Source organism: Pinus tabuliformis, chromosome 1_1 (assembly GCF_031772625.1).
Source record: "Pinus tabuliformis cultivar Carrire ecotype Pingquan chromosome 1_1, CPIR1, whole genome shotgun sequence".
Taxonomy (NCBI): Eukaryota; Viridiplantae; Streptophyta; class Pinopsida; order Pinales; family Pinaceae; genus Pinus; species Pinus tabuliformis.
Window position 1 is genome coordinate 497484954 of NC_142297.1, and position 144179 is coordinate 497629132.

The following is a 144179-nucleotide window of genomic DNA, read 5'->3' on the forward strand; positions in this document are numbered from 1 at the left end:
CACCTAGCCCTTTTATAACTGAGTTGAAACCTCTCTTCGTAGTCTTCTAAAGATTCATCACTTCCCATGGTCATTTGGAAGATTTCTTCCTTGGTATCCTTTGACCTACAGTAGTCCTGATATTTGTTGTTCAAGGCTTTCTGCATTTGAGCCCAAGTTTTGATACTGTTTCCAAGTAACCCCATGAACCAACACAATGCTACGTCCTTGAGGGTAGAAGGAAACAGTTTCAACTTCTACTCATCTTCTGCATAGTCATAGGTTCGATAGAGAACAACAAATTCAAACAAGAAGGTATCAGGATCTTCGGTAGTCAATACATAGAAGTGAGGTAAGGCTAAAGGACTTATGTTTTTCATTTTTGTGTCCCCATTGGTCTCTCGGATAGGAAAGACACCCTCTATTATTTCCCCATTTCCTCTAACATTTCTGTTTTCAGCCATAATCTCAGGAGGAATGGTTTCTTGCTCTTCTTGTATTATAGGATCTTCGTATATCTCTCGAGGTTCACCTATAGTTTCTTCTGGATCACTGCCACCAAAGAAGAGAGAAGGCTGACTTAGTAATGTGGTGGGGGTGTTAGGTAGGAATTTTCCTGAATTGTCTCTGTTCCTACGAGGCATAAAAGGAAATCTCTTTTTGGGTGATTTTTGTTTTATTTCTGCTTGTACTTGCAAAACTGAAATGGATTGAACAACAAATTGCAACTAATCTGAAATGAACTTGATAAAATGGAATTTCTGAATTGAAATGAAAGCAAGGAAATGACTAATCTACTTTGCTGAAATGGAAATTGCAAAATTGAAATGAAAACAGGAAATGACTAATCTATTTTGCTGGAATGGAAATTGCATAATTGAAATGAAAGCAGGAAATGAATAATCTATGCTTGCTAAAATGGAAATTGCATAATTGAAATGAAAGCAGGAAATGCCTAATCTACGCTTGCTGAAATGAAATTGCAAAATTGAAATGAAACAGGAAATGCTTAATCTATGCTTGCTGATATAAACTACTTAGCAAAATGTTGCAGTAGAAAATAAAAGAAAAGCAGTAATCACAAAATACTCTGACGCTTCCTTGACAATGGCACCAAAAAGAATGGTGGTACCCAATATTGCAGCAATAATGCTACAACTCCCGAGGCTTCCTTCTTTACTTTTATCAACCCGATAGTTTGTAACAAACTTGGAAATGACAGTGTTGTATGCACAAGTACTAGCTCTTACTGCAGGTTGTCACTTGATCAGCTTGCACAAGTTCACTAGGAGCTTAAGCCAACTTCTATGAGTTCTCAGAAAAAGCTTTTAATGTGATGGAAAAAATCTAACTCTACAAGGGCTATTCTACTTGTAGAAAGAGAAGGAAAACTGAAATGAAACGCAAACCCTAACAAACCCTAGTTTAACCACTAACCATACTTTTGCAAGAAAAGAGGTGGAAACTAATGAAGTGAGTGCCATTTACTATTGAAAAGGTAAATTGCATTTATTCAAGCTACTTTTGACGAGAATTGAGAAGAAATCATCTTTTTGTACTTTTGAGTATTTTTATGTGGAATTATTATGCTTGTGATTTAATTGGTTGTGACTGTGCAAAGGTTTGGTGGCAAAGGAAGATGGAGTTGGCTTTTGCAGAGGGTGAGGAAGGTGTGGAGAGGTCCTAAGAAGCCCCTAGTACCCTTTTGAAGACTTCCATTGTGATCAGACTTCGAAAAATCACTCACAGGAAATTCTACAGGAGGCTGCAGGGGATCTACAGGAGGAGGCCGAAAGCTGTTTTTGGAGTTTTGAAGGTGGAAAAATGATGGGAAAGGGGAAATGGAGGCTAGATGAAGGTGTTGAGGTGTCTAGAACTTGTCAAGGAAGATCAAGAATGAACGTGATGGTTGGATTTGTTCAAATGACAAGAAAGTAGCTTTATGGAAAAACGCAGAAATTAGGGCAGATTGGCAAAATGCTATGAATGAGTTGGGAAATCTATGAGAAGTGAACTGGTGCTGGCTATTTTATGGAAGGATGGTGAGCTGAGATGTCCTGCAAGAGATCTGCACATTTACTTATCAAAATTAACCAAAGAAAGAACTAAAAACAAAATTTTGTCTAGTCTAACCTAATCTTTGACCTAAAAACAAAAAAATGCTAAACAATACCTTATGAACAGAAAAGCATGCGAGAGAACTATGGAAAAAGAACAAAAAATGATCTACGCAAGTGAATCTCAACCAATATCAACTTTTCCAAATCAAGTTATCACACTAGCAATTTCGTGGAAGAGAAAAAACTGTGTTTTTGGTGGCAGCAGTAGTGCCTTGACCTCAAATCATAGTCCTAGGAAGGGAGAAAGGAGATCAAGATCTATTGTTGGACTTTTTGAATCTTATGTTGTCATCGCAGCAACCTACTTGCACAACTGATACAAAAAAAACTATGCTAATCATCAAAAGCAACCTAATTTAACAAAGTAAGATGAACCTATGCAACAAAAATTATCTCCTGAATGGAAGCAAAAGCATATAAATACACAAAAGGAGGTGTTGGGCAGATTGGATTGGGCCCTAACCCAAGAGCTTCAGTGCTCTGAAAGAGATCAGTGCTGGCTCAAAAACTATTTCATCTTCTTTTATCAAAAAGTAGCAGTTACATCACATAAGTTGTTCTAAAAAAGAACTAGAAAATAAGCTAACCAATGTGTTGCACAAAAGTGTCAAAATCTACTAAGAACTGGATAACCTAATGAGGCTCGAAGCTTTCTTATGGGCACTTCCAACAGTCCTCCTAAAATCAAGGAACTCGGCTTCCTATAACTAAAGATAAACAACAGTCCTACTTGACTTGCTCGGCTGCCCCTTTGAATCATCAATGTGGGCCTATGTGCTCCAAGTTGCTGATGGAGGATTCGAGGAAAGTGGTCATTAATGAAGGAGACACCCCCCCTACAAGTCCTCTTCCTATTTTCCTCGAGTTTGGCTACCATTTGCTCATAAATTCCTTTTCTTTGTCTAAAATTGTACAAAAAATCTACATAAAGCACTCATTAGACTACATGGAAAAGTGAGTAACCCAATTCACTCTATTAGCATAAATATATTCAAAAAAATGCAAAAAACTAATGAGAATGGTGGATTAAGTCGAAATAAGAGGCAGAATGAGCCCATATGGTTACCCATTTTTGGGGCTCATCAATCAAATCGGAGAATGTTCCCTCCAAAGAATAGGTTGCGGATATATTCACCAAACCACTGCCCAGAGAGACATTTGAATATCTCAGACAGAAGCTAGGAGTAGTTGATGCATCATCTTGCTGTTGAAACTTATCTATTTCAGAGAAAAGTGGTTGTACGCGAGTTTCATGAAGCATATCCACGTACATACGCCAATTTTTGTGGATACAGTCACATATATGATGGTTTAAAGAAAAAAGGTGGGCCAATCTCAGGATGAAAAGGGTTTGATATGGGTCTGATAGTGATCATCTGGCATAGGTTCAAGGGGAGCATATACTTATAATAATGCATTATTGGCATTATCTTAGAATATCTTGGGACAAATTCACAATTGTTTTGTTTCAAGTGGAACAAGTTCAGGGGGAGATCATGGTTGGTGGTCTAGATGGTGATTGATAGATGCTATTGATGATAGTTGATAATGACTATCATGGTCTCATTTTAGATATTTGTTCTCTATGTCTTATATATATTTTATTATCAAGGTCATGTAACGACCTATTTTGTTTCCCCACTATGCATGGGATGGATAATGTAATGTTTTTATTCTATCATGTATAAACATTTGGTATATCCCCACTTAGTTGGTTGGATGAGTCAATCTTGGTATATCCCCACTTGGTTGGGATATGGATGTATGTATGAGTCTTTGGTGATAGGAAGGTCATTTATGATGTATAGAGTCATATTCTTCTTATAGAACATCTTTTTGCAGACCTTTCTTACAGTCAGGGGGAGCATGGACAGCACACTTCAGCATATCAGAGAATTCAACATGTACTCAGGAGGAGCATAACCCTTTGCCCTCGATGACAAAGGGGGAGAGTGACTCGGGGTTTCCATCAAGTCCATAGAGGGAGATTGTTGGCATTATGACACAGATTTGGCACTATGACATATGTGTTGTCCTTGATGGTAACTCTCACAGATGACAGATAACAGTTTAGGCTCACAGAATGAAGAAAGAAAGGTATACACAGGTTCCCATTGACCAAGCCGCATGTACACGTAGGTTCGTAGACCAAAATGTGCATATGAGCATACACACACACTTTCACGAAATGAAAGGCACATACATGTTGGAAAACTTGGTTTTGGTCCGTGGTATTTGGACCATGGTATTGTGACCCATGGTATTGGTCCAAGGTATCTTGGCGGAAGTGTTGACCCCAGGTATTTGGTCCAAGGTATTGATTCTATGTGGTTTTGGACCATGGTATTGAGAAAGGTGTTGTGGGGAAAAATGCCTATTTAGGACGATCCTATCCACCTAAGGTGTGACAATGCCTTAGCAACAAACGAATACAGCTATCATGATTTCTTCCTTTATGAAATATGAAAGAGAGGAGATCGGAAAACTTACCGTTATCTTTCGGTTGTCCCTCGAACTAGATCCTCTTCTCTTTGTGTGCCCACAACTACTTGCCTCCTCGCTTGATCAAGAGAACAACTACTTGAATCCCACGAGATCACAAGAGAACAGCTACCTGTGACAAGAGAACAACTACTTGCAATAAGAGAAGAACACAATACAAAGGCAGATATACATATTCATAAATGATTCAGGATTAGAAGTAAATCAAATATACTAATGCAATTACACAAAATACACCAGCATATAGGAAAGAATCAAGATAACTTTATTGAAAGTAACAGGGTTCAGGAAGAGATACAACCCATAGGGCTCCAATCCAGCATCTCCTTCCCAGCAGAATGGAATCCCTTCTTCAGCTCCCTTCAAAGCATAACACACCCAATATTTCTAGCCACAAACCAACAACAATTCTTTGCAAATACCAAATTCCAGCCTCCCTAAACCTCATGGAGAGAGATCTATATATAGGAGTTTTGGAGAGAGGATGAGTCAGCTTGAGGCTGGTATGAAGCTGACTAGTGTCCTCTCCCACTTCAGTTCTTGAGTCCACTTGGAGGTTCTTGCTTCCACTCGGAGATTTGGAACCTCTTACTCATCACCAGTCGAATTCCCTGATCCAAGTGTCATTTTGGAAGCTTCCTGGGCATTGACACCTTGAGGAATGACTGTGCCACTTGTCCCAACTCGCTCAGCGCAGGTAGCCTTCTTTGCAGTTGACATTCAACATAGGTAGACAGTGGAGCAGTTGACATTCAGCGCAGATGCTCAGTGGAGCAGTTGACATGATCCAGAATTGCCTTGTTTTTGAGTGTTTTCAGGTGGAGAACTTTTGTTAAGTGCTGTGGTTTGCTGGCCTTTTTCCTCTAGGGGTAAGAACAACATGTTTAGGGAATTTGGATCCCTTGATTATTGACATTTCATGCTCAGTGATGCAAGGCACAAAAATTTCTATAACAAAAGGCCTAAGACTATAAAAGGAGGAGACGATCATTAGGCAAAGTCACTCATGAATTGAATATCTAATGAAGAGCAAGATCTAGTATACAGGTGATTGGGTTATTGTGCACAGATGGATCTGAATCAAGGATGAACCTAAGCGCTTGATGAAGGATAAGTTCAATTGATGGGTCAAGATATTAAGGCTTGAATAGAAGTATCTTTGAGTGGTTTTGATCTTTTATCTGAATAATTGGTGCATGTCGTAATCTGTAAATATGATGATCTGGGTATAACTGATGTCTGAATAATTGTGAAGGTTAAAATCATAATTTACAGATATGTATGCAGGTTCATTATAGAAAAGGCATGTATACATGTTGGTTCGACATTTCAAAAGTTTGTATACACAAGTTTTCCTTAATACAAGTGTGTATGCACACAGGTTCGTCACATTGAAGTAGCGTACACCTCATAAAATATGCTTTAGCTACTTCTGATTGCTATTGTAGTGTTTTGGGTTCTAGTTACTACTACTATATTCTGGTTACAACATTCAGAGAAGTGATTATTTGATTAAGTTTTTTCTTGGTGCAAAGTAAATTCGTTGATGCAGATATATTTGATGTTTGATTGATGTTATTGATGGATCCAGTCTGAAAATTTATGAAACGTGGTCCCTGGAAGAAAAGAGAAGGTTGTAGCCTTCTGTAGGTCAGCACCTACGTACTAGTACATCAGCTAGTACAAGAGCTAGGTGTTGTAGCTCCCTTCCAGGAGAAGCTGGAGAACGAGAGAAGGTTGTAGCCTTCTGTAGGTAGAAGCCTACGTATCGGTATAAGACTACACCAGTACAAAATATTGTAAAAAGAAGTTTCTTATTAAAAGGACGATATAGACAATTGCAGCGGGTGGTTTTCACCCGCATTGGGTTTCCACCTTATATCTTGTGTTCATGTGTGTGACTGTCTGTTCTGTTTTTACTACTCCTGGTTACTGTTTATATGGTTCTGATGCACAGATTAAAGATCAACTTATGAAGAATTAACTAAATTATAATTTTACAGGGTATATGCTAGTTCCCTTATATACAGTTGCGTATACACACAAGTTTCATTAACTGAAGTAGCGTATATGAATTAGAATATGGAAATTAAATATTATTGACTTGCTAATACATATCACCCTCCCCCCCCCCCCCCCCCCCCCCTCTCAGTGTTATTTCCAACAAACCAGCTAACTCTGATTGGTCTATTGAAATTTCTAAAACTTTCAAAATTAGAAGAGTTATAGGAATAATAATTACATGAGTTATAAACTAAACAACATTTCTCTGAAATCATATTCACTCACTCAATCTATTTACCCAACTACATTACTCTTGTTGTGATAAAAATATAAATGTGTGCATCATTCAATACTAATATTTAAAGAGATATAGAATGCATCTTCTACAGATTAATTTTTGTTGTTTACTCATTTATCATAGATAGAGCCTCTACTGCCAGCATGCATTCATAGCCTCGATAGGGTTATCTTTTAACCAACAATGATTCATTGTCCCATTTGAAGTAATTTTCAAAATTCAAAATGATATTCATTTGTTTTCTTTCTCATTTGGACCTTGTTTTTTCCTTTCATGTAATTTTTATTTTCAAGTTTCTTAAAAGACATTATCTATGCTTGGTAACCCAATAATGACAATTCCATTCACTAGTTGTAACTAAACTATACAAGCTGGCTCTTGATGAGACCCCTTGTCCTTTGATTGATTAGATCATTGGATATTACCCAGTTTTGATATGTAGTTTTGGTAATATTAGTTTAATTGTTCCCCTATGATCATGTTAAACAAGCTCGTAATGAGACTTATTATCTTTTAAGTTTTTCATATTTTAGAATTACACTATGAAAAAATAAAATTTTATCAGATAGGGTGAGTCATTTTCCCTTTTTAAGAGTTTTGTACGATAATAATAGAGTTTTGAGATACTCATCTGTAGAAAGTCAGTACTAGGTTAAAGATTCTTTTCTTGACTAATAAAAAAACATCTATACTTTATAAACATAAGAGCTTGTTCATAGAATAAGTGTTTTAGCAAGGTCAAGTTTTTCCAAAGAAATAAGGTTCACTTTGATACTCAAATTATTCTAAGTATTTCTTTAACTTTTCCTATTTATAGAAGTGAAAAATCAAAATATTATTAGAGACTTTGTTTTGAAAGGCCAAAAGTAAATACTACTTTAACCTTTACTTTCCTAAGAATATTAAATACAATATGATACAAAATTAGAAGAGGTTGTCTTCTAGGAAAAGTATTTTTTCAGAATTTTCCCATTAACGGGCAAGGAATCTATCCCACCTGACAAGTCTTGTAAAAGAAATGTTGATTGACCAATTTTCTCAATGATTTGGAAAGGTCCAAGCCATAGTCTTTGGAATTTGGTATGCTTACCTTTTTCCTCTTGTGCTTTGTCCCATTTCAAAACCAAATCATCTACATCAAAGGTTTTATGACTAGAAGAGGTTGTATCAAAAGAGGCTTTGACTCACTACTGACAATGGGAATGGGTAGATTTAGCTTTTTCTCTTTCTTATTCAAGCTTAAGGATTTGAAATTGTCTTGCTTGAAGAGAAGGGAAAGGATTTTCATTAATAAATTACACTAGGGCAAGAGATGGGATTGCTATGTTTGTGGGGAAGACTGCTCCTTTTCCATAAACTAAAGCAAAAGGAGAAGAACTGATTGAGGCCTCATATATTATTCTATCTGCCCAAAGAGAAATTGTCAATGCTTTGTGTCAATTCCCATGATTTTGGTCTATAGTCCACTTGATGATTCTGATAAGGTTTTTTTTTTTTTGCTGATTCGGCTAATCCAACACCTTGTGGATAATAGTTGGCTGAACACTTCAATTTGAAACCTCTTTTTAAGGCAAATTCTACCATAGTATTTCGAGAAAAATAAGATGCATTATCAAACATTAAAGCTATGGGTAAGCCAAACCTCGTGATTATGTACTAATAGATTCTACCCATTTCATGAAATAATAACTAGTTGTAAGGTTGTATTTGTGCTGCTTGGAAGAGTTAGGAACAATCTCACCAATTATATATAATCCCCATTGTTCAAATCGTTGTTGGATATTTATTGGATGCAAAGGGAATGCTCATTTATTTTCTCTTGTAGCTTCAGTTTGACAAGTTTTTCATTTTCTTGCATAGTCATGTGCATCCTTAAATAGTGTTGGCCAATAATAACCTACATGTGGGATTTTGTGAGCTGTGGTGTTTCCTCTTAAATGACCTCCAGTTGGTCCATCATGTAACTCCTGCATAACCTTTTCAACTTCAGGTTTTTCTAGGCATCTTAATAATACCGAATCATAATTTTTTCTAAATAATACATCATCAATTAATTCATACTGATTTGATTTCAACCTTAAAGCATGCTTTGCTTCGTAATTGAGATGCATAGGAGAATATCCATTCTTCAAATAAAACTTCAAATCAACATACGATGATTGTGCATCGTTGAGACTTGCCTCTAATATTTGCACTTCATTACCTTGTTCTTCTTTTATTGATAAGTGGGAAGCTCTAGTTAGCATCTTGCAAAAACCTTGGCCCCTAAAAATTTTAGCTAGTTGGATTTCTACATCGTACACTTGAAGTGTAGTAACCCAATTGGCTCTTTCTTGCCCCACTTCTCTTTGAATCAATAATTTCCTTACTGCAGGGTAAGGTACTACTATTTTTGTATGAGTTTTGAGGAGAAAAGGTTTGAAATGTTTCAAGGTTTTAAATACAGAAAAATTTTGTTTCTCAAGAGCTGGGTAGTTTAACTCGACAACCTGTAAATTGGAACTAAAAGAAGAGATAGGTGCCTCGATTTCTTGATCATTCAGTTGTGTTAAAACTGTTGCATATGATGTATCAGATGAAAATGTTTATAACACAAAAAGTTTGAGAAAGTCTGGAGTTGTTAAAGAAGGATCATTGACAATGGCTTTCTTTATTAACTCAAATGACTCTCTTTTATCTTTACCCCATTTGAAGACTGCATTCTTTCTTATCATTGATAGAAGGGGTAGAATAATTTGTGAAAAATTTGGAACAAATATTTTTACAAAATTGATCTGGCCTAGGAATGATTGCATGGTATTTTTGTTATGTGGGAGAGGAATCTTTTCAATTTCTTGGATTTTATCAAGATCAATATAAATTCCTTTCTTGGACACTATGAATCTGAGAAGTTTTCCTTCTGCTAAAGAAAAATATGACTTTTTGGGATTTAGAGAAATTCCATATTTCTTGGATCATTCAAAAATATGCTTTAGGTCATTCAAGTGATTGTTTCTGTTCCTAGAGTAGACTGTGATGTCATCTAGGTAAATAACAACTGATTTATTAATCATACCTTTAAAAGAAATATCCATGGCACGTTGAAATGTAGCACCTACATTGATGGGTCCAAAAGGCATCTTCTGATAAGCATATGTCCCCCACTTGGTCCTGAACGTTGTCTTCAATCTGTCATCTGGATGTACAAGAATCTGATTGTTTCCTGAAAATCCATCTAGAAAAGACATTAACTCAAAACCTACCACTGATTGCAATATTTGCTACATGGTAGTCAAAGGAAAGTTATCCTTTTGACAAGCTCTATTGAGGTTTCTAAAATCAATACAAATCCTAATATCTCCATTCTTTTTCCTGACAAGAACCCTACTTGATACCCATTTTGAGTTTCTAACGAAAATATTATATTTTCTTTCAGAAGTTTGTTCAATTCAGATTTAAGTTGACTTTCAAGGTTTGGATGAAACTTTCTATGCTTTCGTTGAACTAGTTTCTCATCAGAGGTCATCAGTATAGTATGTTGAATTATAGAGGCATCATAGGTCTTGAGATATGAATAATCCCAGGCAGAGGCACCTTTATATGTTTTCAACAACTTGATGAATGATATCCTTTCTTCGGATGATAAACCAAGACCTAGGTTGACATTTTGAGGTCTTTCAGATGTGCCTAGGTTTCCCATATCATAAGCAACTTTAGTGACTATAGTGGATGGTAAAGGAGCTACAAGAACTGCTTTTAACTCTCTAAGTAAGATTTTCTATTTTTATTTGAGTTTAGTCAGTTCATGTAATGAAATATTTTCTCTCGTCTTTTTCATATCTTTGACTATATTATATTCCACTATATTCGAGATTACTAAAGTTTTGGAAGTAGTTGGAGGATCTAATGGAATAGAATCAATTTGATTAGTATTAGATTTTTTACTTATTGTTTTCTCCTTTATAGGAGTAGTAGCTTTCTATTTCTGATTTGTTGTAGATGTATCAGTAGAGTTTTTACTTCTTGTAGTTACTGGCATAGCTTGTGCTTCCTCTTCGGTTGTAAGAATGAAGTTCCACATTCCATTTAACTCAACTTCTTCTTCAGTTTCTGCTTCATCTTTAGTTGTTGAGTCTTCTTTTGGTTCTTAATCAGATTCAACATTGGAAATAGCATTTGGTGGCTGGGATGAAGAAGAAGGATTTCTCTTGAATGGGAAAAAATATTTCTTGGGAGTAGATGATTCTACAACTTGTTTCTTGATTTTTACCATTTCATTTGACATGGTATTTATCACCTTTTGAAGGCCTTCAAGGTCGAAAGGATCTTTTGGATATTTATTTTTTGAATCTTCCTTGAATGTCACTTTCTTTGATTTCCTTTCTTCTATCTGTGACTTTTTTTCTAAGGCAATAACTCTTCTATCTACAGACAGAACCTCTTTTATGTTTTCTACAAGGGTTGCCTTATTGGCTCTATCTACAAAAATTACGATATTAGAGGGAAGGGAGGATATGTACCATTCTATTTGCACTTCTGCTGCAGGTTTAGAGGCAGCTGGGATTATGTTCAGTAATTTATTAAATCTGGGGTTGTCTTTGATCCTTTCAGCTGAACTTGCTTTTAGGTTGGAAAGATCATTGATTAAAGATGCTATAGTCCTGTCATCACCAAATTTTGCAAGAAATTTTTCTTCAAAAGTGTCCCAGTTTCTTATTGAGCCTGCTGGAAGGGAAAAATACCAAGATCTTGCAGATCCCGGGAAAGTATAAGGAAATAGTCTGATTACAACATCTTCATGTGAAACTCCATTAAGATTCATGGCTAACATAAAGTTATTTATATGTTCTTCGGCAGGAAGACCATCATCAGGATTATACTTAGGTAACCATTTTTCTGGGTTTGCTGAGAGAGAATTGGATTAGCAACCAGTACAACACCAGGATTTTTCCAAGGTTGAGTAGGTTGATTGGCCATAACTTGAGTTGGGGATTAGGGAAATAAGAAGGTTGGTCCAGAATTAGATATGGATGGTGAAGAACTTACTACTGGATTAGTACTACTAGTAGACTAGTTGAAGAAATGGGTAGTTGAGAAGATGTGGATTGAGTAGAAGTGGATCGGGAAGTAAATGGAGAGAAAGGTGATGTGATCTTGCTGGTATTTGATTTAGATCTTGATGTGGTAACTTTCTTGTGTCGTGAATGAATAAACTCAAAAGGAGTTACTCCAAGCCTTTCACTTTGTAGTCGATTTAATATACCAATATCTCGTAATAAGGAAGTGCCACTTTCTTCAGAGGCTTCGAGTTTCTCGGGTTTCTCAGCATAAAAGGATATTTGTTCCAATTTCTATATCAAGGAGTGAACTTCGGGAGACTCACGAGTGTAATCTAAAGAAGTTGGTTGTCTTAATACATCAGGAGAGGAGGGAGATGTTTCTAAAACTTCAAATTTCTCATCCGGAAATTTTGAACGAGATCTAGAAGAAGTAGAAGTTTTGGAGGGGTTTTGACTCTTATGAATGTTTTTCAATTTATATTTGGATTTATATGCCATTCATAGTCGGATGGACCTCCTTCTAGTGCTAAAATGTTTAAGCCTCAAATTTTTGTTGATCCAATATGGGGGATAACCACCGAGTCCAAACCTTAAAGGCAGCTCCTTTTTCGTTTGGTATGGTGGCTTCGACTACGGATGATGGGACCAGTTTCCCAATGTGGGTTTTAAAATGAGAATGGGTGGTTTTCAAGAGATTGCAATAAGAATCATAATAAGTAAATGACCTATTCTATCATGAAATTCTCTAGCTAACTTAATCTAATATAAACATGAGCATTATGTGCGAAATGTGATCTAAAAATACATATGTTTAGTATAATATAATAAAGATCATTCATGTATTAAACAGAGATGATAACATGTAAAAATAACTTTAACTAAATAGTTAGTCAAAGAAATGTATAAACTATATTGCATATATTTAATGATCACATATAAAAATAAATACTTTCAGCTAGGCATCATATAGTAGTGCAATTAACACATAACAGAAAGAATATACTCCATATATAATTCATGAAAATGAAATGTTATCACTAATAGGAAAAACATAACTGATCATATAAGATAAAAGTCCCATATGTGTGAGGTCCTTATCATTTAACTAGTGACATAGATCAGATCCTTTCTTTGATCAAATTATTCTCCAAGCATACAACAATGCATCAACAATAGACAACAATTTGATATTCAAAAGTAATGACCATGTTCCATAATTTCATCAAGGCATTCACAAACTTACAGAAGTGCATTCTTTGCAAATTTTCTTGATAAAATTCCAGACCCTTCTCTAAATGCATGAGAAGGGTATAAATACTATCTAACTAAAGTTCAAAAATAGATTATACAAAATATCTGAGGAGATTTCAAACAACCTTCCTCTTAACTACCAAATAAATCTAAAAATAAAAGTGATTTGATGACCAGAGCTTATAAAGATGTCTTTATGGCTACCATGTTTTCCTTTAGGTCGCATATATCACACATTGGTTTCACTTGAGGAGGTGCCCTGAATCACCTCTTGACCTATCCTGCGAAGCTTCCATCTATAAGAGGTGGAAACATCTGTTGTGTTGTATTGAGTGAACAATTCAATGTCATAATTTGGTTGTGAGGTTTGACAAGGAATTTTCAGTATGCCTCCCAGTCAGTGTTTGATAATTTTGTGATTACCTCCCTTTGGATTTTCATCTTTTCCTTCCAGTTTTTATCCAATTCATTCAAATCTGGCAGTGGCTTTGGGTTAACTTCTTTTATCAGGTTAGTGGTGTGAAAAGTGTGATTGACTGCTTTTATTATATTTTTATCCACTCCTGTTTCTCTTTCTACAGCCAATTTTTCCTATTTGATTTGTGCATCCCAATCCATGAACAATATATATTTGTGTGTTTCCTCTATTTCTGGCAGATTAGTGCTTCCTCCTTCCTATAATTCTTGCCATTCAATGTAGTAAGAGATCTTAGTATTTAAATCATTAAACTTGGTTCTCTGATCAATTTCCTTATCTGTTAATTGATCACTGGTAAGCAGATAAGGAGTGACATGCGACATTCTCTGATAGAATAAATCTTGTTGTTTTGACAAAATAGTGTTTATTTCCAATGCATATTTGATGAATTCATCAACAGTAGGGACATATTTATATTTTTCCATGGCTTCTTGCAACTCTTGGATTTGCATGTTCTTTGCAGAGATGTCTGCTTCATGGCTTATCTTTAGTACTTCCATATTCTGCTGTAATTGGGCTATTTGTTCAGCGGCTTGCTTGTTCACATTTTCTTTCTCGATTTCCAGTTGTTGCTCGAGCTGCACTATCTTTTCTTCCCTTTCCCTTAACAAAATAGATACCTCAGTGGCTTTATCCATGGTGGCAGTAACATATGCCCCTGTAAATTGCGACAGTCTGGTCAAATTTTTAGTTGGATTGGAAGGAATATCCCTCTAGACTATATCCATTGGCTCATTCCCTGGTGGGATCTTAGGTGTTTCCACTCTCCTTCTTTTCCTCTATCTTCTTGCTAAATATTTATGCAGTGGGTTGTAGAATACATCTAAAGGAGTTATCTTTGTAACATTTAGGATGATTTCAGATGTCGGCAATGCAGGAATGATTTTTGTATTCAATGAAGTTTTCCCTTGCTCATCCATTGGCTTAGAGTCTGAAGTTTTCTGAGTTTACAGTGGAGTATGATATTTTGTGGTTTTCTGGACATCTGTTGTCTTAGGAGTATCTTGTAGCTTTTTATTAAATTGGTCCCATTCTTGCTCCAAATCATTGCTTTTGATTTCGGGACCGGTATCTTTAGTTAGGTCACTTATGACGTGTTTTTTGTTTGACCTTCTACTAGATTCTACTGTAGTCTCTATTTCCTGTGTCTTCCCTATATCCTGGGCTGTATTGACTTGAGATTCTATATGATAATTTGACCCTTCATTGTTAATAGTTACACTGGGCGTAGGTTTGTCATCAGCTCTTAACAAATGCAATGGGATTGTTTCGAGCCTTTGATTTCTAAATCCCTGAAACTTTTCAAAATCATCAGGGTTCAAATTCACCTTCACCCAATTGAATGCTTGTTCGAATGATTTAGCTGATTGTAAAATATCTTCATAATCGTTAGCTTCATGGTTGAAGGGTTTAATCTTTACTACCATATTTATATTGTATTCTATCTTCTCTGGGTCAAATTTCCTCTTTGGCAGAGTATGGAGCCTGAGGCTCTCTAGGCTTAGTAATTCTTTGTTTGCATGGTTGAAGTTTTCCAACGAAAAAGAACCACACCGGATGGGAAAGGGTGGCCATAATGATTTTTTGTTATCTTTCAAGGTCTTGGTTAAGCCTTTTCCCATAATCTGGTGAGATATTTCTCTTTCTAATAGCTTGTTGGAGACATACAAAGGGAGTACATGCAGGTTTGTTGTACTACCATAAACTCTAATATATGTAAACCATTCTTCAGCAAAATACTTGCCTACTACGAGAAGGTCTGTAGCAGCTTCCTTGGAAAATCTAGGGGCTTTCTTATTAAAAATGAGTTGATGTAATGGTAAAATAACACCATGGAATATTTTATAAAAATGGGGTATAAAATGGGATTCCCACATCTGTTTGTGACTGAGATGGATGGAGTAGGGGTGTTTCAAATTCCATTTCCAACCCATGATTGGAAAATTAGTACAAAAATAGATGGCATCCGTGATATAGGCACTCAAATAAAATGGAGGAAGGTTCTCTATGGAGGTGGATCTCTTTTGACAATATTCATAAATAACAGTAGCTAGTTTATCAGATAGGATGGTGGCCCAATTCATTATGTGATAATTGACACATGAATCTATTAAAGGGACCCATTCTATAGAGAACTTGGTATTATTAAGCAATCCATGTAATCTACATAACATAGAAGCTGCATAGTTGTGAGGATTTGCTAAAGAAGCTACAGGTTACATACTCATTTTATCATATTTGAATTTTTCCTCTAGGACTCTCCAACCTTGAATCATCATGAAGGGCTCTTCATTCTACTTTGCAAAATTGGCCAGGAATGATTTGTCATATATGTCCTGAGGGTCAGGAAGATGATACATTTGTTTCAGGTCTTCAGCTTTGAACAATGTAAACTTTGAAACGGGAACTGATACTGTTACCCGTTTTGTAGAGGTGGCAAAAAAATGACCCGATTTTCAAAAGTGTTGATGCAGAATACACATGTTTTTTTAAGAACATGTTTTTTGGAACTTTAATTTTTTTCATGTGCATTAAGTGGGTGAGGCTCGGTGAATGGTAGTGATTTTCATCCTGATTTTAAAAAGTGTGTATTCTGCATCACACCCTTTTTTTAAAAGACCTATTTTTTGACTTTAAATTTTCTAGTGTGTGAAATGTAAATTTTTTTTTTCTAAATTTGATAGTTTTTGAAGTCGTCATTGTATTCATATTTTCTTGTTCTCTATCTTAATTTTTTTTTTTTTTTAGTGGGCTTTTTATTGTTTTGCGTTTTTAAATTATAAAGTCGATAGTTTGAATTTTAGATAATCTACATATTTAGACATCTTTTCAACCCCCTTAATTAATTTTTCAATCGACATGAAATAATTGTTTCTAAAAAACAACATTTTTTAACAATGGACATAAAAAATAACCATTTTTAACATAAATATAACAAAAAAACTAAACGTTTTGATAATTTTTTTCTAGAATTAACATGTCAAAATCACAAATTTTATACAAAAATATTAACTAAAAATGGTCAAATAATAGTTTTTTTTATGAATTTCATGTCAAAAGGATAATAATAACTACTTTTTTTTCAAAAAAAATGATTAACTTAAAAATCAATGCAAAAATCACATATTACCAATATTGAACGTATAACAACCCTAATTGAGTGTTTATTCTTCTCATAAAATGTCAAAGTCAAAACATTGCAAAGCTTGAGTTACAAGCACAACTTAAATTTAATCAAGAATGTCACGTAATCCAAACTCTTCGTCCTCTAGAGTTTCATCATTGTCCTCTTCCACAATATTTTCTGTTTCATTTTGCTCATTTTGCTCATTTTCCTCTTCTAATGGGTCTTTCATGTCTGCAAATCCCCCAATATGTGTCTTTCCATACATTCCATGTAATGGTGGTTGGGGTTCCTTTGCCTTTTTTGCCACACGTGATTCACTAAAGTCCCCTTTCTTCAACCCAATTTCTTGCATTGCATCTGGAAGAAATTGGAGAGCATTAATTCTTTGCTGAATGAAATTGCATTGTAATGGATCTTTCTCAATTGCAATGCAATTTCTTCCTTTTTGAAGGCAACATGCTAGTGTTGTACCTAATTATCAAGCACAAAAAAATAATGAAGTAAATTAGTACAATGACATATTAATTAAAAAAAAGAACATATTGAAATTCAATTCCATGTGGAAAAACGTACCTGGGCCAGAAAATAAATCCAGAACCCAATCTCCTTCATTTGAACATATGTCTATAAGATAGTTAATCAATAATTGTGGTTTCTGATAAATGTTAACTATCTCTCCTTTCATTTCTTTGTCTTCATATGTTAGTTTTCTCACAACAGCATCATAAGACAATATTTGGCTATGACTCTTTTTGTCCACCCGATTAAAAATCATAGACATATGGCTATCATCTTTTGCCCAACTATCAATATGAATGAACTCACAGTCATTTATAAATTGTTGATCTTCATTGTCAAGAAGATTTGACTTTTGCCTGTAACATAAAATAGTAAAATTTCAATTAACTTGTACATAAATTATTTTTTCAACATTAATCAAATATACCTTTAAACATCTTACCATGTAAGCTGCATCCTTGAATTTGTTTTCCCCTTGAAGCTTGACAATAACATTGCCAACTGTGTGTCTGAATGAAATGTCACAAATCTCCATAATGGTGATGACGTCACTTCCTTAAATCCCGCCACCACTTTATTAAAAGCTTGATAAGTATAAGGGTCATTATCATAGCAAATGTTTGGAATATTGAAACCATGGGGAATATCTGCAATAACGAGGGAATAATCCCTTTTTGGTATGAGTTTCGCAATGTCTTCACAGTCGCCTTGTATTACTTGATATTGAATAGTGTCTAGCCCATTCCAAATGAAATGATTAAGAGTTGGATCAAGTTCAACATTCTTAATACGTTGCTTTCTCAGTCTTTCAATCTTTATTTTTTCAATAAAAGTCTTGAAACTGTCTGGTGCTCCATTATCTTCTTTCTTCATCTTTTACCAAACAAACAAATGTATGTGTAAGTTTTAATTTAAATTAAAAATAGTACACAGATGATTAAAACTGAATGTATAAATCAAGTTACCTTTTTAAATGCAAGATAAAAAGCTTTCAATGTTGATGTAGAACTTGAATCTGGATAGTTGCGTACAACATCATCCCAACTATCTTCATTCAACAATTTAACCATTTGTTCCTGAATTTTCATGTAAACTTTGTGACTGCATAGATAAAGAAAAAGTTAATATACTGATATGTATAACAAATACTACCAATAACAACATGTTTTAGTTAAAAGATAACTATAATCCTGGAAATAAGTAAAAATAATTCAGCAAACTTACTTTTGAAATTCTTCAGACATTTCTTCCAATGATAATTCCCCCGACTTCACACGAGATAATATTGTTTTGACAATTTTTTCATCTTTCACTCCTTGCATCGCCCTCCAAGGCGTGATGGTCATATCGTCTGGAAGTTGCTTCAGTTCAGGCGCTGATTTATTGTTGCTACATATCAATGGCTTAGACTTTCTGACCTTCTGGTTTTTAATGCCAATGTCTTCCCACATGCTAAAAATGTCATCAATCAAATTCCAAATATCTCCAGTTCTAAATGCCAATTGGAAAATGTTATCAACACCTCTGAATAAATCGCTAGATCTGTTGTCTTTTCCATTTTTTGAATTGCCTTTATCTTCAATTTGATAGCCTATTTCCATACAACATTCCTTTCGGAAATCTGTAGTAATATTGATCTTATCCCCACCACATTTTTCTAGGAATTCACTATGAATAAATCTAACCTTTTGGACCAAAGTCATAGACATCCTATATTCATTATCTGAATTATGATCCCATGCCACTAGCTTTGCTTCTGTTTCATTTAAACCAGCATAAATGATACATTTCATCGTTTCAAAACGTGGGTTATTAGGATATTCCTCCATCAATTGTCTTTGAGCTTCAACAGAATGGTTCCCCCCAAGCACATAATAATTGTATTCAAAACATTTTGACTTATCAAATGCTTCTTTGTTGGGAACTTGAAGTGGATCAACAAGAAGCACATAACTAACCACATGAGCATATGGATTGTACCTCATCAATGTCTTCAAGTTGTGAACATGCAGATGGTGCGGCTTTCTGACTTGATATTGGCATTGTCCTTCACTTGCCTTATAGGTTTGTGTCACATTTAACTGAAATGTACGACCACCATCAACTAGGTTTCTCTTTGTCAAATTCTGTCGAATGGCATTTTGTTTTGTTTTGATAATGCCATCACCTAAATCAGCTCCTGGTGTAATGATTTCTCTGCTTTCTTTTGAAGTTTCACTAGGTTCTTGACTGCTGGTAATGACTACTTCAAGATCTTCAACTCTACTTTTTTTCGTCTTAACATTCTGAAGAGATCTATTCTTGGCCATTGTTACTTTTGGTCTTTTACGACCTTCCACAATTTCAATGTCATCTTCAGTAATGGCAACATATGCTTCATTGTCAACTTCATCGTCTTCAAAAGTAACTTGTTTACCCTTGCTAGATTTATCCACCAGAGGCCTTTTTTTATGATTCTTTGGATGTAGTTTTGTAGCATCATCAATTACTACATTTTCCATGTTTTGCATATCTTCCTCTGACACTGAGTAAAAATGGCTGACAACGTTCATGATATCATTCTCTATGTAATGAATGCCTCCCACCATAATTGAACAGCTTTCAACAAAATTCTGCCAAACAAAATATCATATGTTAATATAATCAAAGTTAAAAAATATAGCGAGACATTTTCAAAACGCAAAATAAAAATACAAATAACAATACTTACCGTGTTTTGTGTCATATCATTTACGATTTGTTTACACAACTTTGTAGATACCTCTCTCCTATCATATAATGAATATGATAGTCGGTATTGAATCCTTTCATGTGACTTGGCAGTTTTTGTAAGTACGTAAACAACTTCAGTGTTTGGTACCGAACACATATCCATGACTTTTCCCATCACCTCCAAATTTTCAGTATTATTGCGTGTATCAATGTATAGATATATATTCACAGTTGTGCTCTCTCTTTCTTTCACATACCAGGCTCTTGATGGAAATTTCACCTCTTTTGAACTTTTCCAATCTGATATTAGCTTCTTATCACTTAAAACAGTTGTCATATTTGTAGGTATGAGCTCAGGTGGAGTTCGTTCACTAGCGTTTTTTGTAGATATGAGTTCAGATGGAGTTCGTTCGCCAACGCTTTTTGAAGATACACCTTTAAGACTCCTTGCTCCAGAAAGATTCACAGAAATTTTTCTTGATGCCATTTTCCTAAAAAAAAAACACATAAATCAGTAAAAAAAAAAATTGCTAGGCGGGGCTGGGCGGTGTGGGCTGGGCGGGGCGGGCCGGGTGGGCGGCCCGGTGGTGGCCCTGTGCGGCCGGGTGGGCGGGCAGGGCAGGCCGGGTGGGCGGGCTGGGTGGGCCGGGTGGGTGGGCCGGGTGAGTCGGGTGGGCGGGCCGGGCGGGCCGGGTGGGGGGACCGGGTGGGGGTGCCGGGTGGGCGGGCCGGGTGGGTGGGCCGGGTGGGTGGGCCGGGTGGGCGGGGTGGGCGGGCCGGGTGGGCGGGCCGGGCGGGCGGGCCGGGTGGGCCGGGTGGGCGGGTCGGGTGTGCCGGGTGGGCGGGCCGGGTGGGTGGGCCGGGTGGGCGGGGCCGGGCGGGCCGGGTGGGTGGGCCGGGTGGGGAGGGCGAGCGGGGGTGGGCGGGCCGGGTGGGGAGGGCGGGCGGGGGTGGGCGGGCCGGGTGGGGAGGGCGGGCGGGCGGGGTGGGGAGGGCAGGCGGGGGTGGGCGGGCCAGGTGGGGAGGGAGGGCGGGCGGGGGTGGGCGGGCCGGGTGGGGAGGGAGGGCGGGTGGGGAGGGCGGGCGGGGTGGGCCGGGTGGGGAGGGCGGGGCGGGTGGGGAGGGCGGGTGGGGAGGGCGGGCTAGGTGGGGAGGGCGGGCGGGGGTGGGCGGGCCAGGTGGGGAGGGAGGGCGGGTGGGGAGGGAGGGCGGGGTGGGCCGGGTGGGGAGGGCGGGGCGGGTGGGGAGGGCGGGCGGGGGTGGGCGGGCCGGGTGGGGGAGGGCGGGTGGGGAGGGCGGGCGGGGGTGGGCGGGCCGGGTGGGGAGGGCGGGCGGGGGTGGGCGGGCCGGGTAGGGAGGGCGGGCGGGGGGGATGGGCGGGGTGGGCGGGGCGGGGCGGGCGGGTGGGATGGGCGCGCCCATCCCACCCGCCCGCCCCGCCCCGCCCACCCCGCCCATCCCCCCCGCCCGCCCTCCCCACCCGGCCCGCCCTCCCTCCCCGCCCGCCCTCCCCACCCGGCCCGCCCACCCCCGCCCGCCCTCCCCTCCCGGCCCGCCCTCCCCACCCGCCCTCCCACCCGGCCCGCCCTCCCCCCCCGCCCGCGCTCCCCACCCCGGCCCGCCCACCCCCGCCCGCCCTCCCCCCCGCCCGCCCTCCCCACCCGGCCCGCCCACCCCCGCCCGCCCTCCCCACCCGGCCCGCCCGCCCGCACAGGGCTACCCCCGGGCCGCCCCGCCCCGCCGAGGGCGGAGCGTCGATTCCCGGAATCGACGCTCCGCCCTCGGGCGGGGCGGGCGGCCCGGGGGTGCCGCTACGCGGGCGGCGGCGTCGGCGCAGCGCCACCCCCGGGCCGCCCCGCCCCGCCCGAGGGCGGAGCGTCGATTCCCGGAATCGACGCTCCGCCCGAGGGCGGGGCGGGGCGGCCCGGGGGTGGCGCTGCGCGGGCGGCGCCGCCGGCGCAGCGCCACCCCTGGGCCGCCCCGCTCCGCCCTCGGGCGGGGCGGGGCGGCCCGGGGGGGTGGCCCTGTGCGGGCGGGCGGGCCGGGGGTGGGGAGGGGGGGGGCGGGAGGGCGGGCGGGGGTGGGCGGGCCGGGTGGGGAGGGCGGGCGGGGGTGGGCGGGCCGGGGTGGGCGGGCGGGCCGGGTGGGGAGGGCGGGGTGGGGGAGGGGGGGCCAGGTGGGAGGGCCGGGTGGGGAGGGCGGGCGGGGGTGGGCGGGCCTGGTGGGTAGGGCGGGGGGGGGGGGGGGGGGGGGGGGGAGGGCGGGGGGGGGGGGGGGGGGGGGAGGGCCGGGTGGGGTGGGCGGGCGGGGGTGGGCGGGCCGGGGGTGGGGAGGGCGGGCGGGGGTGGGCGGGCCGGGTGTGCCGGGTGGGCGGGCGGGAGGAGGGCGGGCGGGCGGGCGGGGGTGGGCGGGCCGGGTGGGGGAGGGCGGGCGGGGGGGATGGGCGGGGTGGGCGGGGCGGGGCGGGCGGGTGGGATGGGCGCGCCCATCCCACCGCCCGCCCCGCCCCGCCCACCCCGCCCATCCCCCCCGCCGCCCTCCCCACCCGGCCCGCCCACCCCCGCCCGCCCTCCCCACCCGGCCCGCCCTCCCCCCCCGCCCGCCCTCCCCACCCGGCCCGCCCACCCCGCCCGCCCTCCCCACCCGGCCCACCCCCGCCCGCCCTCCCGGCCCACCCACCCCACCCGGCCCGCCCACCCGGCCGCCCGGCTCACCCGGCCCGCCCACCCGGGCCCACCCGGCACACCCGGCCCGCCCACCCAGCCCGCCCGCCCGGCCCGCCCACCCGGGCCCACCCGGCACACCCGGCCCGCCCACCCGGCCCGCCTGGCCCGCCCACCCGGCCCGCCCACCCGGCCCACCCGGCCCGCCCGCCCGGCCCACCCAGCCCACCCGGCCCGCCCGCCCGGCCCACCCAGCCCACCCGGCCCGCCCGCCCCATCCAGCCCGATTCACAGTTACCGATTCACCATGTGGTATAAAAAGAAAAATTGGCTTGGAAAATTTTCGGTTTTAAAAAAAATATATTTTTCATTAGCGTAATTTAATATGAAAATTTCAAAAAAATAATTGTACTTGCCTTTCAATTGCGAGAATTCTTCGTTGTATATATTGTTGATAGCAATATCGCTGCTCCACAAATTCACGAGTCTTTCAAGGAATTTCAGAAAACCTAGATGTGAGGCGAGTAATAGTGATAGCGAAATTTATTATATAAGTGAAATTACGAAGATGTTTTTCCATACGATTAATGTGGGATAATTAGTTTATGTTTTTCAATCAATTGTAGAATTAAATAATAAAGGTAAATAAATCTAACAAACTTTTGGAGGGAAATATTTTCGCGAAAATTTTTGGAGGGAAATATTTTCGCGAAAATTTTTGGAGGGAATAATTTTGGAGGGAATATTTCATTCTTTAAGCTATATAATACGCTCAGGAGACTCCATTTGTGTCATTCAACATTTTCTATTTGAAAGTGATGGATTGCTCTGATGGTGAAGTTTCGGTTTATACACCATCAACATCTTCATCGCGTAACAACTCTATTCATATTGATGAATATAGTGGGAATCCTTCCACTATGAATAGAAAGTCAATTCTTCCACTTAGTCCCGATTCTAAGGACTACGAGAGCAACACTGATGAAAGAGGGGATGGAGAATTTAAAGAGTCACAGATTCCACTTAGTCCAAATTCTAAGGACTATGAAAGCAGCGGTGATGAGGAGCATGATGGTGAAGTTCAAAAGAATGGGGTGTCACAATGTCCACTCAGTCCTAATTCTGAGGACTATGAGAGTAGCAGTTTTGAAGAATGTGATGGTGAAGTTCAAAAGAATGGAGGGTCACGATGTCCACTTAGTCCTAATTCTGAAGACTATGAGAGCAGCAGTTTTGAGGTGCATGATGGAAAATTTCAAAATAATGGAGTGTCAAAGTGTCCACTTAGTCCTAATTCTAAGGACTATGAGAGCAGCAGTGATGATGAGCATGATGATGAATTTCAAAAGTATGGATTGTCACAGTGTCCAGTTAGTCCTGATTCTAAGGACTATGAGAGCAGCGGTGATGAAGCGCGGGATGATAATTTTCAAAAGATTGGAGTATCACAATGTCCTCTTAGTCCTAATTCTATGGACTATGAGAGCAACGGTGATGAAGCGCGGGATGATGATTTTCAAAAGATTGGAGTATCACAATGTCCTCTTACTCCTAATTCTAAGGACTATGAGAGCAGCGGTGATGAAGCGCGAGATGATGATTTTCAAAAGATTGGAGTATCACAATGTCCTCTTAGTCCTAATTCTATGGACTATGAGAGCAGCGGTGATGAAGCGCGGGATGATGATTTTCAAAAGATTGGAGTATCACAATGTCCTCTTACTCCTAATTCTAAGGACTATGAGAGCAGCGGTGATGAAGCGCGGGATGATGATTTTCAAAAGATTGGAGTATCACAATGTCCTCTTAGCCCTAATTCTAAGGACTATGAGAGCAGTGGTGATGAAGCACGGGATGATGATTTTCAAAAGATTGGATTATCACAATGTCCTCTTAGTCCTAATTCTAAGGACTATGAAAGCAGCGGTGATGAAGCACGGGATGATGATTTTCAAAAGATTGGAGTATCACAATGTCCTCTTAGTCCTGATTCTAAGGACTATGAGAGCAGCGGTGATGAAGCGCAGGATGATGATTCTCAAAACATTGGAGTATCACAATGTCCTCTTAGTCCTGATTCTAAGGACTATGAGAGCAACAGTGATGAAGAACAGGATGATGCAGTTTGTCCTAATTCTAATCAGTATAAAGGTAGCAGTGACAAAGGACAGGATGTAGCATCTTCAATAAGTAAACAGCCACATTTTCAACATAGTCCTAATTCTATGGACTATGAGAGCAGCACTGATAATGTACATGAGGAAGAATATCCATTAAACATCGAGTCAGATTTTCCATTTAGTCTGAATTCTAAGGACTATGATAGTAGCACTGAAGAAGGGGAAGATGAAGGGTATCCTCTCAGTCAAAACTTGAAAATCAGAGCAGATCATAGTGTGGATAACGTTCCTCTTAATGATGAAAGTCCTTATAAAAGTGAAGATCCAATGATGGAGATGTTGCCAAGAAATATTGTATCAAGGAGTAGGAGTAGACCTTTTCGTATCAATGCAAACTATTCTAGTTATACAAGGGGTAGAGCAGAATATCTGACGAGAAGAAGTTCTATCAGCGCTCTCATTTCAAGTGAATGTTGCCAAAAAAATTGCTTGAAACGTATGGATTTCACATTTGCATTAGAAAGCAGGAAGAGATATTTGTCAATGAATAAAAGCATGCAAAACTCATATTTAGTTGGCTGCATGCAATCTACATTGTCAGGTTATGATTATCATATTAGGAATTTTTTATTGTGTAGAAAAGCTTTCAAAATGTTTCATTCACTTGGGAATTTTCGTCTCTCGAGAATTCAAGAAAATTTGGAAAAGGATCCCACATTTTATTCAGAAGTACGTTATAAAAGACAGTTTGGGCCATTATCAAATACTGCAATGTCATGGATGAAAGATTTCTTTTCAAAGCATGGAGAGTGTATGCCAAATAGAGAGACAATACATATTCCAGATAATTTTTCAAGACGAGAAATCTACAACTTATACAAAGAATATGCAGAAAGTGCTGAGGGACAGGGCCACTTTATTACATATCAATATTTTGTGAAGCTATGGAAGAAAGAATTCAATAATGTTCGTATTCCTAAGAAGACAAGGATGGGGATTTGCAGTACATGTGCTTCTCTTAAATCAAAAAGGGACAAATGTGAAGGCTCAGAAAGAGGTAAGTGTTCATAACTTTTACTTTTAAAATTGTATAGTCATCAACTATGAAAACATATTTCTTAATGAATTTCTTTTATGTTGTGTAGATTTAATTGTCAAAGAACTTCAGGAGCATCGCGAACAACAAACAAATGAAAGGAAGAAGTTGTACAAGCATCGAAAGAAGTGTTATGATAATCCAAATAAATATTTGGGTTTGATAATTGATGGTATGGACCAGAAGAAAACACTTTTACCACATTTTGTTCGCACACCCAAAAATCTACAAGAGGAAAATTTTATTCAGTTTCACTTGGTCGGTTGTATGGTCTTCAATGGGAAAATGTTGCCAAGGGTGTACTTCACAGCTCCAAATATTCATAATGATGCAAATCTGACCATAACCATAATTCATGATGTCATTTCTCATTGGTCTGGTAATCTTCCTGAAGTTTTGTATCTACAATTGGACAACACTTGCCGTGAAAACAAAAATCAGATTGTTTTTGGGTATCTGAACATGCTTGTTGAATTGAGAATTTTTCAAAAGGTAAAGGTTGGTTTCCTTCTTGTTGGGCACACTCATGACCATATTGATCAGATGTTCAGTCGTTTTTCAGTCACATTGAGGAGGAAGGAAGTTGGGAGCTTGCCATCACTAATTCAATGTATTAAGAAATCATACATGCCAGAGCCTGCTTTTAAAGTGTTGGAAGAAACTGTTGACATGCGAAGGTTTATTCTGGGATCATATGGTGAGGGGAAATGCATTGAACAACTTAATGACATTAGCTTCCAACATCAAATTCGTATCAAAAAAATTGATGGGAAAACACTAATATGGGGCAAGAAGTATTCAACTACTACAGAGTGGGCACCGTCATCAGGATTGCAATTTTTGAAGTTCATTCCAGATCATCCAATATTTGCATCAAAAATATTGTCATTACAATCAGTTGGTGAAGTTCAGAATGCACGTAGACAGAACAGGGCTATAAATTATTCTGATTGCCTGGAAGAAATTAAAAAATGTATTAGATATACATATGAGTACTTTGACATTGCTGATTCAGTTTGGTGGGAGTCGTTTTTCAATAATCAAAGTGATCTCATTTCGACAACAATAAATGAAGATATACCTTTGAAAAATCCATTTATTTGGCCACAAAATGTGTCGAATGAACATGAGGAAGTAAACATTGTTGAACAACAACAATCTCAGGGTATTATTAATTCTTCACAGGCAGAGGAAAGAGAGATGTATATAGGTTCCAGAAGATCTCGTGCACAACGTGAAGCCATGGAAGACCTTTATAGGGGTTCAGTACAGGATATTAAGGAGGGTTGCATGATTGCAGTGCTAGCAGATGGAGATCCTAATGGCTATCCATTTTGGGTTGCTAAAGTTTTAAAGGTCTTTACAGAAAATGAGGATGTTACAGGTGTTGAAGTACATTGGTATGCCACAAATACACACCCATTCAATGGTGTGTATAAGCCAGAGATGGTAGTTGACAAAAAAAATGGTGGAAAAAGAAAAAGAAAGGGTACAAATATAAATCACCGCCGCACAGACATATTACAATTGAAGGATGTTGACATACTTGTTTATGACTTCAATTTAACAAAGAGAGGAACTCTTCGCTTCAAGACGACAGAGATTCTGAAAAGGTTGTTACCAGAAGGAACAGTGTTGACATGGGACTCTGCTGAAACCAGTCGTAGATCTAGAAGACTTTTGAAACCTGGAATCTTGGGCATGCATGTGGACTCAGATGGGGCACTAGTTGATGACAGAGAAGAATATGGAACATCTTCGTCAGCATCCAGTCACTCATCTGAAGATGTGAATTCTGATGGTGTGCAAGAAAATATGAGTGATTTTGAATAATTGTTTAAGACAGTTTATATAACTGATGTATGCATCGTATCTTCAAATAAAATGGATGTTTTCCATATTTTGTTAAATGAGAAGTTATGAAGCATTTTTATGTTGTTGGATTATGTCTTAAGTATGATAAATCTTATTGTTTAAATATCTACAATGCAATATCAAATTAGAGATATAATGTCTCTTTTATTCAGTGTACAAATAAAGACTTTTGAATTCATTCAGTGAAATAATTTGTTCATAATGTCATGTTTTTTTAGTTTTGTGGTTGAAAACATGTTAAATTTATACTTAAGAAAGAAAAATGATATTCTACCAGAAACATTAATGTGTTTTTCCTTAAAAGTTAACTTTGTTTGAGACATAAAAAATTTGTTTTATTAGCATTGTTTAAAAAGTATGAAAATTGACCCCTAAAAAAAAATCATTATTCCAGTATCAACACTTTTTTCCTGAAGCTATATTTTGCAGGAAAATTTCGTAGAAAATTTCGTAGTCGCTGCCATTTTTAAAACAACCGCAAAATTGACACCTAAAAAAAAAAAACATCGTTCCAGTATACACACTTTTCGTTTTGAGCACTGTTTTTGTGGTTTTTTTGGGGTTTTTGGGCCAGAGTTCTCGTTTTGAGTTTATAGTTCCCGTTTCAAAGTTTACATTGTTTTTGAATGATCCCATCAACACTGCAAACTGTATCAACGAATATAGGTGACATCTCTAAAATCTTGGACTATGAAATGTTATGCTTCTTCTGCTTTTGCATTACCTTCCGTAATGACATCTTTTTTGAAGCTTGCCTGAAACCAAAGAGATATATCAGCACACACAATAGAGGAAAATTAAGGCTGAGAGCTCTTTGAAATGACTTTGAATCATGGGAAGATTTTGAATGAGATTTCCGTGTTAACTAACCATAACTTGAAAACATCAATTCCTCTCCTCGCGCTGTTAAACATTAATTGTTTTGTCAAACCACTTAATATTTTATTAAAACTCAGTAACTTCCCACGCTTCACGCTTTATTTGCGCATCGCAACTTTCAAACATTGCAATATAGGGTTTCCCGGAGACAATGCGAAATGCCATTGTGAAAATCACAATATCTTATTTCGCATATTTTTAAGGGGTGACACAATGGCATGCTTTATGTGACTTGCAAAGTGCGATCACATGTTCTTAAAGTGTTGTGATCGAAAAATCGCAGTGGGGGATTTATTGCATATCGTGTTTTGGGATTTTCTTTAAGATGTTTATAATTGTCACATGGAAAAACTATGAAATGCGATTTGTGATGAAAGTTTTAAGTATGGGCTATATTCTAAGGGTTTTAAGGAAATTTGTAGAGTTAAAATTTATTTTCAAAGGCTAAAAATTTGAAAGGGTCCCCATCTATATGTCAAATATTAACTATTACTCCATATAAATGGGGGGGTTGTTACATAGTAAAACAGGTTGTTGAATGGGCCTAGCATTTTATTCAATATATATATGATGCATACAAGTATTAGGATCAATTCCTTACATATCATTGTATTCCCATGCATAAACAAAGGAATTTTCATGTAACATCTTTATCAATGATTTATTTTGGGATTCTTCAAGATTGCCAAATATTTCCATAGAATGTAAAGCCATTTTATGAGATGATAAATTTTCAACATTGTATTGTTCTTAAAAACTTTGATCTTGTTCACAATATGAAGAAGAATCATTATTATTCAGTTGATTTAAAATTTGATCTTATTCATGTATTTGTGAAGTATCAAATATCAATTGTATATCAAAACCTTCATTATCATCATCTATCCAAAATTCAGTTTCTACTTCTATTGTTTTTTTTGCAGGAAGATATAGTATGAATTTGTTAGTAGAGATTCCATCAGAGATAAACATATCACCAGATCTACAAATTATAAAAGAATCAGTTGTAGCTAACAATGGTCTTCCTAGAATCAATGGGTGTCCTCCCAAATTATTCTTGGGAGTTAAAATCATAAAATCAATAGGATATTCCCAAGAAACTAACGAGACAAATACATATTCTAATACACCATCTGATTTGATAACAGATCTATCTGCTAACTGTAGTAATTTTGGTGTGTATTGAAGATTAGAAAGTTTTAATTGATCCATAGTTTGTTTACTCGTGATATTTATAGTTTCTCCTAAATTGATCAATGTGTTTTGAATCTCAACACCATTAATGTGTTTTTCTACAATGGGACTACCTGGATCTAGATATTTTTGAACTATTAGTTTTCCCATCATAATAGATGCAATTTTTCCAACTAACGGAATTTTTTGAACTTATTTTCTTTCTCTTCCTAGTTTTTTAATTCTTAACTCCCTAATTGTATTTACAAATATTGGTATTTCCCTTATATCTTGTAATAAAGGAATTTTGATGCAAACATTCTTCAATTCACCTAACATATCATATTCAGACAACACAATTTGTTTTTCTATTCCTTTGTCAATTTTTAGCCTTTCAGGAAAGGGTGGATTTTGAATAGAAACAAAATCTTGGTCTACAATGGGAGTTAAGTTTATTGAAGTATCATGTATAGGGGTGCTCTCTTTCTAATGAATTTCTTCTTGATTAAGAGATTTTTCTTTTTCAAGGGGTTCGTCCTCTCTAGATTCTTGAATAACAATAGATGGTAACTTCTTTTCCAAAACTCTACTAGATCTAAGTTGAAAAATGTTTAGATCTAATGGAATTATCATGCAAGCTTGGAAATTTTGACCTTCTATATTGCAAATAGGTTGTGAATTCTTATTATTCAAATTTGGAAGTGGCTGAGCAAGTAAATGATTGGTTTTTTGGGGGTATGATTTGGATGGTAATTGAAGTGTTGATTAGAAGGTTGAGCTTGATTTTAAAATTGTGGAAAAGTGTTTGATTGAGGAGCATAATATGGAGGTTGATATGGAATAAATGGATGTTGAAATTTGTTATATTGAGGAATCCTAGGAGGATACTGCCAATGTTGTGTCCATAATGGATTCTGAGGTGACCAATTTTGCCAAGGCATTTGAGTATTCCAATTGTTCTGAGGTTGTACATATGATTGGTATTGAGGATTAAGACGTTGTACCATATTTGGATGTTGTGGTGGCCATGGTCTCTTACCAATAAAATAGAGTGACTCGGCTTGGCTTGCTTCAACTTCATTTTGAAAGACTGCTTTAAGTCCATGAATTGAAGGGAATTCCTTTGTGATATGAGTTTCTGCATAGAGAACACATTTTTCTACACTTTCAAGAGGATATTCTCTAAGGGCATCTTTCCTTTTTCGTTCAGGATAGAAAATTGATAATGCAACATTTTCAGTTTTTCGCTTGTTTTGAATCTTAAGGGTACTATCTATTTTTCACCAATACACCCTAAGATATATGTTTTGAATTTGTCAAGAAAATTTCCTATTTCTTCTCTACTTACTATCCCAGTTGTAGATTTATTAATCCTAGACATAACAGGATCTCTTGGATTTTTCCTGATTCTAGTCTTTTTTGCTGAAATGTGTGTAAACAATTCACAAATTTCTCTAAATGATAGTTGAGAAAAATCTTCGTTTCCCATTAAATTAATAATATCTACCCACTCATATCTAATGGATTTTAGCAAAAGAACTTTCATGGTTTCTTCATTTAGATTATGCATCTTAGCCCTTTTATCATCATAAGCAAATATTTCAACAAAATCTTCAAGATTTTCATCCTCTTTTTGCATCATTTTAAAGGCTTCATCTTTAAGGTTATGAGGCATACAATAATTTTTTTATTTATCGAAGAACACATTTTTCATTTCTTCCCATGTTCTTATGGTATGTGTTCCTAATCCCATAAACCATTTAATTTCTCTGCCTTTAAGAGTGGCTGGAAACAATCTCAATTTTTGAGAATTAAACAAGTAGTCATAAGATCTACACAAAACTTCAAACTCAAAAAGAAATGTTTCAGGATCCTCATGCCATACTCCATGGAAATTTGGGAAAATAGAGGGTGAGATATTATTCATTGTAACTATGGTATCTTCGTCTAAGATGGGAAACCCAAAAGGTTCTAGATCTCCTCTACCACCTCTTCCTCCACCTCCTTCTCTATTCCCCCTCTACCTCTTCCTCCATTACCTCTTCCTCCTGTAATCCTAAATTAAACATTCACATTATGTACTTCTCCTTCTCCTTCCCCTACCATTGTAGACTCCTCAAATCTAATATAGGGTTTTTCAATTTGATTTTCTAGCTCCTCTTCTGGTTCTTCTATCAATGGAATAAAAGAAGTTTCTTCTTCTTCTTCACAAGAGACTTCCAATTCTTGTCTTAGAATTGGTTCTCTAGTTGAAGATATAAATATTACTCCTTCTATTAGGGATTTAATTTCATCTACTATAGCTTCAGTAGAGGAAGTTGGTGAATATTTTGGTTGGGTTTCAGATCTATGTACCTGAGGAAGTCTAATTCTACCTACAAATGATGGAATATGAGTTTCAGTGGATGGTGTGGCACTACAAGGTTGTGGTGGGGTGAGTGGTGATGTTGGAATTGAACTCCTACCTCTACCTATAAACCTACCTCTAGAATCTCTTTCCATATTCATAAATATTTTTTTATCATTTTTTTAATGAAAATACTTCTAAAAAAATGATTCCAATATACACTTCCCCGACAACGTGTTGAAGCCCCGAAAATTGGGTCGACAACAAGGGGGATACCCACTCAGTCCGGATCTTGGTTGGCAGATCCTTATCCATTTGGTATAGCGGGTCCGACTGGGGATAATGGGACCAGTTTCCCAATCTAAGGGTGTGTGTGTGTGTGCAAAGTTGGATGATGCTGATCTAAGAGTTCTAATATAAGCTACTTTAATCTAATTCTATGTTATTGTAATCTAATGAAAACAACACATCTAATCTATGCTAACCTGGGGCGTATTTCTTCTATTATGCGATCTAAAGAGATTTCAAACAATAACTGGTAATAAAGATCATTCAGCTATCATAAGAATGGAGATCAATTAAGATGAACCACTTTGCATAAAAATTTAGGAAAAACAGTTGTGAACAACATATCGCATAATAAGTTATTCATATATCAAACATAAATAAATGACTCCACCGTACAAAAGTGAAAAATGGTAACTCATGCATTCATGCAATAACATATAAACCACTAAAACTGTATATCACTTTAAGAATATAAGCAAAAATGGCCAAGAGATAAAAGTACAATTTATGACTGGTCCTACTCATAAGCTTCAAGAGAAAATTATTTATCTCTACTTGTTCTAACATCTACTAAGAGTACAGAAGTGCAACATCAGTAGCAGATATCAAATGCAAACATTAATAAACCTCGATCCATCCATTCATCAAAACCTCCTCTAAGGGTGCAGAAGTGCATGTTCTGAGGACAAGTTTTTGACAAATTTCTGGACCCTTCTCCAAATGCATGAGAAGGGTTAAAATACTACTTCCTAATTCTAATAATAGTTTATTTACAAAATTTAGGATGTGGTTTTCAAATGACCGTCCTTTTTCTAATCTAATTTTAAAGAAAAAACAACATTCTAAATAAAGTTACTTCTGAATCTGATCCTTAAAACTGCATGCATTCATCATGGGTTTGAGGAGAGTCGGCTGGCTGACTTCTGCTTTGAGTTGGGCTAAGAAAACAGAATCTATGAGAGCTGGCACTACTTTCTCGGCCGCATTTATGATACATTTCACAGTCATTTGCTGACTATGTGGCTTCACCAAGTATGCCCAGTAACACTCACAATTTAACTTGTCCAGTTCTTGGACCGCTTTTTCCTTTTCTTGCGCCTTTTGCTTACATTCTGCTTGTTCTGCCTCCATGATTTGATTGTCCCACTCATGGAAGAGCAACGTTGACCCCACTTATTGTGCTACCTGTATATTGTTCACAGGTATTTTTGGGGCCTGTCCTTCAATATTGATTAGTTCGTTGAAGGTTTACCATTCTTTGTCTAATTCTGTCGTGACGGGTGGTGCTTCAATGATGAGAGGGGGGACATCTCTTGACGGGGAGGCGATAATTGGCTGCTGTGGAAATCCCATTGACTGAGCGGTGTCCTTAGCTGACTCTTCGCCTTTATCTTGGTTGTTTTCGGATTTTTTAGAATGCTCAGGCATCTCTTGTCCACTCTTATATTTAGATCTGGAAGCGCTTGAATTCCCACTAAGGCTAATGCTTGGAGTAGGTTCTCTGGCAGGTAGTTGCAGCTTTTCTAGAGGAACAATGGCTAGTCTTCTTTCCCTGTATACCATGAATTTTTGGAGGTCATCTGGAGACAATCGCGATTGAGCTTCCCGCAAAATTTCCTGGAGTGAGATTTTATTCTGAAATAAATCATCAAATAAATCCTTCTTTCCAACGAATACTTTTATCTTGATGTTTGTTGTGAAATCTTGGGAAACTTCATTTGGGTCAAATGGCCTTTCCAGGAATTTAAATAATTGTAGACACGTCATATTCTCCACTTCGGTGAACACGTCACCTACATCGAACAATGAAAAGGCCCCACAAGCTATAGGAAACTAGGGCCATATGGCCTTCTTTTTGTCTTTTAGGTCTTTGGTTAGGCCGCCTTCTGAATAGGTATGATATGCAATTTCTCGAGCCAGCAGTTTGTCAGGAATATACAAAGGTAGGACATGAGGAGGGACGGTGCTTCCAAATACTCTAATATATGTGAACCATTCTTATCCGAACCATCTTGCGATGGGATGATATCTATCTGTGCCTCAGGTGAGCACCTCGGGGGTTCTTTATCGTACATCATTCTATACATGGGTAAGATAAGCCCATGACAAATTTGGTAGAAATGTGGAATGAACTGAGAATCCCATAATATCTTATGATAAACATGGATGGGTAATGGGTCCTGAGTTTTCCATTTCCAACCCATAAATGGAAATTTAGACACATAACAAATAGAATCCATAAAATATGTGGATAGGTAAAAAGGAGGATAGATCCTTTGAGACATGGATCTCTTAGACCGGTAATTGATAATAGTCGTGAATAGGTTATCAGAAAAGATCTTGGCCCAATCTATAATAACGGCATTTGTGGCAGCATCAATCAATGGTAACCATTCAGACGAAAACTTATTGATATCTGGCATCCCAAATAATCTACAAAGCATGGCCACAACAAAACAATATGGAGAGGTGAGGGAACCAGTTTTGTACATACCGTTTTTATCCTTTTTGAGCGGTTCATCTTTTCTGGACCAATCTTTAGTGGTCTCTGATAGGTTTGGGTTCTCCGCCACAAATTTTTTAATGAATTTTGCATTGTAAGTCGCCTGCGGTTTAGGAATATGATACATGATCTTTAAGTCTTGTGCAGCGAATGACCCGATGAGGCCATGTCCTTGAATCTTGAACTGTCTATCGTTCATTTTTGCATTGTCAAGTATCCACTTGATCATATCCGTATATGGGAGAATTTTAGGCCTTGCTGCTATCCGATGAAGGAATGAGCACGCTAGTTCTTCTAAGGATGCTTCGGAAGAGCCCTATGAATCTGCGACAGCGGTAACCTCATGATTATGGGGTTTTCTTCTTCAAGCAGTCTGTACATGCTTTCCCACGTCGATATCCCTGCGTCTCTGTTACAAGTTGTTCTGTATATAAAGGTGCCATCTCCTTCACATCAGAGCCCTGATCCTTACTTTTCTTTCCCATTTCTTCCTGCGTATGGCTTGGTATTGCCCTTCGTTCTTCGTTCCTGTAGCTCACAAATGGAAATGATTGATCAAGAAAGGTGATGGGAGAGTCTTAAATGTAGCAGATATATCAAATATGCCACCTTACGTGAAGTAATTCTTTGCAAAAGCACGCGTCTACATTTAATAGATGACAAGTAATTCCTTTATTATCATTAAAAGTGCATGATCTTAAGTCAGATTATGGTAAGTGGCTTTTCTTGAATAGCACGCCTGAAAGATTCGTGATGGAGTGATTTTGCGATTTGGTTCGCAATCGTCGCAGATCGCGACATCGCATTATTGCACCATCGCGCTCTCGCACCTATGCACAAATAAAACATCGCAGAGTTTATTTGGCTTAATATCGGAACCATAGCTTTATCGCGATATCGCACACATCGCAGATCGCAAAAGTTTTATGCTTGTCATATTTTGTTAGCCCATTCCCTGCGATATGCGATCTTGAGATTGGGTTTATCGCAAATCGGAAAATCTTGAAGTCTTCCTCATTGGAATTACCTTATTGCGATGTGATATATTGCTTTAGTATGAGAATCTTGCACATACCAGGGTTATACCCAAATGGAGGTGCTTTTCTGTCATTTTATGATGCGAGTTTTTAAATATTTTTCTTATCATAAACTTAGTTTTTAAAGTATTCAAAAGATCTTCCTAAGCTTACGATGGTAACCTTATTTTGAATAAAGGAAACTCTTGATTTTCCTAAAGTTTTAACTAAGGGTCCCCATTCATTTAGTATTTTGGACAACACTTAAATGAAAAAAGGGGGGTGGGGGGGGGTTGTTGCTGGCCACAACAATTGGCGATTCACTTGGGAGAACCAGTTATCTCTGATTTTCTATTGAACTTTTCAAATTTCCAAAACAATTTTTTTTGGAAAATTAAACTTTATTATAAAAAGATAAAGTGTATTATACCCCATACTGTCAATGACATTTCGTTCCAACCTCTTTCTACTTTAATTATTTTCTTCCTCAGCTGGTCCTTGCATTTACATAAGCCATTACTTGGTCTTGTAAAAATAAAATAAGGTCTTCCCTATGTACCAGTTTTTTAAAATATGCTCATTTGTCGCAGGTAGAGCCTCTACTGCGAGCAGACGTTCATAGCCTCTATAGGGTTACCTATTACCCAGTAATGATCCTTTATCTTGCTTAAGGTGATCTACAACTTTCAAAGAAAAAAACCATATTGACACTTTTTCCTTTTTTATTCTTAAAGAACAATGTCTTGGTTTGGTAGCCAAATTATGACACAGTCATTCACTTGATTTACACTTTCGTTGAACAAGCTGGCTCGTGATGAGACCCCTTGTTTTTTGATTTCAACAATCTTGAGTCATTGCCCTGTTTTGGTGGACAGTGTTTGGAAAAGTCAGCAAAGTTATAATATCTGTGATCATGATAAGCCGGCTCGTGATGAGACCTCTTATTCTTCAAGATATAGTGTATCCTTGGGTCGTTTCTCTAAATGCTACGATTTCCTTTAGCAGGGAGGAAGTCATTTTTTTTTCCTTAAGAAATCCCTAGACGACAATGATAGAGTTTTTTGGATATGGCTGATCTACAGGGAATCCTCATTTCGTTATTGATACCTTTCGTTGTACTGATATAAAACAATTTCTTCACTAAGATTGCTTTCATCAAATTTTTGGAAGTTGAAACTAGTATCATATCTCGTTTAAATTTTTTAACTGTATCTATTAATAATAAAGATAAAATTTCCAAAAGATTTGCTATTTATACGAACAGAAGTTAAAAATCTGATAGAGAAATGGTGTCTTTTGTAAATGTCAAATGTTGTTAACCACGGGGAAATTTTATTAGGGAGGAGAATATTTAAAGAAATGAGAGGTAACTATTCCCTTGGATTATGTACATGATAGGGATAATTTCTTTTCTTATTTTGCCTATCAATATTTAAAAACTAAATTATCCACTTAACAACCTAGCTAAACTACCCCTACTCCTATTCTAACTATAAACAGAAAAATTAAATAGGTAAAATGATATTTCCAGTGGAACCATCTTTTCATTTTTATTCCTACACGTATGTACCTTTTAAACATTAGTGTTAAGAATAAAACTTTTCTTGGACTATGAATATTGGATGTAGGATTAGAAAGTGTAACTTCAATTGGAATTCCGCCTGAAATTTCTTTCTTATGAAATCTTCTGTCCAATTGGATACCTATTGGATCATAAAAATCGAGATGAATTTTTGTTATGGATTGGAGATCATGTAATAGGAAAGATGACAAGCCAGATTTCGAATATGATTTTTTAGTTTTAATGGCATGTAATCTACTATGCGTAAAAGTCAAGCTTTTAGCAATTTCTCGTAAAAGGAAAGTTTCCACATATAAATCACTAAACAAATCAATGAAGAATAGATGGAAATATTTGGAAAGAGATTTATCAATTAACGCGAATTGTTGGCAAATTTCCAAAAATACTTTTTTTTGTTGATGATGTTTTGGATGACACAGAAGTTTTTTCTGGAAGGCTGATATTGATTGATCATGTAATTGAAAAAGTTCTGTATTTCCTTGACACTATTTAGTTTTCCAAAATGGTAATACATATTTCGAATTTTCTTTGATAAGGTGCTCAATATACCATAGTAATCTATCAAAAGTCTGAAAATTTAAAATACAATCTGATTTTGTACAAAATGAGTGCAAGCAAAAAAGAATGCAATAATTATCTGTACAGCTAATGTTACAACACAACTAGGATTGACATGAAATATCTTCTTCTTCACAAGAGCTGGCCAGAATTATGGGATCTGAGTAATTTCGAATTATGTCTTGTGAATCAAAAAACAAGTTATGATTGGGAACAGGCATAGGAGTTTGCTCATGATACGAATCATAGATCGGGATATTGTTTTGGATAGTAAAATCATGCAAATGATATGTTGCTCTGGAATGAGGATCGACTGATATGATTCTTGAATTAGAATATCTCTCATTATCTGAGCTCTGTTGAGTTACTTGAGATAAATCAACGTCATTATCATCATCATAGTAGCTATCATAAATGACCTTACAGGTCCCTCTAGATTTTTCTTTTTCATCCAATATTTTCAGAAAAGTAAGGTTAAGTCGTTCTTTGTTTATTAATGACCAAAGGATGTTCTATAGCTGCCTCTTTATTTTGAAAACCTAATGGTGATTCATTTGAATAATCCTCTGTAATTTTTGAGATATCATTAATACTGAGGGGGGAAAAATTGTCATCACTAAATACATCAGGATAAAGAGAAAAAATTGATCCCGAAACAATGCATTTGAAAATATCATCGTGAAAAATTTCTTGTTCATCACATTCACCGTAGGCATCGGGCTTTAGATCATACCTTTGCGTGTTTGTATTTTTCGAAAGAGAATTAATTTGTTGTTCTAACCTTGGCATCTGCATTTGTTGACTTATGATGATATTATCGAACCTTGTCTCCAAGTTGTCTTCTGGTTCCAAGGCAGGATTTCTTGCAACATATTCGCTTTTATCTTCTTGTGTTAGAGTAGGCATGTTTCCTAAGCTTTGGGAATTTTCTTCATCCGAGTGATTCGCACATTTAAATTGGAATTTTCATTCCTATTAGAAGAAAATAAAACAAGACTTGAACTAATTTCTGATGGATCAGACATAGGAGGTAGGGAATGCTCAGCATAATCTGAAGATTCTTCATTCATGAGTTCATTTTCAAGATCATATTTTAGACAATCAAGATGAAATCGCATATTAAAATCCCTAACAGATTCATCTTCTTTTCGTAGATACTCAATCTCATCATATACCTGATCGTAATCATAGAAATCAAATTTACAGATGAAAGCTTTGACAAATTGGTCCCGGCTGTGAATTGAGGCAACTGGGAGGGTTCTACACCATTTTCTAGCTTCCGTCGTGAATGTAAGAGTAAAAATTCTGCATAAAACGCCTTCATCAATTCTTTGAACGTTCGAACTTGAAACTCTTTGAATAAATTGAAGAGCATGATTAAAAGCAGAAGAATTATTCTTACCATTGAATTTTACCTGAGACAAGAGTCTTACCACTTCAGGTGGAGTGTTGGAATAGGCACGAACATGGATGCAACTCCAAATGGGAAGTTTGTGAGCAGCCATCCTAATTCAAATGATTACGATTTCAAACCATTCCAACAGACACTATGTTCAGGCCCTCCTTCTAGTGCCAAATATGTTGAAGCCCCGAAAATCGGGTCGACAACAAGGGGGATACCCACCCGGTCCGGACCTTGGTTGGCAACTCCTTATCTGTTTGGTATAGAGGGTCCAACTGGGGATATTGGGACCAATTTCCCAATCTAAGGGTGTGTGTGTGTGCAAAGTTGGATGATGCTCATCTAAGAGTTCTAATCTAAGCTACTTTAATCTAATTCTATGCTATTGTAATCTAATGAAAAAAGCACATCTAATCTATGCTAACCCGGGGTGTATTTCTTCTATTATGCGATCTAAAGAGATTTCAAACAATAACTAGTAATAAATATCATTCAGATATCATAAGAATGGAGATCAATTAAGATGAACCACTTTGCATAAAAATTTAGGCAAAACAGTTGTGAACAGCATATCGCATAATAAGTTATTCATATATCAAACATAAACAAATGACTCCACCGTACAAAAGTGCCAAATGATAACTCATGCATTCATGCAATAACATATAAACAACTAAAACTGTATATCACTTTAAGAATATAAGCAGAAATGGCCAAGAGATAAAAGTACCATTTATGACTGGTCCTACTCATAAGCTTCAAGAAAAAATGATTTATCTCTACTTGTTCTAACATCTACTAAGAGTACAAAAGTGCAACATGAGTAGCAGATATCAAATGCAAACATTAATAAACCTCGATCCATCCATTCATCAAAACCTCCTCTTAGGGTGCAGAAGTGCATGTTCTGAGGACAAGTTTTTGACAAATTTTTGGACCCTTCTCCAAATGCATGAGAAGGGTTAAAATACTACTTCCTAATTCTAATAATAGTTTATTTACAAAATTTAGGATGCGGTTTTCAAATGACCGTCCTTTTTCTAATCTAATTTTAAAGAAAAAACAACATTCTAAATAAAGTTACTTCTGAATCTGATCCTTAAAACTGCATGCATTCATCATGGGTTTGAGGAGAGTCGGCTGGCTGACTTCTGCTTTGAGCTAGGCTAAGAAAACAGAATCCATGAGAGCTGGCACTACTTTCTCGACCGCATTTATGATACATTTCACAGTCATTTTCTGAATATGCGGCTTCACCAAGTATGCCCAGTAACACTCCCAATTTAACCTGTCTAGTGCTTGGACCGCTTTTTCCTTTTCTTGCGCCTTCTGCTTACATTCTACTTGTTCTGCCTCCCTGATTTGATTGTCCCACTCGTGGAAGATCAACGTTGAGCCCACTTCTTGTGCTACATGTATAATGCTCACAGGTATTTTTGGGGCCTGTCCTTCAAGATTGATCAATTTTTTGAAGGTTTCCCATTCTTTGTCTAATTCTATCGTGACGGGTGGTGCTTCAATGATGAGAGGGGGGACATCTCTTGACGGGGAGGCGATAACTTGCTTCTGTGGAAATCCCATTGACTGAGCGGTGTCCTTAGTTGAATCTTCGCCTCTATCTTGGTTGTTTTCGGATTTTTTAGAATGCTCAGGCATCTCTTGTCCACTCTTAGATTTAGATCCGGAAGCGCTTGAATTCCCACTAAGGCTAATGCTTGGAGTAGGTTCTCTGGCAGGTAGTTGCAACTTTTCTAGAGGAACAGTGGCTAGTCTTCTTTCCCTGTATACCATGAATTTTTGGAGGTCATCTGGAGACAATCGCGATTGAGCTTCCCGCAAAATTTCCTGGAGTGAGCTTTTATTCTGAAATAAATCATCAAATAAATCCTTCTTTCCAACGAATACTTTTATCTTGACGTTCGTTGTGAAATCTTGGGCAACTTCATTTGGGTCAAATGGCCTTGCCGGGAATTTAAATAATTGTAGACACGTCATATTCTCCACTTCGGTGAACGCGTGACCTACATCGAACAATGAAAAGGCCCCACAAGCTACAGGAAACTGGGGCCATATGGCCTTCTTTTTGTCTTTTAGGTCTTTGGTTAGGCCGCCTTCCGAACAGGTTTGATATGCAATTTCTCGAGCCAGCAGTTTGTCAGGAATATACAAAGGTAGGACATGAGGAGGGACGATGCTTCCAAATACTCTAATATAGGTGAACCATTCTTCTCCGAACCATCTTGTGATGGGGATGATATCTATCTGTGCCTCAAGTGAGCACCTCAGGGGTTCTTTATCATACATCATTCTATACATGGGTAAGATAAGCCCATGACAAATTTGGTAGAAATGTGGAATGAACTGAGAATCCCATAATATCTTATTATAAACATGGATGGGTAATGGGTCCTGAGTTGTCCATTTCCAACCCATAGAGGGAAATTTAGACACATAACAAATAGAATCTGTAACATATGCAAATAGGTAAAAAGGAGGATAGATCCTTTGAGACATGGATCTCTTAGACTGGTAATTGATAATAGTTGTGAATAGGTTATCAGAAAAGATCTTGGCCCAATCTATAATAACGGCATTTGTGGCAGCATCAATCAATGGTAACCATTCGGATGAAAAATTATTGATATCTGGAATCCCAAATAATCTACAAAGCATGGTCGCAGCAAAACAATACGGAGAGGTGAGGGAACCAGTGCTGTACATACCATTTTTATCCTTTTTTAGCGGCTCATCTTTTCTGGACCAATCTTTAGTGGTCTCTGATAGGTTTGGGTTCTCCGCCACAAATTTTTTAATGAATTGTGCATTGTAAGTCGCCTGCGGTTCAGGAAGATGATACATGAGCTTTAAGTCTTGTGCAGAGAATGACCCGATGAGCCCATGTCCTTGAATCTTGAACGGTCTATCGTTCATTTTTGCATTGTCAAGTATCCACTTGATCATATCTGTATATGGGAGAATTTTAGGCCTTGCTGCTATCCGATGAATGAATGAGCACGCTAGTTCTTCTAAGGATGCTTCGGAAGAGCCCTGTGAATCTGCGACAGCGGTAACCTTCATTATTCTAGGGTTTTCTTCTTCAAGCAGTATGTACATGCTTTCCCATGTCGATATCCCTGCATCTTTGGTACAAGCTGTGTCTGTATATAAAGGTGCCATCTCCTTCACCTCAGAGCCCTGAGCCTTACTTTTCTTTCCCATTTCTTCCTGTGTATGGCTTGGTATCGTCGTTCGTTCTTCGTTCCTGCAGCTCACAAATGGAAATGATTGATCAAGAAAGGTGATGGGAGAGTCTTAAATGCAGCAGATATATCAAATATGCCACCTTATGTGAAGTAATTCTTTGCAAAAGCACGCGTCTACATTTAATAGATGACAACTAATTCCTTTATTATCATTAAAAGCGCATAATCTTAAGTCAGATTATGGTAAGTGGCTTTTCTTGAATAGCGCGCCCGAAAGATTCGTGATGGAGTGATTTTGCGATTTGGTTCGCAATCGTCGTAGATCGCGACATCGCATTATTGCACCATCACGCTCTCGCACCTATGCACAAATAAAACATCGCAAAGTTGATTTGGCTTAATATCGCAAACATCTCTTTATCGCGATATCGCACACATTGCAGATCGCAGAAGTTTTATGCTTGTCATATTTTGTTAGCCCATTCCCTGCGATATCGATCTTGCGATCGGGTTTATCGCAAATCAAAAAATCTTGAAGTCTTTCTCATTGGCATTACCTTATTGCGATGCGATATATCGCTTTAGTACGAGAATCTTACACATACTAGGATTATACCCAAATGGAGGTGTTTTTCTGTCATTTTATGATGCGACTTTTTAAAGATTTTTCTTATCATAAACTTAGTTTTTAAAGTATTCAAAAAATCTTCCTAATCTTACGATGGTAACCTTATTTTGAAGAAAGGAAACTCTTGCTTTTCCTAAAGTATTAACTAAGGGTCCCTATTCATTTAGTATTTTGGACAACACTTAAATGAAAAAAAGGGGGGGGTTGTTGCTGGCCACAACACAACGGCGCCAAAATTCTTGGATATTTAATTGATATTAAATTATTGAATAAATTATCGACGAGAGATTGTAAATTCATGAACTACATGTGCACCAGTTGTGATAGGATTCTTTATTAAGTGAGTAAATTTTCAAAATGAATTAGGATGTGTTCATGCACATTTTTTATCTAAGAATCACTCAAAGTAAAAACATCGCCACTGTTGTAGGAAAGGAAAATATACATTGACAGAAATAAATCTAAAATCAAGTGAAGAAGTAAATAGAAAAACCAAATCTAAATTCTCTTTACACTTGCAGAAAAGAAAACTACTCTTAAATTGCATAAATAAATATCACACCATCAAAATTAAAATCTTCTTCATACTATCAGAATCAAACTAATCTTAAGTGTAGAAATAAAATATCACATTTGCAAATCTAAATCACACCGATAAATCCGTGAGAGAAATTATACTTCTAATTGCAATTCAAAATTAAATGATTCTACTCTTCAAAATTTATATGTTCATAATAGATCTCTTTTGATTATTTTCTTCATCCTTCACACAATCAAATGACTAGATCCATGAAAGAAATCTTCAGCGAACTCTATTACAACGCTATCCTTACTGTCACAAGAATTCTCTAAAAATCAAATTTGAAATATTAACTATGATAACTAATGCTATGAAATATTTCCTATGATAATTTAATGCTATGAAAATGAAATATTAACTAGAAATGAAATTAAACCTTATAGCTCCCAGGGAGCCCCCCTGTGAATATAGGTATGCAACGATCAATCAGAGATTGAATATGCATTTAACTGCACAACATAGTGGAATAGCAAGCTCGCTTTTAATAATTGCAAAGATAATTTCAAAAATTAACTTGTCTGTGTGTCATCGTTGTGCCGAGAGGAAGGTTTTATAACCTCCTTCATTAAACGATTTGGAGATTTTTAAACCTATCCAACTCAACAAAATCTCTAAAAATAACATAAGATAGCATGGAATAGCGATTCTTCATGATTTTCTATTGGAGAAGAAAATCATGAGGCAAAATATTAGCTTCATCCTTATCATCGATCTCCTCGCTCGCCTGATTCGTCTTTGGATCCTTTTCTGCTGGGTTGACTTCCATGTTGACCTGCTCATACGGTACCCCTATCATCTTGCTGGATCATGGGGATAGGTGGATATCATTATGCTGGTTTTCAGCTACCTATCCATACATTTCATTCCTCAACTGATATTTCAGAACCTACAGATTCTTCAAGTAAGCTACAGAATCGATCATTAGCTACAGAATTGATGCAATTCAGTAGCTTATGCAAATATTAAATCAAATAATAAGGAAACAATGAAACTATGAATAAAAGATGATTAGGTACTTTATTTTTCCAATAACCTTGTAAGTTGGCGCCTTATTGAGATTATTATGGTCAAAATGGGAGGAAATGTAGTGAATGGAGTTTAAGGAAGGTGTCAAAAAGGAACATTTTTGGTCTTCAACACTTAGTGATCTCTTCACTTATTTTGGTGAGATCATAGCAACCTAAGGGTGGATTTGGTTTAATATCTCGGAAGCCTCGGTTGTTTATGTTTTGTTTTTCTTATGTGATCCCTTGACCGGTTTTGGTGAGATTGCAGTGGCATGGGGGTGGAGGTGGTTTAAACTCCAGGAAACTCTAGTTATTTATGCCTTGAGATCCCACATTAATGCTTGGAATATGGCACAAGGGTGATTTGATGAAAGAAATGTTGGTTCATCCCAATCTATTGTCTGGTGGTACGTGGAAGTCCCTGACTTGGTTGGTTTTTTCATAAGTTAATAAGAGATATTTTCCTATGTAATCTATTAGTAATGCTACTTGTTATTATGATGATTTGATGGTCATTCTATCATGGTTCACATTTTGGTTGATTGTTGGTTATAAGCATGGATTTGTTATGTGCTCTAGCTATGACTTGTTCATGAACTAATAAGTATTTTAATGGTTGATGAATGAATGTTATAACAAGTCTTATTGCAACTATTATTAGAGTGAATTATACCTCCTTGATGATTCTTAGATAAGTTTCAGACTCCTTTAATCATATATGCACTCATGATCTATAGATTACATGTTTACCATGTGTTTGAAGAAATGGTTGTCATGGTTATGCCTATTTAGGTCAAATTATTATTTAATTATTATATTAATGGCTTTGTCTGGATCTTATATATCATTCTGTAAAGTCTCACTGAGTTCTCGGTAGTGGTTTAGACGCTAGCTTGAAATGGTGGCTCAAAATATGGGACCTTGCCCTCTTAACTAGAAGTTCTGGGCTATAATTGCACCCTTGCAAGCATATGCATGCAATTGTTGGATCATAACCACACACTTGACGACTTTTGCATGCAGTCTAGCTCAGGGTTTGGGCACTTGGAGTGGTTGTTTAGCTCCTGGCTATCCTGTAGCTCCTGAGGAAGGTGAGTAAAGTTTCAATTTGCCGACTCCACTTACTTAACTAAGCTTAGGAGGTTGGGTCATTTCATATTAGCATTCATCAAATATTTACCCTAGAAGACCAGTTAAGGTGGGTAAATGTGGGAGGAGGCATTTACAAGAACGTCCTTGATATCTCTTTTTCCCTTAGACTCCTTAAAAGTTAGGTTTCTTAATTCCTCCAATTCATCATCTTTTGACTCTTTGTTTATTATAGACAAGAAATAAATTTATGGAATCCAGATTCATAAATATGTTCACAATATGCATAACTATTTAAATCAACAGTAGGTTTTCCAATGGGGAACAATACTCTTTTTATTACCTTCAAATCCTCTCTTATCTTTTTATCTTCGTCTAAGAAGGAGTAATCACTACAAAACTAAGCTACCATTTCTTTCTAATTAGTTGTCTACCTTTTCATCTCTTCTGCTAGATACGATGCTTGTGGAAATGTTCCCATAGTGTGAATTAATTGATGCATCTACTTTGAAATAGGAAGTCCAATTTTTTTCCAAACAACAGTGAAAGTCTGAACACAATTTTATGGACTGGTATAGCCTTCATATGCAAGAATTTAAAATTGAATTCTACTCTAGTGCATTGAACCAACATAACATAATGAAATTGAATGATTCCTAGTTTTGAAGTCAGTTATATGATTTCCCCAACATCTCACTAGGGTTTCTTGTAGAGTAACATCTAATAGAGGAATTATTTGGGTCTATTCAATATTTAAATCAATTTATTTGATAAATTTAGAAACATATCCAATACCATTGAAAGTAGGATAATCTCTTACCTCATTTCCAATCCAGTAGGAGCAACAAATAGTTACACAACGTCTAGAGTGCAGCTCATGGTCTCCTTTCTTCCAATCAACCAATGCAATGTTTGAACTTTCTTCTATGTTTTGAACACTCCTCCAATGGATAGAACCATCATTGTAGGGTTTATATAATCTTCTATTTTTACCATAGTGAGATGATATAACTGATCCAATAGATTAGGCTCCTCAACATCTTCTACAGGCTCTCTAAACCTTGAACCTTGATAAGGATCTAGTGGTTGTATAACTTGGACTTTGTCTACTTCAAAGGTCATACTCTCTCGTTTGAGATCAATAAAAACATAATTATAAAATGCCCACTCTATCCCCAACAACATTGGATAAGGATCTTTACCACCCAAATTATCTATAACATTGAAGTTTGGTTATGTATTCACTCTTGCAATATCAACTTCAACATATTCAAGTCAACTAATTACAAGAATATAATATTGATTAGCCATGTGTATCCAGATAGGTGAGAACACCAACTTGGGGTTGCCCAACATCTCCCATTTTTTTCTTAGTAAGATATTTACATCAGACCCCAAATCTAACATAGAATCTTTAATTTGGTATCCTACGATTAGGACATCAATGTGAATCTCTCTCCATGTTCTTCTCTTGTTGTGGAAGACACGTATTGAGTGACGTTTAGGTAAATTGTCATAAATAGGTCTATCTCAAAACCCTTTGTCTCTTATAATAGTTTTAATTTTTTTCCATAGTTGGTTGGACAACTAATCATCACTCATAATCTGTAAAAATAATTTCAACCACACCATAACTGGTTGGATGTATCCTGCAAAAATCAGGGGCTCCTAATTTGCCCCTTTTCTCATTGGTCTACTCACATAATGTAAGATGCAACCAACTGCTTGAAGATTTTGTTTACAACATTCTAGTATTCTCTCTACTAGATAGGGTCATAAGATTTCTTTAGAGACGTAGGTCGTATTATAGTAGGTTTCTCAAGTACTTGTTTATCTTCTCCATTCCTCTAATCTCCCCTAATTACAATGTTGATATTTGGTTGATGAACTGAATAGGTACTCTAGATTTTGCATTGATCATATCTACACCTCTTTGGTGATTACACTCTTCCCAATCAACAATTATTTTTGTATAGTCTTTAGTTACAATCACATTTACGCAATAACGAGAACACCAAGGCCTCCTAGGTAATAGATAATCATGAGAAACATGGACCTCTGGTCATAGTTGTAACAATGAATTGGACCTCTTCCTCAAGTTCTCCTCCATCTTTTTCCTCCGCCTCCTCATCCTCGAGGAGTTTCATTTACCTAGAATGCAGTGCAATCAAGGTGGTTAGCCAGAGCACCCAAAGCTCTACGTTGATCTATATGGTTGGTTGGTGACACACATAACTCAAAAAACATATTGTTTGGAACATTATAGTACTTCTACAATACAAGACAAAGGCAAGCTACATGACCATAAGTGTAACACCCTCCTCCCACATCTACCTAAGTAACCAGTCAACCAAGGTAAACATGCTATGAGAGGCTACTATGATTATATTCAACCTCCTATGTCACCTTAAGGAAATCAATCGATGGAAAACAACATACAAACCTTCCACATCAGCTACAGGGTTCCTCAGAACCATCCCAACACTTCAGGCAGCTAGCCCCTGGGTCCCACTTAATTTTTTTTATCACTTTACCTCTAGATGCTCTCATAGGCATGCCAGCCAACATCCACACTCTTTTTCTCAGTGTTATGCTAGCGTCTCCAAGATTTGAACCACTTTTTCAAGCTCAGAGCCCAGTTCATTGCCCATAACTGAATGTCACCTTCAGAGCAATAATATAAAAGTGGAACAATAATGCAATGTAAATAATTGAACAAGCCCTTAATTGGACCTCTACTAACCATGACAGGAATTTCCTCAAACGCATCACAAGTAAGTAATCTATAGGTGTAAACAACATATTTAAGAATAGGGATCTCATACTTATCTGAGAATTGCCAAAAACAATTGTTCCCTCATATCATTTGTTGCATTATCATCTATTAGGTCATAGATAAATTGTTAATTCATTTACAAGTAAAAACATGATAAGATCCATACTTGCCACTTTCATAAAACATATAAATAACTAGCATAATAGTAGAAAAAATACCAATGAAATCACAACCATATGATACACATATAAACCAGTAAGGTACTCATAGAAACACAAAGAGAAATAAACTCATATTGATGATACAAAATCCAAACCCGGGATTTGACTTCCACATTCCACCCGACCATAGAATAGCTCAGCCAAATATCTCTTCAACCATTCACCCTAGTGCCATATTCCAAGCATGAATGTGGGACTCAAACTGAAAGAATCAACTAGGGCATACCAAGGCTAAACCACCTCACCCTTATCAATAGAAACAAGGCTTTACCATAAGCCATCTCGAATCACTAGGCCAACATAATAAACATGTCATGATAGGCTTTACCATGATCTCCACCTAATCACTAGCCCAAACAAGCATGGGTGCCACTAGATTTCTCCACTTACACCATGAGGAATTTTCTTGTCTCCTACTCTCTCAGTATTTACCGCAATCCAAACCCGGATCACTAAGCCCTAAATCGAGACCCACTCTTCAGGCTTTACCACATATCCCAAAACTACCTCTTTGCTTCACCGTATATCTTGCCATTCGCTGGCAAGGATTCCTAGGCCCACCGAGGCAACAAAATCGTGGCTTTACTGCAATCCACAGTCTGGCTCAGGGGTCACTAGGCCAATGGATTTACCATGATCCACAGTCTAGTTTAGGGACCAATAGGCCATGCGCTCTATCATTCGGAGATCCACCTCACTCAAATTCGAACCCATCCAACAATATAGCTCAACCAAAAGATGAGAACCCCATCACACCATGGCTATCTGGAAATGGAAAGGATAGATTGAAAAAAAATTACACCTGGCAAAAACCATGCCATAACAACAAAAGAACCACATGCAATACCATGCATGTCAAATATAGCAACAAAAATACAAATGCAAATCTATACCAACAAAGAATCTTGTTGTAGCTACTTGCTCCTTCCTTTTCCTGCTTGATCTTTGCTTCCACTTTCCTTCTTTTCCTTTCTTTATCTAGTGCCACAATGCTCCAAGAAAACTCTAAGTGTCCAAGAGTAGGGAAGAGAGAGAGAATAATGAGAGAGCTCCAAAACTAAACTAACAAAAAGTTACCAACTGATCCTTGGAAGAATTTTTATCAATCAGGCCTCTATTTTCTTCATTTCCCCTTATTTTCCTTCAATTTCCTCCTGACATGCATCCTGTGACCTTTCACCTCCCTTTTCTCCTAATTTCCATTATTTTCATAAATAAATGTGCCAAAAATGTCATCTTACATTTCCAAAGCCTTAGCCATTGCATTTTTCAACTTCCTTGGCCATAATAAACCAAATGAACACCCACATTAGGATGTATTGCCCAACATTTAGCTTTGAATAAGTTTCCCATAAACCATGGTTGTTATTTTTCCTTTTATTAGCTTTTATTACATGGAATTTTCACTAGGGTTGTTACAATAAGTGCGACAAATTTCAAAATATTGGTAGACGAACCTTTTGATTAGGAAACACATGATATTATTTATTCCCCTAGTGTGGATCATTTGAGTAAAATTTTGTAACTCTAGTAGAGGGTCTTGGTGGTGGCAGAGGTGGTCCAATTGACAATTGTATATGTTCATGCATTCAACAGATGCATGATTCCCTTCAACATGACATATAGTACACAAAAAATATGGTCACAAAGGTTGTGCATGATGTATATCCTTCAATTTCTCTGTCAAATTTGTAATCTGATGCTGTAAACCAATGATAGTAGGATCACTAGAAGCAATACCTCCTCTATGCTCATGAGGGTACCTCGCTAATGCTTCAATATTCATGGCTTGTTTGAGTGCATCTTGGGAGGTCTCAATCTTCTATTACATTCATGGGGGTTCTGGTTATGGAAAATAAAGCTTTAATAAATCAATCTCTTTAAATATTAGGGTTGATTGCATAACTAAATTTTCCAATCGCATCCTTAGATTATTGCATGCATTCCCATGAAATTTCTCCTTCAAGTTATTTAATATCCCACAATTCCAATAATCCTTGTTAGTTTTTCTGAGGAAGTTTAAAATCCTAGATAAACTCATGTTTAACTTGTTCAAGAGTAGGATTTTGATTCAAGATAGACCATTTAATAAACCACATTAGTTCTCTATCTCTTTAATTTGTTTGGAATTCAATAATTCACACAAGTACTAATGTTGTTCTACATCCTCATTTCCTTGGGCTAAAAATTCAAGATACCGAGTGAATGATCTTGCTATATTCTTGGCCATCGCAGATTAACCAGGAAGAACCAATACAAACCCTTATGGACCATGTTGTGAAGAAACTGACAAAATAATTTGAAAACAACCATTAAAACTACTAGAAGTAGCAGTTATGTATAACCTATCAACTGTTTGGACTTTTAAATTTTTAACTAGCTTTGAAACAAAACAAGAAGGGTTCTAATAGAGTGTTAAGTGGAGGTCACGGAGAGATCTACCCATTATTTTAGACTATGGGTTGTTAGACTATAGACTGTTACTTGAGGGTAATGAATCATCTTCAGAAAATAATGTTTGCATTACAAAATTCATTTCATCATCTGGAGGAGTACTTTGATATATCACTATGATTAATTGTCTAGGAACTTATAATGGTCTGAGCCCTTCTGAGTCTCAATGGGCTCCATTGATTCCATTCATATTTCCTACTACACTGCTTCCATCTCTTCATATTTGGCTAGAAGTTATTCTGCTACCTATCTATGTACCTCACAACTTCAAACTAGTTGTCCCTTATTTTCACAAACTTGGACTACTGAACACCTCTCATATTTTGTGTAATTCCCTTTGTCATCTCGTAATTTCTCACAACTTATTCTCCCACCACTCATTAGCTAAATTTTCTCTCATATCTCCCTACAATCTTTAGCTCTTTGCAACTCTTATGCAGTCATCATAACTCCCCCTCATGTTCTTTAATTGAACAACATCTCTCCCGTAAACTTTACCCCCATTACCTACGGTTTTAGGCTGCCATGTTTATCTATTGAAACAAAAGTAAGTTCTCTTCTACCATCAAATTCTTAATCCACGAAGAGATTTCTTTCAAAACTATTCCCCGCAACCCATATTTTAATACTACTTTAGCTTTAAAGAAGGATCGGTCATCTTCACGGTAAATTCAATGATATAACCCTCTAAAGTTTCTTGGACCCAAAAATTTATAGATCTGGTCAATTTAGTATCAATTCAGTGCAAAGCAGCTAAATCTATAGTAGTCCAAATTATACGAACTTGAAGGAGATTCCTTGTCACTATCTTATTCTGAAATCTTCTCAACCAGTTATGTGGTTCCTCGGGACACTTGCACCAAAAAAAATTTCTGGTGGTCAAATGTAGGTTCTACATATAAGACTTCCTCCTTAATGCACTCCAAGTTTTTCTTTCTTAGTTGAGCTTGTTGTAATATAAATGAGTCAATATTCTCATACCACCACTCTTGGATATCACCTTTGATAATCCTCAACAGCATGATCTAGATCCCCTCAAAGTACATAGATCTTAGAAACATAACCATTTTTTGGTGCTAAATTTTAATTATAATATTGAGGGTTCAACCTTTGGTTTCCAAAAAAGGACTCTCTTATAGTCTAGCATAATGTCGACCCTGTCATTCCTTTACAAGGGAAAAATACTTCACTCAAGGTGTGCCAAGAAATTCAAGGATAAAGGAGGATTAATAGATAGTATCGAGGATGTACTAACATATGATTGGTCCATTACTTAAACAATAAAACAACATTCATGCAATTATTTAGGAATCTTCATGTATCTAAGATTAAAGCATCCACAAAATAAAATATCAGACAATGTGTCAAACTAAAAATTTCTTTTAAAGAGGTCAGTTGTATCATAATTATATCTTATATATAAACTTAGAATTCATCCCTACAACACCTTTTTTATTAATAAGAGCATATATTTACATTACAGATCTATGAGAGTGGGCAAGATATTTCAGGAATATCCCAGAGTATATTAAAATAAAACTCAATTACAATCAAAAGATAAACAAGAAGCTTTAGAATTCATTCCAACAACATCTTGAGATAGGTTTCTCTCTCTTCTATGCTCATCTCATTTCCTATAGCCTTTTATAGATGTTTTACTTTGATCCCACTCACCTGATTTGGTCCACTTTGATCACTCTGATTCCACTCACATGATTTGGTCCACTTTGAAAAAATCCAAGTGCTTTGGTGCATATCATCTTGATCCTTTCAAAGTTATGACTTTAGTCTTTCTTCCATGGATTTATCAAGTCCCAAGATAGTCACTTCCTTCTTATCATCGTCACTTTCTTCTTTTATAATCTCACTTTCTAGCTTGTTTGATCATCTTTATTTTCCATTGCTTCTAATCACTTCCACAACCTTTTTCTGATGAAAACTTTATCAAAATTTACCAAAAACTGAGGACCCAACAATCATCAAAAGAAGAATTAAAATAATGTCAACCATCAAAAAACCACCCTCAGATAACCAGATCAGATATGTCCCCACCAAAATCTAGAAGATTGAATATACATCACCCTTCAAGCACCTTCTGCACTCCAAATAAATCCTCAGTTACCAACCATGATGTCAAAGACAAAAGAGCATGTATGAAGGCATTTCCATGCAATGGACATCTGTCCCACTAATGTGGCAATGACAAAAACAAGTCATAAACAGGAGATTATGCAGAAATGTGTCCGCCCAACCAAATATCCATTATGAGGGAAAAGGAAAATTCCAAAAAATATACTTGAGAGCCCCACCCAATATGAAAATCATATCATCATTAATATGACAATTAATGAGGGTAATCGAACATGGCCACTAGCCTCAACTTTAAGGAAATTAAATTCTTACCCAACCAACTCGCCAAACACATTAAATGGGTCATTAAAATCCATGGATCAAATCACGAGAACTCAGGCCATTTGTTGTAGCTCATTTTCACCATGTCAAAATATGAAAAATAAAAATCATATATCTCAATAGATATATAGAGAGAGAGATAGATAGATAGATAGATAAAGGGGAAAATCAAAATCAAAATCAAAATCAAAATCAAAATCAAAATTTTGTTTAGAATAATATTTTGTTTTTGAAGAATAAAGCTCGGTTATTGCTAAGCTGAGGTGATGCAGTATTCATTAAAGGCATAGGCTCGGTGGGTCCCCGATAGGATTCAAAGGAGATTCAAGCATGTGAAGAGTTAAATGGTGGGCACATTAGTCATGTCATTTTAACAATGATGCCAAGCCTTCCCCACGGAGGAAACCTGACATCAAAAACTACACGAAGGTTATTTGTGTGGGTGCCTTTGTAAAAGATTTAGTGATCGATCGATAAATTATGATTAATGGCTAGGATTTGATGTGGGATCACCCAAGAATGGTCCCACTTATCACCATGGGTGCTCCAGTGAATGATAGAGGGTAACCACCTCGGTTCTGTGGAAAGTGAGCATGATTGTTATTTTCATTTACACCTCATCGTCCACATCATCCAGTCTTGCACGTCACCCTTGTTACATCTTCCACATCACCCCCTGTCATGTCACTCCGTACACTTGTCACTTCGACATTTAATCCCATTTTCCCTATCACTTTTCTCATTTTCCAATAAAATCTGGTTTACCCTTCTCACGATGTACATTTGTTGTTCCATTTCTGTGCATCTACAAGCATGTGCATGTTTGCTAGCTTATCACACATGGATTCCAATGTCAACATTTAGTATCCAAGTATTTATATATTGTGTCCACCCACTCAATCCCTTTAATATCAAAGAACTCTTCCCTATATGGTTCTGCAACTCACATTCCCATCATGGACACAGGGAGGGATATCTTTGACCTTGTTTTCTCCTTAAGCCAAAATGTCCTAACAGGCTAAATTGATTCCCCTGTATACACTGCAGTAGTAAAATGAAGTATTTTCTTTGCTATAATTCCCCAAACATATGTTTATCCTGAGTTTATCACTTGGTTAGCTTCTGCAATGTATCCCTAGAAATTTTTTGTGACGAAGGATGTAGGAGAAAATATCTTTCAAGCTTCTACTCTTCTAGTTCAAAAAACCCTAGTAGAATTTCCCTCTTCAGAACATTATAATACTTTTACAGAAGAAACCTAGGTAACAACTTTTCAAAATTTGTCTGTTAGAGACTATACCCAGCTATGTTTTTATATTATTCCTTCATGGTAGGTTTTATCTACTAAACAAACTCAGTTTCCCTTGGAAACTTTTGATGAACATGTTAAGCCAATTCTACAAGTAATTGTTGGGGTTTTGGGAAGGGATGATACTTCTGTGATTGATTGTGTTGTGCTAGGAATGTTCAATTTAATCATGCAACCTGAAACTATTCTTGATATTCCAACTTTCTGGGAAGGGTTGATAAACTCTTAGTTGTCAAATTTAAATCTTACTAGTTGTTTTAGGTTTCCATCACTAGTGTTTTATTTTTTCTTTTATGTTCATGTGGAAATATTTATGCATTTAGGCCTAAACATAATGGATGTTCATAAGAGTAAAAAATCAATAGTAAATTTGGTTGATACTATGAGAAGGCTCCCAAATTATGAAGGTCTTGAATATTTCACTGCCTCTTTCATTATAATCATTTATTCCATAAAAAATAATTTTTTGCCACCATGTCTCTTACCAAAATCTCAATCCTTCTTACAAATTAGAAAAGATATCAAAGTTGGAGATTGGTTTCAATTCAAAGATCATGTTGAGATTATATTGTATGGAGTAGAGGTTTCCCCTTACAAGCTTCCTTCTTTTGTGCCAATGAGATTGTTTTCTATGGAATTCATTAGGAAAAGTCTGAATGTGGATCAGATTCATTTTGTACTAGCAAAGAAAGGTCATTTATTCAAGTTGCCCAAGATTGTTGGGCCTTTCATTGTAAATAATAGACAAGCTATGGAAGAAGTTGAGAGAATACTCCAGGATATGCAACTCCAGCAAGAGGAAAAATGGCCTTATGACCCTCACCATATCATTTGAAATAGAAGGGTAGAGAATTATTATGCTCCCTACACCCATGAGTCCAGACCAAATATTGAGAAATTGGCCAATGGTGGTAAATCTGAAACAAGAAGGGGAATGGAGATTGAAACTCCCCATCCTATTGAAAAAGGATTAAAGAGGGAAGTTTAAGAGATAACTGATTTAGATGAGGAAACAAGTCACAACTCTAAGAAGCCAAAATTGAATGAGAAGGAGTATGAGCCTCTTGTTGGAAGTTCATCTATTGTATCTGGTTTTCAATTTCAATTGGGAGAAGTGACATGCACACTTTATTTCTAATTCCAAGAAGAATATTAACAAAGCACTATTTCGATTATAAAGGAAATATATAGCTAAATTGAAGAGAAGAACAAGAAAATCAAATAAAAAGTTGTGTCTTGGCTAGAAGCTCAGACAATTTCTAAGTATCATACTAGATTATTTTCATCCATGGATTTATAAAGAAATAAACTTAAATTCTCTTTTTCTCACCCATCTGTTTTAATTGTTTCTTCATGAGCAGGTTTCAAGACTGTAAATCGAACTGTGGATGCAAGGAATATTCTATTTCCTGATAAAATCAACTTGCGTGGGAAAACTAGAGAATTGATTTATAGTGATTTAAGTAAAGCATCCCTGGCAGCAAATAAGACAAAAGATTTATTGGGAAAAGTTGTGAATTAGTTAAAGTTGGAAAAGGAAAATTCTAGAGCCTTGTTTACTCAGAATGAAGAGTTGAAAAAGTTAATTCTCAAAAATGGTGTTAGTCAGGGAAAATTTTAAGGATGAAAAATTATCTTAAAGTTTAGAAACCTTGGCGAATCCCACTAGTCCATAATATGAAATCTATAAAATGTTTAGAGATATTTTTGTAAAAATATTCAAATTTATAATATTTTTATATAGTCTATACATAATTTTTTGGCAATTTTTAGGGTAAAATAATTTCATTCTATAAAATTTGGGCAAATCATTTTTACAAAAAAATGGAAATTAGCGAATCATTTTTTTGGAAAAAGTATTGAAAATTAGCCCATGGGCGAATATTAGCCCCTAAAATTTTCCCTAGTGTTAGTCCTAAAGATAGGTTTGTTGTACAAAAACTCTTACAAGGAGTAGAGACAAAAATCCAAGTCCTTAGGAAAAAGTTGAAATTTCTTGTTGTTGAGCATGTCATGACACCAAAGGAGGACCAAGTGGAGAAAGAAAAGGGTATCTTGACTAGAGAGTTGTTGCAAAGAAACAATGAAGTGGTTTCCTTAAAATAAATGAATGCTAGCTTACAACAGAAGCTGGATACTCATGTTTGCACCATCCTAGTATAGCCATATTTAGAGGATCCAAATAACAAATTGACCATAGTTATGACAGAGTTAAAAATTTCAGAAGATGAAATGAAAAATATACAAAATAACTTGTACAACACATGAGAACTTGTGAATATTAAAGAAAAACAATTGACTATGGCAAATGACAATGCATAAAAATATCAAAGGGATTATAAAAAAACCTGCAATGAAATTAAGGAATTGAGGGAAAAAGTAAAAGGAAATATGTCACTTGTACAGGCCAGAGAGATAATCTGGAATGATATTATTCAGTAAGTGAAAGCTATCTGGGACAGCATGTTGATAATGGCAGAAGAAAAAATGATTATCAGGGGCATGGGGAGCATCATTGCTACTCATAGAGAGAAAGTCTAGCAATGTGCTCAACTTGAAAAGAAGATGATCGATTTTCTTAATTCCAAGTCTTCTGAGGAATTAAGAAATATGCAAGTGGAATAGAGAACTGAAATGGTGTTGGAGATCAATAAGATGGTGCAGAAAAACTTGTACAGAAAAAGAACAGAGCCTAAACTTGATGAAATTAGAGAATTCATTCTAAAGTTTAATACAAATTTTCATAAGAGAATGAGGGCAATATTGCCCTCTTGTTGGGGCCAACATGGATATTTTCTTCCCTGGGAAACTTATGAAACTGTGTTGGTGGAAGCTAAAAGAAAAATTAACTTCTCTCATGAGAAAAAATGGTTTTGTTATCACTCAGAAATTTTCCCTAGAAGTTATCAGAAGAAGGATAGACAGATGTAACCACAAACAAATCTTTTAAGTATAGGCTCTAGCCAACCTATGACTCAGAGAGGGCTCTCTCTATATGATTTAGCTTTATTTGCTTGGATTTTAGGCTAGTTCTTAACGTTCAGGGGGTTTTGTTTTGTATTGAAAGTTGGATGGTGGAATCCTTAACAAATGGATAGAATGATGTCTCTGGGCTATTGGGCTATGGAGTCAAAGAAGGGAAGAAAATTGGAATTAACTCATTAAAGGGAGTGTTCAAAGGGCAAGCTAGCAGAGTAAAGTGTAGGTCTTTGGGCTGAATGGGTGAAATGATCTTAACCAGGGTGAGAGAGCATTTAAAAATTCTCAAACCAGGATTAAAATGAGGAACAAAGGATAATCATGAGTAAAGGGCAATTAAGAATCCTTTACTATAGATTAGAGGGAAATTTCCTAAACTAAGGAGCAATCAAGAATTCCATAACTTACACAATTAGTAGAAAACATTAAAATGCATAATAATTTAAAACAGAGTGCAACGAAGCAATTCTGAGATATCATTCCACATTATAGCATCCAAATTTTAGATACATTCAAGATTATGGAAAAACTTGTAAAGAAAGATAATAACAACACAAGAGAAAATACTTTTTTGTACTTCGCACTACACATGAATCCTGTGAAATGTCTTGCCTTTATTCATTAATCCAGCTTGCTGGTCCAAACAATGATACAATAGCTTATAGTCTTTGATCAAGAAATTCTATAGAAATGTCTAAGAATCCACCCACATACTTTGATTTATGAAGTATTTATACAAATATTATTACAAAATATCTCAAACTAACTTGAGATTTAATTTAGGAAATACAAATATCTTCTTGCAAGAAGATAGAGATAGCTAATGAACTATTTCATGTTGTCCCTTTTTATTTGGTGCTATTGGCTATTATGGTTGGATTTGTAGCCATGTGTCCTAGTTGGTAGTTTGTGATGTTTCACGCTGGAAGCTTATTCAATTTTTATCTTTCACCTGATACTCTTTGACCATGTTGCCATGTTTTCATCTGTTTACCTGGTTGCTCTCATTTTTACTGTGCAGTCACCTTTTGCTATAAATTTGTCATAGTAAATCAGTCATTATCTTCCACCATTCAGCATCAGGTAATTTCACATTCATCATCCTCCTGTAGATCTCATCAGCTTTAGAATATTTGGAAAAATTGGGTTTGGTAAGAAATAAGTGTTTTATCTCATGCTCAAGAAAAAACAAGTTTTCAAATGTGTTATACACAATGTTTCCTGTTGGTAATGCTTTTATGGATGAAGAGCTAGCTTGTTCCTTAGCCAATTGTCTGAGTCTATTACCATAGTCCATCTATGTCATGAGTTTGTCGTTGATGACCAAAGGACTGGGCAGGCCTTTCTCCCTCAAATTTTGGAATTTAGCCATGAACCTATCAATGGCTACTTGCGTGTTGTGACACTTTTCTTCTAAATTAAGCATAAGGTTTCTTTTGGAAAGGACCTTTCTTATTTCCAAAATGGTCTCAGATCTATGTTCTATATTTATATCATGGAGCTCATATCTCTTCTTACTGTTGAGGAAGTGGATGAGTCTATTGGCATCCTCAGGCTTATCTCCCAACTCCTCCTTTACTTTCCGGATAGCTTGTGTAGCTATATTTATTAGCTCTGTTTGATTAAAAATAACTTGAATTGATGGCAAAATATCATTGACAGAGTCAATGATATTGGCCCACAACATTTCTTTGGTTTGACCAAGTGGTTTCTCCCATGTTAAGTCTTTCTCTAAGACTTTGATTCTTTCACTCATTCTTTGGGCTTTCTGTGCTTCTTCCTTTCGCCTTAAGTTGGGCAAGTTGGTAGTTAGTTTCCAAACTTGCCACCTTTTCCCTCAACCTATTCATCTATGTAGCCTAGATAGACATCTCTTCCATGGCCTTAACCAGTTCTGCTACTTTCTCTCCCAATGCACTTGTTGTGGTTGTAGATTCTGCTATTACTGGGAATGTTGTGGTAGGTGGAGCTATTGGTGCCATTGTAGAAGGGAGTACCATGGATATTGTAGGGATGACATCTTTTGAAGTTGTGGCCACGTCGCTTTGATTCAATTGAATTAAAGCGTCCAACTCCTTTTTTGTCTCCTTTAATTGGTCATTGAGCTTTAGTATCAAATCCGTCAACTTCTCATGTCTAGTTTGACTCTCCATGACTTCTAGAGTTTGAGGATGTTACAGCTATGGTATTTTCAATTTCCTCTTAAGTGCAGCAATATCATCATTTTTATTTTTAATAAGCTTCTCTGTAGCTTAAATATCCTTGGGATCGTGTCCCAATTCAATCACTAAGTCCTCTAAGGACTTGATCCTTGTATCCTTGGCCTGTGAGGAGGCCTTCTCTAATTGAAATTGTGCAGAAATGTTATTTAAAGAGTTTTGTAGCTGATGAGCAGCTATGGCCTTACCTGTCAGGGTGGAGTATATCATCTCTCCAGCCTGTTTATGCAATTCAATCTGGTCTATGGGATGAATATCCTTGGCCAATACTTCAAAATCAGCTCTTTTGAAATCAGATGCTCTCTTGGGATGTTGAGTTGTAGGCTTAATAAAAGACATTTTTATCTTCCCTTCTTTAATGTCAAAGGCTGAAATTAGCCTTGCTTGGTTGGTAGGAGTCATCTTCAAGTACTGAGCATATGTTTGGGCCTAAAGCCTCTCATTTCTTGCCTTGATTTCCTTGTACATGTCCTTTATGTCTTGGTCTCTGTCAGCAGGCCTATTGAAGGATGATACTTCCACACTAACAGATAAAATGTGAACAGAATTGAAAAGAAAGAGATGTAGCTCTTAGGTGTGGCCTACACCTGGGGACTACACTCACAAAACTTGAGAGATCACTCTCGTCCACTCTATTCGCAATCAATCAAAGATTACATCATTAAATACAATACTAGGAAATAGGAAGTTGCACCCAAATACCATAACTATAGGAACTAATCCTAAACTAGGGAGAAAGTTACAACAATGTAACTATTTTCTCCATTAATATCAAAATAACATTAATTATTCTCAACTTCCCCCCTTAATGGAGAAAGGGTTCTCCTGTACTCCTAGCATCTTTCTAAACAATTCAAATTTCACTCGTGCAAGAGGCTTTGTAAAAATATCAGCCACATTGTCACAAGTTTTACAATATTCAACAGAAATTTCTTTTGACTGTATTTTCTCTCTAACAAAATGGAACTGAGTGTCTATATGTTTGGTGTTTTTGTGAAACACTGGATTGTATGCTAATTTGATGGTGCTCTGGTTGTCGCTTTTGATAGAAGTGGGTTAATTCTGTTCTTTTCCCGCATCTTTGAGAAGTCTCCTCATTCAGATCGCTTCACATGTTTCTGCACACAATGCTTGATACTCAGCTTCACATGACGACAAAGCTATAGTACTCTGTTTCTTGCTGCTCCATGCTATGACCCCAGAACCTATGTTGAATGCATAACACATGATGGACCTCCGATCATCCAGGTTACCTGCCCAGTCTGAGTCTGAAAAACCTACTAGAGTAACATCAGATACATCAGTGTATAAAATACCAAAATGAACAGTACCACAAAGATACCTCAACACGCTTTTTGCTGCTGTCAAGTGACTTTCATGCGGTTTCAACATGAATTGGCTCAACACACTAACTGAGTATGCCAAGTCAGGTCTGGTTGTTGTAAGATATATCAGGCTGCCAACCAGCTGTCTGTACATTGTGGCATCTACCTCCTTAGTGCCATCGTCACTGCTCAATTTCAGATTTTGCTGCAAAGGTGTCGCTGCTGATCTACACCGATCCATCCCAAACGTTTCCAACATATTTCTAGCATACTTCCCTTGGGTAAGAAAAGTTTGCCCAGTATCTCTGAATACTTCTAATCCCAGACAATAGTTAAGGCTTCCGAGATTTTTCATCTCAAAGACTTGTGCCATGAGCCTTTTGATTCCTCTGATTAAGTCTTATGCATTTCCTGTTAGAATCATATCATCCACATATAGAGAAATCAAAATAATCTGCCCTTGATCATTGTACTTGGTATACAAATTTGGGTCATTTAAGCTTCTATGGAAACCATGCTCTATAAAGAAAGAATCAACCTTTTCATACCAAGACCTAGGAGCTTGCTTTAAACCATATAAAGCCTTTTTCAACCTACAAACAAGTTGTTCCTGCCCCTGCTTTACAAATCCTTCTGGTTGTACTAAGTAAATTTCTTCTTTTAAATTACCATTTAAAAATGCAGATTTAACATCTAGTTGGTGTAATTTCCAATTACATTTAGTAGCTAAAGAAATAAGTAATCTGATTGTATTTAGCTTTGCTACAGGTGCAAAAGTATCATCAAAATCAATACCTTCCTGCTGTGAGTATCCTTTTGCAACCAACCTAGCTTTTAACTTATCTATACTTCCATCTACATTAATTTTGGGTTTAAACAGCCATTTACTTCCTATAGGTGTTTTGTTTTTAGGCAGCTCTACTAATTCCCAAGTATTGTTTCTAAGAATTGATTCCATCTCCTCATTCATTGCAGCTCTCCATTCCTCAAATTGACTAGCTTCTTTATAATTAGAGGGCTCTATAATGTTCAAAAACTTTGACATCAACACATAGTTTCTCAACTTCAATGGTAATTGAGTCTTCCTACCTGACCTCCTTGGTAGGGGACTTACCTCAAATTTGTTTTCCTCTGCCATAGTTGGGCCTGCTTTTTCACCTTCTTGATGTTCTTCTTCATTCTCTTCTTTCTGCTCCTGTTCCTGCTCCCTTTTATCCTCGCTGCTTTCCTCCAACAGCAATGGAATGTGCCAATCATCTCCGATATCAGCTTTCCTTTCTTGTACCTATTCATGAAAGACTACATCTCTACTTGCAAATGTCTTACGAGACTCAGGATTGAACAGTTTGTATGCTTTAAACTCTGTACCATAACCAACAAGGATGCATTTCACTGCCTTAGGGTCTAGTTTCTTTCTATCAGCTTTGGGCACATGTGTAAATGCCTTTGACCCAAAGACTCTTAAGTGGTTTACTAGAGGTTTAAATCCATGTAAGGCTTCAAAAGGGGTTTTGAAGCCAAGAAACCTAGTAGGACTTCTATTTTTCAAATATACAGCAGTATTTATCGCTTCTGCCCGAAAAATATTAGATAGAACTTTACCTTGCAGCATGCTCCTTACGCATTCCACCAAAGTTCTGTTTTTACGCTCTGCAACACCGTTTTGTTGTGGTGTGTGTGGTACTGTATACTGCTGAACAATCCCGTGAGATTTGCAGTATTTCATGAATTCCTTTAATTTGTATTCTCCTCCTTGATCAGATCGAAGAATTTTAAAACTTTTTCCAAACTGTTTTTCCACCAAGGTTTTGAAATCTATAAAACATTGGAAGGTTTGACTTTTCTTGTTTAAAAAATAAACCCATGAATATCTAGTGCAGTCATCAGTAAACAACAAGAAATAGTATGCTCCCCCTAGCGACCTTGTCTGCATGGGACCACATACATCAGTGTGCACTAGCTCTAAGATTTCTGTTTGCCTCCTCCTATCATGCACAGGGAACTGTTCTCTGTGCATCTTTCCTAAGGTACAACCATCACAGTTTAACTGAATGTTACGAAATATGGGGAGACCTTCGACCATACCTTTCTTTTGTAACAACATGAGATCCTGCATATTCAGATGACAAAAACTCTGATGCCAGAGTTGTTCAGCTGTCGAATCTCCTGCAACCATGGCTTGCTTTGATATACTTTTTGCATCCAGTCTGTATAGGCTTCCAACTCACATGCTTGTTGCAACAATTTCATTCCTGCAATCCTTTATCACACAGTGAGTCTTGAATAATTCGACATGCATATCTTGATTAGCCATCATGGATACAGATATCAGGTTTTTCTTTATTCCAGGTACATATAAAACATTTGAAAGGTGACTAATCTTTCCATTTGGTAACCTAACTGAAATCACCCCATGACCTTTAATCTGATATCCATTATCATCCCCTAGATATATTTTTGATCCATTTATAATTTCTTCAAGACTATCAAAAAATTCCTTATTACCTGTCATGTGAGAGGATGCTCTAGAATCGACATACCAGATGTCATCTTCATTCGATGATGAAAGGGCACAGCCGACTGTGAACAGTCGAAATTCATGACTGAAGTCTTCTTCTTCAACAAAATATCCTCTGTGTTTTGGATTTAACTGTATCCTCCTTGCCTCATCAGCCTGCTTCTTATAATAACAATCTCTCTGTATATGACCCTTCTTTCCACAATAAAAGCATTTCTTTTCAGAATGATTTGCAAGCATACCTTTATGACAGTGATGTTTATGTGTTGTTCCTCCTTTCTGGACTGATTGTTGCTGTGGGGGTTCAGATTTAGGTTCTGTCATCGCTCTTCCTCTTGCTGCAAGATATCAGTGAGATCATCAAACGTGGGTGTTTTCTCCCTTGCCGAGACTCCAGTGATGAAGGTTTGGAAATCATCACGCATCCCATTCATTGTAATTTCAACAAGATCTTCATCAGCCATCGCCACTCCAATGGCCCCCAATCCGTCTTTAACATCCTTAATTCGCGCGACAAATGCAGTAGAAGACTCCCTTTCATTTATCCTCATTGAAAATAGCTTGCTTTTCAGAGCCAAAACTTTGTTTTCATTCTGGGTCTCATACAGACTTTTGATTTTCGTCCAAATTTCTGCGAACATTTTACAGTCTCTGATGTGTGCAATGACATTGTCTTTCACAGACATCTTCAACAGGACTTTGGCCTTGTTTTCTCGTTTTTCCCAGTCTTCCTTCTGTGTGGTTGCAGTCGGCTTCTGTTGATCGCCTGTCACTATAGTCCAAGCATTCGCACCTTCGAGCAAGGTCTGGATCTTAAACTTCCAATTCGTGAAGTTAGACCCGTTGAGTTTACCAGATTCGTTAAGGTAAGATTCCATCGTATTACTCATTGTGAATATACTTAACAACATCAAACAATACCTGTCAGATGGATTTATCACCTCTGCCACCGATCTACAGTGTCTGGCACTCTCGCTCCAATGAGCAAATTCGGCGTTTTCAACACAGCCGAAACAATGATCTGATCACAATTGATCCAATCCACCTCTCCCGGATTGATCTGCCACTTCGTCGATCCTGCTCTCCCTGCAGATCGCCAAACGAAGTCAAGGTTTCCCACAGATATCCTCTGGCGCTCTCCCGATCCGTCTCTCCCGGACAGATCTTCAACTCCACCGATCTGCACCATTTGCAAACCGCCAAACGAAGTTCACACTATTCACAGATCCCCTTGGTGCTACCCTGAGAAAAAAATCCACGCTAATTAAAAATCGGTGCAAGTATTTTAATTGGCGCGAATTTCCTGGTAAAATCCCGCGCTAATCGAGCTTTCTGGTGCTCTAGCGTGATTTGTCCCTTAAAATCCGTGCTAATCGGGCTTCTAGCACGACTGTCAGCGCAAAATCCACGCTAATCAGCCTTTCCACTCAGGAAAAAATAAATAAATTTCCGAGTCCGAGCCAGGTGTTCTGCAGTCCAACTGCTCAATTTGAGCACAGAGCTCTCGTGTACACACAGCCTCAAAGGCACTTCAAGCCACACAGGCTATTCCAGCCACACAGGCAATTCCGCCACACAGGTGACAAAAGATCAGGCTCACTCAAGCTGAGCTCTGATACCAAGATAAAATGTGAACAAAATTGAAAAGAACGAGATGTAGCTCTCAGGTGTGGCCTGCACCTGGGGACTACACTCGCAAAACTTGAGAGATCACTCTCATCCACTCTATTCGCAATCAATCAAAGATTACATCATTAAACACAATACTAGGAAATAGGAAGTTGCACCCAAATCCCATAACTATAGGAACTAATCCTAAACTAGGGAGAAAGTTATAACAATGTAACTATTTTCTCCATTAATATCAAAATAATATTAATTATTCTCAACTCTAACCTGCCTTTCCAACATCTAATTTTGTGATGTGGAAGGCTCTTGCATGCCTTCAGATGGAGTGGTAGGCCTGCTTCTCTTTACCTCTGTATTAGTTACTTGTGCCGAATCTTTTGTGTATTCATGTTCAAAGGTCGGATTGAGCCTTTCCCTCTTACTTGATTCCTGCTGCACATTTGAGGTGTCCATCCTTGATGTGGAAGCTCCCTCTCTATTTCTTTTGGGAATTTTTTCCTTATTCTAAGGAGTCTACATCACTGGAGGGGTAATCATTATTCTTTCTTGCTCTCCTGGTACCCACAGAAAAGAGCTCTCATCAAGCTGCTTTTCCAAATCAATTAGAGCATTTTCTACATCTACTATGGTGCTATCTTGGTCTACTAGGGTACCTTCCACCATTCAGTTTGATTGGAATATGCCTCTATTTCTAGTATGGGGTGGTGGATGAAGGGTCCTATCTTGACCTTTTTCCTTTTCTTGGTAATGAATTCCAAAGGGTCATATCTCCATACAAAAATCCTTTGGAACTTCATTCTTTGCAGGATTTGGTCTGCCTCTTCCCCTGTCTCCCTGGAATTGCATATGAAGGTGCCTAATTTGTCTTTGATTTTGAAACAGGCCTTCTCAATGGCATTGATGAAGTTGACTTCATTTTCATTGATGATCTGTCTATAATACTCTAAGGCAAACAACCTCATGGGGAGGTATCTGGCCAAATTTATATGGTCCCAGCATGCAACCATATATTCTGATTTCTGTATGGTTCTGATAAAGGTACCAGTCACCCACTTTGGTTTGCTTGGAAATCTAGAGGACTCTCTTCATCTCTAGGTGTATCCTAGGTGGAGGATTCCCAGTGAGCATGGTCATGACTAGATGCACAAAAGAATCTATAATGTCTGGGTAGGTATATGGTGATCCAGACTCATGGAATAGTGGGGTTCAAAAAATAACAGATCTAGCCTTGCCCCTAGTTTCAAGCTTTTGGAGGGTAAAAGGAAAATTTCCTGACTAACAATATAGAAATAGATGGTATAATACAGAGGATTATTTGAATACCCTCTCATTTCCCATCCTTGTGAACTGCTCATGCATTCGGTCAGCTATGAATGTGGCAAAGTCATATATTGTTGCAGGAGTCTGTCCTGGGGTATAGATGGACATGAAAGCAAGAATAATTTCATCAATGTACTCACTTTTGGTGTAGCCCAACACACATGATATCATGGCTACAATGTTCTGGCCCCATGGAGAGAAAATAGCTGATACATATGGAGGGGAGTCCTTACGCATGTGTTTTTCCTCCCTTATGAAGGCTTGGAAAAAATAGGCCAATTTTGTAGTGCTAAGCTTGGGATACAGGTCCAACAGGTCTCCAATTGAGAGGGGAGTTAGTTTTGGCCCTAGTTGGAGCTGCAACATCTCATTAATGGACTCAACTGTGATATTAAAAAGGACCTTCTGGTCATGGGACATTATGGTTCTATGGCTGGGGATGTAGCAAGCATAGCACATATGAACAATCTGTGGAAAGATGTGGACTTGGGGGAACTAGTCTTTGGGCAAATTTGACTCCCAAAGGCCAATCTCATTAGCATGGTTAAGGTATTTATCCCTGCTTTGACAATGCACTTTGAGCAGGGGCTCTAGTGTAGTGGTATCCTTTATTTGGAAGTCCCTGTCAGCCAGGGGAAGGTGGCCCAGGTCTAAATGGGGAGTGGTGATTGGTCTAACGTCCAGGGAGATGGGGGCAGCCATAATTCAGTTCTTGTGGATTTGAATTATGCTCAGGGGTTTCAGCAAAGGTTCTATGGGATTTTTCGGATTTTTTTAGGCCAACAGAGGTCGTGCAGATGGTCTATGGTTCAAACTGTAAAAATTCAAGTAAATTTCATATCTTTTACTTAATTAACAGTGTTATGAGGGTGAATTTACTTGGAATTTGACAAGCGAGTTGGTATTCCACAGTTAAATACATGGAATTGCGAAAAATTAAATGTAAATGGTGGTTGATGGCGGCTACAGAGGTTCATACGATTCTAGTACGGACTGATGAACGAGCTGGGCCATCTGCAACGTATGTGGAGGAAAGGTGGAGATCTGTGATAAAATTCACTGTTTGCAAAGGTTGTAATGACTTTCTAAGTTCTCAGTAGCAAGTGCACAAAATAGAGTGAAAAAAGGGGTAATTGGGTTTATATAGAGAAAAAGTTGATTTTGGTGGGTTCATTAATTGATGAACAATGGGCAGTTTTTTCGGTTATACGGAAAGGTGGTTTAACAAGGTCATCGCATCAATTTTTAGAGGGAAGTGGTTTTGAGGGGGGCTCACCCGATATAGCCCTATGCATGACACGTTGCATTCTGGAGTTTGTGGAAATCCACCTTGTCAGGCTAGTAAAGAATAGACATCGGGCCAAACCAATATGAATATGGGTTGTAGGATGTGGGGAAGGGATGATCAATGGGAGTCGGGCGATGGATTTGCATGACGACTTACACAAAAAGGTTTTAGGGGGGCCCATGGGTCTAATCACTGGCAGTAAAAGATTAGATTAACACTTAATTTCATTGGGGCGCTTTAATATAGGATTAAAGACTGTGGGCAAGGTTTCAATATCTTTTGTGGGATATGGGGTAGTTGTATAGTTTATAAATAAACTAAGGGGTGGGGATTACTTTATATAGGGGAGTTAAATATATATAGGCCAATGGGGTTTTCAAGATTTTTATATATTTAATTAAAAAGTTAATATGAGGTGAAATGAGAAGAAGGGGTATTGTACTTAGGTATATGAAATATTAGGCACTTTCCATATACTTAGAACTTAGGATAAATCTATTTGGTGCATTTTTGTACAATGTATGTTTATCATGGGTTTTCCTAGGCAAAAAGACTTTAACCTTAGGAAAAGGGATTTTGTGAGGGGGATGAATGAATTGCAAGGGAATTTAACACCTTTCCTTCTTAAGTCATCAAGCCAAGGGTCCGGTCCCACCAGAAGTTAGAGAAATGCTTTAAGTCTCTTTGACTTAAAGAACTATAGGTATTAACATTTTTATTATGAAAAGGAAATTAGTGAGGTGAAGGGATGAAAATGAATGAGGGAAATTAATCATTTTGAACTGGTCAACCAATGTGTTTGCCTTTATAAAATGCTTTTTGTACATCGAAACATATCATTTAAGCACAATGGATGTGCTTTTATCAAGTGATCTTTGTAATCATGCAACCTTTATACTACTTACCCATTCACCTACTCTACCATTTTTCTTCCTTTATTCGGGTGCATTTAGGCTAGCAAACCCTTATCAATCTTTTTCTTCTCTTTACAAAGTAAACTAACTCATTCTAACCTTATGTCATCCAAGGGCTCAGATTAAACTTGTGAGCTCCTTTTCTTCTTTACCTATCTAGTGATCTGCCAAGATTACACTGTTTGGCCAAATTTTATTCTCTAACTATAAACATAAAATTGAAAGCATGAAATAGCTAAGTTTAAACAATTTGACTATCATGGATTGTGACATGAGTAACAAGTTGCACACAATCTTTTATTATACCTAAAAGTAAATAGTAGTGGCATTTTGACTTGCTCACTTTCATGGTCTCCTTTTGGGTTCATATATTTTCATTTTTTGACCTTTTCATTCTTTTTGTCCTTTGATTATTCTTTTAGGACATACCCTCTTTACATTTTTTAATTTTATAATATGGAAAACATTTGCAGTAAGAAAAGGGATGTACAATATTACAAGGCTTAATCTTAGTCATTCAAAATTATGGCTCATATTGGTATAGGGACCTAACAGTGGCTCCACTTGGGGATGGAATTTTCTAATGAAATGTCAAGAACTTTGTAGATCAATAGCCTTTGAATTATTGTTGATGTTACCTTGCAAAATATTCCTCTATGTTTCTGCATTATTAATACTTATGATAGTAGATGTTTCAAAGATTAGGGCCTTCTCTTTGGGCTTTAGCTTCAAAAAATCACCATCCAATCCAATCTAGACTTTTGAAAATTAAATATGCTCTAATGCAAAGTGAAAATTAGTAACCAGGTTTGAAATAGTGTTTTAGCATTTGACCATTCACTGGCCCACCTTCTGCTTCTGTGCCATCCATTTCTCTTAGGAATAAAGCATAAATGACATATGGGCTTTTCCATAGGAAATGAAATTTCACATGTTTACCTTTGTCTTCCCTCCTTGAATCCCACTTGAGCACTTTTTCACCAAGGTAGAAATCTTCAACCTTGGTTCTCTTATCAAAAATCTTTTTAATCCTTTCTTGCACAACTTGAGACCTGATATACACTTCCTCCCTAGTTTGTTGAAGATGAATTGTTTGGTTGATTCTTCTTTGGATACTATTTGGCTCAACCTGCAATTCTTGAAGCAACTTCATCGCTGGTGTTCCCAAAGAAGATGGAAAAACAACTTCCATCAAATAAAGTAGTTCATAGGGAGAAGTATGAATTGATTTCTTAGTGGCTAGTCTGTTTGCCCACAAGACATTGACTAGCTTTTTATTCCATGTTTTCTTATTGTCCTCTAATAACTTTTTGATGATGTTTACCAGGCTTTTGTTTGAGGATTCAGCCAGTCCATTTCCTTGAGGATAGTAGACCGTGGAATGGCCCAGGTTTATATGGTACTTGTTACAGAACTCTTAAGGCTGTTGCATTGTTAGTAATGAGCTTAGTTGGACATCCAAATCTTGATAGAATATTGGTTTCAAGGAAGGTTATGATAACAGTGTCAGTGGCTTGCCTTGAAGGTATGGCCTCTATCCATTTTGTAAAGTAGTTTGTGGCTGTGAGGATCCATTTGTGTTGGGAAGATGAGGGTGGGTGAATCTCACCAATGAAGTCTAAACCCCATTGTTGGAAAGATATTTCAGCAGAGATTGGCTTGAGGGGTAAAGGTAAAAGCTTTTTATTCCCCTCAAAAATTTGACATTTGTGACATGAGGTCACATGTTTCTTGACATTAGAAAATATGGTAGGCCAGTAGAAACCAGCTCTAAGAATTTTATCTGCAGTGGTTTTCTAGTAAAGGTGTCCTCCACAGTCACCTGCATGAAACTCTTGCAATACCTCGTCAGCGTCATCTTTTAATAAGCAATTGAGAAGAATGCCTTCATAATCTCTCCAAAACAAAGCATTGTCTAATATACAAAATTTTAAGGATTTTTCTTTAAAAACCTACTTTTAGTCCTAGATAATTTAGAAGGAGCTTGTAAATTCAGTAAAACATATATAGCATCAACATAACATGGTGATTCAATAAAGGCCTAGCTGATTAGTGGAGTCAACATCTCCTCCTCATCATCTATTGCTGCAACGAAGTTTATAAATAAGGCCTGAAATTTTGATTCATCCATGAACTTGGCTAAACCTTGGCCCTTGATTAACTTAGTTGGTTTGATTTCTATGTCATATTCTAAAATAGTAGCAATCCACTTTCCTCTCTTTCCATCTAGACCTTCTTGAGTTAGGATGTCTTTGACTACTGAATTAGGAACATAGGTCACTGTATGAGAATATAAAATGTGTTCCCTAAAATCCTTGATGGCTTTGACCAAAGAAAAAGCTTGTTTTTCCATGATGTTATATTTCAAGGGGGCATCTCTCAAGGCTTTTCTAAAGAAATAAATAGGTTGTTCATAGCACTGGTCATTTTTCTACAGTAAGGCTACAAGAATTGTCTGCTCAAAAGCAAAGGAAAATAAAATGAAATCTGAGTCAAATTTTGGGTTGATTAACACTAGTGTTTTAGTTAAGGCTAGTTTAATGTCTTCAAAGGATTTCTTAGCCTCAATAGTCCATTTTATGGTCGAATATTTTTCAGCATATTATTTAGTGATCTAATTAATTCTGCTAAATTATAAATAAATCTTCTAAGAAAGTTAATTCTCCCTAAGAAGTCTTGCAATTCTCTAATGTTCCTGGGATGTTGTATCTGTAATATGGCTTCTATTCTTGCAGGGTCTATTCAGATACTATCTTTTGAAAATCCTTCTTTAACCCAAGCAAAGAATTCTTGGGGTTCAAATAAATTCCATATTTCCTACACATAATAAAGACTTGCCTTAAATGATCCAAATGTTGGTTGTCAGATTTTGAAAATATAGTAATGTCATCTACATATATTACAAAGAAATCATGAATTTCTTTTGAAAAGGCTATATCCATAGCCCTCTGGAAAGTGGCTCCTGCATTCATTAGACCAAAAGGCATTTTCACATACATGAATGTGCCCCAAGGAGTAGTAAAGGCAGTTTTAGCTTGGTCATCAAGGTGAACTAAGATCTGATTGTAACTAGAAAACCCATCCAATAATGAGATTATAGTTGCTCCAACTACCCTTTGTAAAATGTGGTCCATTTTGGGGAGAGGGTAATTGTCTTTCAGTGACACTTTGTCGAAGTTTCTGAGATCCACACAGAGTCTGATTTCACTAGTTTTCTTCCTAGTTTGCAACAAGTTTGTAACCCAGTTAGAAAATTTGATTATTGCAATTATTTTAGCATCATACATCCTCTGAATCTCCTTTTCAGTTGCAGGTAATAAGACAGGGTTAATCCTTCTAAATTTTTGTTTGAAATGCTTTTGATTTTCTTTTATAGGAATGGTGTGTTGTATGATGCTGGTGTAATAGGATTTGAGGTCCTCATAACTCCAAGAGAAAACATCTTGAAATTATTTTAATAATTCAATGTATTTCACTTTTTCAGTTGGAAGTAATGATTTCGAAAGTTTGATCAATTTTGGACTTTCATCAGTTCCTATCTTACACTCCTCTATATTAGATTTCAAAGGTTCCATTTTAGATTTCCTAGGAACATCGTTTGAATCAAACAAATCTTCCAAAGGGGTTAATACCTTAGGTAAGAAATTATCTTTGAGATTAATTACTTCAGTGTCTTTGTTAATTATTTCATCAATCTCAACTTGCTTTAGTTTTTCTATATCTGACTTAGTAAATTTAGTAGGATGAAATCTATCTATTTCTTCACCTTCTATCTAATTTATTTCTATTTTATCTTTAATGTTAAGATCTATTGATGTGTCAGTGTCTATATTACTATTTACAAATTCCTCTTCTGAGGTTAAAAAGTTGTTTATCTGCTTGTCATCATAAGATATTTGCCAGTTTTTCAAATTATCGGGAATTGCAGGTCTGTGCCTAACTTCAGCAGTGTACTAATGGTTAGGTTGAAAGGGTAATTTGCAGGTGCTAGCAAACATTGCTAAAATATAAGCCTACATATTGTGTTTTCTAGGAATTACTGCAAGCTTAGTTTCTAGGAAAGTGTTAAGTATTTCTACAATGGTACCTCTATAACAACTTAATCTAGGGTCCTTTGTCATATATATAGCATCAATCTATTTTATAACTAGTTCAGAGTCTCCCACAACAAAAACTCTTATAACTCCTAGATTCCTAACTAATTTAAGACCTAAAATTAGTGCTTCATAATGGGCCATATTGTTAGTACATTTAAAATTCAGTCTGTATGCATGGCCTTCTGAGTGATTATTCTCCAGATTGTATATCCATACTCTTGCTCCTGCTCCAAACTTATTGACTGACCCATAAAACTCAAGATGCCATAATATTTCATGCTCATAATTTTCATCATCTAGTGCAACAAACTTTTCCTCATTTAAAGCAATTTGGTTACCTTGTTTATTGGACAGTTATAAAGTTTGGTTAGTTTCATATTGAATTGAAACTGCAATTTCTTTTGGTTCTATATTAATATTGTCTAAAAGAGTTTCTTGTGTTTGATCAGCATTATACAAGATAAAGGAATCAATTTTCTGAATGTATGGAGTAGATAGGAAAGTTTCGAGGCCGATCCTGGCTACTTACCATGTATTTCATTAAAGTTTCTCGATACAGTTTCTAGGTTTAATTTCTCCATTACTGATCTGGGCATTAAGTTGTGGGAGGCCCAAAAGTCTAAGATCGCATTATGTAGAATTTTATCATGGATGCTAAGGCTAATGTAGAAAGGTGGTACTCCTCCTTCTAGTGGTTTTCCATTAACATTTGGACCAAATATAAGCTCTAGTTGGTCATCAAACAGGTTGACAAAATCCTCATTTTCGCCAATGTTTAAATTTGGTTTATCTGTGTTTTATACGTTTCATTCTTGACGAGTTCTATTAAAGGAACTAAAATCTTTAGTTTAGCTACCTCTGCTGCCAGATTAAATGACAAAGGGGTATTTTTGTTTGAGGGTTTTGGATTTTCACAACAGGGATTTGAGTGGGATAATCTTATTTTCCTTTATTGGGGACCTCTTTTTGTGGGTTTTCAAATCTAGTGTTTTGAGGTTGGTTCACTGGTTCTTTAGTGGAAATTGAAGTAGATGGTTGATCATCAGAAGGTTGATTAGGGGTTATATCTACAATGGTGGGGGAAGAATTCTGGTTTTGTCTGGGGAGAATCTGGAGGATCTTAGAAACTGGGGCTTCTTTGATTTTCTTGGGTTGATTTGGAATTGTTTTCTTGGTTTGGTCAATGATATCAGTGTTTATGTACTTCAAAGATGGCAGAATCATATCCTTGTTTATAATCAAATGACTCTCTAGACTGGATTTGCAACTGTTGCATCATATGCAATTCATGCTCATATTGGGTTAGAAAAATCGTATTCTCATCATCTAATACCATCAGGTTAATCTGTGTATCTAGTTATGGATCTTATGATTGTGATGTTTCTACATATTTTTCTTGAAAAGGAGGCCTAATATTCTGATCAAGTCCATTTTTTCCAGTGTTTTGGTTTTCGTTTTTCCTAAAGTTTGGGTTTCTAACTGGAGGTGCCTGTGGGTTATCCCATTGAGGTTTCCTCTCCATATTGTCTATCATATCCATTAGTTTCTCCATACTTTTGGCTAAACCATCTATTTTGAGGTGAAATGGTGAAGCTTCATCTTTTGAAGTTCCTCTCCTTTCATTCCTAAGTCTGGCTATTTTAGCTAACAAATTAGCTTCTACACTAATTGCTACAATTTTCATTTCCTCTAAGGTTGGGGGGTTTCTTTCACTGAGTTGGTATGCCATGTGCATGTCAAAACCATTAGGAAACTTTATTAATGCTAAATGAGGTGGAGGTCTAAGGTTAACTGGAATTACATTGTATACATTATTGAATCTAGTGTCTTAATCTTGTACAGTTTCATTGGGTCCTCTCCTAATATTTTCATACTCAGAAAGGATCTATAAGGGGTTATTTTTCTTTTCCCATCTATTTAAAATTTTTTGATAAAAATATCTAAATTGTCAATACTATTAGCAGGTAATCCTCTAAACCATTTCCTAACATCACCAGCTAAAGCTTGAGAAAATAGTTTCATTTGAACATCACCTATATAAATTTCATGTAATTCAAAGTAATTTGTCATCTTATTGACATGGTGTTGTGTAGTTTAGGGTCCTATTCCATCATATTGAAAAGTTTTTCTTTGGTAGTCTGTTGGAATAGCACCGAGTGGCGCAGGTAAGACAAGAGGAGAATATCTGTTGGCCATGGCTGTAAGTTGGGAGTGGCTAAGATGTGGAGTTGAGGTACTAGAAGATGATACAGTAGTGGAGGATGAACTAGTACTAGTAGATGGTGAATGAGTAATGCTAGGTTGGTGAGGGAGTGAAGGTGTTAGCGCCTAAATATACCTCAGGCTGAGAAAGGTAGGATCTAGGGTAACATCAAACCAAGCTTAACCTGGTAGCTAGCCCTACCAGGTCGGGAGAGGGCTCTCTCCTGTCAATATCAGAAAAAATGATCAATGAGGCTTGAGATGACTTGAATGAAGACTAATTTTAGGCTAGGTATGTGTACAAAAGAGTCTGATTGAATTTGATGATGTTTGTTGGCTCAAATGGAAAGGCAGTTTTGGGTCTTGGGAATGAGGCTCAGTTTTGCAGAGGTCTCAATGGGGCAAGGTAGGAAAGTGATTTGATACTTCAAATTGAATGAAATGGAGAGATTTAGACAGGTGAGGAGTTGAAGAGGGAAATAAAACCTCAAGGATCCTCTTCAAACAGTTGAAAACATCAATAACTAAGCAAACCCTAGGTAGAGCATTGCAATTCCAATGGATTATACCTTTATCCTTGTTTGTTTTAGTTAAGAAGAAGAAAGAGATATAATGGCATACATAAAACACATAAAAACTTACATTTACAGAAGGAAACACAATATCAAAGCAATAGAGTTCTGCAAACCACTAGTCTATTCCTTAGCCAAAACTGTTGAAAATGAGTATACAATAAGCTCCAAGCTTTCTCAAAAGTCTAACCATGCTAATGACTGAAAAAACATAAGATATAGGCAAGAAAAAACTCATCCTAGCCTCCAGCGGTTGAGATCATTATTTTAGTAGCTGTTCCAACTAATTCTAAACTAAGAACTACAAATTAGGCAGTGGAACAACATGCCTCTAAAAACTAGGGAACTTATTCATTCAGTTGCAAACTAACTTTTCATGGATGATCTACTTTCATGAGTGAAATTTTTACCTAATTACATCAAGATCCATAAATTTACATTAAATTACATAATAATTTTGGCATTAAGAAAGAGAAAAGTCAAACTGTTAAGGAACTAGGCGAAAAATAGAGTATACTTGGTCAAACTAAGCAAAATTTCCCCTATGTGTCGTGCTGATTTCTCTATGCATAGTGCCTGTTTGCAGCTAATTTTGGAGGCCTTCCCGGTGTCCAAATTTGCTCCAAGTGTTCTTGTTTGAAAGGTATGCCTGTCTACTTTCTAGATCAAGTGGAATTTTTGAATTTGGCCTCCCTTTGCCCCTCCAAAACTGAGTTTGCCCAACACTGCTTCTTGTGTGTCAAAATAAGGGTAGTAAGGTCATTCTTTGGGTGTTTTCGACCTTTTTGGGGGCTCAAAACCTGTCAAAATTTCTTGGAGATTGGTAGGAATGCATATTTTTCCAAGAAAAATCTAAATATGCTGAGTTTTTGTCATTTGGAGGCCTCCATCAAAAGCGAGCGCCAGGTGGCGCGGCGCATTGGGCAGAAAATTCTATGTTTTAGCCCAAAAATTTCAAAAGTGCGAAAAGTGTCCGAAATTTTTTGAAATTTGGGTTGAGTTCTCTCCATAAAGTGGTGTTTTGGGCCAAGGAAGCCTCAGCCAAGATCTGAAGTTTATCTTGTGCTTTTTGCCTCCTTGATCTCTTCTTCAATTTTGCCTTCAAGCTCCGGATTCTAGCTTGGCACACCATATTCCTTGACAAATAATGATATGCCATGTTTCTGAACATATTATTCTCATTGATGGCTTTCTCCAACCTCCTCTCTAATTGGATATTAGCTCTTTCAAGCCATGATTCTCGATCGGCATTGATTTCTTGCTCAAGTGACGTGAGCTTCACCTTCCTTCTTTTGGAATCTTGGCGGTTTTCTCGTATGTTTTGCAACTCCATAATCGCTTGCTGATCCTCAAGATGCTTGTTTCTTTGCTCCAGGTACTTTATTATCCACTTATCTCTTTCTAAGTTGAGGGACAAAGCATTGATGTCTGCCTGTTTCTCTTGGATGACTTCTTTGAGATTTGAGCTTTGTGGGCCCAAATTAGTATCATCACCCTCAATGAGAATGAAATCGGTCTCCTGCTCACCTGAAGGCCCCTCATCCTGTAATGGCCTCTTTCCCTTGTCCTGAACCTACTATGCTGATGAAGGAAGTGAGACCCCTTCCACCCTCGGTGGAGATAATACTCGCTTTGCTGCTGCAAATAACCATCTAGTGCCCTTCTGATAGGTGACAAACACTGACACACTAGCGGTCTATGTCTCATGACCTTCCTGCTGATGTGAAGGTCCACCTATCTCATGAAAAGCCTCTGGAGGTCCCTGAGGAGTTGTGAAGAACTCATGAGAAATGAAATCCTCCCATGAGATGCCCTGCAAACCAAGCTGATGCATGACCACAATTTTAATGAGAGAAAAATGATATATACTGTTGAACTGTTGCTGAGGAGTCTTTTGTTGTACTAGGGTGGTCATCTTCTCAATATTTTGGCACATGAAGTAGGGGAGATTCATCATTCTCACCCTGGTAAAGTGCATCAACAACCTGAAATGATAGGCATATCGGCAAGAAAACCGGCCCTCACAGCTGAAATATTTCATTATCAGTTTCATCAAGGGAGCGTATGAGTCTTTCAGGTACCGAAAGGGAAACACTCTGTTGAGTTGTCTCAAATAACCGAGCCTGATGTATGGTTCATAGTGTTCCCTGTCAATCTGCTACCTTTTATTCCACTACTCTTTGATATTAGGAATGACGGTTGCTAGAGAAATAGACTCCGGTGTCAAGGTAAATGTCACACCAGCTAGAGTGGTTTGGCCATTATGTTAAGCACAAATAACTGGCCTAACTCATGATGATACTGGACTCTAGCAACCATCTCATAGAACTGATAACAAGATTGGTGTTGGAAGCATGTAATAGCAAGAGGGTAGGCCTGCAACTCAGCAAGTGAAGTAGGCTCCTCCCTTATATGTTTGCCACCCCTGTGAGGTCTCCTTGGTGCATGCACTTCTATAGGAGAGTCAGTGTGTGTCTCTTCTTCTCGGTCATATGAAGGATCAGATTCCATGCTTGCTAGTGGGTGAGTTTTCTTGATGAGTAGTAGGAGATTTATGGTGTTTTTAATTTTTTGCCACCAAGGGTAAAAATATATGAGGGACTGTGGGGGAAGAGAGTATGAGGGGTTTTTGGAATTTTACGACAGGATTTTGTTTGGGAAATATTGGATTAGAGAAAATATGTAAGCTTAGGGACATCAATTAGGGTTTATGGATTTGTAGTTAGGATTTGGGAAAATGGGAATTGGGGATAGGGATGACTGAATATGGGAGTTAGGGAATGGGTGGATAAGCTGAGAAAATGAATGGAGGAGTGAAAAAATGAGGGAGTGGTAGAATAAACTTGGTAGCAAAATGACAATGCAAACTCTAGGAAATGGTGTTTGAGAAATTGCAAGAAAATAGGGTTTGATTTTCTTCACACAACCACCATAAATTTTAAAGAAAAACTCCTTTACTAGCAAGGAAGAGGGCTTAACTTACTTGCACACTGGAATTTTTGAGTGATTTTGGCAATTTGAGGGAGTTTTTGAGAGAATCGGGCTTGGAAGCTCTATGCGTCGCGCCTCAAACCTAGCGCACTGCACCTCCTGTGTGTGCCGCGCCAATACAAATTAACACTGAGGAGGTCAGCCCTATGTGTCGTGCCTCTCACCCAGTGCGCCATGCCTCCAAAACTAAATGCTTTTGCTGTGATTTTTCCAACACGACTTTCTACTTGCTCAATCTTTCTTCTTGGAATGCCAATGAGCTTTTGAATTGTAAAAAATGGTTTATATACAAGAGCCTTTTAATTTTTTATTCATAAAACCCATTTTTATAATGTTTGCCATGTGACTTTGTTTTTCACCTTTGTTTTTTGAGCAGTTTGCTTTATTTGAGCCTTTTGATGAACTGAATGACTTGATTTTTGTTTTCCTTGCAGGGGATGGAGCTACTGAAGCTTGGAAAGGTGTCCAAGGTTTCCATTGAAGTTATTACATATGGAAAAACTGAAATTACATCAAATTTATACATAAAAACATAAAAAACTCTGTTTTTCCTCAAAACAAGGTTTTGAGGAAAAATCAATCACTGAGCATGTGATTATAGAAATTATTGTTGTTGAAACTTTATTTGTCCTCCTCATGCACCTGCTAACCTTTATTGATCATTTTGAAGACCTTTACCCTAGACCTAATGAGACCTAAAACCCTAAAAATAACCTTTGCGTAAAGACAAAAATGACTGCAGATGATCTAGATGAATGAAAATGGGCCAGTAGGTAAAGGACAAGAGGGAAAATGTATAATAAGCCACTACCCTCAGATGATCCATGATCCTAATGGAATGCAGCAGACCGAGAGAGACACCTAAAATGCAATGCAACAAGAGAATTTGATCACTGATGGAGGGATGAAGATACCGACACTAACAGAAGGTATAAATGGTGGTGGAGAATGGACTTCAGAAGTTGAAGGGAATAGGGGTGAACTAAGAGTAGTGGACAATTGTTCAGAAATCTCAGGGATCTTAGTAGTACTAAGGGGTGACTGTGGAGAATTCAAAATGTATTCATCAATTGACAGGTTGACCTTTTGGACTTCGAGGTCTGCATTGAAATCAGGGTCTAGAACAGTATCGTATATTTCACTTTCAGACTTTGATTTAAATAATGACAAATCAAATTTCTCATAAAAGGGAAGATCTTCTAAAAAAACCATTCATCCATACATGAATTAGCTTTAACTAAGGGTGTGTGACTAGCTCAACTTTCTTCTTTTTTGGATTTTCTTGAGATCAGGTTAGGATTATCAACTACTAGGTTAGAGTCTAGATTTGGGTTAGCCCTAGTATAATGAGCTCTCCCTGAAGCCAGAATTTCAAAATTTTTATAATTGTTTTCTTTTTGTGAGATTTGTTTTTCAAATAACTTCTAATAAATTACTTTAAGAGGCTCAAAATATAGAATTAAAATTTTCTTAAATATTTATTAGGACTGAGGGTTCGTCCCTAGTGGAGTCGCCACTATTTTATCACTCAGAAATTTTCCCTAGAAGTTATCAGAAGAAGGAAAGACTGAGGTAACCACAAACAATTCTTTTAAGTATAGGCTCTAGCCAGCCTATGACTCAGAGAGGGCTTTCTCTATATGATTTAGCTTTATTTGTTGGGATTTTAGGCTAGTTCTTAACATTCAGGGGGTTTTGTTTTGTATTGAAAGTTGGATGGTGAAATCCTTAACAAAGAGATAGAATGATGGCTTTGGGCTATAGGGCTATGGAGTCAAAGAAGGGTAGCAAACTGGAATTAACTCATTAAAGGGAGTGTTCAAAGGGCAAGCTAGAAAAGTAAAGTGCAGGTCTTTGGGCTGAATGGGTGAAATGATCTTAACCAACATGAGAGAGCATTTAAGAATTCCCAAACCAGGATTAAAATGAGGAACATAGGACAATCACGAGTAAAGGGAAATTAATAATCCTTTACTATATATTAGAGGGAAATTACCTAAACTAAGGAGCAATCAAGAATTCCTTAACTTAGACAATTAGCAGAAACCATTAAAATGCATAATAGTTTAAAACAGAGTGCAATGAAGAAAATTCTAAGATATCATCCCATATTATAGCATTCATATTTCAAATACATTAAATATTATGGAAAAACTTGTAAAGAAAGATAATAACAAAACAAGAGAAAATACTTGTCTGTACTTCGCACTACACATGAATCCTGTGAAATGTCTTGCCTTTATTCATTAATCCAACTTGTTGGTCCAAACAGTGATACAATAGCTTACAGTCTTTGATCAAGAAAGTCTATAAAATGTCTAAGAATCCACCCACATACTTTGATTTATGAAGTATTTATACAAATGTTATTACAAAATATCTCAAACTAACTTGAGATTTAATTTAGGAAATACAAATATCTTCTTGCAAGAAGATAAAGACAACGAATGAACTGTTTCATGCTGTCCCTTTTTATTTGGTGCTACTAGCTATTATGGTTGGATTTGTAGCCCTGCATGCTGGCTTGTAGTTTGTGATGTTTCACACTGGAAGCTTCTTTAATTTTTATCTTTCACCTGATACTCTTTGACCGTGATACTCTTTGACCATGTTGCCATGTTTTCATCTGTTTACCTGGTTGCTCTCATTTTTACTGTGCAATAACTTTTTGCTATAAATTTGTCACAGTAAATCATTCATTGTCTGCCACCATTCAACATCAGGTAATTTCACACTCATCATCCTCCTGTAGATCTCATCAGCTTCAGTATATTTGGAAAAATTGAGTTTGGTGAGAAATAAGTGTTTTATCTCATGCTCAAGAAAAAACAAGTTTTCAAATGTGTTGTACAGAACTTTGCTTGTTGGTAATGCTTTTATGGATGAAGAGCTAGCTTGTTCCTTAGCCAATTGTCTAAGTCTATTACCATAGTCCATCTGTGTCATGAGTTTTTCATTGATGACCAAAGGACTAGGCAGACCTTTCTCCCTCAAAATTTGGAATTTAGCCATGAACCTATCAATGTCTACCTGCATGTTGTGACACTTTTCTTCTAAATTAAGCATAAGGTTTCTTTTGGAAAGGACCTTTCTTATTTCCAAAATGGTCTTAGTCCTATCTTCTATATTTAGATCATGGAGCTCATATCTATTCTCGTTTTTGAGGAAGTGGATGAGTCTATTGGCATCCTCAAGCTTATCTCCCAACTCCTCCTTTACTTTCTGGAGAGCTAGTGGAGCTATCTTTATTAGCTCTGTTTGTTCAAAAATAACTTGAATTTATGGCCAAATATCATTGATAGATTCAATGATATTGGCCCACAACATTTCTTTGGTTTTCCCAAGTGGTTTCTCCAATGTTAAGTCTTTCTCTAAGACTTTGATTCTTTCACTCATTCTTTGGGCTTTCTGTGCTTCTTCCTTTTGCTTAAGTTGGGAAAGTTTGTAGTTAGTTTTAAAACTTGTAACCTTTTCCCTCAACCTCTTCATCTCTATGGCCTGGATAAACATCTCTTCCATGGCCTTAACTAGTTCTGTTGCTTTTCCTCCTGATGCACTTGCTGTGGTTGTAGGTATTGTTGTTACTGGCAATGTTGTGGCAGGTGGAGCTGTTGGTGCCAGTGAAGTTGCGAGTGTAGAAGGGACTGCCATGGATACTGTAGGGATGACATCTTTTGAATTTGTGGCCACATTGCTTTGCTTCAATTGAAGTAAAGCGTCCAACTCCTTTTCTGTCTCCTTTAATTGGTCATTGAGCTTTAGGACCAAATCCATCAACTTCTCATGTCTGGTTTGGCTCTCCATGACTTCTATAGTTTGAGGATGTTGCAGTTGTGGTATTTTCAATTGCCTCTTAAGTGCAACGATATCATCATTTTTATTTTTAATAAGTTGCTCTGTAGCTTTTATATCCTTGGGATCGTGTCCCAATTCAATCACTAAGACCTCTAAGTACTTGATCTTTGTATCCTTGGCCTGTGAGGAGGCCTTCTCTAATTGAAATCATGTAGAAATGTTATTTAAAGAGTTTTGTAGATGATGAATAGCTATGGCCTTACCGGTTAGGGTGGAGTATATCATCTCTCCAGCCTATTTGTGTAGTTCAATCTGGTCTATGGGATTAATATCCCTGACCAATACTTCATAATCAACTCTTTTGAAATCAGATGTTACATTGGGCTACTGAGCTATAGGCTTAATAAAAGGAATTTCCAACTTCCCTTCTTTAATGTCAAAGGCTGAAATTAGCCTTGTTTGGTTGGTAGGATTCATCTTCAAGTACTGAGCATATGTTTGGGTCTTAAGCCTCTCATTTCTTGCCTTGATTTTCTTGTACCTGTCCTTTATGTCTTGGTCTCTGTTAGCAGGCCTGTTGAAGGATGAAACTTCCACATTAAGCTACCTTTCCAACATCTGAGTTTGTGATGTGGAAGGCTCTTGCATGCCTTCAGATGGAGTGGTAGGCCTACTTCTGTTTACCTTTGTATTAGTTACTTATGCTGAATCTTTTGTGTATTCTTATTTATAGGCCAGATTGAGACTTTGCCTCTTGCTTGATTCCTGCTGCACATTTGAGGTGTCCATCCCTGATGTGGAAGCTCCCTCTTTGTTTCTTTTGGGAATTTTTTCCTCATTCTGAGGAGTATACATGATTGGAGGGGTATTCATTGTTCTTTCTTGTTCTCCTCGTATCTGCAGAAAAGAGCTCTCATCAAGTTTCTTTTCCAAATCAATTAGAGCATTTTCTACATCTACTCTAGTGTTGTCTTCATCTGCTAGGGTAACTTCCACCCATTCAGTTTGATTGGCATATGGCTCTATTTCTGGTATGGGGTGGTGGATGAAGGGTCCTAGCTTGACCTTTTTCCTTTTCTTCGTAATGAATTCCAAAGGGTCCTATCTCCATACAAAAATCCTTTGGAACTTCATTCTTTGCAGGATTTGGTCTACCTCTTCCCCTACCTCCCTAGAATTGCATATGAAGGGGCCTAATTGGTCTTTAATTTTGAAATGGGCCTTCTTCTTGGCATTGACAAAGATGACTTCATCTGCATTGATGATCAGTCTGTAATACTCTAAGGCAAACAACCTCATGGGGAGGTATCTGGGCAATTTATATGGTGCCAGCATGCAACCATATATTTTGATTTATGTATGGTTTTGATAAAGGTGCCATTCACCAACTTTGGTTTGCTTGGAAATCTGGAGGACTCTCTTCATCTCTGGGCTTATCCTAGATGGAGAATTCCTAGTGAGCATGGTCATGACTAGATGAACAAAAGAATCGATAAAGTCTGAGTAGGTATATGGTCATCCAGACTCATGGAATAGTGGGGTCCAAAAAATAATAGATCTAGGCTGGCCCCTGGTGTCAATCTTTTGGAGGGTAAAAGGAAACTTTTCTGACTGATAATATAGAAATAGATGGTATAATACATAGTAGTATTTGAACACCCTCTCATTTCCCATCCTTGTGAACTGCTCATGCATTTGGTTAGCTATGAATGTGGCAAAGTCATATATTGTTGCAGGAGGTTGTCTTGGGGTATAGATAGAAATGAAATCAAGAATAATTTCATCAATGTACTCACTTATGGTGTAGCCCAACACACATGATATCATGGCTACAATGTTCTGGCCCCATTGAGAGAAAATAGCTGATACATATGGATGGGAGTCCTTACGGATGTGTTTTTCCTCACTTGGGAAGGTTTGGAACAACTGGGGCAATTTTGCAATGCTAAGCTTGGGATACAAGTCCAACAGGTCTCCAATTGAGAGGGGAATTAGGTTTGGCCCTGGTTGGAGCTGCAAAATTTCATTAATGGACTTAGCTGTGATAGTAAAAAGGACCTTATGGTCATGGGACATTATGGTTCTATGGCTGGGGATGTAGCAAGCATAGCACATATGAACAATCTCTGGAAAGATGTGGACTTGGGGGAACTGGTATTTGGGCAAATTTTACTCCTAAAGGCCAATCTCATCAGCGTGGTTAAGGTATCTGTCCCTGCTTTGAAAATTCACTTTGAGCAGGGGCTCTAGGGAAGTGGTATCCTTTATTTGGAAGTCCTTGTCAGCCAAGGGAAGGTGGCATGTTGGGCAGCAAAGGCCCCGCATAATGGTTTTGGGGCTTAGAGCCCGTAATTTATGGAAATAATATTGTAAAAGTTTCGTGAAGTGCACAGAGCATGAAATGTAATAGATCGAGTCAAAGGGGTTGTCCGCCAAAAAATGATATAAAATAATAGGAAGTGAGTTGGCCTGCCCATGGTCCGCGGACCATGTGAATGTATAAATAGAGCAAGGCTCTAAAGGTAGAAGCATATTTTTGGTAGATCTGTTGGGTAATGGGTTTATGAAGTCAATATTATATCTGCATATGTAAGTCTGAGTCAAGAGTGTTGGTAGATAGATAGAGGCTCTGCAGCTATGTGCGTAGAGGCCAGGTAGAGTCTGCAGCTATGTGCGCGGACCCCTGCAGTTGAGTGCGTAGGGTGGATCTGGTTGTATTAATGTAGATATTAATAAATATAAGTTGTTTATGAAATATCGTGGATCTATTGTATTCTAGTTTATGCAGCTGTTATATGAGTTTATTTCTTTAAGAATTATGATTGCACACACTAGGTTTTATTGTTAAATGTTTGCTTAAAGACTGTAAAAAGAAGATCAGATTTGTAATAAATTCATTAATAAGAAAGTGCATCTGTGCAGATCTATGCGAAAGCCCAATAGCATTACAAAGTGGTGCGAGGCTGCAGAACGGTTCGCGACCCCTCCAGACAACATCAAGACATCATAAGGGTGTGGAAACCTGGTTCTAGCACCCTCCCATACTACCTCGAGTGATTCTTCAGTCTGCACTGCATAGATTGTTGCCGAAAGGGCCGGTAGTGTGGGATTTGTTTGGCTAATAACTCCTCTGAACCTGGGTCAGGCCCCAATAAGCCAACAAATGGTTCCGTTGCTACAACCGGGATTTGCCTAAGGGATGTTTGATGTTAGAATGTTGGAACCCTATGAAGAAAGAGATTGAAGATTAATTGAATCAGAAGCAGTGCGAGTTCGTAGTTGACCTTAGCACACCCACGTGCAAACTAGAAAGTTAACATGACGAACACGATCAAATTTTTGGTATTCAAAGGAGCAGGAAGCAAAGATCCAAAATAGTTTTGGTTCGTAGTAAGGGCAGTGTGGGAAGTGCACAGAGTTATGGAAGATAATATTAAAAAGGCTACCTTGGTGAGTGCGCTACAAGACCACACGTTGACTTGGTATATCAAGTACTCTAGCGATCATCCAAATGTTGGGATAACGGAGATCTGGGATGCATTGAACAAAGAGTTTAGCCGACCAAAATCAGAGATGTAGCCGATCATCGAGTTCAAGGAGATCGCGATGCTGCTAGGTGAAACCACTTTGGATCTAGATTAGAGACTGAAAAGTACGATCTGAGAGGCTAACATGACGCTAACGGATGGGCAGCACCGCGCGTGGTTTGTGGCGTCTTTGACAGCACATCTACGGACAGCGTTATCACAGTAGAAGATCTCGACCCAGGCTGAAGCATTAGAGATAACGATGAGGTTGCATGAGACTCCAATGCAGGATCCTGGGTTGGGAGATTAGCAGATCCACATGCAAATACAAAACATATGTTTAGAAATGTAGAGTTTAAAACAAGAGAAGGCACCCTGGCCAGAAGCACATGAAGAGGTGTGGTGCATAAAATGTAAAGGCCAGGGACATGATAAGGACCATTGTCCATATTTGCAAATTATTTGGCAGGGGTGGGACCAATGTCATTGCAAACAGAGGCACAGGTAGGGCAAAGCGCGGTGTCTTCACTCTGGTGCGCGATCTGTCAAGTGGGAGGAAAGCACACCACAGACAACTGTCACCTACTGCAAAAATTTACCTAGACCACCCAGCAGGTATTTTGTATTTTTTGCAAATTGATGGGCCACGATGAATGAGACTACCGTAGTTATGAATTATTAATGGATCGAACACCCGCCTATAGGATGCAGACTGAGGTGCGAGGTCAGGATCCAGTCGTAGCGATGGCACGTGGTGGGTTCTAGGGGTGAGGACAAGGACGAGGAAGAATGGGGCTAGGAAGGGACCACAGGCAGCTAATCTGCTATAACTGTGGAGGACCAGGGAACTACGCATGTGATTGTACCAACCCGACCAGAATATCGTACCCTTACTACGAGAAGTTCGATCATGAAATGATAGATTGCCCCACATTGATAGCGCAAATACGTGAGAAAAGGGCAGCACAACCTACAGCGACACAGAACATCCAAATGATGAGGTCCAAACCATGCGAGGAAGACCCCAACGTGAACATGATGCTCAGAAGTGGTGTGGCCACAGGGAAGGATAAAGGGAAACTAACCCAGGAAGACATAGAGGTTCGCAAGGAGACATGTCTAGAAGCTAGGAAGAGCTTCGCGGAGGTCTCTACCCCAAGTAGTAAGGATCAACCCAAGCCCAAAATGGATCCCTCAATGTTAACTACCTTTTTAGAGAAGTGCATGAAATTGCTTCGTAACAATAAGGCAGTTAAAGGATTACAAGAACTGATAACTAGGTGCGCAAGGCTAGGTGAACCCCGTGTGGTCCGAAAATTGGGGAAACATGCTTCACACACTGGAAGGGAAATGTGATTAATGATGAAGATCGGCGACTATGAGATGGATCAGATCATTCTGGACTTAGGCTTGGATGCAAACGTGCTACCTAAGCAGACATGGGAATGCATGGGCAGGCCCACATTACAATGGTCTCCTATTTAATTACAGATGGTGAACCAACAAAATATCTTGCCCATGGGGAGATTGCAAGGAGTCACAGTGGATATAGAAGGCACGAGCACACAAACAGACTTTGAGGTAATAGAAATTGTGGATGATAGTAACCCTTACCCTGCATTATTAAGGATATACTGGACCATGGATATGAATGGGGTTATTGATTTAAAGAACTGGAAGATGATATTTGAAAATAAGTCCCTACGCATAGTCATTTCGTTAGACCCGGATGAAGGAGCATGCTACACTGAACCCGTACGTGACAATGAAATTGATGAGGACTTGGATCATATCTATAAGATAACTGCATGGGATCAGGATTGGGTAAATCCGACTATAGAAGGAAGAATTCCGTGGGATCACACAAAGGCCTGCATTTCAAATTCAGATGAAGAAGATGAACAATGGCATAACTGGTTGAATGGAGTGATCATGTTAAACTGCAACATGATGACAAGGTCACTGTGTTGTGTAAAAGCTAAGGATTTCAAACTGCTAATGTATGATGGGTTGATAGCAGTGTACGAATTTATGAACAAGTTTGAGCACACAGTACCAGAACACCAGAGTTTTGATGCATTAAAATGGGCATTGCGTGCAATGCCTGCGCGGTGGTGGGGAACACATGAAGGAACCTTTGAAGACTGGCATAACTGCAGGTGGATGATGCAGATAAGTTTTGGGAATCCAGAACTACGACTAACCGAGAAATACGATGGATGTGAAGACCCGCGAACGCACCTCACGAAATGGATGAAAGCCTATGGGGAAGAGCCCCAGCTAGAGTGGGTGCACTTGTTTTATCATACCCTAGATGTCATCCCGAGGAATTGGTATACTAAGACAGAGCTTCGACATGGCACGGGTGAATGGGATATATTTTGTGAAGGATTTTTGTTAACGTTCCTATTTGAATACCAATGGATGGATACTGTTGACGACACATTGCAAGTTGTGAAGGCCGCTATTTTCAAAATACCACTAGAACTAGAAGAAATAGTGCAACTAGAGTGGTCGCGACAATTGAGCTAGGCCCTGGAATGTTACAATGTACAAGTAGAAGATGATGGGGATGACCCTAGGAACATCAATATTTCAGAAACAGAGGGGAGTCGTAAGGTTTGTGAACAAGCAATCGAGGAACTCGACATCACCATGCTACTAAAAAAGAAACAAGTAAACATTGGTACGGAGGAGGAGCCGAAGTATGCAACGCTTGGAGACTATTGGGATGATGCCACGATGGAGAAGGTCATCGAGTTACTTCGAGAATATCAAGATTTATTCTCGACCAAAATCACAGAGTTAAAAGGGATCCTCGACGACTTAGGAATGATGAATATAACCCTAAAGTCGGACGCAAAGCGAGTAAAGTAACGACCTTATCGATTGAATCCAAAATACAAAGCAAAGGTCCGCAAAGAGTTGGACAAAATGCTTGCAATAGGAATAATTGAACCAGTGGAGGAATCTGACTGGGTAAGTCCTATGGTTGTATAGGAGAAAAAACATAAGGGTGAAATTCGCATCTGCTTGGATCTCAAGAGGCTCAACGATGCATGTGTTAACGATCCATTCCCAATGCCATTTACAGAAGAGGTACTAGAAAATGTGGTTGGACAAGAAGCCTACTCCACAGACAGTTTCTCAAGGTACCACCAGATCAAGATCGCACCAGAAGATAGGAGTAAAACAACTTTCGCCACCGAATGGGGCTGTTTTCAGTACATGGTCATGCCCTTTGGACTGAAGAACGTGCATACGATATTTTCACACATCGTGGTAGCTGCATTCAAGGAATTTATACATAAGTTCTTGGAAGTATATCTTGATTATTGGACCATCTTTGGGCTAGTCAAGAAACATATCGCAAGCTTGTGGTTAATGTTGGATACTTGCCGACGACACCAAGTTGCGCTAAATCTGAGGAAATCTACTTTCCTCATCCCCTTCGGGAACTTGCCCGGCCATGTGGTCTACGGACAAGGTCTAATGGTAGAGCCGGCAAAGATTACTGTCATACTCAATTTGCAAGCACCACGAAGTGTCAAACAACTACGTGCCACACTGGTTACTATCGAAAGTTCACAAAGAGCTACGTATAGATCACGGCACTGATGGAACAGTTGTAGAAAAAGGATGCTACTTATTGTTGGAATGAGGAATGTAACAAAAGTCTAGAAACACTCAAGGAAAAGATGGCATCAGCTCCTATTTTGGTCTTTCCAAAATGGGACATCGAATTTCACGTGCATGTTGACGCATCGTGTATCGCATTGGGCACAGTTCTCGCACAAGAAGGAGTGGAAGGAATTGATCACCCGATCATGTTCGCAAGTCGACGATTGTCCAAAGCTGAGAAAAACTACTCCACTATTGAGTGAGAGGGGTTGGTGATGGTATACGCGCTCCAGAAATATCGCCACTATCTACTCGGGGGACACTTTAAGATGTGCATTGATCATTCCGTGTTAAAATACTTAGTGAATAAGCCTATGTTGGGGGGGCGCATTTGTAGATGGTTGTTATTGTTTCAGGAATATGATTTTGAAGTCATTGTAAAGCCAAGACGTCTAAAGGTAGGCCCAGATCACCTGTCTCGAATTGAGAATGGTGAAGAACCCATGAACTTAGAGGAGGGACTACCTGATGCACATTTCAATGTAATGCACGTCGCAGATGGCCACTTTGAGGATATAATCCACTTCTTAACCACAGGAGTCGTGCCGCAAGGGTATTTTGTTTAGCAGAAGAAAGAACTGGTGATACGCGCAGCAGACTTTACCGTTATTGTAGGGATCCTCTATAAAATGGGCAACAATGAAATATTACGTAGATATGTACCTGAAATTTGAGTGAGGATAGATCCTTGCCGAAGCACATGCAGGGGTTGCAGGAGGAAATTATGCGGGATAGTCCACAGCACAAAAGATTCTTTGCGTTGGCTTATGGTGGCCAACTTTACATCAAGACTCCAAAGCGTACTATCGGGCCTGCGACGTATGCCAACGAACTGGGAAACCATCGTGGAGGGATGAAAAGCCGCTCAAGCCATATATGACGCTGCAACCATTTGAAAAATGGGAAATCGACTGTGTGGGGACTATCACACCTCAAGGAAAGATAGTGCCCACTATATCATCATCGCGACAGAATACTTGACTTGATGAGTGGAAGCACAACCAGTTAAGGCCTGCACGGCCGCTACAGTTGCAAAAATTTTGTTCAAGAATGTGTTGACACGGTTTGGATGTCCAAAAATTCTAATGAGCGATCACGGAACGCACTTCCTGAATGAGACAATCAGTGTGCTCATCGAGGAATTCCAGATATAACACCAACAGAGTACGCCATATCATCTGCAAGCGAATGGGACTGTCGAAGCGTTCAAAAAATTTTTGGAGACTGCGTTGACAAAGGTATGTAATGCACAACGTAACAATTTGGATTTGCACATACCTGCTATGCTATGGGCATACCGAACAACGTGGAAGAAGTTGACGGGCCAGACACCTTTCCGGTTAGTATATGGAAAGGAAGTCATCATTCAATGGAATACACTGTACAAAGTTTGCGAATAGCAGCGATGACAGGCATGGCAGACCGCGGGGCTTTGGAAGAGAGGATCACGTAACTGGAAGAACTTGAGGAGGAACGGTTTCTGGCAGGATTCCATCAGCAGGTACAAAAGCAGCGGGAAAAAGCTTGGCATGATCACCATATCAAGATGCGCACATTCAAAGAAAATGATCTAGTATTACTATACGACAACAAGTTCGAGAAATTCCTTGGAAAGCTTCAAATGCATTGGTTGGGACCCTATGTAGTCAAAGAAGTCACAGATGGAGGTGCGGTCCAGCTTGCCAAGTTGAATGGAGAGCCTTTCCTAGGTAGAGTAAATGGCAATCACCTGAAGCTCTACACGGGTGGGCCGACCACCTGACTAACTGACCAAAGGACAGTCTCACCACTCCAGGCAGTTGAAAGAGTGTGTGGGACGATAAAGCAGTATGTGAGGAAGTTGCGTGACAATAGGGGTGCGCGTAGAATCGACATGTCACAAGAGTTGCGGTTGTGCAGAAGGGGCTGCGCTACTGCATGGACAAGCGGAGAGGTGACCATTACCGTCATTGTTCATGACAAGATATCTTAGTTATGGAAAAAAGGAGTGGGTAGCGGGCAATTAAGAGACGAGGTACGAGCCAGATCCGGAATGATTTTCCATGGGCTTAATGCTACGGTGCTAGAAAAAGAGGGAACGACTGAATTTGAAATTAAAAACACTTATAAATCACCAGAGGGCATCCACCAAACGAGATGTGGTTTTGAGAGAAGTAAGCTATTGTGCATTTCCACTGGTATGGAACTGTTCATCATTAACGCTAAAGGAGTAACCCCGAGAGTTGTAATATGGCCAATGGAGATGCAAGACTTTCTGGATAGTAGGGTGTTGATAGCTACGGGACCGTGCAGAGTTCAACACTGATAGTCGAGGATGTACCAGAAATTCTTAGACACGAAGCAGAACTGGTCTAGATGCCGCTGCCCAAACCATGGGCTGGCTGGCGAACCATAAAATATAGAGGAAAGACTATGAATATGGAGACAAATGATGGAATTGCAGTTAATTTTCTTGAAAAATTGCAACACAAGCTGCAACAGACAGTGCATATAGTAGACCAGAAATTGGAAACTTGTTGCGTTGGCACGAATAGTTCTCGTATGCGGCACCCCAGCTAAAGCTAAAATCCTATAAGTGGGTGCTCTATGTTAACTGAACAGAGCAGAATGAGCCTCATCGGTTGCGCGAATTAGTAGAGGAAATGGAGCAGGAGCTTGAAGAAGTGTTGTAGGAGACAAAAAGGGAGCAACAGAACAAAGTGCGTCACTCACATGGATGGTGGACCGTGAAGCCTTGGTAGTGCATATCGTTGTACCGACGAGTGACTCGAGATGAGTCACGATGATTGTGTTGGGGGCCTGTTGGGTAGCAGAGGCCCTGCGTAACTATTTTGGGGCTTAGAGCTCGTAATTTAGGGAAATAATATTGTAAAAGTTTGTGAAGTGCGAAAAGCATGAAACGTAATAGATCGAGTCAAAGGGGTTGTCCGCCCAAAAATAATATAAAATAATAGGAAATGAGTTAGCCTTCTCATGCTCCACGGACCATGGGAATGTATAAATAGAGCGAGGCTCTAAGGGTAGAAGTAGCTTTTTGGTAGATCTGATGGGTAATGGGTTTATGAAGGCAATATTATATCTGCGTCTGTAAGTCCGAGTCAAGGGTGTTGATAGATAGATAGAGGCAATGCAGCTGTGTGAGCAGAGCCCTGGTAGAGTCAGCAGCTATGTGCACGGACCTCTGTAGCTGAGTGTACAGTGTGGATCTGGTTGTATTGAAGGAGGATATTAATAAAGATAAGTTGTTTCTGAAATATTGTAGATCTAATGTATTCTTGTTTATGCGTCTGTTATATGAGTTTATGTCTTTAAGAATTATGATTGCATGCACTAGGTTTTATTGTTAAATGTTTACTTAAAGACTGTAAAAAGAAGATAATATTTGTAATAAATTCATTAATAAGAAAGTGCATCTACATGGATCTACGCAAAAGCCCGATAGCAATATAGAGTGGTGTGAGGCCACAGAACGGTTCGCAACCCCTCCAGACCACATCAAGACATCCCAAGGGTGTGCAAACCTGGTTCTAGCACCCTCTCATACTACCTCGAGTGAGACTTTAGTCTGCGCTCTATGGATTGTTGCTGAAAGGGCTGGTAGTGCGGGATTTGTTTGGCCAATAACTCTTCCGAACATGGGTCAAGCCCTAATAAGCCAACAATGGGACAAAATGGTTCTATGGCTAGGGATGTAGCAAGAATAACACATATGAACAATCTCTAGAAAGATATGGACTTGGGGGAATTGGTATTTGGATAAATTTGACTCCCAAAGGCCAATCTTATCAGCGTGGTTAAGGTATCTATCCCTGCTTTGACAATGCACCTTGAGCAGGGGCTCTAGGGCAGTGGTATGCTTTATTTGGAAGTCCCTGTCAGTCAGGGGAAGCTGGCCCAAGTCTAAATTCGGAGTGGTGATTGGTCTAATGTCCATGGCGATGGGGGCAACCATAGTTCAGTTCTTGTGGATTTGAATTATGGTTAGGGGTTTCAGCAAAGGTTCTGTGGAATTTTTCGGAGTTTTTTAGCGCAACAGAGGTCGTGCAGATGGTTTATGGTTCAAACTGTAAAAATTCAAGTAAATTTGATATCTTTTACTTTATTAATAGTGTTATGGGGGTGAATTTAATTGGAATTCGACAATGGAGTTGGTATTCCATGGTTAAATACCTGGAATTGGGCGAAATTGACTATAAATGGTGGTTGACGGTGGCTATAGAGGTTCGTACATTTCTGGTATGGACTGATGAACAAGTTGGGCTTTCTACAACGTCTATGGAGGAAAGGCGGAGGTTTGTGAACAAATTCATTTTTTGCAAAGGTTGCAACGGTTTTCTAAGTTCTTAATAGCGAATGCACGAAAAAGAGTGAAAAGAGGGGTAATTGGGTTTATATAGAGAAAAAGTAGATTTTGGTGGGTTCATTTATTAATGAACAGTGGGCAGCTTTTTTGGTTATATGGGAAGGTGGTTTAATAGGGTCATCGCACCACTTTTGAGAGGGAAGTGGTTTTGAGGGGGGCTCACCCGATCTAGCCCTGCGCATGACACATTGCATTCTGGGGGTCAGGGAAAACCGCATTATCATGCAGGTAAAGAACAGACATCGGGCCGGACCAATATGAATATGGACTGTAGGATGTGGGGAAGGGATGATCAACGGGAGTCGGGTAATGGAGTTGCACAACGACTTACACAAAACGTTTTCGGGGGGCCCATGGGTCTAATCACTAATGGTAAAGGATTAGATTAACACTTAATTTCATCGGGGCACTTTAATACAAGATTAAAGACTATGGGCGGGGTTTTAATATATTTTGTGGGATATGGGGTAGTTGTATAGTTTATAAATAAACTAAGGGGGGGTGATTACTTTATATAGGGGAATTAAATATGTACGGGCCAATGGGTTTTTTAGGATTGTTATATATTTAATTAAAAAGTTAATATGAGGTGAAATGAGCAGAAGAGTTATTGTACTTAAGTATATGAAATATTAGGTGCTTTCCATATACTTAGAACTTAGGATAAATGTGTTTGGTCCGCTTTTGTACAGTGTATGTTTATCATGGGGTTTTGCTAGGCAAAAAGAATTTAACCTTAGGAAAAGGGGTTTTGTGAGGGGGATGAATGAATTGCAAGGGAATTTAACACCTCTCCTTCTTAAGTCATCAAGCCGAGGGTCTGGTCCCACAAGAAGTCAAAGAAATGCTCTGAGCCTCTTTGACATAAAGAACTATAGGTATTAATATTTTTATTATGAAAAGGAAATTAGTGAGGTGAAGGCGTGAAAATGAATGAGGGAAATTATGTTGGATTGTGTTATATTCTTTCCACGACTAGCCCACGTAGTTAACCGGGGGGTTAAAGGGGGGCAGAGCCCCCCTTCGTTGCGCCGATTGTGTAACAAGGTGGGGGGGGGGGGTCACAAGGGGTTTGAGGCATACCCGTAACCCTACTTTATGGGGTCCGGGGCAGCGGCCTGGGAAATTTTGGTCTTGGACCCTATGTTAGGTTAGGCGGACCCACCTATGGTTTTGTGCATGACTTTCGCACATGTTTTTGGATGCAATGGTTTTCAGTCCATGGTATTGGAAGCGATGGTTTTCGGTCCATGGTATTGGATGCTTTGGCATGTATAATTATGTATTATAACATTGAAAGGAACATAATGAAAAATCAAGTTGGTAGTCCCGGTTTTGGGATCCAGGGGAAAATATCTGTGTATATGTGTTTTGTGTGTTATGCTCTCGCATTGTTTATTTTCTATGTTTCAGAATTCGTATGCAGGTAATTTCTATACAGGGTTAAAACCTACATTTGGTATCAGAGCAGTTTTGGCTTCAAGGGGACACCTTTGTTGCTGAGGGGTTTCAATCGGGCCTATGGTAGACCCTGTTCAGTGGGAGATCTGTGAGATCGATTCTGGTGGTGAAAGAAGATGGCGAGTAGTGGAAAGATAGAGATCAAGAAATTTAGTGGTCAGAGTGTTGAGTTGTGGAAACTCAAGATGGAGGATCTGTTGGTGGATAAAGATCAGTGGATCACGGTAGATACGGGTACTAAACCAATGTGAGTGTCCGATGAAGAATGGAAGAAGTTGGATCAGAAGGAAAAGAAAATAATATGATTGTGTGTCTCAGATTCAGTATTGTTGAATGTATCAGGGGAAGCTACAATGAAGGCTTTGTGGGACAAGTTAGGGACTTTGTACCAATCTAAGTCTCTGGTGAATAAACTGTTCCTGTGAAAAAGGCTGTATAACCTGAGGATGAAAGATGGAGACTAGGTGAGAGAGCATCTGAACACATTTAATACTGTGGTAAGTCTGTTAGCATCTGTTGATATTAAAATTTCAAATGAAGATAAGTGCATCAGTTTGCTGTGTTCTCTACCAAAATCATGGGATAGTCTGGTTATTGCAATAGGTAGAAATGAAACTACCTCGCAGTTTGATGAAATAGTCTCATCCTTATTGACGGAGGAAATGAAACGGAAAAATATGGAGAGCATGATTGGTGATGTCTTGTCTATACGAGGATGGTCCCAAAACAGAATCAAAAATAAGTAATCGAGTGAGAGATCTAAATCTCCAGGAAAACCTCTAAAGGTGGTGTACTGGAAATGCGGAAAGGAAGGGCACTACAAAAGGGATTGTAAATCTAAAGCTCCTGATAAAGGAAAGGGATCTGATGATGCTCCTTCTGTAGAGGCCAAAACCACCTCAAATGAAGGTGGGGATGTGTACTTGGCTTCTTCAAGTACACATGTAGATCATGAGGCATGGTTAATTGACTCAGGTGCATCCTTTCACTTCACTCCCCATAGAGATTGGTTCTGCGAGTATGAGAAATACGATGGTGGTGATGTCTTCTTAAGGGATGATAGGAAGGCTAGAATCATTGGTCGTGTAAAAGTAAAGTTGAAGTTGCAAGGTGGAAGGGTTAGAACACTTCTGGGTGTTCTGCATATTCCTGCATTGGCCAGAAATATGATTTTTGTTAGCAATCTAGATGATGCAGGTGTAAAAACAGTGTTCGAGAAGGATACCTGCAAGATGGTTCAGGGAGCACTGGTATTGATGCGGGGAGTTTGGATTGGAACTCTTTACAAGCTGCAAGGTAGCACTGTTATTGATGGGTGCAATAGTTCTGTGGTTCCTGAAAGTGGAGCAGAAAATCTAGTGGTCTCTGGAGAGAAGACCATGTTGTGGCATCAAAGGCTTGGACATATTGGAGAGAAGGGCCTTCGTATACTTCATGGTAAAGGTATGGTAGAAGGTATGTGTAATAGCTCTTTGGATTTTGATTTCTGTGAAAATTTTGTATATGAGAAGCAGAATCGGGTGAGTTTCCCCTCTGGTAGTAAGAGGGTGAAACAAATATTAGAGCTTGTGCAGAGTGATGTTTTTGGACCTGTGAAGGTTCCATCACTGGGTAAGTCTGTGTACTATGTATCATTTATAGATGAATTCTCAAGGAATACATGGATATATTTCCTTCAGAAGAAATCTAAAGTCTTTGACAAGTTTAAAGAATTTAAGGCTCTCGTGGAAAATCAGATGGAGAAGAAGATAAAGGTGCTGAGGATAGATAATAGTGGAGAGTTTTGAAGCAAGGAATTTGAATAATTCTATAAGAAGTGTGGTATAGCACGACAAAAGACTACTCCATATACACCTTAGAAAAATGGAGTTGTAGAAAGAATGAATAATACGTTGATGGAAAGGGAAAGAAGCATGCTCAGTGGTGTCGGGTTAGGACAGGAATTATGGGCAGAGGTGGTGGATACTGCATGTTACCTGGTCAACAGGTCACCTACATTAGCGTTGGAGGATAAGACTCCACAAGAGGTATGGACTAGTAAGAAACCCTCTCTTTCACATCTGAGGGTATTTGGATGTGATGCATATGTACATGTTCCAAAGGAGAACGAACCAAGTTGGATAGTAAATCTGAAAAGTGCATCTTTAGTATAGGGATGGTTTAAAGGGTTATAACATTTGGAACCCATTCATGCGGAAGGTTTTGTACAACCAAGATGTGGTGTTCAAAGAGGTAAAAGATGTTATTAAACATGAATTCCAACCAAAGGAACCTGAGAAGATAGATTTTGAGCTTAAGGAGGAAGAATCAGACTCTACAGCAGAGGAGGAATCAAAAGATGAAGAGCCACAAACTCCGGTTGTGAGAAGATCAGTTCGAGAAAGAAGGCATCCATAAAGATATAGTCTATCTGCTTTCTGTTCAAATTTTTCTTTGTTTGTTACTGATGATGATCCCAAAACTATAAAGGAAGCAGTGGATTCAGAGGATGGAAAACTCTAGAAAGAGGCCATGGTTGATGAAATGGCATCTTTGCACAAAAAGGAGGCTTTGGATCTGGGGGAGTTGTTGGATGGAAGGAAGCCCATTGGTAGCAAATGGGTGTTCAAAAAGAATACAAATGCAGAAGGAAATGTGGATAAATACAAAGCTCGGTTGGTAGCAAAAGGTTATTCCCAGGTATCGGGAATTGATTTTGGTGATATTTTTTCTCTTATTGCCAAGGTAACTTCTATTATATTACTTTCATCTGTTGTTGCTGCTTTTGATTTTGAGGTAGAACAGATGGATGTGAAGACAACATTTCTTCATGGGGATCTAGAAGAGGAAATCTACATGAAGCAACCTAAAGGCTTTGCAGTTAAGGGTAAGAAAGAACTGGTATGCAAGTTAAAGAAGTCTCTGTATGGGTTAAAACAGTCACCAAGGATGTGGTATCATAAATTTGATACATTTATACGGGGACTTGGCTTCACCAAAAGCAAAGTAGATCACTGTGTGTATTTTAAATTAAATGGTGACCATGTTATTTATCTGGTCTTGTATGTGGTTGATATGTTGCTGGTTGGAAATGACAAAGAAATTATCTAGGATTTGAAGACCCAATTGTCCTCCAAATTAGACATGAAAGATCTTAGTCCTACAAACTATATTTTGGGCATTGAAATTAAAAGAGATCGGGCAAAGAGGAAGCCCTGGTTAAACCATAGGAAGTATGTCGAGACGATTTTGTAAAGGTTTAATATGCAAGATAGTAAACCAGTGAAGGTTCCTATTTCTGTAGGTGTAAGGGTATCTGTTGAAGAGTGTCCCAAGACACTAGAAGAGGAAGAGGACATGTCCTGTGTTCCATATGCAAGTGCAATCGGTAACCTGATGTATGCAATGGTATGTACTAGACCAGAAATTTCACATGCAGTGGAAGTATTGAGCAAGTTTATGTCAAAACCAGGAAAGGAGCATGGACAATAGTGAAGCAAGTTTTTAGGTATTTTCGTGGCACTAGTGATTATGGTTTGTGCTTCCAAGGAAGATCAGGATTAGACAAAATGTTGGATATTCGTGGCTTTGTTGATTCAGACTGGGCTGGAAATCTGGATCAGAGAAGATCTACGAGTGGGTATGTGTTTAACCTATTTGGAGGTGTAGTCAGTTGGATGAGTAAGAAACAATCCGTAGTGGCACTATCAACTATAGAGGAAGAATACATGGCAGCCACTCATGCAAGCAAGGAATCAGTTTGGTTGCAGATATTGTGTTCAAGTATGGGGTTAGTACAGGGGGCTATAAGGATAGACTGTGACAGCCAAAGTGCAATTTTCTTGGCAAAGAAGCTCGCATATCATTCAAATACAAAGCCCATTGATGTTCAGTATCACTTTGTGAGGGATATGATAGAAGACAAAAGGGTGTTGTTAGTAAAGGTGGACAGTTTGAAGAATACTGCAGATGCATTGACAAAATCTGTGAGCTCTGAGAAGTTCTCTTGGTGTAGAGAGACAATGGGCATTTCAGGGCTGGAAAATGGTGTTGGCATTATGAGATAAGTGTTGTCCTTGATGGAAAACCTCACTGATGACAAATCATAGTACAGAAGGTCAGCAGCAAGGAATTGATGATCAGACTATAAGAAGAAGAGAAAGTTTGTACACGCTAGTTGGCTTCATCAAAAGCGCGTGTACACGCTAGTTGGCTTCAGAAAAAGCGCGTGTATGTGGAAACGTTCTTTTGGTCCATGGCAGTTAGTCCTTGGAAGTTGTGCCTATGGTTTTCGGACCATTGTGTCTCGACGGGCGTGTCGATCCCTAGTTTTGAAGTTGATGGTATTGAGTTACTATGGTTTTGGCTCTTGGTATTGAACAAGGCCTAAGGCTATATAAGGAGAAGGAAATCTTAGGCAAATGTATCTGAAATGTCTTGAATATCTGATGAAGCATTAGATCCAGTATACAGAGTTAAGGGTTGATGATGCATTGCTTGATCTGAGCTAAGGAGAAGAACTCACCGGTTGATGGAGAACTAGATCTAAGGATAGATCGGGATCTAATGGTTTGGAATACACTATCATGATATATTATGTGTATTTCTAGATCTGTATATTGTCGCAATGCTACGTTCTAGGTCTAACTGATGTCTGGTACAGCTGCAAGTTGAGAAAGTTTATTTTTAGATCTGTACGCAGGTTGGTTTCGGTAAAAGAGCGTGTATACGCGGGTTTCACTCATTGAAGTAGCGTATATCTCTTGAAGCTTGATTTTTGGATTTGCAGATTGGATCTGTCTGTTATGACAGAGTTCTGCAGACTGCTCTATATTCTGGTGTCTGGTGATTAACAGGGTTCAGTGGTTCAGTGATTCAAAGTTTGATAATGCTAGTATTGGTTGTTTTATGCTACAATGATCTGTTGTGAAAGTTGAATGAATTGTGGTCTACAGATAGTAATGTTGTGCTTCAGGAATATCCAGTTTGAAAATATATGAAAGGTGATACCTGAAAGGAAGGAGATTGTAGGTCAGCACCTACGTACTAGTATCTTGGCTAGTACAAAAGCAAAGGGGGTTGGAGCTCCCTTCCAAGGAAGTTTGGAGAACGAGAGAAGGTTGTAGCCTTCTGCAGGTTGTAGCCTGCGTGCTGGTATAAGGCTGCACCAGTACAAAAGAATTGTAATTTGAAGTTTCATATAAAAGATAGAAACAACTTGCAGCAGGTGGTTTTCACCCACATTGGGTTTCCACCTTATATCTTGGTGTTCATATGTGCGATTCTGTGTGATCTGTTCTACTGCATCTGTTTACTCTTAACATGGTGAATAAATGTCCTCATGCACTTAACTGAAGATAAACTGACTGAATCATAAGATTTCTAGTTATACGCTGTTTTCTTTATTCACAGTTGCGTGTACACGCTGGTTCACTTAACAAAAGTAGCGTATATGTTTCTGAGCATTGAAAAGTTTTTATAGTTCTGATAATACTGATTCACCCCCCCTCTCAGTATTATTTCCAACAATTGGTATCGGAGCAGGTCCTTCAGAGAAGCTTGATCGCTTGAAGGTAGATCGGTCATCATGAGCAACTACGAGAAAGAAGCATCAGTCCGGCCACCCGTTTTCGATGGAACAAACTTCAATTATTGGAAGGTAAGAGTTACTGCATATCTTCAATCTCTTGGTACAGAAGTTTGGAACATTGTAGAAACAGGCTATGCTTTTCCTTCAGCTACTCCTACAGATCCAGCTGAGAAAAAGCAGTATGAAACAAATGCAAAAGCAGTCAGTACTCTATTAGGAAGTATATCCCAAACAGAATTCATGAAGGTCATGCACTTCAAATCAACAAAAGAAATATGGGACAAAATGATCACTAGCTATGAAGGAGATGAACAGGTAAAAGAAGCTAAACTTCAAACTCTCAGGATTCAATATGAGACTCTCAAGATGTATAATGATGAAAGTGTGGCTCATTATTTTCTTCGGGTAGATGAGATTGTTAATTGTATGAAAAATTTGGGTGAAGAAATAAGAGAGACTATAGTAGTTCATAAGATTCTAAGATCATTATCCCCCAAGTTTGAATCTAAAGTCTCTGCAGTAGAAGAAAAGGAAAATCTCCGTGTTCTCACTATGTCTCAGCTGCATGGAATTCTAACTGCTTATGAAATGAGAAAGGGAGGTCCATCAGACAGAAGGGAAGCTGCTTTTAAGGCATCAAGAAAAGAAGATTACTATGAAGCAAGCCATGTTCCAGAAGAAGAGGAAGAAGAATCAAATTTTGTCAGAAATCTTCAAAGGGGTTCTGGAAGGTTCAGAGGTAAGCTACCTTTCAAATGCTTTGCTTGTGGAAGAGTAGGTCATTATGCTGCAAAATGTCCTTATAAGGATAAAGGAAAAGAACCTGCTAGATGGAACAAGAAACAAAGTACAAACAAGAAAAGCTACTACACCCATGAGGATAGTGATGGCTTATCAAACAGTGATGAAGATGAACAAGGTAATAAATATAAGTTGTTAATGGCATTTGAAAATGAGGATTATGAGGATGCTGTAGATGTGGATAATCTCTATGATGAAATTACTAGACTCAAGAGATGCATAGAAGAGAGGAATGTGATCATTGATACTTTGCAATTTCAAATTGATGAAAAGGAAAATCATCTTGAAAAACTAGAAGGTGAAATTGTTGGTCTCAGAAAAGAGATTGAGAAAACAAAAGCTATTAATCTTAAGTTTGTCAAAGGATCTGAAACTTTGGATGAGATTATCAATGTGCAGCGGTCTCCTCTAAACAAAACAGGTTTGGGCTATAATGGAGAAACCACTCAAGCCTCTACCTCCAAAAGTTATCTTGATGCAACAAGGAGAAGCGAGCAAAGGCCAAATAAAAGTCATCAGGTGAATCAGGGACAGTTTATCTCAAGAACAAATAAAGACCATCAAGAAATTCAGAGACAAACAGCCTTAAGGACAAACAGAAGCTACAATCAGCCACAGGTAAAATCTTCCCAATTTGCTCCAAGAATGAATAGAAGCTATAATCGGTTGGATGATAGATCTGATTACCGCAGAAGTTTCTTTAATGGCCAATGTTTTTCTTGCCATAACTTCGGTCACAAAGCAGCTGAATGTGTTGCCTACAAAACAATCATGACTAGAGAAGCTCAAAAGCAAGAAAGAAGGACTGGAATCATGAAGAGGACTTATAACAGTTTTTCGGTTCTTGAAAATGAAGTTGAATGCTCTATTTGTAATAACTTTGGTCATGAAGACTCTGAATGCAGGAGCAGATTCCGGAAGACAACTCAGAAGGAACAAACCTCAAATGTTAGAACATGGAGAATAAAAGAATCACAACCAGAAAGATGTGGGATAGCCTTGTATGCAGAAGGACAAGAAAATCTATGGTACATCGACAGCGGATGTTCGAAGCATATGACAGGGGACAAAGAAAAGCTTGAGTCATATACCGCATTAGAAAAGGGAAAGAAAGTTTCTTTCGGGAACGATATCTCTGCAGCCATAAAAGGAAAAGGTGTTGCTCCGTTGAAAGAAGAGGTCAAAGCAGGAAATGTTTTATATGTTGATGGTTTAAAACATAATCTTCTCAGTGTCAGTCAAATGTGCGATCAAGGAACTGAGGTAATATTTAGATCAAATGGATGTTGTGTTCGAGATCTTGATACAGGTAAAACAGTGATCGAAGGAAGAAGGACTCCAAATAATCTATATATCTTTGAGGAAAGTCAACAATGCTACTTGAGCAAGGATGATGAACATTGGCTATGGCATCGGAGGTTGGGGCATCTAAGCTTTTCACAAATAAGGAAAGCATGCAAATATCAGGCAGTTCGTGGTCTTCCAGATATCAAAATTCCAGACAACACCATATGCAAATCTTGTCAGTTTGGAAAGCAAACCAGAACTAACTTTCCAGATAAGGAAGGATCAGCTCGCTTGCCTCTTGAGCTAGTCCATACAGATGTCTGTGGTCCATTTAGGAAAAGAACACCTCGAGGAGAAGAATATCTGATATTATTCATTGATGATTTCTCAAGGTTTGTTTGGTTGGGACTTATGAAGCACAAAGATGAAGCATTCGAAAAATTCAAATCCTTCAAAGCTTTGGTTGAAAATGAATCAGGACACAAAATTAAGTGCCTCAGATCTGACAGAGGTGGGGAGTTCACCTCAAATGAATTTTTTGACTTCTGTGACGAACATGGGATAAGAAGAGAATTCTCTACAGCTAGAACTCCTCAGCAAAATGGGGTTGTGGAAAGAATGAACAGAACTATCCAACAAATGGCTCGCGCTATGCTCGATGAATCAGGTACTCCTGCAACCTTCTGGGGTGAAGCTGCACATGCTGCTGTTATTATTCTTAACAAAACAAATGTCCGAGTAAACAGCACTCAAACACCTCATGAGCTTTGGAGTGGTAAGACTCCTTCCGTGAAGCACTTCAAAATCTTTGGGAGCAAATGTTATATTAAGAATACTGATGAGCAACTTGGCAAACTTGAACCAAGAGCAGATGAGGGCATTCTTCTCGGTTATTCTCCACATAGCAAAGCATACAAGTGCTACAATAAAAGGCTTGGCAGAATTGTTGACAGTATTGATATAGTAGTTGATGAGAAGGGATATATTCCTAGGCAAGTTCATCAAGAAGACATTGAAGAAGATGAAGGTTACTCTCAAAGGCGAAATGATGAAGAAGAAGAACCTCAAGAAGAAGAAGAATCTCAAGAAGAACCAGAGGAGCAGACAAGAATTGAAGAGAAGACTCCATCCAGATATGTTCAAAAGAACCATCCAGAAACTCAGATTGTTGGGCAGAAAGAAGCAGGAATACAAACAAGAAGGACACTTGCAGAAGCTTCAAGCTACTTAGCATTACTCTCCTCCATTGAACCACAAAATGTGAAAGAGGCATGCAAAGATGAATGTTGGGTCAAAGCAATGGATGAAGAACTTGAGCAAATCAAAAAGAACAACACTTGGGAATTAGTTCCTAGACCAAAAGATAAGAATGTAATAGGAACAAAATGGGTCTTCAAGAATAAATTGAATGAAAATGGAGAAGTAATTAGAAACAAGGCCAGACTTGTTTGTAAGGGGTATGCACAGCAAGAAGGAATAGATTTTGAAGAGACCTTTGCTCCTGTGGCAAGACTTGAGGCCATCCGAATGTTTCTTGCCCTCTCAAGCTTTCAAAACTTCAAGGTATTTCAAATGGACGTGAAATCAGCCTTCCTGAATGGAGACTTAGAAGAAGAAGTATATATTGAGCAGCCAGATGGTTTCATTCTTGGGAATGATCCAAACCTTGTATGCAGATTGAAAAAGGCTCTCTATGGACTCAAACAAGCTCCAAGGGCTTGGTACTATCGGTTGGACAAATATCTTCACCAACAAGGCTTCTCAAAAGGATCAGCAGATAGCAATCTCTATATAAAAGTTGAAAATAACAAATTGCTAATTCTTGTTGTTTATGTAGATGATATTATTTTTGGCAGCAATGAAGAGACTATGAGTCAAAACTTTGCCTTGGTTATGCAAAAAGAATTCGAAATGTCACTTCTTGGAGAATTGACATATTTTCTTGGATTGCAAATCCAACAAAATAAAGGAGGTATCTTCTTGTCTCAAACTAAATACCTCAAGCAGATCTTGAAGAAGTATGGCATGGAAGAGTCAAAGCCAGTATGTACACCCATGATTACAGGATGCAGCCTCAGTGCAAATGATAAATCAGCAGCAGTTCACCAACCCACTTATAGATCTATGATTGGGAGTTTGCTTTATTTGACAGGTACTCGACCAGATATTACACATGCAGTAGGAATGGTTGGAAGATTTCAAGCCAACCCAAAAGAAACTCATCTTCAAGCAGTCAAAAGAATCTTCAAATATCTTCAAGGGACTCAAAACTATGGCTTATGGTATCCCAGAAATACAGATCTCACTCTTCATGCTTACACAGATGCAGATTGGGCTGGAAGTGTGGATGATAGGAAAAGCACAAGCGGTGGTGCTTTCTTCATGGGTTCCAGATTAGTATCTTGGTTCAGCAAGAAACAGAGTTCGATTGCTTTATCTACAGCTGAAGCAGAATATGTGGCTACGGCATCTTGTTGCACACAACTTCTTTGGATGATGCAGACTTTGCAGGACTTCCAAATCACTTGCACTCCACCCGTTTCTATCTTATGTGATAATACCAGTGCAATCAGCATTTCAAAGAACCCAGTCATGCACTCAAAGACCAAGCACATACCAATCAAGTATCATTTTCTCCGGGAACAAGTACTTGAGCAAAAGGTTAAGTTGGAGTATGTTCCTTCTAAGGAACAAGTTGCGGATATTCTCACAAAACCACTGCCCAGAGAAACTTTTGAATATCTCAGACATAAGCTGGGAGTAGTTGATGCTTCATCCTGCTGTTGAAGCCTGACTGTTCTACAGAAAAGATGGTATACGCGAGTTACGAAAGGTGTATACGCGTATACACGCCGATTTATGCGGAGAAAGTCGCGTGTATAGAATACGCATGTTGCAGAGATTATATCCGCGTATATACGCTTGTTTAGGTGGATGCAGACGCGTATATGGAATTTTTTGAAGGAAATCAGCAGGGACAGATGTTGGTTGCAGAAAGTCTGATATGGGTCTGACAGAGACCTTCTGGCACAGGGTCAGGGGGAGCAGATAATCTTCCAATGATGCATTTTTTGGCATAATTTTAAAACTTTTGGTTCTATGTCATATATCTTTTTGTGGTATCTCTTTCATGGTGTCAAGGTCATGTAACGGCCTATTTTGGTTTCCCCACTATGCCTGGGATGATTGGTTGTCATATGTAAACTTTTGATGTATCCCCACTTGGTTGGGTGAATGAGTCATTTTTTTTTGTATATCCTCGCTTAGTTGAGAGATGGATGTATGTATGAGTCTTTGGTGATAGGAAGGTCTTTTATGATGTATAGAGTCATGTTCTTCAAGAACATTTTTTTTACAGATCTTGCCCACAGACAGGAAGAACATGAACAGCACACTTCAGCAGTACAGAGACTTGGCAGGTACTCAGGGGGAGCATTGACAGATTGGTACACCTTGGCATCTACAAAGGGGGAGATTATTCAGAGACTTCAGCAGGTACTCAGGAGGAGTATGGACAGTGGAATGATTCTACAAAGGAAGAGAACATCTTGGTTTACCCTTTGCCCTTGATGTCAAAGGGGGAGAATGATTTGGTATTGTTGCCATCAAGTCCAAAGGGGGAGATTGTTGGCATTATGAGATAAGTGTTGTCCTTGATGGAAAACCTCACTGATGACAAATCATAGTACAGAAGGTCAGCAGCAAGGAATTGATGATCAGACTATAAGAAGAAGAGAAAGTTTGTACACGCTAGTTGGCTTCATCAAAAGCGCGTGTACACGCTAGTTGGCTTCAGAAAAAGCGCGTGTATGTGGAAACGTTCTTTTGGTCCATGGCAGTTAGTCCTTGGAAGTTGTGCCTATGGTTTTCGGACCATTGTGTCTCGACGGGCGTGTCGATCCCTAGTTTTGAAGTTGATGGTATTGAGTTACTATGGTTTTGGCTCTTGGTATTGAACAAGGCCTAAGGCTATATAAGGAGAAGGAAATCTTAGGCAAATGTATCTGAAATGTCTTGAATATCTGATGAAGCATTAGATCCAGTATACAGAGTTAAGGGTTGATGATGCATTGCTTGATCTGAGCTAAGGAGAAGAACTCACCGGTTGATGGAGAACTAGATCTAAGGATAGATCGGGATCTAATGGTTTGGAATACACTATCATGATATATTATGCGTATTTCTAGATCTGTATATTGTCGCAATGCTACGTTCTAGGTCTAACTGATGTCTGGTACAGCTGCAAGTTGAGAAAGTTTATTTTTAGATCTGTACGCAGGTTGGTTTCGGTAAAAGAGCGTGTATACGCGGGTTTCACTCATTGAAGTAGCGTATATCTCTTGAAGCTTGATTTTTGGATTTGCAGATTGGATCTGTCTGTTATGACAGAGTTCTGCAGACTGCTCTATATTCTGGTGTCTGGTGATTAACAGGGTTCAGTGGTTCAGTGATTCAAAGTTTGATAATGCTAGTATTGGTTGTTTTATGCTACAATGATCTGTTGTGAAAGTTGAATGAATTGTGGTCTACAGATAGTAATGTTGTGCTTCAGGAATATCCAGTTTGAAAATATATGAAAGGTGATACCTGAAAGGAAGGAGATTGTAGGTCAGCACCTACGTACTAGTATCTTGGCTAGTACAAAAGCAAAGGGGGTTGGAGCTCCCTTCCAAGGAAGTTTGGAGAACGAGAGAAGGTTGTAGCCTTCTGCAGGTTGTAGCCTGCGTGCTGGTATAAGGCTGCACCAGTACAAAAGAATTGTAATTTGAAGTTTCATATAAAAGATAGAAACAACTTGCAGCAGGTGGTTTTCACCCACATTGGGTTTCCACCTTATATCTTGGTGTTCATATGTGCGATTCTGTGTGATCTGTTCTACTGCATCTGTTTACTCTTAACATGGTGAATAAATGTCCTCATGCACTTAACTGAAGATAAACTGACTGAATCATAAGATTTCTAGTTATACGCTGTTTTCTTTATTCACAGTTGCGTGTACACGCTGGTTCACTTAACAAAAGTAGCGTATATGTTTCTGAGCATTGAAAAGTTTTTATAGTTCTGATAATACTGATTCACCCCCCCTCTCAGTATTATTTCCAACAAATGGACTAAGTCCTCTTGTGGCCCCCTGTGGAAAGAAAAAAACAAGTGGGAGAATGTTGGGTTGTGTTATATTCTTTCCATGACTAGCCCACGTAGTTAACCGGGGGGTTAGAGGGGAGGCGGAGCCCCCCTTTGTTGCACCGATTGTGTAGCGGGGGGGTTCACAAGGGGTTTGAGGTGTACCTATAACCCCACTTTATGGGGTCTGGGGCAGCGCCCTGAAATTTTTTGGTTTTGGACCCTATGTTAGGTTGGGCGGACCCACCTATGGTTTTGTGCATGATTTTAGCACATGTTTTTGGACACGACAGTTTTCGGTTCATGGTATTGGATGCTTCGGCATGTATAAATATGTATTATAACATTGAATGGAACATAATGAAATATCAAGCTGGTAGTCCCGGTTTTGGGATCCAGTGGAAAATCTCTGTGTATATGTGTTTTATGTGTTATGCTCTCACATTGTTTATTTTCTGTGTTTTAGAATTCATATGTAGGTAATTTCGGTACAGGGTTAAAACCCTCTAGAGAAAGGGTTATTGTACTTAAATATATTAAATATTAGGTGCTTTCCATATACTTAGAACTTAGGATAAATGTATTTGGTGGGTTTTTGTACAATGTATGTTTATCATGGGGTTTTCCTAGGCAAAAAGAATTTAACCTTAGGAAAAGGGGTTTTGTGAGGGGGATGAATGCATTGCAAGGGAATTTAACACCTTTCCTTCTTAAGTCATCAATTCGAGGGTCCGGTCCCACCAGAAGTCAAAGAAATGCTTTGAGCCTCGTTGACTTAAAGAACTAGAGGTATTAATATCTTTATTATGAAAAGAAAATTATTGAGGTGAAGGGGTGAAATGAATGAGGGAAATTAATCATTTTGAACTGGTCAACCATTGCTTTTTCCTTTATAAAATGATTTTTGTACATAGAAACATATCATTTAAGCATAATGGATGTACTTTTATCAAGTGATATTTGTAATCATGCAACCTTTCTACTACTTACCCATTCACCTACTCTACCATTTTCCTTCCTTTATTCGGGTGCATTTAGGCTAGCATACCCTTATCAATCTTTTTCTTTTCTTTACAAAGTAAGCTAACTCATTCTAACCTTATGTCATCCAAGGGCTCAGATTAAACTTGTGAGCTCCTTTTTTTCTCTACCTATCTAGTGATATGCCAAGATTACACTGTTTGGCAAAATTTTATTCTCTAACTATAAACATAAAATTGAAAGCATGAAATAGCCAAGTTTAAAAAATTTGACTATCATGGATTGTGACATGAATAACAAGTTGCACACAATGTTTTATTATACCTAAAAGTAAATAGTAGTGGCGTTTTAACTTGCTCACTTTCACAGTCTCTTTTTGTCTTTTGGAGTTTATATATTTTCATTTTTTGACCTTTTCATTCTTTTTGTCCTTCGATTATTCTTTTAGGACATACCCTCTTTACATTTTTTAATTTTATAATATGGAAAAAATTTCAGTAAGCAAAGGGATGTACAATATTACAAGGCTTAATCTTAGTCATTTAAAACTATGACTCCTATTGGTATAGGAACCTAACAGGTTCTAAATGGGGAAATCATTGTCAATTATCTTCATATGGATATTTAGCTAATATGGTTGGTTAAAACCATTTTCACAGAGAAACCATCTTATAGTATAATCACTAATTTCAAAGTGGCCCATACAAGTTTCATTAAATTTCCAAGTTTAGATGTTATTGTATGGAATAAATGAAGAGCATGAATGTCTCTAACAGTAGCAGAAACAGAAGCTAGGCCTTTTACAAGCGGGCCTACATAGGAATCACACCTCATCTAGTGAAGAACAACCACCTATCTTTATTTTATGAAATCTTGAAATATTTTATTTGTAATAATTACACAATTTTGGTTCTTAGCTTTGTAGTATTTTAAGTCCTCAAAAAGACCGAATAGGACTAAAGTAGTTCAGAAATTTTGTGAGAGTTAACGGTTTTTATAACTATCACCATTATAATGTAACTATAAAAGAAACCTAGGAGAACCATTTCGGGTTCTGATTATTGACTTCAGAAGGAAATAATTTTCTGTGTAATGTTTTCATAATTTCTTGGAGATTAATAAAGCCTTTTCAAGGTGATTCCAAACAATATTTTGAAACTAATATGTATTCTTGTTCTCTGTAAATCATTTACTATATTTCTTCTATGGAAAAGAGTAATGAAGCTGTTGGTTTTATTTATAATACAGATTTGCTGAAGTTATAGTACCTATAACCTTAATATGTGCTCCTCTTTTCTGCAAGTTCATTTCTCAATATTTCAGAATTTCCTCTAAATTTTGAGACACAATATTTCGTAATAAGCAACCTTTCATTTTAGACTTTTCATTATTTCCTTCTATCATTTTGTTACAGCTTCGAATCAGTTTCATTATCAGTGAGGCAAACTTGAGAAGTGTCTTCTCCCAAGACAATTTCTTTAATAATACCCATTGTGCAGTATTCTAAAATGTCATAATGGGAAGTAAGTTAATTTTTTTTATCTTTCCGAATAGATGTCCTAGGCACTGGCCTCTTCTCATCTAGGGGTTCTATCTAGGAATACAACGCCATCAATGGAACCATCACTAGTATATGATGAATGAAAACACAGATCTTCAATCTTGACATATATTTGCGATTCTACAAAAATACGCCAGCACAACCTGCAACATCTTCAATACCCATGAATTGAAATACCATATACGAGAGCCACCCCTCTCCCCCTATGTAGCTATTCACCATCAGATATATCCATAAAACACACTTCAAACCATGACACCTGAATATCGTCCCTTTAAACTTCCATGGATCTCGATACTGTAACTAAAACACCATACCAATCAACAAACCAAGTAATCAGTAGAACCTAATACCCCATAGAAGAGATCAAATGCCATAGAAAGAGCCCCGAAGCATAAATAATAGAGAAAGTGAGAACAAGATACGCCTTTCGAGTCTTATACAGATCAATATACATCGGCCTATTAAACATATTAGAGGAATAGAAAATTGAAGAAGGTATAAATATACACTGTCAAATCATTGCTCCATATAAACCTTGCTCAATCCCTGCTAATCATTCTAAATTCCTACCTAAGTGAAACATGGTAAGACTCTCAACTAAATCTCCTTGATTCACAAAAACATTATTCAATCTAGACTTGAATGACATTTTTGTTCCATACTGAAATCTTCTCCCTCTAGAATAACTAAGCTATGGAATTGAGTAGACACTGCCTATATGAAAGTGTGGAAGAGGAAGTTTTGTTATCATTAGTTACTCATTGATGTGGCTATGAGGACATGAAGGAATATAAACATGGGAGATTTTAGAAGAAGAAATTGCAAGATTGTTAACTAGAATGACAAAGAGGCATTAGTCCCTACTATGCAAGTACGGTAACACATAATGGCATTCAAGTAAGTTATTTAAGACATATGGAGACATTTTCTAAGACGATGGATATGTTGAGATTGCAACAAGATGATGGAGATTAGTGAAAATAGTTGCCCTCACTAAGTGGGCCCGCAGGCTATTTTTTGGCGCAAGTCTATTTTTTAGACTATGTATATTTTTAGACATATGGATCATGTCTATGGATTGCAGGTTGTTGTTTATGGATGATTGATCAAGTTGGGAAAAAATAGATGGACTTCTATTTTTGATGAAAGTGTGAGTGATCACAGTGTGAGTGATCAAAGTCTATTTTTAGACTGGCTGTCAAAAATAGAAAAGTCAAATATTATTATCTCACAATAATATTTGGACTATAAACTTAATCTTATTCTCTTGGAGCACTTCAGTTTGAGCTACAGAGGTGGCACATGCAGCTGTCAGAAGGAAATACGCTTTTCTTATGAGTCAGTTGAGTTGTTGCATGCATGACTTCAATTAGAACTCAATCAGTTGAGTTTGGTGGAGTTGATTGTGGAGTTGATGGAGTTGTGTTCAGTTTAGCTTTGTTAAACTGGTTGTATTTAGTCTAACTGGCAAATAGACTAGAGATGAGTTGGGTGAATTAGTTATTAATTAATTCACAAGTTATTAACTCATAATACAACTAATTGTCGTGGCGGAAAAAGTCGTTTGTGCGGACACACCTAACCTCCCTAGGAGTCTAAACTCTCTAGCGACAAACAAGACAAAATGGAGTGATCTTTCTCTAAATATACCTTTTACAACATGAAAACTACAAGTGTTTAGGCTTACCTTATTCCAAAACGCTGTTGTTGTAGTCCGTCCTTGCCGATCCGGATGAGCTCCTCCTTCACATCAATTCCTGCAACCACAAACAATCAAACAATTACCAAGCACTTTCATTTCATATAATAAAACATATATTCAACATGCAGACCAAGGAACACATGAAATAACTCATTAACACAAGCTATTGAGAAAAATAAACCAGTTTGTATTAATAACGAAACAAAGAAACTCTTACAACCTGGCCTTGGTGTTGTGCAAGTTCCTCCCAGGGTCCATCAAGGGTTTTCCTCTACTTTGACAAAGCTCACCCACTTCCAAGTAGAATCAAGCAAAGACATACTCTCCTCACAAGGTTCTAAATGGGAGTCCTAAATCCTGCAGCATTTACCCAAAGAAAATGCATAGCTCCAACCTCTCCTCCCTTTGGCTCAATGTCTTTATTTATAGTGCTGTAAAGAGGTTATTCAGGTCCACCATCAATGGGATAATCCCCCTCTTTGGGTGGGATAGCTCCCTTATTGATGGGATAAGTTCCCCCTTAATAGAGATACATGAACCAACTGGAGGCGCATCCATTTCATCAAACCGACCTCTAGAAGGTTCTAGAAGTAACCACAAGTAACTTTTTTAAAATGAAACTCGCGCATTTTGCCTTTTACAGAAGGACGCACCTGTCCCTTAACATATAGAGCGTCCATGGACGCAACTTTTGTGAACATGGTGAGCGTCCCCGCAGGTAAGGCTAGAGAGAACCTGCGACCCCAGAGATAAACACATTTTTTACAAGACTTTCTCTCTTCTTTGAGTTTGAGATGGATAGCAGAGGCATAAGACTTGCCTAAGAGGGTAGCATGACTGTTGATTTGAGCCATACTAACTGTAAGTAGTCATGGTGACATTTTTTAGTGTAACAGATTGCCCCGTAAAGTGCGAAGCCTGGAATAGATTAGGGTTTTGTAATTCTAGGAAGGGTGAAGCGCTTTATCATTTCAAGGATTGTCTTGTGGATGACTTGGTTGGAACCTGCAATTTTCAACACAAAATACATGTATAAGATTATATCATCACTGAGGTAGGCATTCCCATACTCAGATTCAAAACTTTAACTAATGGACTAACTATTCTGATACAGGAATGATCTTGCAGTACATCATTTTTTATAGACTTTCATAGACACAGTATGGACGCAGCCATCTGTTTATGATTAGTCTACATAGATAATGAATACAAAACTCCTCACAGCCTGGATGGTAGAAACTAGATCCAGGGTCTTCACTTCTACTTCCCGAATTGGTACGATTCTAACCATGTGATTAAGTGATTTGATGTCGAACATGTTAGAAACCACTTGATTACCAGTCGATGATGTAAACTGTTAACAAGCGTGAGAGAGACCACCAATAATGTCAATGGTTCTCAAAGTACCAAGCACAACCCGTGAAATGTGAATAGATGTTTCGATGTCGAACACTTCACGGAATCCTTTGATCGAAAGTCAATGATGTAAACTGACGTCAAAGGCGAGAAACCTGCCATTGATGCATGCAGACTTCAAGGTACTATCGATTCCTAAGTCATCTTTCTAGATAATGTGTCGATGTCGATAGAAAGCGACCCGTTGCAGGCAAGCCTGCTGTTATCACTTGAAACTATAGTGCATGTATATAAGGTTGTCCATAAGTTTTATATAAAGTTTTTAAGTCTTGTGAATAGGTTTTCTGTATGTGTCAATTTGAAATTTGAAATTCAAGAGATATTGATGTGAATTCGTGTAAAGGAAAAATCATTAGACACCCTCCATCATTGTTAGTTAAAGCATGTCATGTCATTGGTACTTTGCACAGTTTTGTAGCGCGGGTTTGTTGTCATTGGTACTTGCGCAGTTTCGCAGCGCAGGGTTGATTGGTCAGTTTAGCTGCGAAATGATGATTTCGTGTTTTCGCAGCGCTCTGTTTGTCAGCGATTTCGTAGCGCATCCTGTTAAATTTGAACTGCCCGCGCTACGAAATCGGGGTTTCAGGGTTTTTTGCAGCGCTGTTTCTCTGCATGTCAAATCCGAAGAGTAGTGAGTCATAAGTCCGTTCATAATTGTCATTTCACACCCTCTCCATGTCATGATAAGCCATTATCACGCCATAAGGTCCAAAGTCATGCATTTATGTGTTAGTTTAGGGGATGTTATAAGAGATGGTCATTTCATAATTGGTTCTTCATATCATGTGAACGTGTTTGCTATATGAAAAGCTCAAGCTCTTATTTAAACGGATTACTTCAAGCGAGCCTGCTCTCCAAAGCCGAAGTTTGTTCTTGTGCTACAAGCCACCATTAGTTTTTGTGTAAACATATTCAGAGCAGCATGGAAAGAAAGGAACACCGTTCTGGTAAATGTGTGAGGACAGAGCCGGAGGGGTTAGATGTTATTCTCAGGAATGAAGAGGTAGCAAAGGCCTTTCGAAGTGCTGGCTGCTGGCGGTTTTGCGAAAAATTGAGGGGAGGACATGCAGAAGTGACCAAAGCTTTCGCATTAAACTTCACTGGACTGAATTCGAAGGTGGCAATGTTGGAGTTTCCGGTGTCTCCTGAGGTTATTTCCACTGTCACAGAAATTCCGAGGGGTGGCCAAGAATGGTTCAAAAACTTCAAGTTCGACATGGGTCCATGCAAAGAGTTTTTGAAGGCACCTTATGTTGATGAAGATCTCACTAAAGCAGTCCCAAGGATTTATCTAAAGGAGAACTATGCTATGCTATTGACATGTATCCAGAAGTATCTGACATGTGAGGGTAGGTACAATAAAGTTTACTCCTACCACTTCAAACTTCTGTTACACTTCACAGGTAAGATTTCAATGGACATACCTTTCTATTTGTTCAGGAGTATTAGCAAAATGTGTGATAAGATTCAGTTAAAGAAAGATGCTTGGGAAACATCCCTTTTTCATCATGGTCTAGTAAAATTGCTAGTGTTAGACAATTTACAAAAAATTGGTAAAGACTGGGATTCATTTGTGTTTATGGCCGGTTTCCCAAGCAAAATAGGCCTCACTCCATTACCTGTGAGAGAAAGAGAAGAAAGGAGTGAGGAACCCACTTTGGCTAAACTTAGAAGAGAAGTGACAGACCATAAGAAGCCTAAAACTAAAGCAAAGAAATCAGAGAGGTCTGTGGCAGCTAAAGAGACACCTGAAACATCAATGAAGAAAGCTCCTAAGCCAGCAGTTAAAAAGACACCTGAAGCATCAGTAGATAAAACTCCTAAGTCATCCAGAGTATCTGAAAAGGAAACCCCTAAGTCATCACCTATGGGAACACCTCAGTCATCAAAGCAGAAGGCTCACAAAAGGAAAGATGAAACTAAATCTAGTGAAGTTGAAAGGGTTTCAAGGGTGAAAACTAGAGGTCAACTAAGCAAAGAGAAAGGAAAGTCAGTCCCTATGGAAGAAAGTCCTATTTCAAAGGGTAGTTTAAATGACTTACTTGAAGCCATTGAACTAGAGAAAGATCATCCAATTCAAATTGAACCACTAGAACTTGAGCAAGATCAATTGGTGCCACCAATGCATATTGATCTAACTCAGTCCTTACCTGAAAGTTCTAAAAAATCAAGGTCTTCTAAAAGGTTAAAGTTTGAAGAGCCCAGTGGAGAATATGCCTTCAAACCACGCAGACCAGTGACAAGAAGGAAAATTAAAGAAGTGGAGAAAGCTCAGAAAGAGAAAGCACCCTTGGAAATGCCTAGGACAGAGGCACTTGAAGTTTTCTCTGAAATAGTTCAAACAGCCAAAAGTAAGAGCAAGGATAATAAGGTTATTATCAGTCAAAGTGGAAATGTTATTGCTATTAAGAAACAAGCTGGAGCAACAAAGGAAAGAATACCTCAGATTGAAAATGTTTTCAAGGAAAAGGCAGTGAGATATACAAGTTACAAAAAGGCTGTAATGAAAGGCAGAACAAGTTTGATTAGCCAAGCTGACTTAGTATCTGATGCATATATGTGGACAGTGCCAGCTCTGAAGCAGGCAAAAATCATGAAACAAATGAATACAAGTTTAAGAGCAGAAAATAAGATGTTAAAGGCAGAAGTCAGCAGCTTGAAAGGGAAGCTAGGCAAACTAGCTAAATGATTCAAGGAGAAATTTGTTTTCCAAATTTTGATATATTTTGGCTGTCATCATTTAAAACTTTTTGATGTTTTTTGATGTCCTTACACCTGTGTAGAATGGCTGAAGAAATCACAGAGTTAAGTTATTGTTGCTTTAAGGTGCGTATGCTTAGTCTTGATGACCTACAGCAGTTTCGTAGCGCGCTACGAAACTGCTGTAGATGGCCGTTTATGTTGAAAACTTGAGTTTGAATGCTGAGGTCAGCAAATATTTCATAAGGGATGACTTAAGGCCGGTATGGAGACTATAGAAACTCAGTCAGATGTTTAAAAAAGGTGCCAGGTGTAAGTATTCGAAGGAAAGGTGAAATTTTGTCTTTTGTTGAAAATTTTCACTTTATGTCCGAATTTTTAGGGTTCTGGTAGGATTGTTGAGGTGTTGAGTGGTACACCTGTTCAGCTATGGGATGGCCAGATCATAAGTTTTCTTCAATCATACGGGACTATCAGAGGATTAAATGACTTGAAACATGATCTTAAATGCATGAACACTAATGGGAGGCAGAAACCGTGAGCATAGGGTACAGATTCTTTTTGGTTGATGAATCATCTACACATCAGGCATCCGAAGCTGCTCATCCAGTGAATGTGTTTTCAGTTTGATTTGGCTATTATTGAAGTGTTACAGGTGTCAAGTTTCAAGAACGCAGCAGTGTACATGAGGAGATAGACTTGAAGTTTCAATGTAGTGGAATCCTCTGTTTTCGTAGCACAATATCTCTTGTAATTAATTAGTTTGTTTATGATAGAGATAAGGTAATTAATGTTTGAATTCCGAGCTCCCTTCATGCTTGTTGAGGAGTCTCAGGTAGTAGTGTTTTGATTGGCTATATATAGAAATAACTCATATGTAAAAAAGGTTGGACATTTTATAGAGAAACGGAGTTGTTTTGGGCCATTGTAAGACTTTTTTGACAGTAATAGTAAAACAGTGTTGTTCTCTACTCAAGATTCTCGATGGATTGTTGTGTTCAAATATAATGATGGTGGTTTATATTTTATGTTCTTTTGTAGCCTTGTTGTAACACAATCACTCAGAATTCATAATCTTATGCTCTGACTTCCTGTGTGTTTGGCAAGCTATGTTTTGATGAAGTATGTTTGACATGTGATGCAAAGAGCCTTGACTTCCATGAGATGACTATGTTTTCCTTGTTTACTTAATATATGAGACTCCATAGCCCAATGAGAACCAGTTTGATATGTTTCCAACCAGCTTTGCTTTCATGAATGAATAAAGAGTTAGCCATCTATTGTAGTGAAGGATTTTATCAATAAGTTTATGAGAGAGCCCTCTCTGATCAAAGAGTCTAATCTTTGGTCTAAAGATAGGTTGAAAGAGTTACATGAAGTATTGCTTAGTTGCAGCCCTCAGTAGTGATTTTGTGATAACATTTTGGTGCGTCTGCCGGGAGCTTAAGATTGAATTTCTGAAGGTAGCAGGAGTTCAAATGATTTTCGAGGCTGCATTCTACCTTGGTGACTCCATTTGTTCTTTAAAAGTTTAAAGGTGGCTTCGAAAGGAAGGTACACAAGGAGTAACCCTGATCCAAATCCACCTAGTCCTGTGGAAAATCCTAATATCATCTCAAGGAGTAAACAAAGACTCTATGATATACCAGGTACTTCAAGCATTTCAAAGTCATTATTTTTTGAGTTTTCTAGAAGTCCTGAGAACAAACTTGTTGATGATAAGGTTCAAGAGGTTATATTAAGGTCTGAAAATGAAGAAGAATTAATTGGTATTATCTTGGATCTACAAAAGAGAGGTATTGATACCTCTTCTTTAATTTCACAAAAAGATAAAGAGGAGTTTTGGGAAATTGTTTCTTCTGAGCTATTGTTAGAGAAAGAAGATTTAAAACAGCTCAAGGAGCTTGACCCTTTTGAAATTCTGCTTAACTCAAACAATGGTTTACCTCTCCCAAATTGGAGCTCCTTTGTTAGTGGTTTACAAAGCCCTAATAGCCCTTTTCATACTCATATTTTGTCCTCTGTTTCTGCAAGTCCAAATAGTCCTCAGGATACATCTAATACTAGTTATGGTCATAGCATACCTATTGTTAATGTTCCTCCTTTCATTATGGCCGTACCTGCTAGGTATGCCCCTTTGGCTCTCCCTGCTGTTCTGCATGATTTACCAAATAAATATGCTGCTAGGATTCCAACATGGGGAGGAGATGAAGACATTACAGCTGAAGAGCATGTAGATAGATTCAATGACTTTATTGATAGGTATGAAGTAGATGATGAAGATGTCAAATTGAGATTGTTTGCTCAGTCTTTTATTGGGGAGGTCAGGAAATGGTTCAAAGCCTTGGGAGCTGGTAGCATTCACAGTTGGGCTGAGTTTGAAGATAGTTTTTTGAGGAAATGGGGAAATAGAACTAATCCAGTTCAGGCCCTCACTGAATACAATAATTTAAGAAGAGCCCTAGATGAGACTATCCAAAATTTTTCTAAGAGGTTCAATAAAATTTATAATTCCATTCCAGCCCACTTGAAACCTCCTGGAGCTTTGGCTCAATTAAGATATGCTGAGTCCTTTGATTCTGATTTTTCTCTCCTACTCAGAGAAAGAGAGTCTGCTACATTGGCTGATATGCAAAATGATGCTATCAAAGTTGAAGTAAATATACTTGCTGCTAAAAAGTCCAAGATGGCTAAGACCAAAATAAAGGAAGAGGAGAGGCCCTCTACCTCTGCTCAAGAAGATAAATTTGAAACCATGATGAAGACTATGGAGAAATTAATGGACCAATTAGCACTTGGGAATACTGTTGCTCCTCAAGCACAAAAAGAATCTCGGTTTAGAAATCCTCAGTTTAGAAGGCCTCAAAATCAGCAAAGGCCAAGGGAGAATAGAAATCAACAAGCTGATCCTCCTGTAAGACCTCCGTTTCAGCAAAATATGGTAGATGGAGAGGAAGAGCCTGAGGAACCTGAAGAATCTATTCATTGTCTTGGTGAAGAAGATTCAGAAATCTTTCTAACAAAGGAAGAGCATGATGAGTCTAGCCAACAAAAAGTTGAGGAAGAACCTTCAGATTTCTTAAAGGGGTATCAGCATGCCATTTTTGAAATTCAAAAGCAATACAATCTCAGAAATAGAGATGTCCCCATTACAGCAAATAAGGTTCAGCCCAAAAAGAATGTTTCAAAAGAAGTGGAGGACAAACAAGAAAAGCCAAAACAAGTTGATGGAAAAAGTGATTCTCCTATTGAGAAGAAGGTTAGTCAAACTCTTGCTCTTCCTAAGGAAATTGAAAGGTCTAATTCTGTGTTCAACATAGAAAATGAGATTGCTAAAATCAAAATATCAGTCCCATTTAATGAGATTTTGAAAGTGAACAAGTATAGAAGTAAGATTGTGGTAATGCTTAATTCTCCCCCAGGAGGAGCTGATATTTTAAATTTGCAAGAAGACAATCCTATCATTTGTTTAGGCCCAAGGCTTGAAGATGAGCAGAATGATGAATTTCCTCCTTTTTATATAAGTATCAATATACATGAGATGACTCTTCATAATGCCATGTTGGATTCAGGGGCATCTCATAACCTTATGCCCAAAGTCATTATGGAAAGGTTAGGATTGGAAGTGACCAGACCTTATAAAGACTTATTTTCTTTTGATTCTAAGAGGGTTCATTGTATTGGGTTAATTAAAGATGTGGTTGTGGCACTCACACAAATCCCAGCTAAAACCACTGTCATGGATATTGTTGTGGCGGATGTTCCACCTAAATTTGGAATTTTACTCTCAAGGTCATGGGCAGCTAAGATTAAAGGTACTATGCAGATGGATTTGACTTTTGCTACTATTCCAGTATTTGGAGAGCAGAGAAGATTATACCGTGAAACAAGGATGGCATATATGGTGAGCAGTAAGGATAAACCACAAAATTTTCCCATTTATTCTTGTGACACGGGTTTGGGATCAGCTATTCTATTTAATGAATCAGTGGGAGAAGAATCACAGAAAGAAAAAGCAGAAAATCAGTGTGAAGTGCTGCAGCAAAATGATGAAGAAGATATTTCTGGTTGCTGGTCTTTGTATTTTGATGGAGCAGCAGGGAAAGAAGGCGTTGGGGCTGGAATTTGGATCATGACTCCAGCTGATGAAAGTAAGTTCTTGTCCTATAAACTCAATTTTGATTGCACAAATAACATGGCCGAGTATGAGTCCTTGGTTTTAGGCTTAGAAAATTTGATTGAGTTTAAGGCAAAGAACATTGCTGTGTATGGAGATTCTGAGCTAGTTATAAAGCAAATTCAAGGTGATTATCAAACAAAAGATGCAAGAATGAGAGCTTATAGGAACTTGGTGTTAGAATTATTGGAGAAAATTCAGTCATATACTTTCAATATCAAAACTAGAGACCAGAATTCCATGGCAGATTCTCTTGCTGTAGCAGCTAGTCTTTTTGTCATTCCTAAAAATACTTCTGATAATTATGAAGTGAAAGTCCGCCATAGGCCAGTGATCCCTGATAATATATTAAGTTGGCAAGTCTTTGAAGATGACCAGCAGGTGAAAAGTTTCCTAGAATTGAAAGGAGAATTTGAGCATTGTCAAATTGATCAGCAAAACATGTTAGTAGAAACAAAAGAAAAGTCTGAGGTGTTACAGCTGCAAAATAATCTTATTCCTAAGGGTCTGATTCCACTTGAGAAACTTTTTGATCAGAATGATGTCTTTAAGGCGCCAAGGTTGCAGGCAAATGAAGAAGAAATAGAGAACTACAATCTAGGTGATTTAGTAGCGCCTAAATTGGTCAAAATTTCAAAATTTTTATCAGCTGATCTTAAAGTTAAGTACATTGAGTTAATGAAGAGGTTCATTGATGTGTTTGCATGGAATTATACTGATCTCAAACAATATGATTCCTCAGTTATACAACATACAATCCCAATCAAGCCAAATGAGAAACCTTTTAAGCAAAAATTGAGAAGAATAAATCCTCTGCTAATGCCATTAATTGAGAAAGAAGTCAAGAAGTTGTTTGATGCAAAGATTATTGTTCCTATCAGATTTTCCAATTGGTTAGCCAACTTGGTACCAGTTAGGAAAAAGAACGGAGAAATAAGGATTTGCATAGACTTTAGGAATTTGAACAAGGCTTCACTCAAAGACAATTATCCTCTTCCTAAAATGGATCTTATGTTGCAGAATATTGTAGGCTCTCAAATAATATCAATGTTAGATGGCTTTTCAGGATACAATCAAATCCTTGTTCATCCAGAGGATCAGGAGAAGACAACTTTTACTACACCATGGGGTACCTTTATGTATGCTAAGATGCCTTTTGGCCTCATGAATGCAGGGGCGACTTTCCAAAGGGCTATGGACATTGCTTTTGCAGAGGAAAAAGATAAATCAGTAGTGGTGTACCTTGATGATATCACAGTCTTTTCAAAGAGAGAGGAAGATCATTTAAAGCATCTTGAAAAGATACTATTGAAGTGTAGAAGGTTTGGCATTTCTTTGAACCCAACTAAAAGTATCTTTGCTTTGACTTCTGGTAAGTTGCTTGGGCATATCATTTCTCAAGAAGGCATTAAGATAGATCCAAACAGAGTCAGTGCTATTTCAAAGATGGATTTGCCAAGGAGCAAGAAAGAGGTTCAGTCTTTTCTTGGTAAAGTTAATTTTGTTAGGAGGTTCATTCCCAACTTTGCAGAGGTGGTTAAGTATATCACAAAAATGCTAAAGAAAGGAGCAGACTTCAAGTGGACAGCTGAGGCAAGAAAGTCATTTGAAGAAATTAAAAAAGCACTCACTCAAGCGCCAGTTCTTATTAGCCCTGATTTCTCCAAGGAATTCCTAATATTCACCTATGCCTCTGAGGATACAATTGCTGCAGTTCTATTACAAAAAGGAAATCAAGGTACTGAGCAGCCTATTTCATTCTTTAGTAAAACATTGGCTAATGCTGAATTAAAGTATAACATTTTAGAAAAGCAGGCATATGCTTTGGTAAAGGCAATCAAAGATTTTAGAATCTATGTGCTACATTCTCATATTATTTCATTTGTGCCAAGTGCTGTTATTAAAGAAATTCTCACACAAGCAGACCCTGATGGTAAAAGAGGAAAATGGATAGTCAAATTGATGGAATATGATATTGAAATTAGGCCAACTAAATTGGTGAAGGGTCAAGGGTTGGCAGAGCTGCTAACTCACTCAAATCTAGACTGCAGTGACATTAATTTCAATGCAGAAATATCAGAAATTTTTGAAGAAGAGGAAGAGTTGGTTCAAATTAGTGAAAAATTTCTGATATCTGAATGGTATAAGGATGTCTCATTTGTTCTACAGCACAACAGAGCCCCTGACAATCTTTCCAAGTCTATAGCTCGTTTCATCAAGCTGAAATCCCTTAGATATTTTGTTTATGAGCAGAATTTATTTTGGAAGGATGCTGGAGGAATTCTATTAAGTTGTTTGATTGAAGAAGAGGCTGATAGGGTGATTGAGGAATTTCATAAGGGAGACTGTGGAGGCCACCATTATTGGAAGGCTACTGCTAATAAAATATTGAGAGCCGGGTATTTTTGGCCCACCATGTTCAAAGATGTTTACAAAAAGGTTGCAGCCTGTCATAAATGTCAGTTGTTTGAAGGTAAAAAGAAGCTCATGCCTATGCCTCTAGTTCCTATTTATGTAGAAGCTCCCTTTCAACAGTGGGGGCTAGATTTTATAGGTGAGATACATCCCTCTTCATCAGGCCAACATCGGTGGATACTTACAGCCACTGATTATTTCACAAAGTGGATAGAGGCGATACCAACCAGACAAGCTAATGATGCAGTCATTATTTCCTTTTTAGAAAACAATATTTTATCAAGGTTTGGATGTCCACTCAAGCTTATCACAGATAATGCTCAGGATTTTAAGTCTAAGAGAATGATAAACTTTTGCCACCAATACCATATTTCTCTTGGTCATTCAACAGCCTATTATCCACAAGGCAACGGTCTAGCTGAAAGTTCAAATAAAAGTCTTGTGAGGATTATCAAAAAACTGCTGCAAGAAAACAAGAAAACTTGGCATTTGAAGCTGAAGTATGCATTGTGGGCTGATCGCATATGTACTAAAAGATCAATTGGAACCTCACCTTATGAACTTGTGTATGGAGCAGAAGCTATTTTTCCAACCTCTCTTGGTGTACCAGTTATGAAACTAATTCAAGGACTTGAAGAAGAGCCAAATGCCATACAGCGGAGGATTAATCAATTGATAGCATTACAAGAGAAAAGGAATGAAGTGGTTGAAGGTTATCAACAAAATCAGAATAGAGTCAAGAGGGCTTTTGACAAGAAGATTAAAGATGTGACCTTTCAGATTGATGACAAGGTTTTGAAGTGGGAAGCCAAGATTGAAGAAAAGGGGAAACATGGCAAATTTGAGAATTTATGGAAGGGGCCATATTTGATCTCTGCTTTTCATGGAAACAATACTTATATTTTACAAGAAGTTGATGGATCACAGTATGTTGGTGGGCCTGTCAATGGCAGGTTCTTAAAGCATTATTATCAGTGAAAAATCTGCCAAGGAATTCATGATCATTGTAAATAATCATTTTTGAAGTGTTTCATGTTAGCAATAAGTGACAAGTTGAACAAGAAGATTTTAGCCCGAGGAGAAGGCCCACAAGGTTTGAAAGGAATGCTTGTCAGACATATGTGAGTGTAATAAATGGATAAGGCACTGGTACTACGTGTTCTTAGTGTACCACAGGGGCACACTATCCCAAGTGGAGCCATTGTTATCACTTGAAACTATAGTGCATGTATATAAGGTTTTCCATAAGTTTTATACAAAGTTTTTAAGTCTTGTGAATAGTTTTTTTAGTATGTGTCAATTTGAAATTTGAAATTCAAGAGATATTGATGTGAATTCGTGTAAAGGAAAAATCATTAGACACCCTCCATCATTGTTAGTTAAAGCATGTCATGTCATTGGTACTTTGCACAGTTTCGTAGCGCGGGTTTGTTGTCATTGGTACTTGCGCAGTTTCGCAGCGCAGGGTTGTTTGGTCAGTTTAGCTGCGAAATGATGATTTCGTGTTTTCGCAGCGCTCTGTTTGTCAGCGATTTCGTAGCGCATCCTGTTAAATTTGAACTGCCCGCGCTACGAAATCAGGGTTTCAGGGTTTTTTGCAGCGCTGTTTCTCTGCATGTCAAATCCGAGAGTAGTGAGTCATAAGTCCGTTCATAATTGTCATTTCACACCCTCTCCATGTCATGATAAGCCATTATCTCGCCATAAGGTCCAAAGTCATGCATTTGTGTGTTAGTTTAGGGGAGGTTATAAGAGATGGTCATTTCATAATGGGTTCTTCATATCATGTGAACGTGTTTGATATATGAAAAGTTCAAGCGAGCCTGCTCTCCAAAGCCGAAGTTGGTTCTTGTGCTACAAGCCACCATTAATTTTTGTGCAAAAATATTCAAAGCAGCATGGAAAGAAAGGAACACTGATCTGGTAAATGTGTGAGGACAGAGCCGGAGGGGTTAGATGTTATTCTCAGGAATGAAGAGGTAGCAAAGGCCTTTCGAAGTGCTGGCTGTTGGCGGTTTTGCGAAAAATTGAGGGGAGGACATGCAGAAGTGACCAAAGCTTTCGCATTAAACTTCACTGGACTGAATTCGAAGGTGGCAATGTTTGAGTTTCCGATGTCTCCTGAGGTTATTTCCACTGTCACAGAAATTCCGAGGGGTGGCCAAGAATGGTTCAAAAACTTCAAGTTCGACATGGGTCCATGCAAAGAGTTTTTGAAGGCACCTTATGTAGATGAAGATCTCACTAAAGCAGTCCCAAGGAGTTATCTAAAGGAGAACTATGCTATGCTATTGACATGTATCCAGAAGTATCTGACATGTGAGGGTAGGTACAATAAAGTTTACTCCTACCACTTCAAACTTCTGTTACACTTCACAGGTAAGATTTCAATGGACATACCTTTCTATTTTTTCAGGAGTATTAGCAAAATGTGTGATAAGATTCAGTTAAAGAAAGATGCTTGGGAAACATCCCTTTTTCATCACGGTCTAGTAAAATTGCTAGTGTTAGACAATTTACAAAAAATTGGTAAAGACTGGGATTCATTTGTGTTTATGGCCGGTTTCCCAAGCAAAACAGGCCTCACTCCATTACCTGTGAGAGAAAGAGGAGAAAGGAGTGAGGAACCCACTTTGGCTGAACTTAGAAGAGAAGTGACAGACCATAAGAAGCCTAAAACTAAAGCAAAGAAATCAGAGAGGTCTGTGGCAGCTAAAGAGACACCTGAAACATCAATGAAGAAAGCTCCTAAGCCAGCAGTTAAAAAGACACCTGAAGCATCAGTAGATAAAACTCCTAAGTCATCCAGAGTATCTGAAAAGGAAAACCCTAAGTCATCACCTATGGGAACACCTCAGTCATCAAAGCAGAAGCCTCACAAAAGGAAAGATGAAACTAAATCTAGTGAAGTTGAAAGGGTTTCAAGGGTGAAAACTAGAGGTCAACTAAGCAAAGAGAAAGGAAAGTCAGTCCCTGTGGAAGAAAGTCCTATTTCAAAGGGTAGTTTAAATGACTTACTTGAAGCCATTGAACTAGAGCAAGATCATCCAATTCAAATTGAACCACTAGAACTTGAGCAAGATCAATTGGTGCCACCAATGCATATTGATCTAACTCAGTCCTTACCTGAAAGTTCTAAAAAATCAAGGGCTTCTAAAAGGTTAAAGTTTGAAGAGCCCAGTGAAGAATATGCCTTCAAAACACGCAGACCAGTGACAAGAAGGCAAATTAAAGAAGTGGAGAAAGCTCAGAAAGAGAAAGCACCCTTGGAAATGCCTAGGACAGAGGCACTTGAAGTTTTCTCTGAAATAGTTCAAACAGCCAAAAGTAAGAGCAAGGATAATAAGGTTATTATCAGTCAAAGTGGAAATGTTATTGCTATTAAGAAACAAGCTGGAGCAACAAAGGAAAGAATACCTCAGATTGAAAATGTTTTCAAGGAAAAAGCAGTGAGATATACAAGTTACAAAAAGGTTGTAATGAAAGGCAGAACAAGTTTGATTAGCCAAGCTGACTCAGTATCTGATGCATATATGTGGACAGTGCCAGCTCTGAAGCAGGAAAAAATCATGAAACAAATGAATACAAGTTTAAGAGCAGAAAATAAGATGTTAAAGGCAGAAGTCAGCAGCTTGAAAGGGAAGCTAGGCAAACTAGCTAAATGATTCAAGGAGAAATTTGTTTTCCAAATTTTGATATATTTTGGCTGTCATCATTTAAAACTTTTTGATGTTTTTTGATGTCCTTACACCTGTGTAGAATGGCTGAAGAAATCACAGAGTTAAGTTATTGTTGCTTTAAGGTGCGTATGCTTAGTCTTGATGACCTACAGCAGTTTCGTAGCGCGCTACGAAACTGCTGTAGATGACTGTTTATGTTGAAAACTTGAGTTTGAATGCTGAGGTCAGCAAATATTTCATAAGGGATGACTTAAGGCCGGCATGGAGACTATAGAAACTCAGTCAGATGTTTAAAAAAGGTGCCAGGTGTAAGTATTCGAAGGAAAGGTGAAATTTTGTCTTTTGTTGAAAATTTTCACTTTATGTCCGAATTTTTAGGGTTCTGGTAGGATTGCTGAGGTGTTAAGTGGTACACCTGTTTAGCTATGGGATGGCCAGATCATACGTTTTCTTCAATCATACGGGACTATCAGAGGATTAAATGACTTGAAACATGATCTTAAATGCATGAACACTAATGGGAGGTAGAAACCGTGAGCATAGGGTACAGATTCTTTTTGGTTGATGAATCATCTACACATCAGGCATCCGAAGCTGCTCATCCAGTGAATGTGTTTTCAGTTTGATTTGGCTATTATTGAAGTGTTACAGGTGTCAAGTTTCAAGAATGCAGCAGTGTACATGAGGAGATAGACTTGAAGTTTCAATGTAGTGGAATCCTCTTTTCTCGTAGAACAGTATCTCTTGTAATTAATTAGTTTGTTTATGATAGAGATAAGGTAATTAATGTTTGAATTCCGAGCTCCCTTCATGCTTGTTGAGGAGTCTCAGGTAGTAGTGTTTTGATTGGCTATATATATAAATAACTCATATGTAAAAAAGGTTGGACATTTTATAGAGAAACGGAGTTGTTTTGGGCCATTGTAAGACTTTTTTGACAGTAATAGTAAAACAGTGTTGTTCTCTACTCAAGATTCTCGATGGATTGTTGTGTTCAAATATAATGATGGTGGTTTATATTTTATGTTCTTTTGTAGCCTTGTTGTAACACAATCACTCAGAATTCATAATCTTATGCTCTGGCTTCCTGTGCGTTTGGCAAGCTATGTTTTGATGAAGTATGTTTGACATGTGATGCCAAGAGCCTTGACTCCCATGAGATGACTATGTTTTCCTTGTTTACTTAATATATGAGACTCCATAGCCCAATGAGAACCAGTTTGATATGTTTCCAACCAGCTTTGCTTTCATGAATGAATAAAGAGTTAGCCATCTATTGTAGTGAAGGATTTTATCAATAAGTTTATGAGAGAGCCCTCTCTGATCAAAGAGGCTAATATTTGGTCTAAAGATAGGTTGAAAGAGTTACATGAATTCTTGCTTAGTTGCAGCCCTCAGTAGTGATTTTGTGATAACACCTGCAACACAAAATCATTGTTCAAGTTGAAGAAATGTTGCTGTAAGGACTGACTCAGGGATGGTCAAATGGATGACAAGTATTTTGCAGATGAAAGTTTTGCTTGCAGACCTCTTGAACACATAACGACACGACAGATGGTTTGGTGATGAATAACTCAAAGTTAATCCCCGGAACCCAGTTAAAGACTTTCAAAGTGGTTGGGTCAACTGTGAGGTAAAAGATTTCCCAACCCAGGTGAATGAAAAGTGTCGTGTTCAAGAGTGGTAATAAAGTTTCTTTTGAGACAAAAGGTAACAAATAGGCTCATTCTTCTCTCTTTTCCCCCACCATTTGTGGCAAGTACCTCTTTATTTTTAACAAGCTTGAGGAGGATAACATATGCTTGATTATAAGCTCATTCTTCGGATGAGTCCAACCTAGTTTAAATTCGAACCCTAGGAAGGAGTGGTTCGTTCCCGTTTGTAATTGAACAGGTCCTTTACTGTAAAAGTTTAACGAGCCCAGTATAGGAGAAACTCGGCGTTTTTCAATTTTAGAGAGTCTGAAAAACTTAAGGAAACTCCAAGTTGAACTTTTTCGTAAATTTGTGTCCCTCAAGCCCGAAAAAGTATAAAATAATACCTGGGGGAACCGCTTGATCTTGCGACCAAGGAGTACTTTCATAATAGTGTCGTCGACCTGAAAAGTAAAAAGCGATCAAGGACACGTCGTTTTATTTCCTTATCGAGTTTGAAACGACAAAAACCCGGCAATCTTTTCTTGATTTTACGGTCAGAAAAGAGCTAAAAGGGGACCGTCTTTTAATTCCATTTTAACGAGTGTAAAAGAAACGCTCGGCGATCTTTTCATGTTTTAGGAGTCAGAAAAGGGCTTAAAAGATGACTCTGATATTTTTGTTTGCGAAAATTTACAATTTCCCTCGAAATCCCTTTGTCCTGCACAAAAGCAACACATTACTCATACCTGTTTAAAATAGGCAAAAATACATCGAAAAACATCTTTTCATGGTAAAAAATGAACTAATTCATCCAAAAAACCTATAAAAAGACCTTTTACCATGTCATTTTTACCGTTTGACTTTTGAGGTTGAAAAAGGAGCTTTTGACAAGAAACTTCCCGTGGTCGCTGCGGAAAATCTGACCGTCGGAATCGAACGCCGTCTTATCCAGGTATTTTACACATCCTACTCTGCATTTCTATCCGTTTAGAATCAATTTTTAGGTCTTAGTTTCATTTTTTGGGGGGGTTTTGGTTTTGGAATGCGCTTCTCGGCGGACGCAGGTGCCCTTCGGGTGACCTGCGTCCCCCGACTTTTTCTCATACGGGAAAATGGTCGGAAGACACGGCCCGCCTTCAGGCCAGCCGCGTCCGGGCGCCCTGTGCTACAAAGCCGGGGTGCGTCTTCCGAGAAGTGCGCATTTCAAAACCCCAACTCCCTCAAAAAACTACCAAAAATCCTCAAATCAATTTCTAATTGCTATTTCTGATATGCAGGGCATTAATCATGTTAGATTGGAGAGAAAGAGAGCATGTAGAGGAAGATGAAGCTGCAATAAATCATCAACCTTCCCTGGATGCCCTAAGAGCATGCGGATTATACAAATATTGGACCATACCGGGCATGAGGGGCCAGGTAAGATTCTTGGAATGGCTGGTTGAGCGATGGAACGTTCAAGAACAATGCTTTTACATAGGAGGGCATCAGCTCGAGATAGAGCCCTCGGATATATACTTTCTCACTGGCTTGCCAAACAGAGGCGAGCAACTCAGTCTTGCGGGGACTAGGCCGGGTGGCCAATCCCTGGATAGTCTCCGCGACGAGTGGTGCCGGCGTGGGGCTCACCATTCGAAAGGCATAGAGATAAAACACATCACTCGGCCTAAACTCAAAGTCATAGCGTTCACGGTTACCAGAATTTGCGGCGCGGCCGCTTTACACATTGCTTCCGGATCCCAAATGCGGATGGCAATTGACTGTTACCAAGGCACCATTTTCAACTGGTGTGAAGCTGTGTCGGCTCATATGAAGAGCCAACTGACCAAGGCAAAGAACGGACGACTAAAGACTTTTGGATATGGGCCTATAGTCGTGAGCTTTGCCTTGGAGAGAGTTCCAATGCTGATCCCTCAGCAACTCACTGTTGATATCTTGGGTCCTCGGGAGCCAAAGCTGATACGATGGGTTGCGGTGATGGCCCGACATCCTGACGAGGGTGCGACAGTGGTTCGATTCTCAGATAGTTACTTTCACTGGTTAGAGGACCAGGTTTTTTCGATACAGGACTTTCCGTATGCCGGAGTGGATTTTAGAGGTGATCCGGACATGGTTCTTCCACAGGGAGAACAATGGGATGACAGAGGTACTTTTATTTTCACAAGTTTTCTAATTATGTATTTTTTATTTTTCATATATATCGTCTCAAAACTAACAGTAAAATTTTCAAAATGCAGATGTTGGTCCACAGCGTCCAGCCAACCTCCGGCCTTTTGATAGACTACATCCAGCTGCACCGGTACCGGTCCCACAGGATGCGACTGCAGAAGTACTAGCTGAGTTGGAGCATGATCTAGAGCGTCTCACGGCAGATATACCTGAGACTACTATGGATGACATTCCTATCAGGCTTCAGCGTTTCGTAGTCGCGGTCCCTGGACCGTTTAGGAGATTTTTGCGTAAGGTAGCCCGCGCAGTGGTGTCATACAGAGAGCACCACCAGTGATTGACTAGTCACTTTTGTAGTCACATGTGACATTTTGACTTTTTGTACTATCATTTTGCCGATCATAAGGTGTTTTCAACCTATGATCGAAGACGATGTATATATTTTTTGACACACTTCTATCTATATATATCACTATTACCGGCTTATCCTGTTTAACATGTATGATGAAATGTTTTTAAATTTACTTGCATGATTATCGTAAATGTCTGTCCAACACTCGAGAAGCAATTGCATCTGCTAATGTATTCAAAGACCTTGGAATATGTTGATATTCAATGTAATCAAATTCACGTTCCAAGAGACGCACTCTCAAAAACAACCTTAATAACACAGGATTTCTAATGGCATAAACTCTATTAAGCTGTAATACAACAAGTTCAGAATCTAACCTCACTATCAAACGTCGAATTCCAAATGAAATAGATTCGGATAATAATTCAACCACTGCACTGTATTCTGCAATGTTATTCGTTGTTTGACCGAGGCTTACCCCATGCATAGAAACTAACTCGTCAGAGGGCGAATAGATAACCCAAGCTGCGGAAGAGATATTCCGTGTACTACGACAAGCACCATCAGCAAATCCAATGTATGTTTGGAGAGGCGTCGACATCTACAATATCAAGAGTAAAACCAAGATAAGCCAGAATAATGACGAAAAACCACACTCTCTAAGCTAAGCACACTGACTAAACTAACACACTTGCTAGCTAGAAAGACATCTAACCTATCTAAAAATTTCTCCATACCCATCATTTTAAGCATAATACCTCTTTAGGTAAAGTCCATTTCTGGGTTTACCCAAAGAGTCCCCATCAAAATCAACTAGCTCATAAGCCCCTTTTGCTAGCTTTCGCTTTACAATGTAGGGCCCATGCCACATGGGAACGAATTTTCCGGCACCTAGCTTATCGTTAGCTTGATCATATAATAGTACTAGGTCTCCTTCCGAAAAACTTCGAGGGGTTACATTTTTATCATACTGAGCTTTCATTCGTTTCGCGTGAGTCTCGATAGCTAAAGTAGCGTCACGTCGAGTCTCATCTAATTTAGCCAAGTATAATAACCGTTTCTCCTCTTCGGAAGTAGCTGGAAGTAATTCGACAGCCATTTGAAGTGATGGGATTTCGCATTCAATAGGTAACACAGCTTCTAAGCCATAAACTAGCTGGAAAGGGGTGAAACCTGTTGAATTTTTCACTGAAGTTCGATATGCCCATAGCGCCGAAAATAACATGTTGTGCCAATTCGTTCGATGGATACCAATGATCCGTCGAATCATGATGACTAGAACTTTGTTGATTGACTCAACCAAACCGTTGGCTTGCGGATAATAAGGAGTAGAGCTATCGTGGCGCAAACCAAGCTGGCTTGTAAGCTCAGTCATCATGACGTTTCGAAAATGGCTCCCATGGTCAGTAATGATTGCTTGTGGGACACCAAACCTAGTTATGATATGATTGAATACGAAAACTGCAGCTGTCTTGCCGCTTGCGTCGAATGTAGGCATCGCCTCGGCCCATTTAGTAAAATAATCAACCGCGAGGATGATATACGCATGCCCCCCGGCCGAGTGAGGGTTACAAGTAATAAAGTCAATACCCCATTTGGCGAATGGACCAGCGGCAATTATAGGGTGGAGAGGAGCAGGTGGAGCGCGCATCTTGCGATCAAACACTTGACAGTTGTGGCATTTCCTGACGGCAAGGATACAATCTTTAAACATAGACGGCCAGAAATAGCCAGCGCGCAACACCTTCTGAGCTGTGGCATACCCAGACATATGACCGCCACATGCTCCAGAGTGACAATCATTCAAAACTCTCTCAGCCTCTTCGTGAGTTAAACAACGTCGAAAAACTAAGTCTGCCCCCGGCGATAAAGTGTATCTCCAATAATTTTGTATTGCTGGGATCGAAACCGAATTTTTCGACGGTCTTCCTTGGAAGCTTCAGGCCGAAAGGTTTGGGTTTGGAGATAGATGATTATATCCCCATACCACGGATCTAAAGTGCTAATAAGAAACAAAGATTCGTCCGCAATGGACTCCTCTGCCACAGTCTCTGTGTCAGCACTCGGGAAATCACACATCAATTCCGCAAAAACTAAGGATTTCTTAGACTTGGACTTCTCGAACTCCAAGTCGAACTCTTGCAGGATGAAAATCCATTTAGAGTACTTGCCCCCTAGCAGTTGTTTTGTCAAAATATAAATCATAGGGTTGCAATCCGAAATAACTGTAGTTTTGCGGAGAAGAATGTAGTGACGAAACGCTGGACAGCTTGAACGGCTGCCAGGGCCAATTTCTCCACATGCGAATATTTTACTCAGTGGGATTTAAGGTTCTACTAAGATAATATATCACATGCTCGCTCCGAATTCATCTTCTTGAACTAACACCATTCCAATGGTGGAATGCGAAGCTGCGAGGTATAAGAAGTAGTCCTGGTTGTAGTTGGGAGGATGCAATAACGGTGCATGGGTCAACGCGTGTTTAAGTGCATCAAAAGATTGTTGGGCAATCTCGTCCCAAAAGAATTGTGTGTTCTGTTTCAACAACCGTGTAAAACCTTTAGTGACCTCGGCGTAGTTTGGGATGAATCGGCGTAAAAAGTTCGCTTTCCCTTGCAAACTTTGGAGTTGGCGCAAACTCGAAGGAGGAGGCAATTTGATGATAGCCTCGACTTTCGAGGGATCGACGCGAATGCCGGCTTTTGAAACAACAAATCCCAGCAATCGACCTGTTTCTATACAGAAAACACACTTGTGGGGATTCAACCGAATTCGATAATGCCTACACCTCATAAAGATTGCTCGTAGGTGGACAAGGTGATCAGCTCGATGTAAAGAATGAGCAGGCAAATCATCGAGATAGGGTTGCACAATGTGCTTGATGTCATGAAATGCATAAGACATCGCCCGTTGAAAAGTAGCGCCGGCATTCTTAAGCCCAAAAGGTAATTTGCAATAAGCAAATGTCCCCCATGGACAAATGAATGCCGTTTTTGGTTGGTCGGCAGGTAGAATATTGATTTGATTATAGCCCGAGAAACCATCCATGAAGGAAAACATTTCACTTCCGGCACAATCATCAATAATTTGATCGATATAAGGCGTAGGATAGTTGTCTTTTGGACAAGCTCGATTGATATCCCTATAGTCGATACAGATTCTTATTGTTCCTTGTTTTTTATTGACGGGAACAATATTCGATACCCAATCCGTTAACGGGATCGGATAAATGAAACCTGCTTTCAACAGCTTTTCGACTTCTGCTTTAATCGCAGCCGCTTTTCGAGGGTGAATCTGACGCAACCGTTGCCGAATGGGTTTAGCATCCGGGTAGGTTTTGATTTCATGAACAACAATGGCAGGATCGATTCCCGGCATTTCCTCGTAAGACCAGGCAAACACATCGCGGAATTCTTGGAATAGGGCCTTGTAAGTTTGGATTTCTTCTTCAGTACATGCGGCACCTATATGAATGTTTTCCTCGATTCCGGGCTTCACTGAAATATCAATGGGAATAGTACGAGAAATATTCCCTAAATTCAACTCTGAATCAGAATGTTTCGTTGGATCCTGAGCGTCTTTGACATATTCAGCGGTAAAGATAGATGAAAAATCATTTTCAAATGCATCGTCCTTAGGTAAAAACGAAGATCTGTGATGGAGATCTTCCCATGGTAGATCATCTACACTTAGGATTTCGCGAAGTTGTTCGTCAGATGACATGTCTTCGGGAAACGTTATCCGTTCTAAGGGTGAGGTGAAAAGTGACTCTTCACTGACCACATTCATTTGGTCGGTTTCGGTTGAATGAAAATCGGTAAAAGACATAAGAGCTTCATAAGCAATTTCATACGGACTCAACGGCATAACATCACCGAATGAGTCTATCTCAGAGTCAGATGGAACATACCAAGGATCATCATAAATAATGTTTTCTGACGTGATCATATGAATTGTTGCAAACGAAGGGTCTACGCTGAGTGGAGGGAGAGGAAAAGTTCCCAGTAAACCGGAATCCTTAACTAAACCTACACCAACGTCCCTATAAGGGATTGTCGTTTTACCAACATGCTGGATACTCTGAAGAGGCTGGGTCGGATGAAAAGTATGTCAGCTGATCAATAGTCACGATCTTACCGTTATGTGGAAACTTAATTACTCTGAAGACCGATGAAACGACCGCTGTCATAGCATATGACCAACTTCGACCCAAAAGAAGGTTGTAGTCTAGAGGGGCATCAACCACTTCCACATCCAGACTAACGGTTTTACCTTCGACCCCTATAGGCAATTCTTGTAGAATACCAAACGGACGGAACCCACGCCATCAAAGGCCTTAAGGATGGTGGGGGATTGGTTCAACGAAGGAGAACCAAGCGATCTCCAACATTGAATCGACATAATACACGTAGAAGCTCCCTCATCAATCACAGTCCGATGAATAGGCCTGTTTTTTACTATCACTGGAATTTGGAAAGCCATTTGATGGGGGAGACATGGTGTACTATTTTCTAGATCAAAGATCATTAGGTTCGGGTCCTGAACATCGACAGCTCCGATAGCCGACAAAAGCAATTTTCGTTGTGCTGGACATGATTGCAGCACTTCGAGTGCCGACATTGCTGAAGGTGAAACAGCTAAGTCCTCAACAATGTTGTAATTCTGGGCTGCTCTCGCATGTGGATTGAAAGCAGACCTTCGAAGTACACCCTTGGCGGGCGGCTTAATCACTAAGTCTGGGTTAGGTTTTTCGATCTGTAGTGGATCGGAACCAGGAGCTGAGGTTGATGGGTTAGAGTGAGAAGATTCTGCTTCCTTACCATCAAAGGAGCCTTACTACCATAATCTTGCGATCGAGTCGCAATCCTCACATGAGACATCATCAAAATGGGTTCTTCACTGGCATTCGAAGAAGAACCTATCATCTTATTCTCCTGCTCTGGAAATGGATTTTTTAACACAGCAGGAGTGGGAGAACCTTTGACTATTTTCACTACCTCGGCCCGATGAGGGCAGTCTCTCGTAAAATGATCCTCTTCACAAATGAGACAAGGATATCGAGGTTTGCGCTTTTCGTCATTGGTTTCCGACTTTTCAATTTTCTCCTTTGGAGCCTTGTCTGCTTTAGCCTTCTTCTTTCCTTTCTTCTTTCCACCGTTTTTTGGTTTGGCCGTAGATGACTCTACAGCGTGAATGTCGGCGGTAAGTTCAGGAGAAGACTCTCCTGTCGGAGAATCAGGCAAAGTGATAATTGGAGTAGTTGAAGCCTTGGAAGACTTCTTCTTGCTCTTCGTAGTCACGATACCAATCATACCATCAGCGGCATGAGATCCCGAAGGAGCAGCAGCGATTTGGTTTGACTTTGGAAGATCCGGAATCTTCTCGTGTAACGTACCCGACTGAGTGTAAACTAAGTCAAGGTATTGTGCCTGAGCAATGACTTGCTCCTCAGTAACTACTCCGGCCTTAGCTACATCTTCAGTAATTCTTGGTAATAATGATTTGACAAACCATTCAGCTAAGATTTGGTCCGGGATAAAAACTTTCACTAATCTCCTTCGACGTCTCCACTCATGAATGTGATCTGAAATATACGTGGAGGTCGATTGTTTTAGTGAAGTTAATAACTCTGTACCGTTATCGTATCTGACTGGTAACTGAAAATGAGTTAAGAACGAGGTAGCTAACTGGCTAAAGTTGTAAAAAGAGGCCCGTGGTAACTCAATGTACCACTTGGCCGCGAGACCAATGAGTGTACGCTGGAAAAGACGTAAACGGATCGAATCATCCGAGATGGAATTTGAAGCACACCAGAGGTGGTAAGTCATCACGTGATTGGACGGATCCTCTCCAGACTTACCTTCGAACTTGGGTATATCGCTGGGCAACTTATTTGGCATTGGCGGCCAGAACTGAAGATATTGAATTGGATCATTAGTTAGGCGCGTCAAGTCGGGTAAATCAAAAGTTGTGATAAACTGTAACTACCGGTTAGGATCTCTAAAGCTCTGGGTCACAATACCAGCCCCAGGAGGAGGATATCCAGGATAACTAGGAACAGGAGTCGCATTTGGGATATTATATCCTCCTGGAAAACCAGGATTAACCGGACCGTACTGGGGTTGCTGAGGTTGTTGATAAGTGTACCCAGGATACGGTTGATACTGGTAAACCGGTTGTTGGGCAGCTTGCCCAGGTTGATACTGTCCCTGGTACGGAGGTTGAACAAATTGAGGTTGAGTAGTAACAACCGTACTTGTACCAGGTTGGCCTACAGGCATCTGGACTGTGGTTTGAATCGTAGATCCAGACAACGGTACAGATGTCTGAGGAGTGGTTACAGGGACAGTAGAAACTGGAGCTGCCGATACTCCAGAAGTAAGTATGGTAGATGTGGCGGTAGTTGCTACAGCCGTTCGAGATGGAGTACCAGGTGCAACTGGCGGCTGAGTAACTACCGAAGTTACAGGGGTCTGAACACTTGACTGAACAGGTTGTGGTTGCTGGGGTGGACCAGGAACCACAGGTTGTCCTGCTTGAGGTACTGACTGTATACTTGGTTGCGACATCTGTTGACCCTGTGACGGATCCCACACTAACATTCCAGGGTATTGACCCGTAACAGGTTGAGGATACTGAGATCCATAGCCGGATTGAGGATAGGGTTGATAATTGTAAGGTGCAGTCCCATATGATTGCCCTTGAGGTGGTTGATAACTTTGACCAGAGTATTGACCCGTAGGTTGATAACCTTGAGGTAAATACGGGTACTGGGGTTGACCTTGACCTTGAGGTTGGTATCCTTGAGGTTGATACCCTTGGGGTTGATACCCTTGGGGTTGCCACCCTTGAGGTTGCCATCCTTGAGGTTGATATTGATACTGAGGTTGACTTTGGGGTACATATTGAGGCTGGGGTTGACCTTGAGGTATGTATTGCCCCATAGGAGCGTATTGACCTTGAGGTTGCCCCCCAGACACGAATGAAGTACCTTGAGGTTGCCCCCCAGGCATTAACGAAGGTTGCCCCCCAGGCGGTAATTGGCCACCTTGAGGTTGGGTAACGGGAACTGAACCTGACATCATGTAAATGTCACCTATACTCAATGGTACATTACCACTGTTTCCAACTAATAACCCATGATCAATGGGTTGAGGAGATGCTCCCGCAAAGGTACCAGAAAGAGATTGATACCCAGTAGGAACAGAAGGACCGCCATGTAAAAACGATTCAGGACTTTGCGTAAACACAGATGACTGACCAGACATATTTACAGGAGTATGAATTCCTCTAGGTGGAAAAGGAGTACGAGGTGTAGAAAAACCTACTGAGTTGTCTAAAAAATTGGTTAACGCAAGGTACCAAGAAGTACTTCTAGGAGAACTGTAAAAGATGGATTCACGCTCCCTTAGATCAAGGGTAATTTGATCTTCAGAATCAAAGACGCCTATTTCTTCCTCTGGAACAAGTTCTTCTATAGCAATTAATCCAACAGGAAGATTTTCGGTGATAATTCTTTCTATTCTTGGTGAATCAGGAACACTAGGAGTTGGAGTAACAGGTTCAGAAATTTCAGGTTCTTCGCCTGTTTCACTGGCAGATGAAAAACTACCAGCAAGCTCGGAAACTGTAACAGTTTCGGGATTGTAACCTGTTTCTAAACTTTGGTAATCTGGATGGACTACCAAGGAAGATTCTCCTTCTTCAGGTGAACCTACTCTACTTCCACTAGGAGGAGTTACAAGGACCTTTAAACCTTCTAAATTACTGGGGTCATCTCGAGGAGGTTCACCCCTAAGTCTACGGGATCTTCTCAACAATTCGGCCATAGAAACAACTTCAGGAGACTGGCCCCGAATTCTACGGGACTGTCTCGGTAATTCCGCCACAATTAAAGATTTTTAACTACAACACATGAAAACAAAGTAAAAATTTCAAATCAAACCACCTAAAGTCTTCTAAAGAAGCAAACAAATTGAATCACATGCCTAAAGAATCTAGAGCGTCAAACCAAACACAAACAGTATCTTCCGGACCAAAAGCGCTAGTTGGTGATTAGGTCCAACCTCGCAGGATTCAGTACAGAAATGGCGGGTGGAACAGTTACGCCGACAACCTGCTTAATGAATAGACTGGACCAAGTTCCTCCACTTTAACCGTCTCGAAGTGAAGTGAACCCCCCAGAAAATCCAAGTGAGTATAGCCGACGTCTGCTCCAGGTACAGTGGGACCTTCCCTCCACCGTCACCTTGGGTAGAATCCTAGAGATTATGGTCACTAAGGTTACCAATCACAACAATTACACCTGGGGGAACAGTCTAAACTCCGACAGCACGCAAGGGCAGAGTAACAAGCTCAATCCCCTTACCGGCTCCTTGACAGTAATCCAAGGTTTACCGATAAGTGACCCCTGGCTCCTCGACAATGGTTAATCCGAGGTTTACCGTTTGTAATACGTACTGTCTGGCGTCGTTCCCAACGAGGGAGGAATGATCCCCTCACTGGTTCGGACACGAGCTCGTGCTTCTCCTTTAAGAGGAGCTTTCCCAGAATGTAACTGAAACAATTGGATTTGATCTACTCAAGATAAACTATCTGTTTGGTTTTGTAGTCTTGGAGAGTTAAGTACTCACCTACTCCAAGACCCTAGCCTAAGCTATGTTGGTGTTTCAGAGCCCTAGAAAAATAAAAATTACTAGATTGATTTTACTTTAAGCGTTACTTTTAAGGTTGTTTCTTAAGTCAAAAGGTGATGGAAGTGAAACCAGTGGTGTGTTGACTCGACTCGAAACCACTACAAAATGCACCTAGAATGATTTACCCACTACTTTACTTTTTCGATGAATTTCTTAACTAAAAAGTTGAGAGAATGCAATCTTTATAAAAGCAACTTCTTAATTGAAGACAATCAAAGAAACAATTCGTTTGTCTTTTCCAAGCATAAAAACATGACCGCTCTTTACATGCACGAAAAAAAAACTCTTTTCCTCTTTCAAAAACAAAAAGCTACTTGAAACAAGACTTTTAAAGAAGATGTTTTTGTATTTTTTTTTAATAAAGCAAATAAATCTAATATAACCAAAAATCAATCTTAACAACTATTAAAATCTACGAAAATTCACTCATAAGCAAACTAAAAGGTAAATTTACTCTAAGCAATCTTAACGAGGCCAAAACTAACAATGATTATTCTAAGGTGTTTTACTTGATCACAATCAAATCAAGGACTAGCTTATTGCAGAACCAAAAACTAGCCAAAACAAAACTCTAATCTTTTTGTTCTTTTGTAAAATGGAAATCAACACTTTATAAACAAGTAATTCGAAATTTGACCCAAAACAACTTAAATGGCAAGCTGCTCACACAAGGAGACTTTACGACAGGCCCGACTTCTAAGAAGGCTGACTAACCAGAGAGATCTAAGGTTGGACAACTTTCTACCGTCAAAGTCACTACAGGACCTATCCAAAAATCAAACCCTAGGTCTAAACTTCGTTGAAATCCACTAAAACACTAAAAGCTCACAAAACAAGTTCAGGTGAAAATTTTTGACAGGGTACTAAAGGATCTGGGCAGAAAACACTAAGAAAAATCAAAATCTAAAAGCAATTAAAGCAAAAAATGGAATTTTCCTAAATTTTACAGGGAGACGCAGGCAACCCGTTACAACAGGTGCGGGCCCGCTCTGTGCAAACGGCAACAGCACGTCCAAAGACGCACTGTGTAGTACTCAGAGGGTGCGTCCTTCTGGAAAAATTAAGAAAAACCAAATTTAACTAAATCTAAAGCTAAGCCACCCAAATACTAATTCTCACAGTCAAAAACCAGAAAATAAAAATGATTTTCTCAGAGCAAATTTCACACAAAGGAAAAGACTCTCTCATTAATGGATTCCCCAGTGGAGTCGCCAATTTGTCGTGGCGGAAAAAGTCGTTTGTGCGGACACACCTGACCTCCCTATGAGTCTAAACTCTCTAGCGACAAACAAGACAAAATGGAGTGATCTTTCTCTAAATATACCTTTTACAACATGAAAACTACAAGTGTTTAGGCTTACCTTATTCCAAAACGTTGTTTTTGTAGTCCGTCCTTGCCGATCCGGATGAGCTCCTCCTTCACATCAATTCCTGCAACCACAAACAATCAAACAATTACCAAGCACTTGCATTTCATATAATAAAACATATATTAAACATGCAGACCAAGGAACACATGAAATAACTCATTAACACAAGCTATTGAGAAAAATAAACCAGTTTGTATTAATAACGAAACAAAGAAACTCTTACAACCTGGCCTTGGTGTTGTGCAAGTTCCTCCCAGGGTCCATCAAGGGTTTTTCTCTACTTTGACAAAGCTCACCCACTTCCAAGTAGAATCAAGCAAAGACAATCTCTCCTCACAAGGTTCTAAATGGGAGTCCTAAATCCTGCAGCATTTACCCAAAGAAAATGTATAGCTCCAACCTCTCCTCCCTCTGGCTCAATGTCTTTATTTATAGTGTTGTAAAGAGGTTATTCAGGTCCACCATCAATGGGATAATCCCCCTCTTTGGGTGGGATAGCTCCCTTATTGATGGGATAAGTTCCCCCTTAATAGAGATACATGAACCAACTGGAGGCGCATCCATTTCATCAAACCGACCTCTAGAAGGTTCTAGAAGTAACCACAAGTAACTTTTTTAAGATGAAACTCGTGCATTTTGCCTTTTACAGAAGGACGCACTTGTCCCTTAACATACAGAGCGTCCATGGACGCAAATTTTGTGAACATGGTGAGCGTCCCCGCAGGTAAGGCTAGAGAGACCCTGCGACCCCAGAGATAAACACATTTTTTACAAGACTTTCTCTCTTCTTTGAGTTTGAGATGGATAGCAGAGGCATAAGACTTGCCTAAGAGGGTAGCATGACTGTTGATTTGAGCCATACTAACTGTAAGTAGTCATGGTGACATTTTTTAGTGTAACACTAATGAATACATCAGTTAACTCAGTTGCATGTTCAGTTCAACAGGGACAGGTGGTAGAGAATCAGATTGCTATCAATTGTGACTATAGTTGTGCACCAGATCTTGCACAATAAAGGGATTGAGTATGCCAATGAGTTTGCTCATGTATTTGCCCACATTATAGCTTTTTCTCACGTCCAACAAAGTGTGAGTGACTATTTTGCAGGTGAAAAACGAGTTTGGTGAGCCATTCTCATCAGTTCTTGAGCAGGTATTGAGCGGTGGAGGTAGGCAAGCAGTGGAAGAGATTTGGAGATCAGATCTGAGCTGTATTGTGTGTAACAGAGGTGGAGATACTTGTGAGAAGTATTATGTTGTGCAATATTACATGACTCAATCATTAATATACAGATAGTTGGGGCTTTTAGTGAGATGCTTTCCCCAGGATACGTATTGTGTTAATGTGTGAATGCTCTTGATGTTTTATTGTTATTGATGCTGCTATATTGATGATCAACGTAGAGGAGCTTATGTATTGTGTATGATTTCCACAATAGTACATGATCAGGATAATCTCTGTTGAATATGTGTTAAATTATTCAAAATTTCTACATGGTATCAGAGCTGCTTGATTTGTAGAAGAGATTTTTACAGGATATCAAGTGAGGATTGATAATCAGATCTACTATTCAGGAAGTGTCTACATTCTATTTCTTCAGGCAGAGTCTGTAATCAGGCCAGGTAGCCTTTGGATTCATCCTTCCTTTGGAAGGTGATATATCTGGTGAATTCCCATACAGTCAATCTCTGTACGAGAAATATTGTGTTCTCACGAATTCTAGATTGGAAGCAGTTGAGTTGGAGCTGGTGGAAATTCGAATTTGCAGCAGTGTTGTTAAAAATGTCTTTCAACGGATTGCAAATGTTATTCCAAAGCAATAGCGACCTGACGCTCAAGGATAAAATCAGAAACAATAAAGGTGAGAATGGATCTTCATCAAAGGTATCTAATGAAGAGAATTGCGCTTTGGCTGCCAAAGCAAAGAAGGGGAAGAACAAGAAATCTTCTCATTCCGGTGCGAAAGGCAAGAAGTAGGATATCTCCAAGGTGAAGTGTTTTCACTGTCACCAGCACGGACACTATGCCACTAATTGTCCACAGAAGAAGAAGAACAAGCAAGCTGCTGGATCTGCAGGGGGAGAGGCCTTAGCTTCTCAGTTTGAGCTTGATTTTTCATTGATCGCATGCTTGGTTTCAAGTGTGATGGGATCAGTGTGGTTCTTGGATAGTGGTGCGTCTTTTCACATGACGGGAGATAGAGATTTGTTCTCTGATCTGGAGGACAAAGATCTTGGAGTGCACATCGAGATGGGCGATGATGGCAGATACAGTGCGACCGGTATCGGTACCATTTCCTTTGAGAGGGAGTCTGGTAAACCCTTTGTATTGAAGGAAGTCATGCATGTTCCAGGATTGAAGAAGAATCTCATCTCAGTGGCGATGTTAGAAGACAAGGGGTATGATGTTGTTTTCAGCGAGGGAAAGGCCTTCCTGCGCAGCAAGACAACT